The sequence below is a fragment of the Rhipicephalus microplus genome, chromosome 6 (genome assembly GCF_043290135.1).
Source record: "Rhipicephalus microplus isolate Deutch F79 chromosome 6, USDA_Rmic, whole genome shotgun sequence".
Classification (NCBI taxonomy): Eukaryota; Metazoa; Arthropoda; class Arachnida; order Ixodida; family Ixodidae; genus Rhipicephalus; species Rhipicephalus microplus.
The window spans coordinates 80,803,081-80,924,976 of NC_134705.1; the positions used below are offsets into that span (position 1 = coordinate 80,803,081).

The 121,896-nt window shown below is 44.5% G+C and overlaps 1 protein-coding gene and 1 long non-coding RNA gene across 3 annotated transcripts; one reads left to right on the forward strand and one right to left on the reverse strand.

The window, feature by feature from the left end:
- Positions 1 to 28,398: 28,398 nt before the first annotated feature.
- LOC119168086 (putative 4-coumarate--CoA ligase 2) lies at positions 28,399 to 104,496 on the reverse strand. Its single transcript, XM_075866116.1, has 9 exons — positions 104,328 to 104,496; positions 100,411 to 100,612; positions 87,607 to 87,710; positions 76,928 to 77,133; positions 75,441 to 75,609; positions 73,440 to 73,715; positions 34,900 to 35,044; positions 30,476 to 30,733; positions 28,399 to 28,880 (listed from the first exon to the last, which is right to left on the reverse strand). The coding sequence occupies exons 1-9, from the start codon at positions 104,448 to 104,450 to the stop codon at positions 28,753 to 28,755; spliced, it is 1,611 nt and encodes a 536-aa protein (XP_075722231.1). The 5' UTR covers positions 104,451 to 104,496; the 3' UTR covers positions 28,399 to 28,752.
- Positions 44,985 to 70,259, forward strand: LOC142765336 (uncharacterized). Of its 2 annotated transcripts, none has more exons than XR_012884193.1 (3): positions 44,985 to 45,244; positions 47,095 to 47,227; positions 68,928 to 70,259. It is a non-coding gene; the product is annotated as an uncharacterized LOC142765336 (long non-coding RNA). The 2 variants fall into 2 exon arrangements; XR_012884192.1 differs by lacking the exon at positions 68,928 to 70,259 and adding an exon at positions 47,305 to 48,150.
- Positions 104,497 to 121,896: the final 17,400 nt, after the last annotated feature.

Below are 121,896 nucleotides of genomic sequence, written 5' to 3' on the forward strand. Positions count from 1 at the left end.
GTGATAGCAGGCGAGGTTTGCAAGCCCGTTTCCGGGGATGTCAAACGTCACCTCCTCTATTTGATCACGTGGCCACTACAAGTGGCAATTTGTGAAAAACACTACAGAAAACTACACCCGCTCTGGTGTTCCCTTTAATCCCTCTGCACATATACCGCGGGTGTTGCGCATGGTCCGCTTGATACTTATGCCGCTACATGCAGAAGCTACTGAAAAAGCTATCTTTTACTACTTCTTCGCTTTCATTACGGAAAACCCCTTTTTCATGCTAGCGGTGAGCCAAAAAATGGCGATTTTTTGGGCATGAACGACAGAAGGAATTTGCCAGCCAAAACATTAAAAGCCACATGCATCGATAAACAGATGTATGGGTTGCCACCTTCTTTTTTTGTTGCATAGCTACTTGAAACCTTCAAGTATATGAATGGGGATTGGGGTATACATCGGTCCTGATGTATTGCAAGCGTAGTTAGCAGGCAGGGCGGAAGACAAGGTCAAGCAGCATAACAGTCATACTTGGAGGGTGGTCTCTCACTTACATACACGAATGTAGTGCTCAGATTTAGTGAAACATATCAGAGTCGATTCTTTAAACTATAAAACGAGTTCCCCTCGCACCGCAACTAACTTGTAAGACAGATGCAAATTGCACTCGTTGAACTTTGAACGACGAATCTAATGACATCATATTCACTTCGGTTTCTAATCCAAATGTAGTCATTTAATTTGATATGCCTTTGGTAGTATTCAATTCAGTGTGAGAAGTTCACAATAATGAGGTGCTTCTACAAAATAAACAGCACAGTACACATGGTCGGGAAAGTTTAGAGGCCTTATCAAATGAGAAAAGTGCCCATCACTGTCTCTACACGAGCGCTAAACAAAGTAATTGGTTGACATTATAGATCACCAAAACTTTTGAAATCATGGCGTCATTCAGTGACAGCACCACTTGGTCTAAGTCGGGCAGATCCCTGAGAAACTCACACACCATGACGTGTAGGAAGTTTTTAGCGAGGGAATACAGTCGACCGAAAAGCAGAAAAACATGGCTGCTTCGGTTTTCAAAACATTTAAGACAAGTGCATATGGGATTTTCGGATTCTTATTGGGACACAAATTTTGCACACCACCTGCGTACTTACCGGGCTCCACGAATGTGACGGCGCACCTGTCACAAACTGATCAATTCGCGCACATGGTACTACAGATTTTTTCATTCCAGTTTCAGAACCCCAGCACAGTGGTGCAGAATACAAAGCTATCACACTAAACGATTGCTTAATGAGTGCTCACCGATGTGAGTACCCACAGCACTAACATATGAAATGGGTATCGGGAAAACTCACGCATAGCCTTTTTTGTTCAAGGTTCCAATTCTTTTGTCTCAAACTTTAGATTGCCCCCCTACCCCTTTGTGTTTTTACCATCTTCAGTGCCTGGACAGCACGCTAGCTCATTTGGGACCCTTGGCTTAGCGAGTGGAAGCTGCAAAACCAGTCCGGGTATCGCATTAATTATTTGGGGGAGGGGGCACAGGAAAATAGGCGGCTCACACATTTGTGGCTCCACCCACCTAGCACTCGAAAAGGTTCATCAAAGGAATACGCTTGCACGCTTCTACGTTTTCTGTGAACGTCTGATCTTCTAGGTGTCTATGGCGGCCGATGCTAAGAGTAAAGGAGTTATGTCCCGTTTTTGTCAGTGGAAGCCGGGTTCCGAGAAAGTAAGACATAACATGACCTACATGAGCGAACAGATTATCTGCGAAACCGCAGGTCGCGGGTTCAAATCCCGGCTGCGGCGGCTGCATTTTCGATGGAGGCGGAAAGGTTGTAGGCCCGTGTGCTCAGATTTGGGTGCACTTTAAACAACCCCAGGTGGACGAAATTTCCGGAGTCCTCCACAACAGCGTCTCTCATAATGATATGGTGGTTTTGGGACGTTAAACCCCACATATCAATCATCAATCAGATTATCTGCGAAAGCTTTGCTTTGCTAGAGGTAAATTGTGAATGTCTTGTCTATTTCGCGCAAATCAAGCTTTATTGCTGCTACCTCTCTGCTAGACCAGCCACTCCCCACTACAACAAGCAATCGGTGTCACATGAATGATTTTCGAGGACACAATCATAATTCGCAATAAATGTGTTACCCTCATGTGAGTGTACGTATTACGCTAGCAAACACGTTTTTTTAGCGAAAAGTTGGTGTACTAAAAATAATGTTTTCAAACTTCAGAACGCGTCGAGACACTTGACGTTTGTTTTGCTACACGTGGCTGGGGACGCTATAGAGCTCACGCAGCCATCCACACTTTTTGCGGCAGTCAAGGAAATGCTGCTGAATAACTCACAGTTTACAATATAGTTACTGTGCATATGCAAGTTTCTTTTCCACAAACTTGCCTGCAAACTATCCACAAACTTGTCAATGGGCCCTTTTCAAGTCTTAAAAGCGCCTTCGTGGAGGTCACCGAAATAGAAACTGGGGGTTTGTGGCTTCTGTAGTTATCAGCCACGCACCAGCAAAAAAATCTCGGGGGCTTGGTATGCTTCAAGAATGATTTGCAGACGATTCGAAGAACCTCTCAGCACCTTTCGCCACTCTGTGCAACGTTTATATAGGCTTCTTGGTTTAGTGAACCCCCCCTTCTCCTCCCAATAAAAAATGTGATTTGCATCATGTCGCCACCCCTTCGCATGCGCAAGCTAGTCTCTCAAAAAAGTTTCACTGTTTTACTACCCTTCAACCAGTGTTATAATGTCCTACAAGTGTCGAAAACAGGATAGGGCAAGGTCAAGTTCTTTGTGTACTTCAGAAACGCTTCTGCAGTCCCGTTGCTACAAAAGCGAGAAACCAAGCAGGTCCTGGAATACTCGGCACAATTGTCAAGCCATCTGGCGAGGATTGTGGCACGCTTTCTTGCCTTTTTTCTTTCTGTAACTGCCTTTCTTTTTTCTGTCACTCTCTCTCTCTCTTTCTTTCTTTCTTTTTTTTCAGCAGCCTCTTGGAGTTACAATGTGTACTGCAGACGTAGCGACTAGACTTACCCACTGTGCTAGAAGACGCTGAAGTCGGAATCTGGAGAAATAACCCACTCGTGTTTCGTGGTATAGTCATGTTTATTTGTATCACTTTTGACAAACGTGAGAACGAACGCAAGACAACTTCATGGTTCTTTTCTAAGATGACGCCACTACCAAAAATTGTTTACAAGATTTATTTTTTGTTGAAAATCTTTTGATTCATGCACTGCTACGCAATGTTGGTGAACACTGGTAATAACAAAACACAGAATGGTCCTGCTAATGTGCGATAATTGTTATGAATTAGCAATAAAAGAAAATAATAAATCGGCACAAACGTGGCACGCAGAAAAATGAGCCAAATTCACTGCTGTCTTACGTTTTTAAATCAACTTACGACAATTTTCTCTTCAAAGTGGGCCCGACATTATACTCACAGCCTGTTGATTCTTTCTAGTGAAACACCAAAAAAATCATCCACAATTCACAAGGATTGTTCAGCACTAGAAGTAATTACCCTTTTATTGTTACTTTTTCCTTTCAGCACAGGTCATTACAAGTCAATAAATAGAACACAGAACAAAAAGCCGATAAATGCAGCCACGCACACTCTATATAAACAAACAATTTTCATTGTTTAGTATTGATATAAAGACCGCGGCCAAACGCTATCACGTGACTAGAACAGCCCATGATGCAATGCGAGAACCAATGTTCACAATGTATAGCCTCCGAGACAAACAATGTTATTGGCAATCCTAAAGATTAGTGTTCGGTTTTTAAATAGGCATTTTAGACGTTCTACGTACAAAATTTTAGCATTATTTTTTAATTCTGTCTGCATTTTCAGTTTGGTGACATCTGGTGAGCACAACATAGAAACCATCGTGAGGGTGCAAAAAAAAAGCAGCTGACGAGTGCATAAGTTAAATTTGCATTGCGCTGTACAATGCTGTATTCCAATTTCTTCTTGGTCTGGTTGAAATTTTTGTGGTTGTTGTGGCGATGCCCCCATGCTGGGTGTGGATGTTCCTTGAATAAAGGCAATTAATAGTTTGCGCCTGTCCTCTTGTGTCTCTTCTTGAGTGTTGTGCGTAGGTGCGCCCACACGATGGTTTCTATGTCAAAACCCCAACTCGTCCTTCAGCCAGCTCTTCAGGTGAGCGGAAATTCAGCAGAAAGGGGTTCATTTTGGCACTTCTAACTCCGCTACATGCCCTCTGAAGCAGGGTCTGCTGTGGAATGTTCATGCGTGGCCACAATGTGATCATATGCTCTAGTTAAAAGAGCGCTGGCATCAGAGTTACTCCTTCCAAAATTTTTGCGTCAGCGAGTAGCTATAGACCCTCTAGCAGCGATTCGCGACCTAAAACACTACTGACGGATGAATAACTGTCACTTTTATTCATTCATATTACTGGGATCCAGCACTATTCAAACACGGCCGGCAATCGCGTCATTTTTAGCGCTGGGAGCACCAGCAGTGACGCAACCTCACGGTCACCTCTAGATAACTCTCAACTGACCACTTCACAATAAACAAAAGTACCGTCAGGCTAAGCTGCGCCGCAAACATGTCGTATGCTTGGCGGACACATTCACTCATGCCTTGTCACCTGCATTGCTGTCCTCGCCGAACATAGTGTCGACTCGGTTTCAATACAATAGTCGGGAGCTTGGAATCCTCGTGATTCGCGAAGTCGTGAATAATTTTTGCTTCAGTCGACCTTTTGCAGAACAATGATTCCGAAATGGACTCCGTTCCAAGCTGCACTGCAGTGGTGTCAGAGGATGCATGCTTTAGCCATGTTCGCTCGTGTGTCTCAGTTAGGCATATTGGTGTGTTTTGGCGTGCAACGCATTCAGATATACGCAGAGGGGTCAAGGCAATTCATCTATCGGGAATGAGCATCAGCGGAGAAGTAGATTATGTTTCCTGCTTGTCCGGTTTTTTTTGCGCCTTCAGAACGCCCCGCCTAACCAATCTCTCGCGGTTGACATAGTATTACCACATTTACGTGGACGCAAAGTCGAAAGATGAACTAAACTTCGACGATACCTGCATGTTACTTGTTAGCAATGATATCTGACTACACGCTCTTCTACTTTTGATAGCTTGTGGTCGTGTCGATGTGTAGCACATACGTGATATGAAAATACACCCTCATTGCGCTTTTTTGTGCTTCGAACTAGACGACTGACATTTACTTGCAACTCACAACGATTCCCCGACATGCTCACCAACAAGCACACGTTTAATCATGCTGTTTTCTTTCGCCATTCTTTTAAAGGTGGTTTTTATCTTGATAATTTCACGAAATTATTTAAACCGGTGCCATGAAGATCAGACGCGACGAGCCGCGGCCGGGCTTGACTGCACCTGCGCGCGCTAGCCTGGCCCTAGCCAGGCGTGGATGAGCGAGTGCGTTTCAGCACTTCGGCGCGAGTCGGCGCCACGATAAGAACACTCATACCGTACACGTCTTCGCTACTAGAGCATCGTCACTAGGGATGGTATTTGTAGAATGTATCACACTGAACACGTAGCACAAGTGTCAATTCACAGGGCAGTCTAATTTTCGTTTTTTTCTTCTTAGCTTTTCTATGCTGTTTGACATCGAAATAAAATAGCTTCCACGCGACGTATGCCGTTCAAATTAGGCCAAGAAGACCTATGCATACCAAGTGATCGAATGATGGGCACTTCTGATTGATTGATATGTGGGGTTTAACGTCCCAAAACCACTATATGATTATGAGAGACGCCATAGTGGAGGGCTCCGGAAATTTAGACCACCTGGGGTTCTTTAACGTGCACCCAAATCTGAGTACACGGGCCTACAACATTTCCGCCTCCATCGGAAATGCAGCCGCCGCAGCCGGGATTCGAACCCGCGCCCTGCGGGTCAGCAGCCGAGTACCTTAGCCACTAGACCACCGCGGCGGGGCAATGGGCACTTCTCGATCTTGAAGTTTGAAGCCAGTGCTCCTTTATGAACATAGCCATTTGCGGTGCGATTTCAAACAGGCTTTGTCGCTGTGAGCTTTCTTTCGTGCACTTTTCGAGGAGTTCGGAACTGGACCCTCTCCACAGCCAGCAGGTACAACTTTAGGCAATGAGTGAGGTCAGTGAGGTGCGTACACAGGTCGACGAATTCATTCGAGAGTCGTCGAGATTCAGATCGAACCTTGAGTGCCTTGAGTGTGAGTCCGGGCGAATGGTATTCTCACGAGTTTCTTCGATGAGTCTCAGTGAGTTCCGTTGCTTTTTGCCCACCCACATGTACTGATTGGTACAGCCTTCACTATAATAACGTTTACAATCACTTCTACTAAACGGTATTGTTCACTTAAACTCGTAATCGAAGGTAGAGTATTAAAAGGCACCCATAAGAGCCCGAATGACGTAAGATATTCGCGTTAAAGAGCGCTGATGCTATGGTGTACTCATGAGTCGATTGATTCACTCAGATTCAAATTCAGCCTTGAATGCGCGTCTAAATGAGTCCGAGAGAGTAATATTTTGATATGTTTGAGTCTGAGTGAGTCGGCGGTTGAAAATTTTCGTGAGTGTGAGCTCAGCTAAGGAAAATTTTGTTGAGTCCGAGTACGAATGAGCGCTAAGCGCAAGATATGTTTCAGGGGTGAGTGTGAGCGAGTTTCCGAATTTTTTTCAGCCAATTTTGAGGTAGAAGACTTATCACAGAATACGGCAACAACGGCGCGCAATCTGGCTGCAGTTAGATCAGGCGACTTTAACACAATGCATTGCAGACTTACACAATCAACCACTAACCTGCTAGTGCTAAAGAAGCCTCACTCAGTCATAGCGTTGTCCAGCAGATATTTTCGTGCATACACCTAATTCGGTCCTTTGCAAACAGCTTTCGTCACTTTTTGATGCTGCCTTACCTACCTTTTTTTTTACTTTAAACTCCCTCCTGTCACGCCAAAAAACCGCCTTAAAAATGAAGTCGAAATTGAAACCTTTGCAATTTTGATTTCGACTCACTCTCTTCATCATCATAACACAGTAGCATGGAGCATATTATTTTTGTGTGTTCCCGCTCTGCATTCTCGATCAAAGACGTCACGTTAAGGTGGCCTAGTCAGGTGTAAGGAGTCGTTCAAGTGTGACTGATAAAAACAACCACCAGTGAAAAAAAAAGCAGAGTACCTCCACGCATCATCTCAGCGTCATCAGTGAGCGCACTTGATGCGCATCATCCTACACACAAATAACGTCCACAGCGGAGACATCTGGACGCGTACGTGCATGATCAGCAATTCGTGGGTGAACTGAACTGGATGCTCTTCACACAGTGATTTCAGCTTTATTTCACCGTATCAAGTGAAGAAAGTGCATCTATCGAATGGTTGGGGATCCTCTGACTTTCGGTACCAAGGCACCTGTTGCCCTTATCGACGAAAGTTTAGACTTCGGCCCTCCAACTTAGACGACTCCGCAACCAGAAATGGACCTTTCTATGGCGAAGAAGGCGCTTCATGCACACTCTACGCCGACACGCAACAAAGCATATACGCGCTACGTCCTACGCTGCTTAAAGCGGCAATCTAAATAACGTCTCGGCTCTTCCACCACTGCCTCAATAATAGAAGTGCATGATTGTAACAATAAGCAGCAGCACGCCAAGTGGATCAGACAACAGACCTCTCCAGGTATGAATCACCATTTGTGCAAACTTGCGACAATAGTCCACAATTTTCATTAACAGAGCTCGCCAAGATCACCACGCAGTTGCAGCTCGCACACGACTCCAGCTCAAATCACCCTCAGTCTATAATTGCATAGTTGACAGTGTGGTAAATGCAGCTAAGCCTTCATTCAAGGAAGCATTGAAAGTTGTTCATGGGCTGCACTTATGCCTTTTGGACCACAGATGTACACCACGCTATAACAGAAAGGAAAGCCCACCTAACTGCTGACAGGCTACGTTACCTACATTGTCGACAACAAACATGCTGCTTAAAAAACTCACCCTGCATGAGCAGACTTACTAGAAAAAATGGAATGAATAAGAAACTACTGCACATGAAAAGCATGGGAGCCGCCTTTAATTAAGTAAGAAGACACGGTTAAGACTGCAGCCGTTTTCGTCTCGAGGATCATAGAAAAAAGTCATTGTTGTGGGATCAGTAATGGCCAGATCTTACAACATTGAAGTGCATGGTGGCGTGATAAGGAGAAAGGAGCACACCTGTGACATGCGCCTCAGCCGTTGTTGTTGTGACCAACGAGAAAAAGAGTGCAGTTGACCAAATGCATCAGTCGTCAGACAGCTGCATAAACGTGTTGCTCCTTCTACGTCTACTACATAGAAAGATGCATGAAGTCATGTGGAGAAATAATGGCATCTCAATAGCAGTTTTGCCTCAGTTTTATGTTTTCTTCCTTGGCCTATTCGAGCAAGGGAATCACAATCGGTAGGTCCATTTGTTCAAGGTCACATACGTCTTACGGTCAAAGTGAAGCTGAAGCCAGGCCTTGTTCAGATGGCAAAAGGACTGCAGTGGTCTGATGTTATTTGTTTTCTGCACAGTGTGCTGTGCAGGCTTGGCATCTCCTTGTTGATATCTCCCAGATTTGATGTGGGGGATATGGCGTGCAAGTTATTGTGCCCTTTCATGATACTGCAATTTATGGTTTAGGTTTTCTTACCAACAACCCAGTGTGTTTAGCATGCCTGCTTTCTTCACGTTGGTGTCTCCTGTGTAAGTTCTGAGTGATCAAAGTTGTGTATTAGTGTGGCCTTTCGTCGCGGTGCAATTTCTTTTTTATATATACTTGCAGACAGTGTGTTCTGCATGCGTCGTGTTTGCTGTTTGTGCCGTGAAAGATAGCTTTAGTAGTAACAGTATAGCACACTTTTTTACGATGGTTCAATTTTTGTCTAATATTTACTTACACACAGTTGTAAAGAAGACATGAAATGCTTTCTTGACCATGTGAATTTCCAACAAATCTTCTAGTGCAGAGCACCTAGAATAGCTGTTTTATTGCATTTTCATCAGCCAGAGATGCTATCAGATACTTGAGTACAGCAAACAGTTGGCAAAGCACTTTCGAACCAGAATGTTCCCCATTTTTGTCCGAAAGCTCCGCATGTCTGTATATTTAATGTGAGTACGACCATCCGCCTGAAGTTTCTGCGATCGACCAGCCTCGTCGAACGTTCGTAGTATTCTAGAGTGTGTGTGTTTTCGCTTCCTCCCGCTTTTTTCTCTCTCATTCCATATTCATTACTTTTATGTCTCCCATCCCCCTTCCCCAGTGCAGGGTAGCAAACCAGATACTTGCTTTCCGGTGAACCTCCCTGCCATTCTTCATACCATATCTCTGTTTCTGTCGAGCGTGATTTACCTTTATTACTATATCCAGTGAAAGCTTTTTCTGTTTGTATCTTTCGCTGAAATCTTTGCATTGCCTTTTATGGACCCCAAAGGAAAGGGCTCTGTGAAACAGCAGTTTTTCTAGCTCCATTGTTCCTATTTGTTTCAGTTCCGTGTTTCTTGCCAATCGTACGGTTGGTTGGAGCTATTGCCTTGCATCATGAAAACATGTAGGCCTCGTTTCAGTAGATATGTTTCTTGTGCGTTTAATCTGAAAGCAGTCTTTAAAACATGATTATGGTGATGCATAATAATTCAGGCATAGTTTGATTTAACAAGTGCTTGCTCACTTCATAATGTAATAGTTCTCATGCTATTTTTACAACCACACAGTAATAACAAAAATATACAGGTACTTTGTATTCTTCAAGTCTGCATGCTTACATGTTGATAAGGAGCCTGCCTACGGCAGGCTTTTTGTAGCCTGGAGGTTTGGGGTCGGAACCCCTTTAACGGGGTCCCAAAAGGCTTGATTTTGCACAGCTCTTTCTTACATATGAATTTACTGTGTTTAATGTATCTAGCTACAGCCATAACAGAGCAACGCAATGCTCTCCACCATTTGATTGTTTTCTTGTGTTGTTTTGTTTTTGCCAATGCAGACACCCTGTGTGCAATGTATAGTGTGGAGCTATAGAGGTCTAGTCAGGTGACTCATGATGTTGTTTTGTGTCTCTTGCTCTATGGCAATTATGTATTGTCAAAGAAATAGATAAATAAAAACACAGGGTACAGCTATATAAAGAAATCAGATTCATAGATGGATAAGTGATTAGTGTATAAAGAACTGTTGTCTGTAGTGTTTGTGCTTCTTCCATCGCTTACTCAACCACAGTAACTAGCCCCTGTTAGAAATTATTCAAATGAATACACGAAATTGGAAATGTTCCCATGTGTGTTATTGGATATTCCAGCGATTATGTTCTCCATGTTGTTTCTACGTTCGCTAATAATCATGGGGTTGATGTCTATATATAATGTTAATGTAATGTGATTATTCGATAGTATTTGCCACATTAAAAGCATCACGTTAGGGCAACGTGACAATTTGAATATTGTCACCTTATCAAAACATCACGTTAGGACAACGTGATTATTGGAATGTTGCTGGAACATTAAAAACACTGTGTAATGGCAACGTGATTCTATAGACGTTGGTGCTATGTTATATTTTACTGTCTAACGTTGCCTCACATTTGTTGAATTTGAACCATGTTGACTCAACCTCTGCGTTACTTGGGCAGCAAGCTATGTCGAAGCGGAAACTGCTTATATGACTGATCGTGTGACCGGCAAACGGAAGTGAGGTCACAGCGATGCATACCAACACTGATAGCGGCGAACAGAGAGTCGGCCGTCGATTAACTGACAAGCAATGACATTTTTACATGTGCTGTCGAATATTACAGCCTTATCACTGGTCGTCGCGCAAGCTCTGTGATAAGCTCGAGCGTTCGCGTGTTGAACACAATCACACCAAAACGAAGTACAATGATCGCGAACCTTCTTGAAGAATGAGGCGCAATTTGCGCTGAGAACCCTAGGCAGACGAAATTTCCGGAGCTTCCCACTACGGGGTGGCTTATAACCATATGGTGGTTTGGGGACATTAAAGCCTACCTTTAAATCAATACGCTGAAAGTTGCCGAAGTTCACAAAAAAGATTCGCATTTCTGAAGGAGGAATAAATTGCAGCACAAACGAAGTGTACTTGTTCATTTTCTAAGAATAAGCACGTACTGTAACCAGACAGATTCGGTAAAGCACGGTCTAGCGGGAATCGCTAATTGTGAAGTCCGATTGGAAATCATCGTCGCAGCCGCTGCCACCACCCTCCTGAAGCGCATCATTCTCGGTTCCGTCGAGCAAGTTGGAACGTCTGGTTTTCTTGAAGCTCTTTCAACAATGCTAGGATGAGCTAGGTTTCACAATACGGTGACACCAGAAGAACTAAGCATGTGCACATGATTGAAAAGGAGTCCTTCAATGACTAGAAGCTTGCCGTTTAGGAAGCGCGCACTATTCTGCTTTCCAGCGTACCGATCGCACCGGTCGTCACGTTGAAGTACGTCCCCTTGAAATGCTTTGCGGTGACACGCTTCCTGTTTCCTTCGGCGAAATTTACATCAGCGAGCTTCAATTTTGCCGTATATATAATTACTGTAGCGAATCGCAAGGAAACCGTCAAAAGGCACTGGCTGGGTGGCAAAACCTAAACTTATGAAATCAACCAAGCAAGCGTTACAGAGTGGACGCAGAGAACGAGAACAGTTGGCGCGACAGGCTCTAGCACACCTCCAATGCAGAAAGTCGTCTGTGCAGTGACATGATCGTGCATTCTCGCAATTATAATGGTGGTAGAGATTGGGAGATTGGGGGAGGCAAACACTCGAGCAGTTGCGGCAACCTGTCTAGAGGTTTGTGCTCGGGTGTGGTATCCTAGGAATTCTAGCTAAGAGGAAGTCCTCGGTAAAGAGGGCTTCGTACTGGCAGCCTGTTTGACTGTGCTCGTTTGCTCGGTAAGGGGCGCACCCGGCCGGAGCATCGAAGTGTCCAAAGGTGCGCCTGCCGGTAAGCGGCCCCGAGTGGGTCGGGGAACAAGAAATATGTGAAGAAAAAAAAGAACAACAACTTGAATAATAAAGTCCAGCGAAGTTGATTTGGGGCAGGCCTCAGCCCCAACCTTGGCATTGGCCACGATCCCTTTGTCACGGGCCACTTTCTACAATTGTTTAATAAGGAACTGAGCGGGGCCTCCTCCCAACGCACATTGTGGTCTGAGAATGCCTCTCCATGGTTTTTCTCTGTTGTGTCATCTAAACTCGATCATTCCCAAAAAATGTGGGCAGGTGTTACCCTGTTATCCAAACTTGGCTTTTTTGTGAAATTTGGCGACGAAAGATAACTGGATTGGGATATGTGTATGTTTGCGAAATGTGCGAGTAAATGCTCAAAAAAGAAATGTGCGGGTAAATATTTTTCATAAATGCTGGCAAAATATTAGGGTTTCACGAGTTATGCGAGAGCGACAATTATGCGCGTAAATACGATATTTTTGTGTGCGAATACTTTGATTTGTTACCGATCGAAAATGCAGTTGCAGCGTCGGTTTAGAGATGAAATTCAGCCAACACTGATGCGGACAGTTTACTAGAATATCGTTGCCTAGAGAAAAAAAATAAACAATATTCGACGATGTACTCGCGTACTTGTCGAACATTACCCTCGACATACAAGCTCTGTGCACCTCAACCAGCAGGAAAGACGAAAAACGGCTAATGTATTTGCCCGTAACAGCTAATAATTTGCCCCAGGTCCTCAGTAATTTTTCCATATTTATATACTGTTTCCACGATGCCAATTTCGAAAGAATGCTGGCATATTCTCCTTAGAGGCTTGTCATATGCGTGGCAGGCAGTAGTTTCCAAGTTATAAAGAGGCAAAGTATAGTTGTGAAAGAAAATTATGTCTCTTGCCAAACTGCGACCTGTGAGGCGGAATCTTGTGTTTTTTATCAGATGTTCAGTGCACAGTGAGAGTTGTGGGACGTGGCAAATTGATAAACAGTACTCGCCTGGTAACATGAAGGTGGCGAGTTCCTATTCAGATGAAACTTTTTTCTAAGGCACTATTTTTTTCCGATATCGGGCGCATTTATTTTGCTTTAGTGGCAGTTAGCCTGACCCGTGATTAGCTTTGTCGCGAAGCGCAAGAAATTTCAGCTTTTCTTTGCTTCAAAGGCGTTGCTGTTCGCGTTACAAGAACGAAATGTTCGCGATCATAAAACCATGATTTTTTTTTACTAAAAGTTATCTTATTGCCTTCACTCATTAAACTTACACCTGATGGGTTGTTTACGCTCGGAGGCGTAAGCTTACGAGACAATTATTTATATTGCTTTGCGGCATCTGTGGTAAGATGCAGGCATTAGCTCGTACTCCGTCCACGAAGGATAGCGTGCCTGACCCTGTACAAAGCACATAAGTGCTAAAGTTGAATAGATTTGGAACCCCACCTGAGTAGCAGAGCGCTCGCAGCCTTTTTACTCTGCCTTCGAGAGCCTTACGAAGGGCCATTCCGTGGAGCTACGTGAAGGTTGCAGTCCATGATGTGTGACCTGGAACAGCGCAAGAGCAGCGCAGAGGTAGAAATTTTGCTTGCTCTTGAATGAATCGGCTGTCATCGTTATTATTTATAACAGTTCTGAGATACGCGACGAGTGCGCTTTCAGCTGTGTCGGTGGGACCGCCGCATCGTGGGTTCTCTGAACGACCCGCCACTGTTAGTGTTTCTGATGGCAGAGCACGACTTGGCTTGTTTGTCTTAGTAGCTACCCAATGAAGATGGGCATTGCGAGAGTATGTCCTCTAAAATAGATAACTTTTTACAACAGTTGCGCGACCTGCTAGTGTAAATATTGGGATACACTTTGTGGAGTATAGACAAACTTGGGTCCGAATTCATCTGTAAAAGTGTAAATGTCAAAGCCTGGAATCTATATTGTTTCTTGCGAAGAAGAGGGTAGATCCACCTAATTAGGCAGAAGGACTGGGAAACCTGACTGTATGTGGGGAGTTGATCTCTGTTCTCTAACGACGTATGATGTGTTATATTGTCACAAGGACACGGGATGCAGGCACGAAACAGGGCGTTTACTTTTAGTACCAAAGGCCGAAAGCACCAACACCAGAGCATGCGCCCACAGAACTACTACATTATTCTTCTCAGAGGCTGGCCCCTATAGTTGCCAGCCTACCTTGCGTCTATTCCCCCTTTTCAAGAGCAACCGTCCGGGTTGCCATGGAGAAAGGTGGTCATGTCAACAAAAAATAACCACACGGTGTTGTAGGTAGTAGGAAAAGTAGTTCAAAGTGTTCATAACTCGCGGGCGTGGTACGGTTTAATTCGTACTACGTGGACTACTTCTGGACATGGACGTCTTCGGCTTAAACTGGTGTCAGAGCTTAGGGGAACTACCTCGTAATTCACGTCACTGAGGCAGCGCACAATTTGGTAAGGGCCAAAGTAGCGTCACAATAGCTTTTCTGAGAGCCCACAATGTCGAACTGGTGTCCACACCCATACGTAGTCACCTGGTTGATAGTTGAAGTTCCTTCGGCCTTAGTTGGAACAGCAAGCGTGGGTATCGGCGAGCGTGGGTTCCGTGCAAGCAGGCGAGATTCCTCGGCTTTCTGTGCGAATTCCTCAACGTTGTCATTTCCGCTGGTGTCCTCGTGCACGGCTAGCATAGCGTCTGACGGTGTTGTGACGCGACGGCCATAAACAAGCTGAAATGGTGTTAGGTCTATGGTCTCTTGCACAGCGATATTATTTTTATTATTTTCCGAATACTGTTAGCCTTTCGGCTGTTGCAGGGGTGGGACATACTAAGAATGACCAACATCAAAACATTCAAATCATACAGCAATTTAAACAGCAACACTTGAACTTGAAAATGTTACATGACATACATTGAAAACACCGGCATTGAGGCTAAATGAAAAACAGTGCAGTTGTAGTAAGCATACAAATTAATTGCAATAAATTAACATAGTAGACCATGCTTACAGAAAAATGTCTTTGAGCCCTTCCTCAAATTTTTCCAGTGAATCACAATGAACCAGTGGTAACGAATGGCAAAGCATTCCACTGACGAATTGTTTTTGGAAAAAAATGAATTCGCATATACATTGACATTATACATTATATTGTATACATTATACATTATAATATATACTATAAGCAAACGTGACGTACGAGAAATTTCACCCCACGTTTTGTGCTCTACATCAGCATACATAGATAGCATGTCGGCCAGTGTTTTGTTTAACCACTCTGTCAAGCCGTTCGTTTGGGGCATGATAAGGTTGGTATGCGTCAGCTTGGCGAACTGTTGCAATAACTCTGCCTAAATGTTGCTCCGCGATCGGTTAGAAAAACAGCAGGTGCACCATGACGCAAAACAATGTCGTCGACGAAGAATCTGTCGAATTCAACTGCAGTTCCCAAGGCACAGCTTTGGTTTCTGCATTGCGAGTCATATAGTCGGTTGCGACAATTATCCACCTAATTTCTGAGGATGACGTAGGGAATGGACCGAGAATTTCATTACCGCTTGCTGAAACAGTGCTGGAGGTGGATCTAAAGGCTGGAGGAAGCCGGTGGGCTTCACGGGTGGAACTTTACGCCTCTGACAATCACGGCAGGTTCAGACGTAGCGCTGAACGAACGAACACAGCTGTGGCCAGTAGTGCTTTTGTTGGATGTGCGCTAAGTCCTAAGAAAGCCTAAGTGACCAGCAGAAGGATCATCGTGGCGCACCTGCAAAATTTCTCCACGCAGTGCCATTGGAACGGCGAGGAGAGAAGTTTTCTGGCTGCTCTCAAGATTTCTATTGTCGAGAGCATTGTTCCGCAGGCAATACGGTATTAATTTATGCGAGAGTGGGCGTGGGACGATAACGTCTTCTCCTTGAAGATGATGGATGACGCGAAGTAGCTTGGTGTCCTCTCGTTGAAGTTCAGCCATCCGTACCACATCGATGATGCCAAGAAACGGTAAATCTTGTTAAGTGTCGGGTGATGTCGGGAAACTAGGAGCACGAGACAGGCAGTCAGCATCTGTATGCTTATGTCATGATCGGTAGACCACCGTTTTGTCGTACTCTTGAAGGCGAAGGCTCCAGCGGGCGAAGCGGCCTGATGGATCTCGTAGATTGACAAGACAACAGAGCGAATAGTGGTCAATGACCGCTCAAAATGGCTGCACCGTATAGGTAGGGTCGAAACTTGCTAATGGCCCAAATGACTGCTAGGCAGTCTTTTTCGGTGGTAGTGTAGTTAGCCTCTGCCTTATTGATACTGCGGCTCGTGTAAGCGGTCAGATGCTCTACGCCGTCCTGTCATTGAACTAGAATGACCTCGATTCCTACATTGCTGGCGTCTATGTGAGTATCAGTGTCGCCAGTGTCGTCAAAATGTGTCTGTAGTCGATTAAGTAGCTCAACAAAGGCTTGTTTTTGTTCTTTTATCCATACGAGGGACACATCTTGCCATGTCAGTCTTGTAAGGGGTTCCGCAGTTTTCCAAACTTCTTCGACAAAACAGCGGTTGTAGGCACAAAGTACGAGAAATTGCTGAACAGCCTTCTTGTCTCCAGGACGAGGGGACTCGGCCACAGCAGCCAACGTCTCCGGATATGGTCGAACACCCCCCGCGCACCCACGAAGTTGCCCTTTTCGAACTTGTGAGTAAGGTTTGCTCTCCCTATTGCAGTGAGAACATTTTTTAGCCTTGAAAGTTGTTCCTCAAACGTGCTTGAAAACACATCATCTAAGTATACAAGACTCGTCTGTCCTTTTAGTCTATCGAGTACAGTGTCCACCATGCGTAGAAATGTGGTGGGAGTGGAACAGTGACCAAAAGGGAACACTTTAAATTCGTAGAGCCCGTCGGGAGTCGTGAACGCAGTTTTTCATGGTCACCCTCGTCAACTTCAATTTGCGAGTACCCTTCCTTGAGACGTAATGCTGTAAAAAACTTGGCATGTCGTAGACAGTCTAAGGCGTCATCAATCCATGGCAGGGGGTAAACGTCACGTTTTGTAACTGTGTTAAGCCATCGGTAGTCGACGCAGAAGTGTATTGTGTTTTTTTTTACTAGGCCAACAGGTGACGCCCACGGACTTGTCGAGGGTTGAACGACGTCCTCACATTTCTTGAATTTGACGCTTAATCACCTCTCTTTCCTTTGGGGACGCGCGGTATAGTTGTTGGCAAACAGGCTGCGCCGACTCATCGGTAAGACTGCGCTGTTTTGTAACGGTAGTACTTTGAACTCTCGGCGTTGTTAAGCAGTCCGAGTATTCCGTCACAAAGTTTAGCAGCTGCTCTTTTCGTGAATCTGGAAAGTCTGAATTAACGTGAATGCGGCTGCCCCGGTCACAATAAGCTTTTGCATCCGGTGAGGTCATATCGAATGTGCAGACATAAGAAATGTCGGTGATTGCGCTGAGGGAAGCTACAGTGGTGCATTTAAGGACGTGCGGAAACTCATTGCCGAAGTTGGGCAGCAAAACTCGAGATAATTTATTCTCTAACCAAACAAGGCCTCGGGCTATACAAATTTCTCGCTTGTGCAGCAGCGGCATATTGTCCTCTGCGATACCTTCATAGTTGTTGAATTCATCGAAAGCGCTGCAGTTTACTTAGTTCAACAAGCTACTCTACGGCTGTAACGTGACGTCATCGTCGACAATACTCGAAGCACTGACGTAACTGTCGTGAGGGTTGCGCACTAAAGCTGTGCCGTGGAAAACGTCACTTGGGACTCTTGCAAATCAATTGCGGCTCCGTAATCATGCAGTAAGTTCAGTCCGAAAATTAGGTCCCTCTAGCATCTCGGCAGGATTACAAAATCTCCGAGATACGTAATTCCTTGAATACTGACTCGCGCTGTGCGTCGTCCCACCGAGGTGAGAAGATGGCCTCCTGCCGTACGTATCTGGGGCCCAGCCCACTATGTAGAAACCTTCTTCAGCCTGCAGGCAAGACCCATGCTCATAACAAAATTTCTGCTTCAGTGTCGATTAGCGCCTTTACTTCTTCGTCATTCACGGCTACCGCAATGTTTGATGTTACCACTTTTTGTACCACGTTTGACTGCATCTGTACATCTCTTTGCTGCCGTCGCTGTCATCGTAGTGGAGGATCTTCCGTAGAGCCAGCGTCAGCGGCCTCACCTCCGGAGTTCGCTGAACTTAATTGTTCCAACTTGCAGGACTGGGTGAGCGGCGTCTCGGAGCGCTGCTCGGTGACCTGTAGCGAGCAGGTGACAACGAGCGGGGCTCGTGGGACCAATCTTCGATATTGCGACGTTTCGAGATGAAACTCTAATTTCAGTGATTGTTTGCCAGGTCATGGACGAGGGGCATTAGCCAAAAATACACGAAGACCTAAACAGCGGTATGGACATGTTCGGTAGAGGTGTCCGGCTTCCCCGCAGTGGAAACAAAGGGGCCTTTGGTTGGGTATACGCCAAATGTCCCTCTTTTGCGGACGTGCTTCGGCGATTAACGGCAAGCTGCGATGACGGAAGACTACCTCCAATTGCTGAGCGCGTCGCTCATTGGGTAAAACACGCTGGGTGAACTGCACGATGAATGACGTCACACTGCTTTTGCGTAGCTCATTTAGACGCAGTGCCACTGTTGTGGCACCTCGGACTGTTGGGGCGCGTGAATGACTTGCCGTAGCTCTGCGCGTATCATCTACGCAACGGAGAGCTTCTCTACAGGTGAAACAGTCACCTGCATCTTTTATAGCTCCTCCTTGATGAGAGCTCTCATGATTTCTTGCATCGCGCTGATGCTATTGCCGAGTGTGACAGAAGTGACCTCACTTGGATGTGCACCGCGCTTATACTGCCTGGCACGCTGTTGAAGGGCCCTCTTCATGGTAATGGCTTCCTCATAGAACTTCGGAAGTGTCACAGGCGAGTTGTGAATCAGGCCGGCCAAAATCTCTTCTTGAACACCATGCAATATGTGCCGAACTTTCTTGGATTCGATCACAGAGGGCTCCACACGCCTGAATAGCTGATCCATGTCTTCAATGCTGGTCCTCAGCCTTTCGTTAGGGCCTTGAACACGCACCTCTAAAACACGCTCCGCTGTCTCTTTCCTGTCCTCTCGGGCAAAGGCCTTGAGGAACTACCGGGTAAAATCATCCCATGATGCAAGCGTTGCTTCGTGGTTTTCAAACCACGTTTTCGCGGAGTCCTCGAGAAGGCAGTACACATAGCGCAGCTTACGCTCTTAAGTCCAATCGTCGGTGACGGCGAGCTGGTCGAAACGCTCGAGCCAGTCGTCGGCATCTTCAAAAGCAGCTCCGTGAAATGTCTTCGGCGTCTTGATTTGGTATACAACTAGGTGCGCTGGCGCTGGCGCGGTGAGGTTAGAGGATGTTTGGTTCATAGTTCTTTGACGTTCAGGCAGCAAACCGTGCTGTAGTTCAATTCCCTGGAGACGACGACTAGAACGTATATGCACAAGAGTAAGCTCGGCTGAGCTACTCGATGGGCTTTCGTCAGGGGTGCTCTCTGGGGACCGTATGATCTACTGTAACCTGCACTTCCGCAAGAAAATGTCACAAGAACACAGGGACGCAGGCACAAAACAGGGCGTTCAGTTTTGGTACCAAAGACCAAAGGCACCAACACTAAAGCATACGCCCACAGAACTACTTCGTTGTTCTCCTCAGAGGCTGGCCACTATAGTTGCCAGCCTACCTTGCGTTAATATTTACCTTGGCGTGCGTGTGTGTGCGTTATAAACTTCACCTTCAATACATTGCAAAGCATTTTTTGTAATACAACCGAGTCATTTATGAAGCTTTAGAGCCTGTATACTAGACAAACTGACAATAGTGTAAACGGGATGAAAAAGTAGCATTGTATATGAAATTTTTTTTTGCCTCACAGGTACTAATTTCTGACATCAATGCATCACACTTAAAACTTTACAAAGTGTGCGACTAGTGTGGCCAGTATGATGATTCCATGCCATGTGTTTGTGAAATTCGACGCCGGAAGTTTTAACTGTTTGAGAAAGAATAATTTAGACATCATTGGGTCTTACTTTGCGAGAAGTTTCAAATAATTTTATTCCGCACAGAACACTAAAGCTTCACTTTTAGAGCAAAGGATATGTATAAAATATGTCACAGTCAAGGGATATATATTATTTAGTATTTTATTCGCAGAAACATTCAGGTCATTGGCAGTTTGTCCAAAATATACTTGTATTGTCCGCATAGATCACGTATTCTACAGAGCTGCCAACACGTATAATATTATTGATAAAATATTAGGTATTAGAGGTCCCAAATTGCTACCTAGAAGGTACACCATTCCTAAGGTTCATGGCTCAAAATAGCTCTTGGTTTTTTTATACATATTGTGTGCGATTTGATAAGTACCACGAACGTACCTCGAACGCCACAACATTAAAGGTGTTTCAGCATAATATTGATACGTGTATGAAACTGTCGCCCCGACACAGCTGAATTGGCACCCAAATGAAGAAGACGACAACGTGGTTGTTGTGGTTTGGACTCTCGAGCTTCTCCCGTTGGCCTGCTTGCCTGCGCGCTCTCTAAGCCGTTAGCAAGACCAGCTCTCGGTGAGTAAATCTTCCCCGTAACATCTTTTGGTGGAAGGTGCGGGGTCTACACACAACCCGGCTCTGGAACTCCGCAGTGGACGCCAGCATTTTACAGCCGCGATGCCTGAAACCGGCACTCAGGCCTCGCCATCCACGCCGGCTCCATCACCTGTGATTCCCCCCCCCCCCCCCCATCTTCTCGACCCTGGCACGTTTTCCGGGACGGACAGCATGGACGTCGAGGAATGGCTCGCATTATTCGAGCGCGTCAGCAAGCACTAAAGCACTACAGGTGGGACGAAACGCTTAAGCTGGCAGATATTCTATTCTACCTACGGGGTACAGCACGCGCCTGGTATGAGACGCACGAAGAACTAACCAGCTGGGACACATGCAAGCGAAACCTTCGCGATTTGTTCGGTCGGTCAGTTGCTCGTCAGATGGCAGCCAGGCAGGAACTCGCGTCGCGTATTCAATCATCGACGGAGTCGTACGTCACGTACATTCAAGACGTACTGGCACTGTATCGGAAGACTGACAAAAACATGTCCGAGGCGGACAAGTTTAGCAACGTGTTGAAAGGCATTGCTGATGATGCTTTCAACATACTAATGTGCAAGAACTGCCCCACTGTCGATTCCATCATATCTGAATGCCGACGATTTGAACAAGCTAAAAGCAGGCTAATAAACCACCACGTCACGAGACTACCAAACACTGCTGCGACTTCATCTTGCGAGGATTCTGCAGCGCCCCGTTCACTTGAGCCTCCTGCCAATATCGCAAGGATTGTTCGCCAGGAGCTGGAAGCCATGGCACCTGCTTCCTATCAGCCCCCTGCGCAAGACAACTGGGCAACAGTCTCGCTTATTCAAGCCGTCGTACGTCAGGAGTTTGCTAACCTGGGCGTCCAGGTTCCCCAGCCCGCCAGGCTTATGCCGCAGCCCATGAGCACTCCCGTCCACAACGCTGGCCACCACTCTGCTCCACTTGTCGCTGCGGCAGCTGCGACTCCTTAATTTCCACCGCGCTACCAAAATCCATCTGAATGGCGCACGCACGATGATCGACCCATCTGCTTTTTTTGCTCACGAGTTGGGCACATCTCCCCCCATTGCCGCAACAGGTGGTATTTTGGGCCAAGCTTTCCTAATGTCGACCGCCGTCAGGACCGAGGACACTATTCGCAACCCGGTTTTCCGGATGACCATAATCAGGACCCTTCAGCTCACCGTTCATCTCCACGCTCCGAACCGTCGTACGCTGACGTTGTCGCCCAAAGAAACTGGTCTAGCCGCTCGCCGTCACCTCAGGGTCGGCCGTTACGCTCCCCTCAACGCCGCCGCTCTCCGTCACCGGCTTATTCTGGCCATTCTTTGGGAAACTGACGAGTGCAGCTCCTGGAGTTGGCGCTGCGTTGACGACTTGGAACGAAAACCCTCAACCGGCTACAAATTCTAGATGCAATTTACTTCGGGTGTTCGTTGATGGCCATGCCGTTACTTCTCTAATTAACACTGGTGCCCAAGTATCTTTTATGAGTTCTACACTTCGATCTCGCCTGAAAAAGGTTCTCACACCGGCTATGTTCTCTACCGTTCGAGTTGCAAACGGAAGTCGAACATCGGTGCTTGGTATGTGCACTGCCCGCGTTACTGTTGCTGCCCACCACACTTCCGTTCTCTTCGCAGTCCTCGTAGCTTGCCCACAAGACGTCATCCTTGGAATTTACTTCTTAACCGCCCACTCCGCCCTCATTGATTGTTCTACCAGTCTTAAGGCTCGAATTGCCTTTGTGCACCGATTTCACTCCTCCAAGTCGCTCTAGGCTACGATCCATGGAGTCTCTACGGCATTCACCCCAGGCTGCTATGCACATTCCTCTTTCGCCCTTCCCGTCCGTTCCTGATGAAGACTATCTGGTGGCTCCTCTCATTGATTTGACCCTTATACACCACATCGCACTACCACATACTATAGTGGTTGTTGCTGACAACACGGTGCTACTTCCAGTTCTGAACTTTTCTACGTCGACCCAAGTTCTTCCCCAAGGCATAACTTTAGCCGATCTTTCCACCCTTGATGAATGTTCGATTTGTTCTTTTACCCCTGACACTAAGACCATGGCGAAACCTGTCATCACATCGCAATAAAAGGCGTTCCTCGACAAATTATATCCAGCGACCTCTTACCTTCCCAAGTTGCAGCGCTCCGGGGTGTTCTATTTTCTTACCTGGATATCTTTGACGTCGACGACCGTCCCCTGGGCCACACAAGTGCCGTAACCCACCGCATCGACACCGGCGACGCTAGTCCACTCCTCAAACGCCCTTATCGCGTGTCACATGCTGAGCGCCAACTTACACAGACGGAGGTCGAGAAAATGCTGAATAAAGACGTCATTGAGCCTTCACCGAGTCCTTGGGCATCCCCTGTGGTCTTAGTTAAAAAGAAGTACAACACCTGGCGCTGTTGTGTCAACTATCGCCACCTGAATCGGATCACCAAGAAGGACGTTTATCCTTTACCCTGAATCGATTATGCGCTCGACTGCCTCCACGGCGCCAACTATTTCTCGTTCCTCGACCTTCGATGTGGATACTGGCAAATTTCGGTCAACGACCGCGACCGCGAGAAGACAGCATTCATCACACCCGACGGCCTTTACCAATTCAGGGTCATGCTTTTTGGGTTGTGCAATACCCCGGCTACTTTTGAGCGTATGATGGACTTTCTTCTTCGCGGTTTCAAATGGTCGACCTGCCTTTGCTATCTGGATGATGTAATCGTTTTCTCGCCCTCCTTCGAAGGCCACCTGTCTCGTCCCTCTGCAATTTTCGACGTTTTTTGTTGCACTGGTCCCCAACTGATTTCTTCGAAATGCTCATTTGGACGCCGGCAGATTAAACTACTCGGTCACCTTGTTGACGCTACTGGTGTTCAACCCGACCCTCACAAAGTTTGTGCAGTCCGAGAATTTCCGGTTCTGCGTTCCACAGAAGAAGTTCGCAGTTTTATTGGGCTCTGCTCATATTTCCGCCGCTTTGTTTTCAACTTCGCGGATATTTCTAGGCCCCTCACGAATCTCCTCAAAAAGAATGTGGCCTTTTCTTGGGGAAGGGACCAAGAACATTCCTTCGCGTCGCTAATTACCGCCCTCACGTCACCACCTGTGTTGGTTCATTTTGATCCAGCGGCTCGAACAGAGCTTCGCACCGATGCAAGCGGCCATGGCATTGGTGCTGTACTCGCTCAGATACAGAATGGACCAACCTTGTGATAGCCTACGCTAGCCGCCTTTTGTCGCAAGCGGAACAAAATTATTCCATCACTGAGCGGGAATGCTTAAGCCTCGTTGGGCTATTGCGAAATTCCGTCTGTACTTATACGGACGTCCGTTTGCAGTCATCATGAACCATCATGCGCTTTGCTGGCTGTCGACGCTTAAGGACCCTACAGGAAGACTCGGCCGATGGGCACTTCAATTACTGGAGTACACGTTCTCGGTTGTTTACAAATCTGCAAAGCTGCACAGCGATGCTGACTGCTTATCCCGGCACCCCGTTGATCTACCTAGCTCCACTGATTTGGAATCCGATGCCGGCGTTTTAGCCATCACTGAGTTTCTGAACGTGGCCGACGAACAGCGCCGAGATCAATCGCTGCTCACCATCATTGACCACCTTCGATTGCGTTATGCTGACCCTTCTCTTAGCAGATACCTACTTCAAGACCACGTTTTGTACCCCGCAACTTACACCCCGATGGCGCGGAACTTTTACTCGTCGTACCGCATCACCTGCGAAAGGATGTTCTGCGACAATTTCACGACGCTCCAACTTCTGGACATCTAGGAGTCTCCAGAACTTACGACCACATTTGACGACGAGTATTCTGGAAGGGCCTCTACCGCTCTGTTCGCCGTTACGTCGCATCATGCTACCTCTGCCAGCACCGAAAGAAGCCTACGACTCCCCTCCGATCTACTAGATCTACTCCGATCTTGTGCTACCCGTCACAACTTCACCACATCTTACCACCCTAGACTAACGGCCTTACGGAGCGCCTAAACCGCACATTGATAGGCATGCTTGCCATGTACGTATCTACCGACCACACTGATTGGGACATAGCTCTTCCATTTGTAACCTTTGTCTATAACTCGTCGCGTCATGAAACAGCGGGCTACTCCCCTTTTTATCTACTCTTCGGACGTCATCCCTTACGGCCCTTCGACACACTGCTTTTATCAGGCCACCCATCCTCCACTTCGTACGCTCAGGATGCGATCACCCGGGCCCTCACGGCACGCGCGGTAGCACGCGCTCGGTTATCGTCGTCGCAGACAGCACAGAAGTCCCTTTATGACCATCGACATAGAGATGCCGTTTTTTTCTGCGGGATCCCTTGTTCTCCTGTGGCTCCCATCTCGACGTGTTGGCCTCTGCGAGAAACTACTATCGCGATACGCTGGGCCCTACCGAGTCATTCGTCAGGTCACACCTGTGACTTACAAGATTGCCGCTACCACAAACTCATCAGCTTATGCACCCAGAACGGAAGTAGTCCACGTTTCTCGTCTCAAGCCCTACAACGCCGACTCGCTCATTTAACAGGCACCGAGACGGTGCCTTACGGGCCGAGGTGATGATACGTGTATGGAACTGTCGCCCCGACACAGCTGAATTGGCACCCAAATGAAGAAGACGACAACGTGGTTGTTGTGGGTTGGACTCTCGAGCTTCTCCCGTTGGCCTGCTTGACTGTGCGCTCTCTAAGCCGTTAGCAAGACCAGCTCTCAGTGAATAAATCTTCCCCGTAACAATATCACGGTTTATCCTGTCGAAAGCTTTGGAGGAATTCAGGAATATTTGTAGCATAAGTTTTTTTTGCTTACATGATTTCGAGAATCAAGTTCTTTCGGTATAGAAAGGCACTTTCGGTTGAGAGGCCGGGCTGAAAACCAATCTATGATAACGTAATAGTGTTGTGTTTGTCGAAGAAAGTGCACAGCTGAGCGAAAGTATGTCTTTCACATCCCTTAGAGAAAATTGGCGAAATTGAGATGAGTCGGCAGTAACTTGCTTTTATCCCCACGTTTATATATAACTGTTACCTCAGCGTTTCTCATCATCTAAGGAAACAACCCAGTGGTGAACACAACATTACAAATATGAACTAAGCATGCACATACGAGATCTAAAATAAGTATTATCGGTTTTAAATTGGAACCATTCATGTCCTCGCTTTTACTCGTCTTGAAATTATGAAAAAAGGTGATGACCTCTTGCGTGTCTGTAGGATTACTGAATTAGCTAAAGAAGTAGAATACTGAATTAGCTAAAGCAGGAGGCAAATAACCTAATGACTCGAAATTATGACTACTGTCAACCAGTGAGTTAAAGTACCAAATAAATTATTTGATAGTACTGCGCCTCTGCATAATTCCTTAATATTCATCAGCTCATTAGTATCATTAGTCCCTTATTTAGTAGATATAATAGCAATTAGTGTGTTTCTTATTTGCTTAATATAAGCCACACAGTCGGAATACCTTGAAGTGGTAATCACGTATGTCTTGTTTTTGTAGTTTTGTCAGTTTATTTCAGTATACATTAGACGCTTCGAATTTATCGGGGTCTCGCTTTCTCAGAAATGCTTCAAACAACTTATTTTTTTTTTCAAACATATAGAGCATGGAAGAAGAAATTCAAGACAAATGAGCCCGTTTTGTTCTCTTCAAGGCCTTATAAGTAAAATGTTTTTACACAGAGCATAGCGTATCAACAAAAAGATCATAAGCAAGATCGGCAGAAGAACTAATTTGAATTTTGTTATAATTTAGAGTTCTGATTTTCTCTGTAAAAGATAGCGTTTGTAGATAACTTTGCTAAAAATAATGACAGGAAGAATCATACTTCTGACTCTGGGAGTATTTTCTAGAAATAGATATTCGAGTAACTGATCACTTAATGGAGCTCACAGGACGCCTGTTTGTATCGAATAGCTTGTACTATTGTGATAAACAAGCCTAATATAGAAGGGGTATCAGTTATACGTGTTGGAACGGTAATTGCATTTTAAAGAAAAAGAAAGCAAGCAGGTTTGAATGCCTCGTCTGTTAACGTGTATTTCTTCACAAAACCATGTTAAGATTACCTACCAGCACCAATGTGTAAATGTTTTGGTTTAGAATGGTAAATAGGTTTGCTAAATATAGAATAGCTGATTCAATATTGACACGTGGTGGCCTGTACATTACAACAAAAGTATAGCTTTGATATTGTAAGGCTAACGCCTCAAGGTCATGATGCGCAGAGACAGATCTTCGTAAGACAGATGCTTCGGCTACTTGGTGATTGGGAATCAACATATTTGCACAGCGCAGGACTACGAGTAGTTACGACGTAACTACAGAAGAAGAAGAAGAGACGAGTAGTTACGTCGTAAATACTCGTAGTCTTGCGCTGTGCAAATATGTTTATTTCCAGATTTTCATGATGCTCATACGTTATTCCAGCTTTGACATGTAAGCACAGACCACAACCAATTTTCAAATACCTATCTTGGTATACTGCATTATATCCGTCGATACAAAACACGTCTGTTTCACTAAGCTACCAAGTTTAAGTCCTTGCTCGAATGGAGATTAAGAATTTGAACTCATCGAGAGACAACACAAAGTTTTCTTCTTTGAGACAATCTGATTGCATTTTAATATGAAAAAATGTCAGGGGATGCTCTTGAGGGCCGCTTACATACGAGGTGAATTCAGATACACTGGAATACGTCAGCCTGCCTCACAGCGGAAACATATATATATTGTTAAGCTAGACCAATCTAGCCAGAACCGCTTCAGAACTTAGATCTAACATGTAAAATAGGTGTCCTGTCTGCCTTCCGCATGAACATTCTGACCTGGGATACCCATACATATTTTTATTCTTTTTCACGCCTTGGTAGCCGCGTATTACTAAGAAAAACCTTCATTTTCATACACATGTGTTTATTTCTATACACAGGGTTACTCTTTCAAAACCCAGACGAGCACTGCTTAGTCTAGTACTTTTAGCCACTGCTAGCATGCTGTCTCACGCTGTTCTTGTGAAGAAACGAACGATCACATTTGATTTTTTTCTATCTTCTGTCAGTACATAGCGGGCGACGTCGATGTCGTTTTCGGAGATATTGGTTCCTAAGGACTTGGCGATGTTTTCGGCAGTTTGCTCCAGGATTTCTTTTTCGATTAGAAGCAATCCTTGGATTTCAATAATATATTTTTGCTGCATTGTTTCAGCTTAACAACTTTCCGTCTAGCTTCTATCAGGTCTAACTGCAGTTCTTCCCTTTCCTTCCTACACTGCGCACTCTCAGCCTTGACTACATCAATCTCCTGGCAAAATGCTTCCACGTTAGTCCTAAAGAGCTGAAAGCTCTCATTCATAAAGGCAATCGAGTCTCGAAAACTTCTAAGTTCAGTGACTATTTTAGTGTTCGAGGAAGCGACCTTTGCAAGCTCACATTTAGCTTCAGTCGAGACCATGCCAAGTTTTCGCACTGAATTGCCTAGAAACTTTATAACTTCTTTCATGCTAATAGGCGGCCTTTCAGCGAAGACCATTGCATGCTGCCCATGTTGCCAAACGTTTATTTCACGTGGTTTGAAGCACTTTCGAGTAAGAATTGCGTTGTGTGTGATGTAAGCAGGACACCACATATTGATATCCCAAAAATGTCTTTGGAACTTTTTTATTCAAACGCAAAAGCTTTCGATGCCTTGTGCACAGTAAATAATCACCATTGGTGGCGTTAGCCTAGTTGGAATTGTCGTCAGCAAGGGAAACAAAGTAAAAGTCGTCCCCGCTATAAAACTTTACGCACTGCTTAATTTTGACGTTCTCATGACGTTAATATGAGTTCACATTATGACAGCACATGGCATAGTCGCTTCATCAAAAGTGGCCCGATCGCAAAAGCCATGCAAAGGAACCTGAGCTGAAGAAAGCTTTCGGATGTAAAATAGAATGAATGCACTGACGCCATGAAAACAAAGGCGAAGATGTCTCTCGCCTAAGATTGGTCTTAGGCTAATTCACAAAGAAACTCGCCCGTTTCTTGTTTATATTTATTTGACGATGCTATCAAAGGGTTATTAGTACACCTTAGAATTCTCATACATAAGCTTTAGTTGATGCTTGAGGACTTTGCCGTTTGGGTTCCTTGGCAAGCGGTCCACAAACAGCAGGCCTCCATAGAGATGCTTGAATTTTTCAGTTTTGCCTGCAACAGATTGTAGAGAGTTTAAATAACGTTAAATAGTTATGCTCTGTTATTTTATGAATAGCCTTGATCATTGCCTAAGTAAGATAACGGGAAGCATCAACTTTGGTGTGTTTTTCAGAGTAGGTGAAAAAAATGCGTTGATCATGAAGACTAATAGCGACCACGCACGGAAACTGCGCTTGTTCCTTTAACAGGCGTCATGAATTGTGGGCAGTTATACGCAATGTTTTGGAATATGGAAAGATGTTTCTACTTTCTTTAAAACAACTTTTGCGAGACTAATGGTGCTAGAATGTGTTACAGATTTTGTTGCCAAAATTAATTTGTGAATTTAACAAGCAAGATAGTTTTCCCAGCTGCAAAAGTTTTTGTGTGTGCAAAAAACAAAACCTAATTTTATTCTTTATGAACACCTATGGGTATTGAAAATGTGCCAAATAACTCTGCTGCCCGCTTGTTCACTTAAAATGAAGAACGCAACAGATAACGCTCCCTCACATCAGAGAGAGGGGAAGCGCAATTAAAGTGAGGCTCGCAGATTGACATAACAGGGAAAACAGCGCTGCAACAAACGTTCGTGCCCCCTGAAAGAAAAACCAGCTCATGCCTATTAACACTAGCCGCTAGGGCATCAATATCTATTGCACCTTACATTTTATGGGACAGCATCATTTTGATTGGGTGCGCAAAAGCTTATTTTTTTGTTGGTGAAAGCTTCGGTGCTATACATGTCACTGCGTTCTTGAAATACAGTACGACATTCTACGGCACTTGTGGGTGCATATATCTTGCGATTGTAACTTGTCTACCTCGATGCGCTTTTGTTGTCTCTCGCATTCGGTCGGAGGGCACCCGAACATGAAACGACGCGTTTTTGTGTGTCTTGGCTACTAACCCTTGGTGTCTGATAGCTGATGTTGGTGCTGAAATTTATTGCTGGGTCATTTGGACACAATCTGTAGCAATAAAAACTTGTTTCCTATTCCCCAATAGTATCTTATGATTTAGAAGACCATCGCGTAAAATAAGGGCTACGTGACCAACGCCTGGCGGGATCTAGCTCTAGCTCCGTACCAATCTGAGACGCGCTCGGTGGAATTTCGCTATATCACTAATTCTTTCCAGAACATTATCTAATTACCACAGTGAACAAGGTATTTTAGCATACAATCTGTTTAAAACCTCTAACTATAACGTGAAGATGATCGTCTTCCGTAGCCTAAACACATTAAATCGCGAAGCGAACCTCGGGTGTCGCTGACTAGCAGGTCGGCGGCCGCGTCCTCATTACTTAACCGATGCTAGACTGCAAATCCCTCGCCCACCCCCATTTTTTCGCCATTATTGGTCACTAAATGGGAGGAGTGAGAAATTAAGGCTCGTTTTCGAAGTCTCGTGCGTGCGCGTCAATGGTGAGGTGTGTAGAGCATCCAGAATGCATTGTCACGAACCAAAGGCTTGTAGTTTCAATTCACAGGTTTTTTTAATCTATAATTCACTTGCTCATATCCGTGACGGAAAATCGTTAGTGACGTCTTAGTTAACCTCGACATAAAGCGTTTTTGCGTTAAATAATCGTTGGTGTGGCTTACGTGCAACGAGGTCCTTGAGCTCAGCTGCCATTTCGGGTGACGCTAATTTCGCATCTCGCAAAACGACGAACGCAGAAGGGGCGTCGCCGTACTTCGTTTTTGGTACTCCTAATACGGCGGCATCGGCCACATTGGGATGGCTCTGCAGCAGGTCTTCGAGTTCCATGGACGACACCTGCTGGTCTAGGCACTTAATCATGTCCTTCACCCGGTCCACGAAGTACACGCGGCCGTCTTCATCGTAGTACATGATGTCTCCTGTATAGAAAATACGAATGGGAGAACGGTACATTTTTTCGAAAGAAGGGTGCACTTCTTTCATATTTCATCAATAACCAGCCTTTGAAGATACACAACATGCATTCATAGCGCAGAACGTTTGATATTTACAAAATAATTAGTTAGCTCTCCTTTGTGAATAAAAGTTGTGAAGTTTTTCTAACAAAGTCCAGCGTCTTTCATGAAACAGCAATAACACATATTACCAAGGCTTGTTAAGATGAATATGAGTACAGAAAAGTGTGAGTTCTTAAGTTCTGTTTTTTATTCATTCAAAATACAAAGTTCACAGTTAAACATATGCAGACGAGGGTCCCAAAGTCCAACTAATAAAACGATAAATACTTTTCCTGTAGTACATTTAGCAGATTATAATCAGAATCGGAAATGATGTTATTAAGTCATCATGAGCGATAAAAATAGTTAGTATAGAGTAGGAGGCCCCATTGTCTAAAACTGAATCGGGATCTCCTACAGTACTGAATACAGAAAAAAATTATTTGAATTAGCAAACAGCAGTACAAAAAATAAGCGAAAAATACAACGCAAAATGCAAAAAGGACAATTGAACAAAAATAACAGGAGAAAACAAAAAAGAAGACAAAAGCCAAAAGTAGACTACGTACAAAATAAGAATAATTCAGTGCTAATAAATATAGACAAAATTACAAAATCAGACAGAACAAGAAATAAAAGTAATGCAGTACTTCTAAAATTTTGCTGAATTCCAAAATAAACTAGAAAAACAATAAAGGTAATTAGGCACTCCTATACAGCTTTCAGACAATTGTAGTGAAAAAAGCATTAAAAATGCACATTCAAGAGAGAAAAAATTTCACATCTATTTCAGCAATACATGACGATGATGTGATACTTTCACTTAGGTTGCGAAATGATATGAATAGGAAGGAGAGTAACAGAAGTTACAAAAACTGCCTAGATCATGAAAGTGATGAGAGGAAAGTGAGTTTGCCAATCGATTGCGATGTTTTGATTGCCGGAATTCTAGTATTCCAGAAAGGGATCTTACTGAAGTAAATTGTTTGTTTTCCATGGCTGTTGGGAGCCTTTAGTAAAATTAATTTCGTAATATGTGGAAACCCTGTGAAGTCAGTATTCACTGGATGGAGGGATATTAAACACAGGAAGCTGGTTGTTGATTTGCTTGCACATTATTATTCCTAGTTTTAATTTGAAGGTGCCAAAGACCATTAGTATGTTGTTCACAAGGAGGAGTGCTATAGCATCACTGCGGTAGCAACTATGGGTAAGTAATTTAATAAATTGATTTCGCATAGTTTGGAGAGAAACAAGATCACTACTGTAAGTATTGCCCCAGGATGTGATAGAGTAATTGAAGTGAGAATGACTAAAAGCGTGGTACAATGAAAGTAATGTAGGATGGGAAAATATATCCCGGGCTTAAAAAGAACAGGTATGCCGTAAGCAATCTTTCTTCGTATGAAAGCAATATGCCAATAAAATTTCAAGTTGCAGTGAAGTTGGATTCCCAAAAAAGTAGTCTTCTCATCTGCTTTAATCGTGAATATAATTATGAATATTGGCGGGATGTGATTATGTTCATGTTGGAGAGAGTGAAAAACAACAAATATAGTTTTGATTGGATTCATTTGAAGCTTATTATGGAAACACAAAGCAGTCAAGCTTGAAAGATTATTGTTTAATTACTGGGTCAGAGATCGGAGACATTTATCAGTGTTAATAATTGTTGTGTCATCTGCGTAAAGTAAGCACTTCTTAGCGAAAATAGAAGTGGGCAGGTCATTATTATAAACTATGAAAAGAAGTGGGCCGAAAATAGAACCTTGCGGTACTCGAATATTTGTTACCTTCGCTGTAGATTGGAAACCCAGCAGATTTACAGCTTGACTTCTATTGAGTAGGTAATGTATCGCAGGACCTGTTACGCCTATTGCTTCAAGCTTCATGAAAAGAATGTGGTGGTTGTTAGTGTCAAATGCTTTGGTAAATTCAATGAAAACAGTACCTGCGTAGAAGCCCCTATCTATTGCTCTCTTTAGCTTTTCAGTTAAAGATAACAGAGCGAGGTCAGTGGAACAGTCTTAACGACAACCAAATTTCGAAATTGAAAGAACCTCATATTCACTGAGGTATTTGGGCAGGCGAGTTTCCAGCACTTTTCAGATACTTTACTGAAGAAAGGCAAGATTCCAATGGGTCGATAGTTGGATATTTTTTATTGGTAACCTTTTTAAACATAGCAACAACTTTTCCACTTTTTAATTCTAAGGAATAATACCAGTTTTGAAAGCTAAGTGGATTATGGATGATAAAATATCTGAAACAGCATGTGCGATTATTTTTACATGGATTGTGGAATTACCATAAAGGCCAGCGCTTCTAGTGTTCAGGTTTCGAATGACATCATGTACTTCGTGAGATGTGGTAGGAAATGAGAAGAATAACTGTTATAATACATATTCTTGCTATATTACATGATGTCTCCATAACGAAAACGTCTCGAGTGAGATTCATTTATCTTATTTCAGTTTCATAGAACTTTCTAAGCACCACAGTGGGCCCACCTCGGTGGATTGCTGGCTAGGGCTGCCCGACAAAAGGTCACTGATTGGATTCCTACCTCAGCGGTTGCATTTCGGTGGAGGCAAAATGGCAGAGGCCCGTTTGTTCTGCGACGTCAGCGTCCGTTTAAGAGCACCAGATGGTCAATATTTCCGGAGCTTCGCACTACGGCATCTTTCATAATAATGTTGTGGTTTATTGGACTATTGTGTTAATGATCAGCACGTCGTCAAAACAATCAACCGCATGGCATAATGTTCGTGTTCTTAAAAAACTTCGCTTTATTGCATACTTCCTCTTATTTTCCAATGGAGGTTGGTGGCAACGTGTAATATTCGGCGCGCAAAGTCTATGTCACTGCTGATAGGCTATAGTAAAAAAAAAGAAACTTCTGATGCTAGGTCCCGTGTCGAAACCAGGCGTGTTACCTCTTTCTGTGCACGGCGTTTACTGAAACCGGAAAAAAAACAGTTTCTGTCATTCAGAATGTCTTCAAATAGAAAAATAGAGCAATCGCTCAGCTCGGTGGCTGAAAATCAAGCAGGTTGTTTGCGGACTCGATAGAACAGGGTCAGTCGGTAAAACAACAAATTATAGATAAGAGTAAACCACGATGGGCCTTGACAGCGCGTCGAGTGAATAGTCATGTACTGCAATAATAATTTCGGAACACTACATTGAGAAATGCATATGAGGACTAATTAAACTGTAAGGTGATAAAATGCTAACATGTAAAGGGACGGGCACTTGCAAACTAGTTTTATTTTGTTCTACTAAAAATACCAAAAATAGAGAACGATCAGAGCTAGAGGATATAAGGGTTTGCAGAACTTGGTCAGAATTATTGCTTCAGGTAAGTAAGAAAGATAGCTGATAAAATAGCAAAATGTGCTAACGGTGTCGCCACTATTAAATCCCCAAGAGTTATTTGGAACCTTAAATACATACGGGCCTTCAGCAGATGTCGCTAGACAACCAGAAATAAGGTGGTACCGAAGAACACAACCAATGGTTGAATATGCCAAGGTTTCTTACAGATATAGTCGATTATGGGCCCACGAGCATACTCCAGGTGTTCTAGCAATTAAACACGTGTGATATAACTGCCAATTGATTCTAAAGTATGCTCTATTTATGTCAAACCAGGGAACACGAAGGCTTCTAGAAAGGTCATTTGGCAAAAGTGCACGACCACCACTCGAAATAGGAATTTAAAACCTGCTCAATGTACTTCTCCTAATATTGTGCTTTTAATGAAAAATATGCTTGTTTCTTTAGTTTTGCCATGGCCAGCTGTGGCTGGGTAAGACTGACGCAAAAATTACCGTTTGATAGGAGACGAAGCTTCGTTTACAAAACAATATAAGGTAGTTCTGTACCCATACAACAGCGTAAATTAAAGAACAGGTAATAATAAAGCCCATAACTTCATCACAAATTGCATATTACACGTTGGTTCTTGTTTAGTCGTACGAGAAGAACCCTAAGAATGAAATGTGCATTTGCGAGGCGAGTGCGACACTTTTTTTGTTTTTCTAGCTCTCAGAGTTCTCGTCACAAAAGTTTGTCGAAAGACATACCTGACCTGCACCATCCATCATCATCCATGAACTCCTTACCCAGCTCTAAATTTTTGTAGTAGCCTTTCATGACGCTTGGGATACGAAAGTAGAGCTCGCCGTATTGCCTGGGTCCCACTTTCTCGCCTGTCTCCAGGTCGATGAACTGTACAGGAAATGCAGAGCGCACGAGGTATACGCATACACGTAGTTCTTGCTAAATTCTGCATTAGTATTTTATGCTAGTGGCAAAACAAATGATAGTTTGATCAGGGTAAGCACGTTCTTCTGAGCAGGCGCATGCATACCATGGACAGCATTGGCTGTAGTTGTATTGCTGATGTGATAAATATGCTTGGTGGAGCCTGTGGCTTGTATAAGTCTGGTCAAATTCGTTCAAGCTTAAGCATGTAAAATGCGCGAATCACATAATAGAATTTAGCGGTGGGCGTGGTGCTTATTTTTTGTGCGCAAAACAAACAAAAGTTATCTTGTTAATTTGTTTTGTTGGTTGTTGCAGTTTCGTTTATCTTAGCGGCAGCAAAGGGTAGAGGAGAGCGTTGTTTTATATTTGTTAGATTAATTTTGTGCATTTACAATACTCTAAGTGAACAAATCACGCATCTGAGCTTTATTGTGGCGATGATCAGTTATCTCCTATTGTTATAATAATAAAAAGAATATTATTATTAAAATAATAAAAAGTAGCTGAGAGCCTAGTGACACCTACCGATGATTCAGAAAACGATATTACACTGGCTAGAATATGGATGGAAGCGTGATGAACGCTCCGGCTAGCGCATGCCGTCTTGAGAGGAAAGCTCCAGATGGCACTGGCACAGGTTTGCACGTCGCCCGAGGCGGCAACGCACTGCGCAGAGACGAAAATCAACCACGCGCACGGGCGGTATGAAACATTTACAATATATTTTGTTGCTCGTGCAAAGGTTCAAATAGCGACCGAGCTTCCAGAATTAAAAGGATGCCTACGAGCAACTGAACTGAAATATCGACAGGGTACCAAAAGTGAGTGCGTGACGGCACTGAAACATTTTATCAATGTTACCAAGAAGTCGTGGCAGAAGATTGAACCACGAATTTAGTTGTGAACCATTGCTTGAAGCACCTTGAAAGCTGCCACAGCAAAGCATCATTTCCTCAAGCTCTAATCTGTAAATAAAGCCCCATCATTCGTAACCTGCATGCTAACGCATACTGAAACTCGAAGACGAGAATCACGAGCGGTATATGGATGAAAACATTTTATTTTTGTTTGCTCGTTAGAGTGAGCGCCCGCACGCGTGGTAGCATAGCGGACTAACTAATCACTAGCGTAAGCTATGGCGCCAATATCACGGCTCAACTGTAGGCCCAACCGAGAGCCGGCACTCGTTATTCTCACTCCCGCCTTCGGCGCGGACGGCACGCTATCAGTATGTTCGAATAAAGCGCGTTCTTCTCGTTTTACCATGCCCTAGCATTCATGCCTAGCCCAACCAGCCCTCACAACTGGCGCCGTCGACCCCGAACCATGCCTGATACGTCGCCTCTTGCCCGCCTCGTGAAGTGAACCGCCGGCTGGCCGCACAGTGCCCTGTCTTTTGTGTAGCGTGCTCCAGTCAATACACCTCTCGCCGGCTTCGTCCGAGTCATTTTGTGCCTTTGCTGTTCGTTTTCGCCAACAGTCGTGCTGAAGCCCAACCACCCGCCCGATGAAGTAGCTCGCCAACAGAACCAAAAGGTTGGCTGCCCGCCTTTTCTTCTCCCGTAACTCTTCTGCTACTTAGTTGTGAGCGTAGCCGGGAAGCGCTCCCACGCCTGGAACCTCCGTTCTCTCGGAACCAGCGTCCAGCGCTGACGGGGGAGCGGGGGTTCCAGGCGTGGAACCCCCGCTCCCCCGTCAAAGAAGTAGCCGACTGGCCGGCTGCCTATGCCCGCCAGGTATTGTCCCTGCTAGCCGGAGGATGAGACGTCGTGTCGCCACGACACCGTAAGCGGTTCCAGAGAGGCCAACAAAGACAGCATCTTCCTTGAAAGAAACCGCGGCCGCCGCCACAAATTGCCCTGCTAATTGAGCGGACAGATCGGCGGACCGTTTGATGTATGCGGTCAGGGGCTTGGGACCCCTCGACCAGCGGCACACACACGACGAGAAAGAGCCCCGCTGGTGCCACCGTGCAGTGCAGTGATCAAGACTCAATATTAGATGTTCACGTGGGCCGTGCATGCTCGTACCTCTCGCCTGTTGCGTGTGTGTGATTGGTGTTCCACTCAAGAAGGAGGAGCCCGACAGGGCTTATAACGATGCCGCAGAGTGCGGGCGTCGCTCTGAACCATGCAACGGTTCAACCACCACGCTCGTGGTTTGTGAAACTCTCAACCTCTTTATGCTGTAAATAAGTGTAAATAGTGCCACAAACCTGTTTGTTTTTCGTATCCCCATTTTGTCAGCGTTCGTTTCCTCAACCCGAAGCTACACCACGCTTCCACAAAAGACCGGGCAGACTCCGGTCCACCACACCTGGTGATCAGCGGTCGGATACGAAGCTACAAGTCACAACAACTGGTGGCAGCGGTGGGATACGACTCAGCACTGGGATCCACAACAACTGGTTGGCAGCGGTCGGATACGAAGCTACAAGAGACAACAACAGTCGGCCCACGAGAAGCAGCTGGCTCGAGACATGGATCACGTATGGGTGAGTGCTTGGCTTTTCCTTTGAGTGAACCAGGTTCTAAAAGGGGGTAAATTTTAGAACTGGTATTTAACTTTGCTGAAAGACTCAGTTTTGCCGTTTCGAGAAATTTTTGGAAGTAGCGAGCACACAGTACGATCATGGACTTACGGGAGCTGCAGAAGTCGGACTTGTTGCTGTTGTGTAGGAATTGGGGACCGATACAAAGGGTTTGTCACGAAAACCCATAATCATTCAAGTGATTAATGATTTGGGGGCTGATGATGAGGAGCTCTGTGAAGCATGGGACCTCATCAGTCAACGAAAGAGACAGCAGAAAGAGGAGGAAGCGAGGTGTGAGCATGAAACAAAAAGACTGGAATCTGAGAGAGAGGAACGTCGCATAGAACCTGAACGTGAAGCAGAAAGACAGGCGCTTCAGATCGAGATCCGCAAACAAGAAATTCAGTCGAGGGGAAGGTTGGGCAGTGGTTCCCAGCAAAGGGTACCTTACCCCAATAAGGCGGCAGAGTTCAAGATGTCCCGGTACATCCAGTCATACGAGGTATCAGGGGATATTGGTCTGTACCTGGTAAATTTCGAACGAATGTGTGAGAAAATGTCATTCGAGCAAGCCACCTGGTCACAAAGGCTACTCACGGTTCTGCCCTGCGAGGCAGCGGAAGTTGTTGTGCGACTCAGCAAGCAGGACGCAGACAACTATGAGAAGGTCAAGGCTTGCTTCTAAGAAAGTATACAGTTTGCGCAGAGGTTTTAAGCCAAAGGTTTTGGGGTGCTAAAAAGTCTAAGAGCGAGAGCTATCCTGACTTTCTGTACAAAATGAGAGCGAATTTGACAGTATGGCTAAAGAGCACCGAGTCATACAGTGACAGGAACGCTGTAGTGGAGAGGATTCTATTAGAACAGTTTTGAACTGTCTCCCAGAGCAGGATAAAAACTGGTTACTCGACCGGGGTGACATAGGTTCTGCGACGAAAGCGGCTGAATTTGTCGAAGAGTACGCATCACCCAGATATTATAGCAGCAACTTGGGAGCCGATAGAACCTATAATTCCAAATCAAACGAGAATAAAGGTTATGGGAAACATTTTTCGAGTTTTCGAAATGAGAAGAGGAAAAGAAAGGTCCCGTCTGGCAAATTTTAAGAGAAGGGGGATAGTGAACCAAGTGAGGAGGAGCAAAACGCGGGACAAGCGAAGAATGCTTTTAAAGTTAAGAAGCCGTTCACTTGCTTCAGATGCAATGAGGCTGGTCACATAGCAGCGAACTGCCAAAATGAAAAGACGGCGTTTTCATATATCAGTGACTGCGAAGAAAACATGAGGTTATTGGAACCTTACATGCATGCCCTGGTTGTGAATGGAAAGCCATGTAAAGTGCTGCGCGACATGGCGGCAACAATAGATGTTGTCCACCTGTCGTATGTGTCGCCATCTGACTACACAGGATCCGCCAAGTGGTGGATCCGCCAAGTGGTGGATCCGCCAAGTGGTGGAAGAGCAGAGAGTATGCTTGCCCATTGCAGCTGCGGAAATCGAGGGCCATTTCGGTAAATTAACAACCCAAGCTGCAGGGTCGGGAAACTTCCTAAATCTTATCCGTACTTGTTCTCAAACAAGTCGGATATAATATTGCGAGAGAAGGACATTCTTTTCGATGACAGGGTTGTACAAGCGTTAACCCATTCAAAGATACAAAAATTGGCAACTCAATTAACGTCTGAAAAAAATGCTATAGAGGAAGGGCGTGATACAGAAGTGGTGAAAACGAAGGAAAGCAGTTCAGACAACCGTGATAGCGAGACACTTATGATCCGTCACTCCGAGAAGGAATCTCGCGAGTATGCGTTACTTCCGCCAGCATCAGACAGGTTAACTTTACTTCTGGATGGAAACAATGGTAGCTTGGCTACTGAGCAGTTAGAGGAGGATACCACCATTCAAGAAATCAGAGAGCATGTCGAGAGCGAGGCTTTGGCTGGTCTGGAGGTAGAGACCGTTTCAAAAGACGGTACTTGCGAGGATGAGGCGGGTGCCAGCAGCCCTATTGGGCGCAGCAAGGAGCTGGAAACCATACTCATGCCTCGAAAGAACGCTTCAACATCGTGAAATGAAGCCATGGTTAGAGCAGTGGCTGGTGAGAGCAAGAACGCCATGCTTCAGCAGGGCAGCGATACTATTGAGCTGATTTGCAAACATCGCAGAAAAAAAAAAGAAGCGGAAGCATTCGGCACCGCGTAAGTCTAGGGCAGGTCCTACTCCGTCCCGTGAAAGACGAAAGGGTAGACCGCTAATCCGTTTAAGGAAACGTCAATGGTGGTGTTCAGGAAGGCACAAGTGGCGAGCCAGGTGTGGAGGTGGAAAAAAAGGTGCATCACCCAAGAAAACGCGCGGTTCAGTTCGACGACTTCGGGAAAGCGGCCTTGCCCGAAGGCTCAAAGTCGAAAGGTCAGAGTGGCTAAATACTGCGTAGGGGTGAACACAAAGAGAAAATTGCCCAGACTTCCCGTCTGTTTTTGGCGTCCCTCTCACATTCCTGAGGAAAACCGTTCGAAGTGCAGAATGAGGCGTGACCGCAGGACACAGCCTAGCATTCGTGCGTTTTGTAGCTTTTAACGTGTTCGAAAACCACCGGGACCGCGACCTCAACGTGTGTGATTCAAGCGAATCTAGTTGAGAAAAGGGGGCGGTCAGTATGAGTAACTTCTGCACGGCCGGTTAAATATTGTTACTCAGTGTTGCATTTGAGATGCAAATTTGCGTCCTTTTATTTTTGTAGGGGACAAAATGTGGGTTAAAGTTTTTAAAAGGAAAACCACTGTGCTAAAGGCTGAAGGTTAGTAAAAGTGTTTTAATCATTAGGGCTAATATGCGCAGAAGGTGAAAACTAGAAAATTGTGTTATTTTTCCAGTATTTTCAAAGGTTATTATTGCCCTGTCTTTTGCAATGCTGTAGAAATGAGAGTAATTGAAAGCTCAGTAGAGCCCAGTGAGTTTTACTCAGAGGCATTAGCAAAGGCAATTTGCTTTAACCAAACGAACCTTCTAGAAAGCAGTGTTTGTCTTTATATTTTGTTTTTTGTTGGATTTCTTTGAAGACGATTGATCCAGTGATCATATGTGTGGAACAGTAAGCTTTTTCTAATGTTGAGCGAACGAAGAGTATTTTGGCCACAGCGTTGGCCAAAGGTTTCGTGAAGCTGGTGAGCCTAATGTCTTAAGTAGTAGACGGTTATTGACCGCCGTAGACAAAGACAGACGTTACTACAATTGTAGCGCTCGCTAAATTCGAGTTTATTCAGCATTCGCGTACTTGATCGATGCTCTCCGCAGGACAGAACCGATGAAAGTGGTCAGTGATTAAAGGGGCAGGCAGCCTTCTTAATAGCAAAGAGGCAGTACCGATGGTCGTACGGTTTTGAGAATTCCCTATTACGACCGAGAGTTAACGGTTCAGTGTTATGCGAGAGATCGAGGCCTAGGTGCCGTTCGTTTCGGGACGACAGTGGCAATGAGTATGATGCGCTTTAGTTGAGCCAGAAATTGGGTTCTAGAGAGATAACTTACTGCGCTTGCACCGTGTAGGGCATTCATCAGGTCAGTGTTATCTCAGAGGTACTAAATTTAAAGAAGTCACAGACTTTTTCCCCTTATTTGGCTGCAAACCGTGACACCAAAGAACAGTCGCCTTGTGAGGCGGCACTTGATTCTTAGAAAATATCATTTTCGACATTAGGTATCACGCTTGTATGACATTGGTTATAACGCTGACGCGCTCAGCCGCTCTTCGTAAGCCATTCTGGGGTGCTCTTGATGTATCAAAATTGATGTTTTGGTTTTTTCGTGCATCTTATTATGCGAATTATGTAAGCACGTCTGGTTTCTCAGCGCAAATAAGTCCTGAGAGTTCTGAGTGGGAGCTTTTGTTAAAGCTAGTAATTAAAATTGGTTTGCTATCTCTCTTTTGGCTTGGTTTGTTCGAAGGGGGCCGAGTGCTTGCTTGTGCATGTGGTCGAGTTTTAGACTCGGTGTCGAGGATTTCGGCAATTACCCAGACCATGCGACAAGCGAAGGCGAGTTCCTGGCATTCCACTACGGACCCTTTCATCGTCCCTGCGAGCAGCAGTGGTGACTGCTGCCCTCCGTGACTCATCTAGCGAGGGAATGCTTTTAGGATCGTCGACAGTAGGCGCCGTGCTGTCGCTGAGAAGCATAGCCGGGCAGCGCTCCCACGCCTGGAACCCCAGTTCTCTCGGAACTAGCGTCCAGAGCTGACGGGGGAGCGGCGCTCTTTTAATCCTCAAACAAGTAGCCGAGTGGCCGGCTGCATATGACCGCCAGGTATTTTACCTTCTAGCAGGAGGATGAGACGTCCTGTCGCCACGACGCCGTAAGCCGTTCCAGAGAGGACAACAAAGACAGCATCTTCCTTGGAAGAAACCGCGGCCGCCGCCACAAATTGCCCAGCTAATTGAGCGGACAGATCGGCGGACCGTTTGATGTATGCTGTCAGGAGCTTGGGACCCCTCGACCAGCAGCACACACACGACGAGGAAGAGCCCCGCTGGCCCCACCGTGCAGTGCACTGATCAGGACTCAATATTGAATGTTCACGTGGGCCGTGCATGCTCGTACCCCTCGCCTATTGTATGTGTGTGTGTGATTGGTGTTCCACTCAAGAAGGAGGAGCCCGACAGGGCTTATAACGACGCCACAGAGTGCGGGACGTCGCTCTGAACCACGTAACGGTTCAACCACCACGCTCGTGATTTGTGAAACTCTCAACCTCTCTATGCTGTAAATCAGTGTAAATAGTGCCATAAACCTCTTTATTTTTCGTATCCTCATTTTGTCAGTGTTCGTGTCCTCAACCCGAAGCTACACCAGGCCACCACAAAAGAGCGGGCATACTCCGGTCCGCCACAACTGGTCATCAGCGGTCGAATACGAAGTTACAAGTCACAACAACGCCACCGGACCAAAGGAAAACGTTATCTATAATCTCCTCGACAATATCGGCCAAAATCGCTCAACGACACTTTGTTGCCTCCCCATACTCCTCAACGCCCAGCCAGCGCCCAAGCACTATGTCGCCACCGACTTTCGATGCAGCCCAAAGTACTGAGTTGCTGACAGTGTTACTTCAACACAGTGGAGTACCGAGTCTTTCGCGAGTGGAGGGGCAAACCTATCTCATTCGTCCGACGAGATATATATTCTTCAGGCAAGCTATATAGCCTTCAGGCAAGCTTTCTTAGACCAATTCAGCGCCAAACAAACCTTGCTACAGTGGCAACAACCTGTTACTTTTTGCGTGCAGGCGCATGAAGAGAACGTTGTCAACTGCTCTCTCGCGAAGTTGAAGCTAATTTTGAGGTGCCCACTCTCTCTCACCGACACCCAGCGCATTGAGTACGCCTTTTAGGGCATTGCCGACGTGAACCTAGCCAGTACTATTGCAGCACAACGACCACAAACCGTCGCCGCGTATATGGACATCGTAACGCAACTTGACCAAACAATAAGAAACTCGTCTCGTCGACTTCCACACCCAGTGTATTCAAGCGCCAAGTTATCAACTCCAAACCCACAGGTGCCTCGCCAAAGTGAAGAGGACACAAATGTTCAGGTTGTATCAAAAAAGAAGACTGCCACATCAATTTTAGGCTTTACTAGTAGATCAACAAGAAGCTCGATACCTCAGCATCTCGGCCAGAACATCGCCGAAGCTGTATGCTTCCAGTGCCGCCAAAATTGATATCTTGCGTCCAAGTTCCCATCTAGAGCTACTGCACCACCATCTGCAACTCATCCTTCGCCTGCTCTACACAGCACCCTTTCTGAGACCCTTGTTTAATCACTGGTTCATTGCGCCCTTGTCAACGCCACAATTGCTGGGATAGGCCAAGTGAACGCATTTCCCGACAGTGGATCTAAAGTGACACTTGTTTCTCGTCACCTCGTCAGCTCTTTGCCTCTCCAGGCCTGGACAAGACCACCTCTAGTTGTCGTTGAAGGAACGACAGTGGCTCCTGCTGGTGCCATCTGCTTAAAAATTTCTCTGGTGCTTATTACTGGTCTGGTTTAGGCCGCCGCCCTTGAAAAAAAAAAGCCGTGCTACTGATACTGGGTGAAGACCAGTTTTCTGGAAGTACCGCGCAGTTGGTGTTCCAACCACCCATGCCAACTAAAATTCGTCATTCCCCCACAGAAATGAGTGTGCAGTGCCAAGAACGACTGTTGCCGAGGATGTCGATTCCTGTTATGATCCAGGGGTCTTCCTTCAATTACCATGTACCTGGACACCACAGCTCAGGAGTCCTCCAGCGAATGCCACTGCCAGGCCCAGACAAGCCCCCATGGCTAGCACTATCTTGCCATGATGTTTAAAACACAAGTAGCCCATCTTCTGAATGCAAGCAGGTCTCTGCTACAACAACCGAGGTTCGCATTGACTCATCCTTGCCCGCCGCTCAGATCGGTAGCCACGTGCACTGTAAACACAAACTAGCAGAATTGGGTGTTTCAAGGGCGTAATATTAGATTTTTTTACACTTATACACCAATAGCTAGGGTGTAACAAAAAAGAGCAACATGGTTGTGCGACCTCAATTTTACCTCCTTCAGAAATAACGTGGATAGGTTAGGGGAGAAAGAAGATAAATTCCCGATCTTATGTCATTCATCCCAAACGAGGTCACCAGCAAACTCAAATTTCACCTCCTGTCCATCTTTTCTTTTTATTTGTTTCCAGAGTTCTCTGCGTTTGCAGTGCTAGCCGGCATGCATTCTGCTGGGCAGGGGGAAGTGCGTTGTCACACAAAAGCACAAATTTCTCAGAATGCTTAGAAAAATCACTTAGCGCGATTTATTTATTTATTTCTTCATATCGTCAAATGATATCCGTTGTAGGGAATGCTACAGAGGGCACACTTCAGACAGTTGGGCTCGGGTTCAACCAGTACTGCCACCATGGAATAAATTGGCGTGTGTTGTTTTACCATCAAATCTTTATAATTTTAAAGGAAGAGCCTGCAGACCTGCGATGCGGCTGATCGGCACCCCATGCACACTCAGTTTACCGTTTTGGATAACGTATCAGCCAGGCGCGGCGTGCATAAACGCACGGAATAAAAGCAGGTGTTGAGGAGACCCAGAAAAAAAAGAAGAAACAAATGAAGGGAGCTGTTTTCAAGCGGCCGGTACGAAGCGAGAAAATATGCCCTACGACCAATCTCTGCTTCGACCTTTGAACAGCGATGGCACCTCGCGAGAGGGAAGACGGCGCACGTGGAGAAATAAAAAAACCACGCGAAAAGAAGCCGTTCAAGTTACAAAATGCCAGCGGAGATTAGGAGACTACCCCAGCGACGTGCGTGAGCGATAGCAAAGCGAAGCCGTCACGGGATAACCTTCGCCTTCTGATCGACGTATTTGAGCTGTGTTGCTATGTGTCCAAAGTGTTGTGCTTGTGTTTTGTGCCGCAGCGTTACTGTGTTCTCGTCGCTGGACATGAAATGTGTGGTTTGACAACAATGCAACACGCCGCATTGCAAGTACAATGGTGTGACAATGTCCATGGGACTCAAGCGAGCACGCGACCATGCCGCTGTGTACAACGAAGCAGCTTGTGGGCGCGCAGCGTTCGCAGCACTATCAGGAACACAAATGGTAGGTAATGCTTATGTTTCCTCTGTTCGCGTATTCATATCGTCACTTGAGTAGCAGTAGGAGGCGTCTTGCACTTTGCGTTGCGTGAAAAGAGCAATGAAAGCAAAAAAACAGAGTGAGTGCGCTCACACGATTGGTGGTGCGTGTTTTCAAACTACAATGAATATCTCAAAAGCTTTGCGCAGCCAGCCAATTCAAGCGAGTGCACTTTGAAAAGAGCAAGTTTGTGCGACATATTTTCTTTTGCTACGATAAAGCATAAATGATACAGTGCTTCAGGGAGTATACACTTAAGCGAAAGCAAACAACGGCTGTTATTCAGCTGCCATGTGATGTAGTGTGCATCGAGGGCAAACTTATTTTCTTCTTGTGCCCAGAAAATGAGCTACTAAGAAGACTTTACGATAAGAATTTTGCATTGTTTTGCATCATTTTGTTCTTTACGACGCAGTCCACATGGACTGCGTCGTAGAGAACAAAATTACATTGCATATCAAGGTACAGAACCATCGCAGGAGTGTATTGATTTAGTTTGAAAGATAAGTTATGTTGAAGAGACACAATCATGACCATATGACGTCACAGACATGTGGGTAATGACACTGTGTTTTTGAGGAAGCACGTGCATTTTATGGTATAGTCACTTCATTAGTCGCATATCAGTACTGGAACTTGCCACGATTACATGTAAATATTTAGAGCATTTACAAGATGTGTCTATTATGCATGGCTAATTTGATTGCATTGATAGCAGTCAGTTGAATCTGTTCACCTTGTCATTTAGTAAACTTGATCCTTCGTTTTGATTATTTTGTTTTAAATTTTGTTTCTTGTGTGATTCTTAAAGAGAACAGAACATAAAAGTGAGCCCCGTAACTGTCTGCATCAGAGTGCGACACCTTAACAGTAGCTCACGAGGAATGGGGGTAAGGAGAGATTAAAAGAAGAGGATTAAAAGGTATGTAGATAGAGAGAGCAAGGAGTGAGCCAGGCGCAGCGACAGCGAACGACAGAAAACGACGTAAGCAAGGAGAAGATAGGAAAGATAGACACGATCACAGGAGTCCGAGGACAGGGCACCACTCAGCGAGAGCTCTTGTGGGCGGCAGGAGATGGCATAGGGGAGCAAGTCGGCCAGAGGTGCGCTGTCGTCGGAGATCGCGGGGGCACAACCGGTCGGCACGGAATCTAGAGAGCGAGTCCGCCCCTTTACATTCTGTTGTCATTGTGCTTGTGATCAATACAGAGTATTCTGACTATTGACACAATTGCTGGCAAGGTAGGAACTGCTGGTATTGTGTCTGGCTCTTCTTTTGTTATTGTTACAAGTGTGCTGTTTATTTTTACCATGAAGCAATAACAAGTCACCCAATCAGAGACCTAATCAGTATTGCTGGGGTTGTTCAATAAGCTAGTGCTCCACCTATTTCATTGAAAAGAGGTGTGAGTGTTGCTGTTTAACATCCAAAAACCATCATATGTTCATGAGTGACGCTGTAGTAGGAGGTACAGATATTTTGACCACCTGAAGCCCAATAATGTGCACATAAATTTAAAAACAAGGGCCTCAAGCATTTTTTCTTAATCGAGAATGGGTTTAATGACAACATGAATCTCGCTCATATTTGCATGCGTTTACACTACAATGCTAACTACACTGAGATCAAAAACTGTCGGTGTAGTAGCGCACAGGACAAGAGTTCACTTTTGGTGTTTCGAATTTCTTCACCATCATGTATTCTTCACCCTCTATACATTAAGTGAAAACTTTACAAGGAACTACGTAAATGCATCTCGATTTGGTACTTGTTTCATGTGTTAGAAAGTCTGCGATGGTACTTCGGGCCCAGGTCGGCTTGAACATCGCTCCTACATCGGAAGAAGTTGCACTTGGCCGAGATGCCGATCTCGGCCCAATATTGCGGCCGACGTTAGCCAATACGGGTCCAAGATCGGTCCAACGCCGGTGTGCTGCCTGGGCAAGTATGAGTCGATTCTAAGCCATTCATATTTTTAGTATACAAAAAACCTAATGAACTTTTTGTATCCTTTTCAGGAAGAAATTAATGGGAAAGTAGCAGGAGTTGCTCACCTACCTGTTTGTGTGAAAGACAGTGTATGGTAGAAACACTCCCCTGTGTCTCACTCTACGCCAACTCGAACATTTCAATCATCTTACAACCTTTGGGATAATACTCTCACTGTGGTTTGTTATACACACAGAGTGTTACGCATGGTACAGCATGAAAGCTGTTCAATAGCGTGCCCATTTGAAAATTTCACATTGTTATAAACGACAGTAGGTGGAACCGGCTTTATACAGCAAATTTATTCTCAAGATGGACAGTTGGGTGAGTTGATGAGTAATAAGAGTTAAAGAAAGAGCGCAAATGATGGCCATATCACTGTGAAATGAGAACGATACGCATAGGACACTGCGCTATTAGAAAGGGAAGTGAGGTGCCAACCACAAATAGATACACACACATAGTACAAACAATTACAAGATAAAAGTATCATACAGTCGCAGAATGAGTACAAACGTGTTTAAAATAACCATACATGCGGTATACTTCAGCTTATAGTACTGTTTGCCCTGTCCTTTTGTTCTTTTCATTTCTATTTTAGGGGCGAAGCTCCTTATAGCGGCACCCGTTTGTCCCTCGTAGCCGTAGTCGTAGTCATAGAGTGAAACCAGTTTTACTTTTTGACCTCCAAGGTGGTGCCGGTAGGAGATTTTTCCTGTGCGTTTTTGAACAATAAAAAATTCGTAGCGTGCGCGTTAACTAAAAGCCGAATTCTCCTGTTTCTCATTCCCCATTAGCAGCCATTGGCATGTACATTGAACACTATCTGACAAGAAAGGGTTGCTACGTTATACTCGCCGGGGGTAACCTCCTTGGTTTTAAAAAGGTTTAGCGAGCGGTGGGCCGCAGTGCCATGAATACAGTGAACTAGTACATACCAAGAAGTCGAGGTGGTTAAAGGTGGGAAGTAGACACGGAGCGCAAGCCTCAAGAAAGTGTGCCGCTGCCACCTTTCGCTTAGCCCATGGAATGTCCACTTAACGGCGGTGCTTCCATATCAGGGATATATGATGAAAATATGCGAGAAGGTGGTACTTGGAGCGTTGAATAGATGGACGAACGGTCACACAGACGGACACATGGACGGACGGAAGCAAGAAAGAATGAACGGACGCATGCTTCACCCCACTCTCCAACATTTACTCCGTGGATATGCTGCCATTTTTTTTATGTTGGCTTGCTATCGCACTTTTTTTTTAAACTATGACAAGTGCTGACTGCTTTACACTGTGTATACATTTGCGGTCAAATTAGTTTCAACTTCAAGGCATACCAAGCTCTAGGACACCGTACGCTAACCACCATCTGCTATAAATAGGAAGTTTAAAATTTTAGGCCTATTATTGTTTAATTTCAAGTTCTATGGAGCCCAGGTACCTAGATTAATTTTCATGTGGTAATTACGCATAAGCCATGAAGTAAGAAATTAAAGATGAACTTCATAGGTTGCAGATGACACTAGTTAGCATAGAAATATTGTAAACGTTTCTGTACTAATTATATACAAGTAAAGCATTGGTGTATTACAGCTGCGTAGCAACGCCGACAAGTTCCCAAGCATAGGTTATACCAGAAATTTACACCATTTCCCAGATATGTGGGAATAAACATGGGAAGCCATATATAAATGCAGTGTTGTTATTTTGTTGGCATTACTGAGCATGGTTGACACTCACGACGTACTAGAATTGAACACTAAGAGACACACTTAAGCACAAGTAGGACGGACAAAAGCGCAAACAACTGTTTATTCGACAAAAACATGACAAACATATATATGGCGAAAGGAAAAGAAAGATAAAAGAGCGTAAACCTGCGCACTGCCCACCACAAGAAACCAAACATCTGCGCGACATCAAATCTGGCCTTGTCAACTATCTAAAATATTCACGTAAAAACGCATGTTCATTGCTTGACAAATGAATAGATGGCGCACTAGCACACCTGTCTTCGCCGAGCCTGCGCATCAAGAAAGCTTCAATGATTTCTCCTTCCTATGTGTCTTTGGATCTTGTTAAAATAATGGCGTTTTTGAAATTTGGCTCACAATGACACTTCATGCAATGGGTAGATAAGTTACCGGGATGACTATATGTGCTTGCAGTTGTAATCATGGTCGCGTAAACGTCAATCAAGGCACCTACCATACAGTTCGCCCAAAGTACCATTTTCTGCATGGCAAAGAAGCACCATATACAACATTTTTTTCACGTGGTACTAACTTGTTGTCATGCTTAACAGAACATGTGTGGTTGTTCTTGTGGTTGTGGCGGTTTACTTGGTGAAAAAGTGCAATTAATTTGTGAGGTGCCGTGAAGGTCGTGGGTATGCCATGCCTACTCGCAATTTTTGGAGTCCGTGCGAATTGCCGTTGACGTAGGGCATGACAATAGACCTCTTTTTTGGCTTCTCTTTTAATCCTACATTCGTTTTATACGTCTTTCCGACGGTTTTGAAGAACCTCTCAGCCATGGCAGTGATCAAGGCATCAGGGTAATCGCTGTCCCTGTGTCTATCTACTTGCTTCATCAAACTTCGCGCTATCATTTGGGCACACGACTTTTGGCAGTTCTTTAACGTGCACGCATACATGACACTTCAGCGTGTCTTTTAGTGTTCAATTCTAGCGCGTCGTGAGTGTGAACCATCTACAACCAACTAGCCCCTATAGTGGCCCTATGACTGAACACCTTTAGAATTCCGGTAAGCGAATGTACAATGCACTTAACAGGTCTCATTTGGACTTTCATGCAAAAACCTAAACTTATGATCATGTCACACAAGTTCTTATGCCATAGGTCAAGCTAATGCAATAAAAACAACATGCCTACCTGGATGGTTGAGTATTTCATAAAAGTAATGCTAGCCTTGTTGTAATATGTTGCTAACTTTCATGTGTAGACTGACACCAAGTTTCTTGTACATCCCATTTCTTTTGATTGTGCTTATATTGACACGTGTTTATGAAAAATAACGATGATAGGAATGTTTTGTAGATTCCAGCTAGTGGGTCAGGTGGTTTTTCGGGACGACAACGAAGCAGGCATCTTGCTGTACAGATGCTTCCGTAAATAATCAAAAGGCAGGTGTAGGCATTGCCTCTGATTTGCTTGACTGGTCCTTTTCAGTGAGACTGCCTGATTTTACTCCAGTTTTTGAAGCGGAGCTCTTGGCGATTATTTTAGCTCTTCGAAAACTTCCATCAAATCAAAACAATGCAGTAATAATGACGGATTCTCTTTCAGTTTGTGCAGCTCTGACAGCTTCAGAGAACTCTCGAATTCTAAGCACATTCAAAACATTAGTACCGCCGCAGTTGAGACTCCTGAGATTACTATGGGTTCCGGGTCACTGTGGATTAAGATTAAATGAATTGGCCGATTCCTTAGCACGAGCCGCACTGGATGGGCCAGTTTTGTCCATACTGCCAGATGTAGAATATATCACGGCTATAAGATATCGAAAATCGGCAATCTCCACTGATACGATAGAAAAAGTAATTACATGGACAGACTATAACCACCTCATCTTTCCATGGCAACCCCACTGGAGTCAGTCCAGAAAGATCGAAGTCTTAATCACTAAATTTCGATGTCGTGTCCCCCCCCTAAGCCTATATCTACACAGAGCTGGTCAGACAACATCACCCCTCTGCGCATTCTGTGGAGAAATGGAATCACTAGATCATTATTTTTTGTATTGTCGCCGCTACGAGATACTTAGAAAAAGTTTGCTAGTTATGCCATTTCGGAAAATAGGCCTTACATTGACGGCGGAAACGGCGCTAAGCTTTGGCGCCTCAGCTTTGGGACATTGCCACAGGGATGCTTTCAATGCCGTTTGCGATTATATTCAGGCAACCAAGCGTATACCTTTGTGATCTTCAATCAAAAACAAAAAAAATTATTTATTACTCCCAAGGGCAGAGTGAAGTAAACGCAGCTAAGTGGTAAACAAAGCACTTCAGATCTCAAAATTGCTCAACTTGATTTTTTTTTCGTTTGCTCTTTTTATGTTGTTTTTATTTTTACATTAGTCTTATTATAATACCAATTCATTAAACATAGTTAAAATGATTACAGAAAAACTGCACTACACTTTCTTGGCCAATCCCCCTGAGTGGGTATGAGCCAACCTCCCAGGGAAACAAAACAAAACAAAAGCTGTACAGCTGATCCTGAATACGCTCTTTTCGCTGCCGTAAGCTGCTGTCATCTTTTGTTCGCGTTGCACTGCGACACTGGTGGAGGAGCTGGGCCGTGACGCTGCCCGATGCTTCACAGTCTTAGTGGGAGCCGTTTATCCAGCCCGGACGTGCCTACTGCAACCCCTGTTTATCGATTCAGTCGTCGGCTACGAGGTATTCCTCCAGACTGCAACCCCTCGCAGAAAACCTCTACCAGACATCTAGAAATGACTAACACCAGCCCCCAGCCTGTACTTCTCGGCACCAGTGCTCCCGCTCCATCCCAGGTAACGTTTTTTTCAATCGCTGGAGCCTAAACGCTTTGGTGGTGGCGCACACGAAGATGTAGAAGACTGGTTAGACCACTATGACCGTGTTGCGAAGATCAACCACTGGTCTGCTCAGGAAAAGCTCGGCCGGGCCTACTTCTATCTCGATGACAGCGCTCGTACTTGGTACGAGAACAGAGAAGGCAACCTGTCCACATGGACCGACTTTCACCAGAAGATGGTTGAAACTTTTGCCAATGTCGACAGACGTGACCGTGCCCACCAACTACTAGAGCTAAGGGTTCAAAAACCCAATGAAACGGTCGCCATGTTCGCCGAAGACATGACACGTTTATTTCGGAGGGCTGACCCACAGATGACTGAAGATAGGAAGTTGCGCTACCTCATGCGCGGCGTGAAAGAGCAGCTGTTCGCCAGACTTCTGCGCAACCCGCCAAGCACTGTAGAGAACTCCATCAAAGAAGCGTCGGCTATCGAGCGGGCCCTTCACCAACGCTGCCGACAATATGACCGCTTGTGCAGCAGCCCCCAAACTCAGGCCGCCGCTGTGACGTTTGACAGTCATAGCTCCTTACGTGACATGATTAGAGAGATTGTTCGTGAAGAATTGCAAAGGCTGCGGACTCCGGTAGTGGACACACCTATGGCATCCGTCGCTCAAGTCGTCCGTGACAAAATCCGCCAAGCATTCTCGACATCTGATCCTGCCCCCGAACAACGTCCCATGACGTACGCCGCCGCCCTTCGAAGCTCCCCACCCGCTCCGCCTTCATACCACCCGCCATCTGATTGTGAGGATGGCTCTGATTGTTCCCGTTTTTAAAAAAGGTGACCGGTCCAGCTTTCAAAATTACCGTCCGATATCTTTAACGTCTCAATGCTGCAAGATCATTTAACATATTATTTCCAAACAGATTTTTGAATTTCTAGACGAAAATGCCGTACTAACAAATTTTCAACATGGTTTTAGAAAAGGTTATTCCACGGCAACCCAATTGGTGACAATAATTCATTCGTTCGCAGCGTGTCTTGACAATAACGGCCATGATGATGATATACGGTGTTTTTTGGCGCAAGGGCCATTTGTTGGCCAAAGAGCGCCATTTCATTTTACTGAAAATATGGACAATGATTGTGATAAGCGGCTGTATAAGGGCCATAAAATTCCTCGCGATAAGGCGGGTAAGAACATACAAGTAATAAAATGATGACGATGCCGTGAAAGATATGTGTGATGTGAATGATGACAAAAGTTGGTGATAATAAGACAATGGTGGATATGTATGGCATTAGCACAAGTGCCTCACTCGTTCATACCCTTGCGTCCAAGGGCCGTGAGGCAAGTGCTTTCCTGTGTAGCCACCGCAGCAAAAACCTCTCTATAGAGGTCGTGCTACGGTATGCCCGGGTATATGATGTGAAAATTATGAATTTCCTTTAAAAACGCTAATAATGATTTGTGACTAAAAAGCGGTTCCCTACCGACGAACATTGCAGGGTGTAAAGGTATATGTTGTCGGTAGGATAGTGGGAGGTGTTGTCTTCTTAGAGTGTCTAAATGTTTACATTGAATTAAAACGTGAAGAACTGTTTATGTCTCACCACATTTATCACACAATGGTGGATCACCACCGGATAAAAGATGTGTGTGTGTCGTGTATGTGTGTCCTATCCTGAGTCTTGTTAGTGTTACCTCTGTTAGACGTGATTTTGATACTGGTGGCCAATGGCCAAGGTGTGGCTTGATAACGTGTAGTTTGTTTTGTGTGTGTGTCTCCCACTTGCTCTGCCAGTAGTCCCTGAGGTTTCGTTTGAGAGACGGCTTAAGATCAAGGGCCGGGATTGATATAGATGCAATGGCGGTGCTCTCAAGGACGGATGCAGCGAGCTGATCCGCCCTCACGTTGCCTTGGATCTCACGGTGCCCTGGCACCCAGCACACTACAACATGTTGTTTGTGTGTGTAGAGTGTGCACAAAATGGAGTAAAGTGAGACAAGGACTGGGTTTTTTTGTTTTTAGGACTGTGCAGAGCCGTTACCACACTGAGGGAGCCTGTATAAATTACTGCTTTTTGTATTTGTAATTGTTTGATGTGTTTAGCTGCCACCAGTATCGCGTAAGCTTCCGCTGTGAAGATATTTGTGCGTGGATGTAGAGGGCCAGCATCCGAAAAGGATGGGCCGACAGCAGCGTAGGACACAGAGGAGTTAGTCTTGGAGGCATCTGTGAAGAACTCAGGACGTGTGCATTTGTGTTGAAGTTCCAGAAAGTATGTTCGGATATGGGCAATAGGTGCATGTTTTGTAACCTCCAGGAAAGACACATCGCAGTCTATAGTCTGCCACTGCCACGGTAGCGGGTATGCTACAGGAGCCATTAAAATGTGTTCGAGTGACACTCCGGTATCCTCAGCTAGACCCTTCAGGCGAACTGAGAAGGGCTGCCTCATTGAAGGCCTGTTTTGAAAAAGAATGGAGCTCGCCAAGCCATTAATAGTAAAGTATGAGGGGTGCCTCTTGTCTGCTTTCACCTTAAAGAAATATACAAAGGGCATGTAGGTTCTTTGCAGATGAAGCGACCACTCATTTGTCTCAACGTAAAGGCTTTCTACGGGGCTGGTGCGAAAAGCACCCGTAGAAAGGCAGATGCCCAAATGGTGCACGGGGTCCAGCATTTTCAAGGCACTTTGAGTGGCAGACTTATAGACAACGGCCCCATAATCTAAGCGGGTACGAATAAGGCTTCTATAGAGGTTCATGAGGCATTGCCTATCACTACCCCACGTAGTACGTGACAACACTTTTATAACATTCATGGCTTTTAAACATTTTGTTTTTAAATACTTTATGTGTGGTACGAAGGTCAACTTGTTGTCCAAGATTAGGCCTAGGAATTTATGCTCCGCATTCACAGACAGACGTTGGCCGTTCAGTTCAATGTCGGGTTCTGAGTGCATGCCTCTCTTTCGGGAGAACAAGACACACGTGCTTTTTCCTGGGTTCAGCCGGAATCCGTTTTCCTCTGCCCATTTGGAGACCTTGTTTAAACCTAACTGAACCTGTCGCTCACACATTGCTAGGTTGCATGACTTAAAGCCAAGCTGGACGTCATCGACATATGTGGAATAGAACATGTTGCGGGGGATGGACAGGTGCAAGGAATTAATTTTAATAATAAAAAGTGTACAACTAAGTACACCACCTTGCGGTACTCCCGTTTCTTGCACAAATATTTGGGAGAGAGTACTGCCCACACGGACGCGGAATTTCCGATTGGACAAGTAACTCTCGATTATGGAAAGCATTCTACCGCGAACACCCAGGTAAGACAAGTCTCTTAATATCCCAAAACGCCATGTTGTGTCGTAAGCCTTCTCGATATCGAGAAACACTGAGAGGAAGTATTGTTTGTGGACAAAAGTGTCTCGGATCTGTGCCTCGATACGCACCAGATGGTCGGTGGTGGATCTACCCTCCCGAAACCCACACTGAAATTGGTCGAGCAAATTCTGTGTTTCAAGGAAATGTAAAAGTCGGCGGTTTATCATTTTTTCAAAAAGTTTACAAACGCAGCTGGTTAGTGCAATGGGCCTATAACTTGAAACTGAGGAAGGGTCCTTGCCCTGTTTCAAAATAGGGATAACAATAGCCTCTTTCCAGGAAGCAGGGATGGTGCCTGAAAGCCAGATAGCATTGTATGGAGAGAGTAAAGTTTTTCGCGTTTCGAGCGGCAAGTTTTTCAACATTTCATATGTGACACGGTCGTTGCCTGGAGCGGAATTATTGCAAGAGTTTAGTAATGTTTGTAGCTCAGCTAAGTTGAAAGGTTGATTGTATTCCTCGTAATTTGTGCACTTGGATTCTAGTTTCTGCTTTTCTGTCTTTGCTTTGTTTCTTTGGAAAGCTTCAGTGTAGTGTGACGAGCTAGACACCTGCTCGTAGTGTGCACCGAGGAAGTTCGCTTGATCTTCCAGCCTATCACCCTGTGTGTTTACGAGTGGGAGTGAGTGTACTTGTCTTCCTGCTACCCTACGAACTATGTTCCAGACTTTAGCCTCTTGTGTATATGAATTTATCCCTGATAAAAACTTGTGCCAGCTTTCTTTTCTGGCCTGCCGACGCGTTCTCCTGCCTCGAGATTTTATTTTCCTAAAGCTCTCAAGGTTTTCCGCTGTCGGCGAGTTCCGCAGCAACCTCCATGCCCTGTTCTGTTCTTTTCGCGCATTCTGGCACTCAGTGTTCCACCACAGAACGTGTCGTTTGCCGGGCAGTCCAGATGTTTGTGGAATGCACTTGGTTGCTGCGTCAGTAAGAAAAGCCGTGAGGTACTGCACAACTTCATCTATGCCTAACCCGCATATGTCAGTCCAATTTAGGTGAGTAAGCTTTTGAAATCGTTCCCAGTTAGCTTTGTTTACCAGCCATTTGGGAACATGTGGAGGACATTCATTTATTATTGGTGTACTCAAAACTAAAGGGAAATGGTCACTTCCGTATGGATTATTTATGACTTTCCACTGAAGTAATGGTACAAGTGAAGGAGATGCGATACTGAGGTCTATGGAAGAGTAAGTTTTGTTGGCAAGGTTATAGTATGTTGCCTCTTTCCTATTCAACAGACAAGCACCCGATGAAATGAGGAATTGTTCAATGAGACGACCTCGGGCATCACAGCGAGAGTCACCCCACAGACCATTATGTGCGTTCAGGTCCCCAAGGACCAGATAAGGTTCAGGTAGTTCGTCGATTAAAGACTAGAATTGAAGTTTTTCGAGACGGTGGTGCGGTGGTATGTACAAAATGCAAACAGTGACAAGTTTGTTTAGAATAACTGCTCGGACAGCCACCGCCTCGAGGGAAGTTTGAAGGGGTAATTGTGTGCATGCTATACCTTGACTTACTATAACCGCTACACCACCGGATGGTAGCATGGCATTATCTCTATCCTTTCGGAAGATTATGTAGTTACGTAAAAAGTTTGTGTTAGTTCGTTTTAAGTGTGTCTCCTGTACACACAGCACTCTTGGATTGTGTTCATGGAGGAGTTCTTGTAAGTCATCGAGGTTTCGAAGAAGGCCTTGGATGTTGCACTGTAATATTTCTGTCTGCATATTTAAACAAGAGAGATACTGCTGTGTGTACAGAGAGTATCCTGTGTTGGAGTGAGCTCGTTAATTCAGGTGGCAGGATGGTCGTCCGGCCCCGTTATTGGTTTTTTATTTTTCTTAACGCGCTCCAAGGAGGCGCGCCGCTCTTTTGGTACCAAGGGTACCGTTGTATCCAATGCCTCCCCAGAGGCACTGGTTGCCCGCACATGCGAGCTGGTGGTTCGGATTTTAGGCCTCGCCTGGTGAGGGGAGGCCTTGAGACCAGAGGACCCTGGAGTCTCCACGGCCAAATTGATGCTATATTTTTAGATTTCAAAAAAGCTTTCGACAAGGTACCACACGACAAACTAATAGCAAAACTTAAAAACATTCACATTCCGGATATTTTTGTTTCCTGGATTGCAGCCTACCTATCCAACCGCCAACAGCTTGTAAAAATTAACGAAGAAGAATCTCGGGGTCTTCCTGTCACCTCTGGGGTTCCACAAGGTAGTGTTTTGGGACCATTGTTTTTTTTTTGTTGTATATTAACGATTTAGTAACTGTTGTTGACCCTACTGTTCAAATTCGATTGTTCGCTGACGACTGTGTTTTGTTTCGGGAAGTCACATGTACTAATGATCAGAACGAACTCGAGAAAAACATTGAAAACGTGCGGGAATGGTGTGTAGAATGGGGAATGGAATTAAATTTGGAAAAAAGTGTATATCTCTGTGTAACGAGAAAGAAAAACCCTAGTGAACACGTGTATAAATTAGGATCGTCTTCTCTCACACAGGTTGACAGTTATAAGTACCTCGGCGTTACGCTAACAAACAACTTATCATGGAACATGCACATAGATAATATTTGCTCGTCTGCTTTTCGGAAATTATGCTTCCTAAGATATAAGCTCAGAAATTCCCCTCTAAACGTAAAGCTTCTTAGTTATTTCACTTTCGTTAGGCCGAAGCTGGAGTATGCGAGTATCGTGTGGGACCCCCATACTAAACAAAACGTTAAAAAACTTGAAAGGATTCAGCGGAAGGCCATTCGGTTTGTTTATTCTAGGTTTTTGCGAACGGACTCCCCCACAGACCTAATGCTAGCTAATAATATTCCTTCCCTTCAGGATCGTAGAAAGAAGTCCCGCCTTGATTTTCTGTCTCTTTTATATAATCGCAAACTTTCCCTTGATCCAACCCCTTTTCTTTCTCCATTAAACACAAGACCGACAAGACATCACCAACCAAATGCACTAACTCCGTACTTCGCGAGAACGGACACGTTCAAATTTTCATTTTTTCCACGCACTATTTCAGACTGGAACCAGACAATCGAATCTAGTACTTGCGATACTGAGTAACTGTGCACTGTTTTGTTTTTGTTTTGCGTGTATTGTATTTCTCTTTGTATTACGCCATGCCCTCCTGCTTGGACCGAAGTGTGGTCTGCAGTATGTAATAAATAAAAATAAACAAATAAATAAATCTGCAACTGTTCCTTGGTCACCACCACAAGAGGAGACATCGTGGCGCCCATCCATCCAGCCCCCATACGACCAGTCGTCTTCTGGATTGCCATGGCCTTCGTCGCGTGAGGAGTCATCACGGCAACCACAGCTTCGCCGAACAAACACCTGGCGCACTGCCAACAGGCGTCCACTCTGTTTCAACTGCGGAGGTGTAGGCCACATAGCCCGCTATTGCTGGCACCGCGCCGATCCGTCTCGCCCTCTCAGGCCACGGTTTGACATTCGACATGCCAACGAGTACGTATCCCGCCATGGAGATGTCGGTTCTCAAGGACCTCTGGTACCTCGACACCCATTCGACGGCCGCCGTACCAATGATGACGAGGCTACAACTGATTACGAGCCGGTCTTCCGACATCGACCACGCTCTCCTTCTCCTGCCCAGTCACATTCGTTGCAGCGCCGCACTTTTGCCGACACCAGAGGAGCGAGGTCACCCAGCCCACACCGGGGAAACTGAAGGCGGCGACCTCAGGGGGTAAGGTTGCAGGCTGTCACGACGAAGAAAAAAAGCCCCCATTACTCCCACCTCAGGACGCTGTAAAGCCGACAAGACGTAATAACGACGAAACCGTGATCCCGGGCCTTACCGTTCTTGTGGATGGACAGCAAGTCAAAGCTTTAGTCGACACCGGGGCTGACTTCTCTATTATCAGTGATGTCCTTGCCGTACGCCTCAAGAAAGTAAAGACAGCGTGGACGGGACCTCACTTAAGGACGGGAGGCGGCCAATTACTGATGCCTGTCGGAATGTTTACAGCAAGGCTCGACATCGGTGGCTCTACTTTCGTGGTGACGTTCGTCGTTCTCGCTTCATGCTGTAAAGACCTGATTATCGGAATGGATTTCTTGAGAGAACATGGCGCCGTGATCAACATCCCTGACAGTGCCATTACATTTCGCAACAACAGCCCTACTTTAGCCGATTGTTCAGAGCTGAGACATACGTCTTGTTCAGGGCCTTTGCGTCTGATGGATGACGATGTGGTCGTCCCGCCACGATTGTGTACGCTTGTTTCGGTGGCAGGGAATGAGCCGTTTGACGGCGACGGCATTGCTGACCAAATGAGCTCACTGATATTTAGCCACGCTATTTCATTGCTCGAGGTCTTGTCACTGTCACTGCTGGACGCACAAACTTGCTGCTCACTAACTTCAGCACTGAGCGCCGACATCTCCCGAAGGGTACAGCCGTCGCTTACTTTGACTCTACTGCAGAAATCCAAGGCAGTTTATCCGCCCTAGACGAAGCACCTCAAGAAGAATCACTACCTAATCTTGACGTTGGTACTACGTTGTCAAGGGACGAACGAACTAGACTTCTTGAGCTGCTAGCTGAATTCCAGGACTGCTTTTCATCGACATCACGGGTCGGTCGAACGCCGCTGACAAAGCATCGAATAATTACCCACGACGCAGCAAGGCCTATACACCAGAATCCTTATTGTGTGGCTCCAAAGGAACGGGAAGTGATACAGCAACAAGTCACTAAAATGCTTGAAGATGATGTGATTCAGCCATCACAGAGCCCGTGGGCATCGCCTGTAGTATTAGTTAAGAAAAAGGACGGTACCCTGCGTTTTCGCGTGGATTACAGGAAGCTGAATCAAGTGACTAAGAAAGATGTGTATCCGCTTCCACGTATTGATGACTCCCTCGATAGGCTTCGGAACGCTCGCTACTTTTCTTCAATGGACCTCAGAAGTGGATATTGGCAGATCGAGGTAGACCCAAGAGATCGGGAAAAAACCGCTTTTGTGACGCCGGATGGTTTATATGAATTTAAAGTTCTACCCTTCGGTCTGTGCTCAGCGCCCGCTACTTTTCAAAGGCTCATGGACACTACTTTCAGGGTTAAAATGGAAGACCTGTTTAGTTTATCTAGACGACGTCATAGTGTTTTCCCCAACTTTTGAAGAGCATCTCAAGAGGCTAAAAGTTGTTTTACGAGACATACGCTCCGCAGGCCTCACAATGGAACCAGAGAAATGCCACTTTTGTTTTGAAGAACTGCTGTTTCTTTGTCATGTCGTCAGCTGTACCGGCATTCGGCCTGATCCCGAAAAACTTGCGGCTGTGGCACAGTTCCCAGTACCGTCCGATAAGAAAGCTGTCAGGCGCTTTCTGGGCCTATGCGCCTACTATCGCTGGTTCATCGCCGACTTTGCACGGATTGCTTCGCCGTTAACTTGCCTCACTAGAGACGACACCACCTTTGAGTGGAATCACGAACAGCAAGCAGCATTTAATAACCTCCGCCAACGTCTTCAAACACCCCCAGTGCTTGCTCACTTCGACGAACAAGCGCCAACAATGCTTCACACTGACGCAAGCAATGTAGGCCCCGGAGCTGTGCTTGTGCAGTGGCAAGAAGACACGGAACGAGTGATCGCCTACGCAAGCAGGACGCTAACACGCGCTGAGGCCAATTATTCAACAACTGAGAAAGAATGCCTCGCCGTGGTCTGGGCAGTTATGAAATTTCGCCCGTACTTGTATGGCCGCCCTTTCAAAGTTATAAGTGACCATCATTCCCTCTGTTGGTTGACTAATTTAAGAGATCCAACCGGCTGATTAGCACGCTGGAGTCTGAAGTTACAAGAGTTTGATATGACGGTCATACACAAGTCTGGGAAGCGCCATACGGACGCCGACTGCCTGTCTCGATCACCAGTACAGTCAGCTTCTCTTTCTGACGACGACGATATGGCCTTCCTTGTTGTTCTCGACGCGTCCACGATTGCCCAACAACAACGAAGTGACCCTGAATTACTTGATTTGAATTATTACGTGGACGGACGTTCTTCGAGGGCGCCTAGAGTCTTTGCAAGGATATTATCGTCGTTTTGCTTACGCAATGGCGTCCTCTACAAGAGAAACTTTTCTTCCATCGGAGCTCCCTATTTGCTCGTTATTCCTGCACCTCTTCAAACTGAAGTGCTCCAAGCATGTCACAATGAGCCGACGTCTGGCCATTCAGGCTACACTCGCACATTGACAAGAGTACAGCAGGGATACTACTGGCCATGACTCACAACAGCCGTCAAGCACCACGTTCACACTTGCATCGATTGCCAGCGCCGCAAGTCACCTCCAAAGAGACCCGCCGGTCAGCTGCAACCAGTACAGGTTCCACGTACACCGTTTGAACAGATAGGAATAGATATTTTGGGACCCCTTCCTACTTCTACTGCAGAGAATCGCTGGGTTATAGTCGCAACAGACTACCTAACCAGGTATGCCGAAACAAAAGCTATTCAAAAGAGCACCGCAGTGGAAGTGGCGAGATTTTTCATAGAAAATATTGTGCTACGCCACGGTGCTCCGACTATCGTGATCACGAACCGCGGAACAGCATTTACGGCAGCTATTTTAGACCACGTCCTGATGCTTAGTGGAACGACTCACCGTAAGACTACTGCGTACCACCCGCAAACAAATGGACTAACGGAGCGCCTCAACAAGACGATTGAAGACATGCTGTCGATGTACGTGGACGTCCAACATAAGAATTGGGACGAGATTTTACCCTATATCACGTTCGCATACAATACGGCTAGACAAGAGACGACTCGCATGACTCCATTCAGCTTGGTTTACGGACGGGAGGTACGGACTAGGCTGGATGCGATGTTGCCACATGAATGGGACGCTACCGACACAGGCGCTGACGTGTTCACTGAACGCGCGGAAGAAGCCAGACAGCTCGCCTGCTTACGGATCCACCAGCGACAAGACTACGATGCAGGCCGCTACAATGCTCGCCATAGAACTGTAACGTACAAAATCGGTGACAGAGTGTGGGTTTGGACACCCGTACGAAAACGTGGACTGTCTGAGAAGCTGCTAAGGCGATATTTCGGGCCATACCGAGTATCGCGCCAGCTAAGTGACGTCACCTACGAGGTTGTCTCCGACAGTCCCCAATGCCCGAGGCGTCGCCAGCACCAGCATGAACTTGCTCATGTAGTGCGTATGAAGCCGTACGTGAGTGACTGACTGCACGTTAAAAAGATACTGTGCGTCTGCATCAGCATTGGGGCGATGCTCTTATAAAGAGGGGCAAGTGACACGTGTTTATGAAAAATAACGATGATAGGAATGTTTTGTAGATTCCAGCTAGTGGGTCAGGTGGTTTTTCGGAACGACAACAAAGCAGGCATCTTGCTGTACAGCTGATCCTGAATACGCTCTTTTCGCTGCCGTAAGCTGCTGTCATCTTTTGTTCGCGTTGCACTGCGACAATATATTTTGGATTGGGAATTGTGAAGTGCGCATGTTAGTGTGTGTTATGACGAGTTTTTTTTTCTATAGTTTCATCGCACTATACTGCCGTGAATAATCTAAGGTGCTTGCACCATGCTGCGTATGTTCCCCGTATTTGTATTAAGTATAGGTACTGTATGCAAATATGTATATATAGACATGGTTACACTGGCATGACAATCGATGCTGTTATGGTTCCTATAAAATAATTTAAACAATTTATCTTTATTCATTTAGGGTATGCAATAGGAATTGCTGAAATACTGCTGGCTAAATGTTAGTGCTTGTGCTTTTATTACCAAGAATGTTGAGCAGAAGTTTTACTCTTCAGAATTGTTGCGGAAAATAAATAGTTAACAGTAAAACAAGCAAAAAGTTGTGCCTCTGTTCATGCATACGTTAGTGGGTGCTTCATCAATCGTAGCATAATTGAAGTGGCGTGTTGTATAAATAAAGTTTAACACACTATGCAGGTGATGACACGTTGCTACATTGAGTAAGAATTTCTAGTCTTGTGTCTATTTGTCACACTCCTCGAGATTTTTGTGTTACGTCTACGAAATTCTGAATGACAAAGAAGCCAACGTGTCTTCCTCTGTGCGTACGGTATACCAGCAATTGAAAACAATTTTTACTAAAGAACAGCTTTCTAGTAGAGGAAGACTGTAACTCTGCACTTGTATTTAATTCGTGGTGCATCTTCTGCGCAACAGGAGTGCCGAGTACACATGGTCGTTCATAAGGGCGAAGTCTTGTGAATTCACTTCATTATTTAGTGGGAGAACAGCCCATTGCTAATTTGTGGTGGTTGTGCTTGATGTTGTGGCATGCCTTAGAAAGTTTCTTTAACCCTTTCCTGAAGTATTTAACAAAAAAGATTGATTGGTCAGATTGTGGTGAGTCAATAAGGGCTAAATCAACTAAATATTGAGTTTGGGTTAGAGAACCACTGTGTGGCACGCTAAAATACAAGTTTCGAATAAGTGGTGATTTTGGGTACAGACTATGATTCTGCTGCTCAGAAGGGAGGTGCTGCTTGCCCTGCGTTTGGCTCGCAGGGCAAGCAGTGAAGGCATTTAAAGCAGTAAACGCAGTAAAAAAGCAGTAACCAGTAAAGGCATTTAGTGTAGGTGCGTTAGTATCCTTGTATCTCCTAAGGGGAGGGGGTGCGAAGTTCACTCTGTATATTTACTTTATAGCGAGGGTAAGTGCTGCGACAAACCTTCACCCCTCCCCTCTCCAGCTCTATAGGAATCTTGTGCACGCCTAAGGGCATCTACGTGTGTAAGTTTTATTTTTATTTTTATATGCTATGGAAAACGGCGGCGGTGGTGAATGCGCCAGTAGCAGATGAGAACGGTGGAGGATGGCACGCTCACGCTGGCCACTTAAAGTCAGTCGCGGCAGATTCTTGAAATGATAAAGATATAATGCTCAGTGATTTGTCCTCATTTCTCAGGATTCTGTGCGGCAGCAGGCTCAAACATCTATCAACAAAGGAAACACAGGCGGTCTCGAACAGCTGCCAAGGGACGCTTGCAGGTGGAGGCAGAAATACCGAAAACAGCTCCACAGCATACGCCCACGGAATGCACACATGTCCGGCCATAGAGATACGATTTGTCACGCAGGTATTAACGAATTTTAGGCGAGTGAAGCACTGTCATTGTATGGAGAAGCGCTCAAGTGGGCACACATTTACCCTTTTTCTAGCGGCGCGACACAACGAACCGAATAGTTCGAAGCCGAAGGTGGTTACCGTGGCCTGCATAACACTTTTAAGTTTATGTAGTGGCCATTGTACAAGCGCTGACACATACCGCTGCTACGAGAACAAAAGCTTGACGTGTCTCCGACGTGTTGTAGCCGCTTTGTATATACAAAGCCCCGTGCTAAACCGGGCAAGGAAATGGTTGCGCTGTGGTGTAATTGGTATCGTGTTGGATAAAAGTTCGTGTGGTCCCGAGTTCGACTCCTGTGTCGTGTGTACTTGTAGGCAAATGGAATGTTTATTTGTGAACGCGTGAATTTTCTTCTAATACGTGTCTGAGATTAACAATAAAAGTATAAAAATAAATAAATAAAATAGAAATATAAACAAAGAAACTAAATAAAAATAAAATAAAAGTGCGATAAAGTATCCGATACATTATTTCGTGCCTGAAATGCTTTTTTTTCGCCACGCATAAAACGGTTGGTAGGTATGTGGAGTTTAACGTCCCAAAACCACCACATGATTTTGAGAGCAGCCGTAGTGAAGGGCTCCGGAAGTTTCGACCACCTCGGGTTCTTCAACGTGCACCCAAATCTAAGCACACAGGCCTACAACGTTTCGGCCTACATCGGAAATGCAGTCGCCGCAGCCAGGATTCAATCCTGTGACTGGCCGGTCAGCAGCCGAGTACGTTATTCACTAGACCACCGTGGTGGGGCGCGTATAAAAGGTTATATTAAGGCTCACAACAGAAGCAGGAAAACGTATACGCTGCGCTCCAATCAAGCGCCCGAATTGAGTTAAATAAAAACACCAACGTTACCTCCTAAATTCCTTATTTTAACACCATTTACTTCGTAAACGAACCTTGTTAAACCTTCTGCCAAAAATCGGCCATGTATCTAAAGAACGGAGCTTTTTTTTGGCAAAAACAATTATCGAAGCTTCATTACTGAATTCTTAATCAAACATGAGCAATGTCAATGAATGAGTTTAATAAAGCAGGCTGACTACTAGAAAGATTAGAAGTGGACGGCTCTCGCTTCAGCATGGTGTTCAAATGAGGGAAACTAAACTCCGCACAAACTTTAGAGAAACACCAAAAGGTACCTCGCAGTGCTGGTGTCCAAACAAGAAAAAGGAAACTCACCAGAGACCCTACGTAAACACTGCAGACAAGGGTAGTTGTGAAAACCTCATTTTTAAGGGCATTTCAACTATTATCTTTGAGATGCACGCTGGAAACGATCACTCGAAAACAAACTCCCTGGAAGGCTAAAACATGTTTGCAGAGTACTAGCACATCAACAACGGTAAATTAAGAGCATTCTGTCGAAGCATGCTGAAGTGTTCGCTCGTGGCGAAGGTGATTTAGGTCTGTACAAAGTCGAGGTGCTCGAAGACATCCGCCTCTAGGTGGATGTCCTCTAGGTGGATGTCTCGACGCCCTCCCCCAACACGCAGCAGGACTATTCGCCGGACTCGCCCGTGCTGCCGTCCATTCCGGCAAGCACTCGCTGTCCTCTCCCCACGAATGTCTCCTGCGGTGGCGCCGCCCATCTACCTGCCAGCACCCCACCTTAAGCAGGCATCACCAGACCTGGTGGTGGCGCCACCCGTTTCAGCGGTGGTGCCAGCGACGTCATCCGCACCGCCGCACCCCCTGGCAGGTATGCTCATCCCCACATCGACAGCTGAACCAGCAAGACCATAAACATGAACGTCGGGCAGCCACCCCCAGTGCACCACGAGCTGCCAACCCACGTGAATGACACTCTGCTACCCCCCGAGGCAGCCTAAGGGTGCGGTTACCAGCCACCGGCAGCGATGCTTCACAACTACAGCATCCCATCTCCACCTCCGCCGCGGCCATCAACGGACTATCGGCCGCCCACTCACACGCCGGCTTCTCCGCCCCCCACTGGCCAGCCGCCAGCACCTTACTACCACCACAAACCTGATCAGCCACCACCACCTCATCGCGACCCCATCGCCAAAGGTGCCCGCCCGAGAGCTTGAGGGACTATTTCCTCTCGCAGTGAAGCCACCCAGCAGTGCCCCTTTTCCAGACAAATGGGACTTGGTCCAACAAGGAGGGGACGGATGTGAGCGCCCGCACGCACGGTAGCATAGCGGCCTAACTAATTACTAGCGCCACCTGTGCCGCCATTTTTGCAGCTCAACTAGTGATGGTAGTGTTTTGAAGGGTAGAAATGCACCTAATTTCTGCAGCCGGTCGGGAGCATGGTGCAAAAGCGAGACCCGGAAATCGTCAATCTCACTCCCGCCTTCGGCGCGGATGCCACGTTTTCAGAATGTTCGAATAAAGCACGTTCTTCTCGTTTTACCATGCCTCGGTCTTCATTCCTAGCCCACCCAGCCTTAACACTAGTTATACAAGGTACGCATTTCCGAGAAGTGACTCACTATCTTCTTACAACAATGCATTTTTGTTGTTGACGCGCTTTTTTAATCCAAAAGAAAAAAAACGTTTTATAGTTCACAAGCGCATCACAGAACAATGTTTCACTTGGGCTGCAAGCCCAGGTGACGCGCCTGAGCTGCAGGTACTTCCTCTTTTCACGGGAAGATGCTCGCTCCTTGTGAAGTGTCTTTGTGCAAAGACGCAAATGAGTGTGCAGAAAAAACTTGGCCACTTGATTGGTCAATGTTGGACAATGTTGCGCGCAGCCCACAATGCAAACTAAAATATACCTAGCTGGAAGGAATTAGGGAATGATGCACCCGCACTGCTCCGGTGACCTCACTCAAACCGGATAATTCCGGAGCAAATACATTCGTTTTCCACAGTTTTCCTCGGGTGATCGCCAGACGAAAGAAACCGGAGGAAAACGTTGCCAATCCCCTGATTATGCTACCGTGGTTCCTCCAGAAATGCTCCAGCCCATCGCTTTTTCTTCGGTAGATGCCCGCCGATCGCTCCATGGCATCGCTCGCTGGCATTCATTGGCTATTCAAGGAGTGACGTAGGCAGCCTCGCCGCCGGGAGGCCGTTACCCACAAACCAACACGGCACAGTTCGAGCCGGTGCAGTGAGGCTTGCGCGAAGCGTTCGGCCGCGTTGGAGAAAAGGAAAATGTTCTGAACACCTTCGGGATATCACAAGCGACAAGCAGCAATGAAGGTTATTCACGAAAAAAGAATGTTGTGGGAACAGTAATCATGTGATGGTTCCTGGTATTGAACCACACAGTGTGAACTCGCAAGTGCTGGGGGACCCGGCGGTTGCTGCTGCGGCGAAAAAAAAAATAGTGAGTGAGCTCTCCTTACCTGTGCTATTGTTGTCAGGTACTGCTAAGATTGGATAATGTTTGGTTCATAAATGAAAACTTGTGATCTATATTTGGCTAATTTCACAAGACATCAGTGAAAAATCAGCGGAATCTCAATAATGCGTTGTTTGGAATACGTGTTTTTTTTTCTTAATCTAACTTCGGCAAAGCAACACGGAGAGGTAAGCGAGTTGGTACTAATTCATTTTGGCATAAGTTTAGCACAGAAAAAGTGAACACCACACGCGCTTGTGGTTATTCAATTTTTGGTACTCGTCCTGTTTTGCACAGCATTAACGCCATAATACTTTTAGTAAATTGAATAAATTGGGATGACTGCAAGTTGGGCGTGCTGGTAAAGGTTCATGGTGAAACAAGCGCTAAATTTACACACACTAGGAGAGGACATAGACAAGCGTGTGTCTATGTCCTCTATGAGTGTGTGTATATTTAGCGCTTGTTTCATCATGAAATTGAATCAAGTCGCTGTAATACTTAGATCACTGATTAGATATGCAACAATAGTACATATCATAGCTTTAGTTGAGTCTCTGAAATGTTATTAATTGTTATAGGTAAACCTAACTGGTTAAAAGATATCTTTGGTCTTGTCGGTACGCATAAACGGAAACATTTGTCCACTTTCAATATCAAAAAATGCCAGGTTGAGGTCTACCGCTGCGCAAAAATACTTTGATAGAATATGTTAGCTGAATTAATAAATCTTGAATAACCAAAATCAGCGTTAATTTTTTATGAATGTAGAAAATTGAGGTAGGACGTTGTAAATGGTACTGACTTTTAGAACGCATACACACTCTCATACTTGTGAAAAAAGTTATTCTGGTTGGATAAACGGTATCTGAGATATTAATTTACAAGTAAACCAGGCTCTTTGCGGGACGTGGTGCTTTCAGGAAAAGAAAGAGAGGAGCGAAACAACGTGGGGATACTAGAGACGAGGAATGCAAAAAAAAAGAAGAGGAATTGCTTGGCAGAACGAGTTGTGCAGGGCTCGATATTTCTGTGAAGGGGTGGGGGGGGGGGGGGGCTAGTAACGTTAAATCATATGCTGGCCCGGCTCAACATTCTAAGAGGGAGGAGACACTGCAGTTGAAGAAAGCGAGAAAGGAAAAAGCACCCTATCGAAAAACTAACCGTATTTTTTGTGTTGATAATGGGAAAGGTTGCTATCCTTGCTACTGTTTTTTTTCTCTCTTTTCAGTCGTGCTGCCGTGGCTGTGGCTGCAGATTTTGTTACTTTTTGGCAGAAGACAGGAGGGCGAACATTGTTCAGACGTAAGTTTGACCTGGGAAATGCAACAACACTCGCTTGTGAACAGAAGAAAAGAACATTTCTTCAAGCATGGGACGTTCGTCGTCCCGCATGCGCGTGCATCACCTTCTTTGGCCTCCGAACGTGCGCACGGATCTTTCAGTCGAGTAAACTGGTCAGCCTTGCCTTATTTCTGTGAAAATGTGGTTGGCTTAGGTGGCATATAGCTTGTGCCTTTCGTTGCTTTTTTTTACGTTCTGGTTCTTATTTTGTGCTTTAAGCTGTTCGTCTTGAACAAATACATGCTCATATAATAATTACTTTGAAAAATGTTCACATGACAAGTACCAAAACAGAGCGGGCAGTGCAAATTAAAACAAAAGAAAACTATGCTAACTTATCTCGAAAATTATTTTACAAAGGAAATGAAGCTAGGTTTTCCTTAAACATAGGCCGCAACCATGCATACTGTAAAGGCCCACTTTGCTAGATGTATGACGATGAGCACGCACTAAAATGCTACTGTAATAATCAGAAATATTTGATAAAATCAGAAAATTATCGGGAGGGGAATCGCTGATGCCGTCTACAAGAGTACCGAAATCTTATTATTTTAGTCAAAAATTGCTTTTGAATGTTTTTGCAAAGGTAGAGCTATCGATCTAGAAATATATAGAAAAACGTGCCCAGTATTGAACTTTGTTCGCGTCAGGGAGCTGTTTTTTATCATGTTGCGGCTGTTTCACACCGGATTATATCGGACGCTCTTCTTGATGTTGAACGCTCATCCTGTCTTTGTGTGGGCGTGTTTGAGTGCGCATGTGTGCGCAAGTGTGGAAAGTTTTAAAAGTTGCTTCTTTTCATGGACTCACTGACAGTATAGTGTCCGCGGCTCAGTTTTCGTGCCTCTCGCATGATTTGCCGTTCTCATGTATAATTATTTCTTTTCTAAATTATGCAAAAAGCCATCAGCCCAACCCTTGCGTAATCAGTGAATCTAATGGATGGTCCTTCGGGGATGTTGAATAGTTGTTATCGGTGACCACGCATTCTTCGTTTGTCGTGCATTGTTTTGTAAGCATTGTGGGGCTCATGTTGTAGCACTGCGCTTTAAACTAGCGTGCTGTCGATTTCATCTGATCTGTCTTATTATGTTTTGTTTTTGGTGGCTTTTTGCACGGTTGTTTATTCGTGTCTCCTTTCCCTAAATCCTGGATGATCATCCAGAATTGGCTTGTTATTTTCAAGAAAACAAAGAATAAAAACCCGTGTTTCCTTGAATTTCATCTGTTATAGCTCTGTCGAAAAAATACACAGTGCCTGTACAGTGCTTGCATGAGAATATAGGTATGTGATGCAGGTTTACGGTTGAATAAATTGTTGCTCGAGGAGAAAGCCTCAGAGCTGAGAAATAACGAAGCCGTTCAAATTAAGAAAAGTAGGAACATTTAGCATGATTAAAAGAAGGAAAAGAGATTAAGTTGCAATGTACATACACCGAGTCTAAGCTGACAAACTAAAACATGTCCTGTAAGTTGTCCAGCTATAATGCTTATGAAAATCAACATTCACCGGTGGCGTTGATGGTGGCGGTGGCTTGGTGGGTTGAGGTGGCGGGCGATGGTGATGCCTTAGCAGCTGGAGTCACACGCTGACCAGCACGGCGACGCTTGGCGGAAGACGAGGTAGCCCTTGCCTTAGCAAAAACTGTGGCCGCTTGCCGATGCTGGCTGGTTTCAAGGAGATGATCACCGCGCGGAAGGTTCCACCGTCCACGGGTGGTTCGGGATTGCAGTCGAAGCCCGGACACCTGGAACAGGACTTGAACATTCACGGCCGGATCTCTGGAAGGCCGCGTACCTCCGAGTACACCGTGGGCAGCTGGAGCGTCCTGGCCTTACCTGATTTCACGTGGTCGGGTCGGGAACCCGACACCACAGTCATGCGACACCCAGGATCTGGAATCCAGCCAGCTTGATCTCGTTCTGCCCCCCCCCCCCCCCCCGACTCGTCTTCCTCTTCTTCCCTCTCATCCATTGGCAGCACAACCTTTCGCGCAAACATCCTCTTCCTTTTGGCGGGCCGCAGGTTCATGCGTGACGTTTCGCGCCAACGTCCTCATCGTCTTTCCGCCGCTCAATCGAGAAGCAGCACTGCCGTCGCCTTTAAGCACGTTGTACATAACACCATGGTGCCACCACACTTCACATACACCACCACGTCACTATACTACACCACAAGGGACTTGTTTGATCTAAGCAATGCGTGAAGAGATCAGCATACAATGAATAAAGAGCAGAGCAAACACTTAAAAAATGTTCTGGTCCACCTCACTGAAAGTCTCTCCGGATGAAGTAAGTACATTTGTAAAATACCCCAGAGGTACCCCACAAGATCTCCGAGTAGCCGGAGTAGAAAACCCGCAAAAATTCTCCGGAGGGGCCACGTAATCAGTCCGGCCAGCCGGAAGAAAATACCAGTAAAAAGTACTCCGGCGGCACCATGCAATTGCTCCGGTCGGCCGGAGTGAAAATCTTTTAAAAATAATCCGGGTGCACCACGCAATTCCTCCGGTGAGCTGAAGCAACACTTTTGCTCCGGGTGCCTGGAGCTAAAATTGCTCAGAATAGGGGGGATGCTAGAGGACAAGCATTTTATTCCGACTTTTTAGAAATTTTTTTTGCAAGCAGGAAACAAGTCCTTTTAGGCGGTCACTGTCAAGGTAGTTGAAGCTAAACCACTTCGAAAAAGTGATTTCAGAAGCCTCTACGAATGCGAAGAGCTTCTCCGAACGGCTTTTCCATAGGCATCTGCACAAAAGGAGCATAGGGGGTGGGCGTCTTCCCCCCTCCTGTCACCTGGAAGGGGGGCGCTAAATCTGCTCTATACATTGACTAGGTGGCGGGGCAATCATTGATCACCTAAAATGAGGGCGCAAAATCTGCCTCATACACTGAATTAAGAAGAAAGCGGGGGGTGGGGGGCACTGTAATGGACCTTCGACCCCCCCACACCCGTGAACGGCAAGCACACCTATGGGCTTACCCATCTCGGACAATTTCACCATTAACAGTATGCTCAAACTGCCGGGAGATGTACGTCTCGTCGAAGTGAAGCTCGCACACAGCCAAGTTGTGTTGAAGCAGCTTGTTTTCGCCACTGCGTAAACAGAGCTTCGTCCTTTAGAATGCCGAATAACGCTTGCTTTTTTTTAGCTTACTTGTACCCTGTAGTGCACCCCGCGTCGAAGCAAAGACTTTCTTTTCGTGCCTAGAGATGGCATACAGAAGCATTGGTGTCAGAGTGCCAGCGCAATAAAAAGAAAACGAGGACAAACGCGCCTGACGAAACAGTCGGAAACGTGAAAACAACGTATAAACAACTGCGCGTGACCCCACGCGGCTCCTCCGCAGAGGCTTCAGTGCGCAACGTAGGCACCGCTTACCTCTCATCCCACTTCCCTATTCTAGTCATTGCAATGCATTTCCGATGGAGGCGGAAATGTTGTAGGCTCGTGTGCTCAGATTTGGGTGCACGTTAAAGAACCCCAGGTGGTCTAAATTTCCGGAGCCCTCCACTACGGCGTCTCTCATAATCATATGGTGGTTTTGGGACGTTAAACCCCACATATCAATCAATCAATTAGTCATTGCAATGACTCGAACGGCGCGAGCTGAAAGACTAGCGACACCTGTCATAGGAACGGGGAAAGATAAATTGCGCTAGGCTCGCGAGGGGGGAAAAGAGGCATCACGGGACGTAAGGCGTTTATAGAAGAAGACCGCGTTCACGAAGGAAGCTGCAGTGATATTCGTATGAATCGTCAATAAACCTGTTTCTTTTCTACCAGTGTTGTGTAGCCGACCATATTCACAGTACGTTTTTTTTCTTCATTAAACGTGCAACTACAAATTATCGTTGAGTTGCGCCGGTGATAGAGAAACATTTCCGATAATAATCTGCTGCATAAAATGTTTGGATGAACGCTCATATTCAGCCAAATTTTTGAGTGTGCTTTTTCTTTTTATCTACGCCATTCGTCGTGCAATTTCTGCCATGGCCGAAGTCCAATAAAATTTGGGCAGGAACCGTAGTATCACACACATCTTCAGACATTGCAAGTGCACTGTAAAGTGCAAATGTAGTGGTAGCCGATTTCAAGAACGAGTTGCAAGCAAGGTAACTCCAGGCTCGATTCGCAAAGTCATAAATGTCAATAACCTTCTGCAAAAACGTGCAACATTGCACCTGGGCCTAAACCGAGCGTCACTGCAAGAGCGAACACATCGTTGTGTGTCTTTGTCATTGTTACCTCCATGAATAAGTGTATCGCTGGTAGCAATATTATCTAGCTGTGGTACAGAGCGACACCTTTTCTTATCAAGCACTGCAAAGCAATATCACGACAGAAGCCGTACATGCAAGTCACATGTTGGTGTTCATACCATCTTCACTCCTTACCTTGAGCTCAACCATGGGTGCTGGAAAGCCAACGTTTCCGGATGAAATTTCCCCCTTTGGGGGCGAACACAAAACACCACAGGATTCAGACATGCCATAGTGGTTCCGCAGCGAGTGGACGCCATCAAAGGCAGCGAGAATCTTCCTGGCAAATGTGTCTGTTAAAACTGTGCCACCCACATTGATTGTCTTGATGGATGGTAGCTTCGTTCCAGTCCGTAACATGTCTGCCAAGTAAAAGTGCAGCCGTGTGGGAACTGATGCTAATGTTGTCACCTGGAAGGGTGTAATTAAATCTCAACCTGACGGTACCACGATTTTTACACGATGTTTGGGGCGATTGGCATAAAGACGTAAAACAGATTCTCACGTACGTTCAATTCTTCGGTATGCGAACTGAACAACGTTGTTTTTGAAAAATCATACGACTATCATATAAACATTGCAGATACTGAAGCTTTATTGATTACGCAACGTGCAATAAATTGCTTGATTGATTAGCCCAGACCTTATAGTACTTGTAAAGATATTTGATGCGCGTTACATCAAGGCCGTATATTGTGCCTTATTTTTTTTTTGTAGTTCCTGCGGAAAAAGCTTCAGTCGGTCAATTTATAACACAATAGTCTTTTCTCTATGTGCACAATCGGCTACTACTCTGCGCTGCTTTTGCAGAAGCAATATTACATCGTCATAGAATACTTCGCAGCATGCTAGACGCTCAGCATAGAATAGTGTTATATGTCGAGGAAGGAAACTTCACCGGTAGTCATGTTTGGCTTGTGTGCTCTGACCGAAAACGCACGTGGTTGAAATCGGCAACATTTTCAGTGGCACTTGGTGCTATACTCACTGACCCCGCATTATTACCTCACACTTGACATTTCTCTTTGCTAGGAAATGTCATATCTGCCTTTTCACAGCAAAATTAAGGTGACCCTTAATATAGGAGATTTCTTATTTTTGCATTACCTATGCAAACATTGATGTCGAATTTGCTAATAACAATGATTTCTAGGCTTATAATAAACATCACGACAGCCATTGAGAGCAATGATACTAGACATTTTAATTGTTAACAGAAATTAACACAGTTCTTAGTTCTACCTAAATGCCTTGCAATCAAATTCCATGGAGAGTGACACTGGTGCCGCCGTAAGTGACAGGTAATCGTGTACAAGACTGACATTGCTTACATTTTATATCTCACTGTTGGACTCACACTTTTTGACGGCTAAAACACTCCGTTGTGATAGCCAATCCCTGTGGCTTTTCATATTTCATGCATTATTAGGATGGGCGTAGCTTAAAGTGTTTCTCTCGGTTTCCGCTATGCCATTCGACTGCGTAGTGTTCGCATGAAAGAGAAGGTGTTGGTTGGATTTATATAATTTGGCTATGAGTAATACTCGTAGATATGCTGCTATAGAAGGCATGAAACAAGCGATCAGTCACTTTCGTTTTGGACCTGTAGTGATTATTGTGCGAATATGTGCTTCACTACATGTAGTGAATATAAGCGAGAATGCATGACAATGTTAAGTGCCACGTGGCCCTATTCTGTTAAGACATATGCCATTCGTCTCTAGAAAGCGTCTGGAAGCGTATGTCGTATTTTGTTGCACTAAGCAAATAATATAGACAATAGAGTGCACCTTGGCGACAACCTCATAACTTCACTATCGCGAGCTTGAGTCTTGAATTCTTTGCCACTCGAAAATAAAGTTCAGTGAAGAAATGCCTTATATTGAACGGTATACGGAACATGAATGCACGGTTATTATACGAATCCTAATTTTTATAGAGCAGTGTTACAGGACTCTCGAAAATAATCATTGCATTCATGTTTTTGCTTCTATCTTATGACAAAGTTTAAAAATGACCATACTACCACACTTCTATGAGACTACTCAGTTCGCTCCTTAAGTGAATCTCTCGACCGTAGGCACGCGGCTCAAAATATCTATTGCTACGAAGCAATTTATAGCTTCAAAGACATACCTTGTACTTGTTGACGTAATACACAAATTGTTCGAATGTCAGTCCAGGTTTTACTATGACGCATGTGGCTCCTGCGCAAGCAGCTACTGGGATAAACATAAAACCCGACGCATATGTTATTGGATACCAGGCGAGGAGGACATCTTCAGGCTGGTAGCTGACCAGGACCCTACAATAGCAGTAAGAAATGGTGGCTCATAATTACTGGCTTGACAGACAATTATGCGTTGCACACTTAAGGCGAGTTGCTGGACGAGTTCGTAGCTCATATTAGAACGCTGGTGCGCAAAAGAGCAGCAACAGTAAAAGAAGATGCAGTGTCCATGCTCTTTCCTTTCGTGTTATCACTCTTCTACGCCCTAACTATCTGAAATGCGTTATGGCATACAATCAATGAATTAAAGCCTTTAATGTCTCGTGAGACCAGAATTCTTTAACTCTCATGAGACGACAGTGTCGCCATTACGCCAATGACTTGTCATACTCGGACGTCCTCATGAAACTTTGGTCTCCTAATTAAAAGTGAGCCAATAAGAAAGTAGAACTTCACTTAGTGAGGCTCAGCAGCCTTCAAGGAGGACTAAAGAGTCCACCCAGAAAACTAAAATCATTTAGGAATAGTAGGTTTTGAACTTCTGAAAAAAATCACGCAATAACTATGAGGCACACACAGAGGAGGCCTCTGTTAACTGCAACCACATGTGGTGTGGACGAGCGCGGAAGCGTGAAATGATAAAATATAGAGTGTTATAATCGGCTTACCACTGACCCGCAGAGCTAAATATTCACATTACTGTGATCGCAGCACTGCTGCTGTTCACCACAAAAAGCCATCAAAATTTCCAACGCGTTGACTTTCTACGCATGAATGAATAATAATTACAGCACATTCTCTTCTCCGCATTCGTGTTCCTATATGTGCTTTTCATACTCGGGTCGTCTAGGTCAATTGATGCTTAGAAAGGAACATATTCAAGAATGCAGTGATGAGTACCGACCAGCTCTGCTTCAGTGTTATAGCATGGGACACTTGGAATCCTGTAATCCGCATGACATGTATTCAGGGGAATCATTACTTTGTCAGCAGTCCAGTCACAAATAAGTACTTCAAGCAAAGGTCAAACAGCCGTGGTAGCCTAGCACCTATACGCTATCACACTGTAAGTGTTGAGGCAGCGGGTATGATTTTCAACCAGTGTGTCGATAGTGCGAAAACACAAGAACGCCCGTGTTTTAAGGTTTATGACGGAACTTCGGGTTTTCAAAATTGTTCCGGTAGTTTCTACTCTGAATGCATCATATTTATGTCGTGCATTTCGTACGCCGAACCCGGGAACATACAATCATAATTACTATAAAAATATTTTTCATCCTACTATTTGCAGCTTCCAGAGTACACAAGCACAGATTAAGACACATCAGTGCATTATGAGTGTTTATCATTGTTCTAACTATACGTTCAAACTGAAAGTATAAACGATACGCACTTTGTCAAGTGCATGTTTGCCACCAAGCTGTAATGTGATATCTCCATTCCTTTGGCGTGACCCGTCGTCCCAGACGAGTAAAAGACAGCAAGCGTGGTCCCCTTAGGGTCTTCAATGTGCACCTCTTTGAAGTCATCGTCATCATGTTCAACGAAAGCGGACACAGACACAAAGCCAGGAATAGAGTCACCAATTATGAACAAGCCCTGGAAAATACAAACAACACCATATGCAAGGCATCACACACAAAAAAAACTCGAAAGCAATCTGCAAGTATTTTCGCAGAGAATCGCGGATACTTGGTGGCTGCAGCTGAAGATCTGACTGTCTGATAATATCTTCTAGCATAAAGAATGGCAAACCGTATTATATTCATTCATAGACACCAAGAAGAGTACACTTGCCACGTAAGGCGGGTTCCGCTTCTCAAGAATCTAGAACATGGCTAGATATCGCCACCGCCAACTATATAGCTGCCTAACAAACTAAGAATGACACAGCATGAATGGCATTAGACTTACGTGATGGTGGCGTAATGTTTTATCACACCAAGCTTTGAAAGGAGGGCTAGCTGTTCGCGAGTATCCATTGCCAAAGCATAGCAAGTGGGAGTGCGTAAACATTACCCTAATTATGACTTCGACGCTGATGAAATGATACTGTCAGATGAGCCTTTCCTTTGAAAATCTTCTGTGGCCTTGGTACAATAAATGAAGACATTATTTCGTCATGTGAGCTTACAATTATTTTGTTCCTTAACCCGTGACTTTGCGGCATGTCACCTTTACATATTATCTGCTTGAATCAGTCCAGATGGTCCTGCGGGTACACTAGGGTATTCTACTCAGAGTCGCTGATGTGATCCTGCGATCAAGCATTTCTGCTTTATCAGACGACTATATCACATGTCGTCATTACCTAGCGTGGGGCGATTACTCCACTTTCGAGTTGCGCAGACAAGCCGGCATGATGTCTGCGCTCTGAAACGTATTCTAAAAGGCCTCGTCTTCGCTCGCATTTGCTAAATATACAGGAATACAATTAGCCAGCGTGCAGCATGAAGCTGAAATTCCATCAATGCGACATGGATCGTAGCAGACTGTATCAAGGAAAAAAACGCCAGGCCTGTGTTGATCGCGCAGCACTGTCACAGCAGAAGCTAGAAGACAGGGCTATAACAGTCTTTTTTTCAACACATTTGGGTAGATGCTGCAAGCACACTTGCAAGGTACCCGTTACGCCATTATACAGTGCGTAAAGAGCATGCATTCACTGTGCCGTCTTTCGTCATTCTTCGGAGAAGCGTGGTGTCCGCTTAACATTTGCAACGAATTTTGTGTGAACGTAGTTGTTCCTGCAGTGGCTGGTGACGATAAAGAATGAAGCCTGAAGTGGGTAGGTGCCACAGTCAATAGGTGATGAAAAACAAGGTTCTGTATAGGGTTGGAGCATTGGACACACACTCTTACGCAATTAGCATTATGTGACGCCTACTGTTTCTTTGCTGTTCTAAAATGCTTTATTACTCATATTAACACGATTCCTTTCTCATCATCAAGCATACCTAAAGCAAGTTTGCGAATGAGTCGCAAGCACCAGCGCGGCTCGGCAGTAAAATACTCAGCTGGCATGCAGTAGACCCGGGTTCAAATTCCGTTATGTCCTTGTTTCTCCTTTGAGTTTTTTTTCCTATTTCATGCGACAGTGGTTACCAACTGCATGACGATTCAAACGTCTGCTAGTCTTGAGAAAAGTGGAACATTGGTCCTAACCTCTGAGAGTTCTAGCATTTGCAGTTCACATGAAGCACCACAAAATGACTTTCACGTCAATATGAGGTGCCCTTCACACGCTTTTGCTTCAGAGTACTTCAGCTAAATTCTCATCTTCACAAATCAGGATTTTCAATAACTAACCTAAGTGCAATTTGCAATAAACCGGAAACAATAGATCACTTCCTTCTCACATGCCGCTGATCGTCTCACTCCGCCAAATAACTCTCGAGGGACCTATCGGTATGCTGGAGTTAGCATTTTCTACATTCACCGTTTTATTGTCTGGAGAGAGTGAGTTCTGTCCACTCTACCTAAATTCTTTCAGGACCCGGAAGGACACATAGTAGTGGTACCAGAAGTTGAATTGAAGTATTTGTCTTCCTTTTTTTTTTGCTACTATTAACGTCTGGCTTGTCGAATCCTTTTGACTTTCCTCACTGTCGTTATTTATTTTTTTATTTTTTGTACGTTATTATTCATCTCGTTTTTATCTGATTTCTCATTCTTTCAACAAGCATTGCATCTGCTATAAGGTACAGTGTGCCATTCCTTCTTGTGGCGTGCCCCGTGCTCTCATATGAGTTTTTGCCGTAGGACGATTCTTATGCTATGGTGACCTGGTGAACGTTTTAAAGACGATAGTCTTTCTTGCGTACCTTCGACGCAAAAATTTTGGTCTGTCTGTCTGTCCACTCTTAACGGTACCGGGTACTTAAAATTTTGGAGTTTCTCAAAATTAACTAGAGGGCACTCTGGCGCGGCGATCGTTCAGCGACCATGGGAATGATGGGTAGTACACACATTTGCCTAGTCTTCGTAGTTGCGGGTGGCGAATCGTACTTGCTGCTTTGTTTATTGCTGTGTTTCGGTTTTGTTTTGAAAGAAAGATTGAATCCTTTTGAACATCGTGAGCCGATTTGGAAAGTAAGTCTAAATAAATAAAGCGGTGAAGCGCAACCACTGAACGTTTGCTAACACTTGTTTCGTAAGAAAACAGCTCCAAGCCACACGAACACACACGGAGCCAAAAGGAGGCCAGAAGTACGATGATTAGACAAATATGTGTACTATCCATCATTTTCATGCTTGCTGAAGCACCGTGCGTTGCAGCTCCCATAGACACTAGCGCCGAGTTCCCTCTAGTAAGTATTGCGGAAAACTCTACGCTTAAAACGACACCAGCGGATATCCTAAACGACCGACACAATCAGCAGCATCCACCAATGCTGCTCAAGCTTCAGCGTTCATACTTATGCGCTTGTCAATTAGAAAGCAATTATTGCGCATCTTTGAGGTACCATAACAACACGTATATATTCTGAATGTTGTAGGCCCGTGTTCTCAGCTTTGGGTGCACGTTAAAGAACCCCAGGTGGTCTAAATTTCCGGAGCCCTCCTCTACGGCGTCTCTCATAATCATATGGTGGTTTTGGGACGTTAAACCCCACAAATCAATCAATGTATGTGCGTCTTTTACTAGAAAAGGCATGCATAAGTTATTTTAGTACCATAGCATTTATCACGTGGCGCTGACCACGCAACGCTTGCACGAAAAGAGAAGTGTTTCCAACGCTTTGCTTAGACGACACGGTGGAGGCACCTACACGTCCCCTTGCGTTCTACACCATATCACTTCTGAGACGGGCGCGCACACCCGTCTCAGAGCCGCGCGTTCCGTTTTCCAAGATAACTGCCAGATAGCGTTCATGTCTCACGTGTGACGTGACTTGGTGCACTCGTTCCCCTTTGCTTCACGCTCGAGGCACTCTAACGCAGTGCCTCCGGAATAGCATTCACCAATTTTCTTGCGCAGAACATCAAATAAACGTTTTGTTTATTCTTTTCAGACCCAGCACTATCTGCTTTCGACGACATTTGCAAATTAACATGTAGATACAGGGCAGATTTTTTTTGTAGTTGCGCAGAAGAGTTAGGGGTAGGTTTGCCGCCACAGTAGTTCGCAATTCGTTGCAATCAGGTCTTATTTTAAATACTAAACGCCTATTAACATTCCGCTGCATCAGTGGTAGCAATAGGGACATCAAAGTTTTCGCTGAACAAGGAGGCACTAGCTTGCTTCCGACCACTCTATCTGAATTGTTCAAACAGCGGTTGCTGTATTGAAACAAACGTTTGAAATTAACTTCTGCATAAGCGGCAATCAATTCTAATATGAGTAAAGCAGGCAAAATGTTAACTACAAACGCTGGTGAGTGGTGAGGATAGCTGGCTTCCAGTTTTTTCGTTTACGTTCGCTACAATCGGATTCTTTGCCTTCGAGCCCACTAATTTTCTCTCGGTGGTTTGTTCTTTTTTTCATGAAGTAATACGGGGGGGGGGGGGGGGGGGGGTACCTGTACAACTTTACAACAAAAGCTGTTATGAGATCACTTTACGGGTCACGCGCAGTTGTTGTCCGCCACCAACGCCTCTGCTGCATCAGTAACCACATCGCGCGGAAATAGAAAAAAAAAACATTGACACAGGGGGGCTTGAACCCGAATCCACTGAGTGCCAGCTCAATATTCTACCACTGAAGTGCTCGTAGCTTGACAAACTTGCCTTAGGCAGGCATGATTTAGCACCAGTGGCACAGTGGGGCTAGAACCCAGGCCCGTTGGGTGCCAGCTCAGAACTATACCACTGAGCTATGCCGGTGCTTGTGACTTGTCAAATTTGCCTTAGGCAAAGTTGATGTCAGGAAAGCAATCGCGTTAATACAAATTAAAAAGCGTTTTACAGCAGCGAAAGAACAAGCAGTCGTCGTACAGCGCGAATAGCGTAACGAGTGGGCCATCTATTGCTTCAAACCAACACGAAAGCCAGTTATTGTTCCCCTATTAACTTTGGCGCATACCCACTTCAGCCATAATTCCTCAGCGTCGTCATTCACTGCATGGACAATTGGCACAAAATTCCTAGGAAGTGTTGAGCGGATACCACGCTTCTCAGAAGAATGACGAAAAATCACATATCGAATGCCAGCCAACTATCCAAAAGTTTATTATTAATGCACTAGTGGGTACCAGGCAAGTGTGCTTGCCGTAATTATGAAATGATTGTTTTCAAAAGGCTCTGAAAAGTCACTATTCTGGCTTTCGCTGTGACTGTGCTGTGTCTATACTAACCAGGCCTGGCGTTTTTTTTTTTTTTTTGTGTCGAGAATTTTTCCTTCTTGCGCACAGCGCATAAACAGACAAAGGGACGTGACAAGCAACAAAGACAAGCGCTTTTACGTCCTGCATGTCTTTTTACGCTGTACGCAAGTTTAATATTGTTGCACACATGAACGAAGACAACGAAGACTAAGATGAGCATGCTTCCCAATAGGGGTTAGAAAGAAAGAGTTGGGTGATTTGTGGGGTTTAGCATCCCGAAACCACCATAAGATTATGAGAGACGCCGTAGTGGAGGGCTCTGTAAATTTCGACCACATGGGGTTCTTTAACGTGCACAGAAATCTAAGCGCATGGGCCTACAACATTTCCGCCTCCATCGGAAATGCAGCCGCCGCAGCCGGGATTCAAACCCGCGACCTGCGGATCAGCAGCCGAGTACCTTAGCCACTAGACCACCGCGGTGGGGCTTAGAAAGAAAGAACTGGATCAGGAAGATATCTTACTAGTTAGCGATAATGAGGGTTAAATCTCCAAGATTCACCTTCATTCCTAACAAAGGTTACCAATGTAAAATATGAAACAATATGAAATAAACATTCTTCTAAACAATATGGAATATTAACTAGTGCCTACAGACATCCTGCTTTCCTCTCAGTCCACAACAATACAAGCCGCTGTGAGGCAGTTGCCCTCCGATCTAGGCCGATGCTACCGCGACATTGGTACCACAGTATTGCCGCTGCGAACTGGTTACCTTCATGTTGAATTGGGCACCTAATGACAGAAGAACGGCAACTTATATTCGTTGTTCTCAAAAACGTTCAATAACGTTCTTGTAACCTCAGTGTTTAAGTTCGTAAAAGTAGTGCTTCCATGCGAATTAAACATGAGCCAGAGCGTTTGTGAACGCGCAGGTTCACATGGTTCAAAATGTAGACGCGGTAATATACTAGATATACAGGTGATGACATTTCCTATGGCTAAACACTTATAGACTTTCTCGTCACTTGAATGCTCTAATTGGCATAAAATGGCAAAATGAAGGTGCAATCTGCAAATAATGCTGAAGCAGGACAAATAGCATGCCTTTTTTTATGACCTCGTCACGTGCTTTCACCGTTCAATAACTAAGACGAGGAATTTTGCAGCAGAAATACGCGAATTGTTTGCAAGCGGGGGCGTCCGCATGTTAAAGGACACAAGAAACCATGTTAGTCTTGTTGTGCCTAACCCAAGCAAACAAAAATCTGGACGCCGAATATTTGTTCATAAGCCTTGCCACAAAGCCACAGCGTGAATCAGGATTCAAATTGCGAAGCATTTCTTAGCGAACTTCGGGGACATTGAGCGTATCTATCTATCTATCTATCTATCTATCTATCTATCTATCTATCTATCTATCTATCTATCTATCTATCTATCTATCTATCTATCTATCTATCTATCTATCTATCTATCTATCTATCTATCTATCTATCTATCTATCTCTCTATCTATCTATCTATCTATCTAGCCGTCTACCACTTTTAGCTCTCCTGGCTGTTTAGGTAATGGTATCAATATTAAACTTGGTATGGCATAACATGACTGTATGACGAGCGCAACTGACTAGTCATAACATGAAAACCATGATATGTATGTGATGAATATCTTGATTTACATTTCATGGTCCTGCTGCTCTTACCCCCGAATGCAGAGATGTTACTTGGCTCACGACTTCAACTTAACTTGAGCAAGTCAGCATGAAGCAAGCAGCGGACTTGAAAACGCCCAAGCCAGCCTTCACGTTTCATAGATGCACAGGCTGTCTTGCTTGGTCAAGTCAAGAACGAGCATGAAAGCAGAAACACGCTGCTCGCCTGCTAACGAGGGTAATAATGAAGTTGTTCGCGTAAGCCATGCATTACAGCAAAAAATACCATACGTTCTAAACTGTAAAAACAAAGGGCCACAAGCATATTCTTGCCACTTTACGGCTGACGAGCGGCACGTGGTGCCTGCCGCCACAGCGATGCGCAGTGTTGCTTCTGTAAAGCGTTCGTTGCCCGCTGGTTTTAGTGGCCACCCAAATGCAGCGCGTTTCTCCACGGTTGCTTGTTTGGAGGCGAAACAAACATCGCTTTGGGTTCTTTCGTCGTTTTTTTTTTTTTCAATCGAACGCCACGGCAACTATTTGTGCTGACTTGGCTCATGATGTGATGCAATTTTCACGGTATTTGCCTTTCTGTTCACCTGTGTGCATGCTTGTAGTGTGCTAGGTCGCTGTTATATATGAAAAAAAAACAAGTTCTGGAAACAAATGTGATTCGTATCCTTTTGTTGAGCTTGGTAAACAAGAGAAAAAGCGGGGGTCAGGACATTGCCCTCAGCAGAATTTTGTCTTGCGGGGTGCAGCAGTGTCTCGCTGCATGATGGTAAAGGTGATAAAAAAAAATCGTGATAGGGGCACCTCTTTTTTATGTTTGTAGAGTTTTACGTAGCGTTGTGCTACAAACGATGCCTTTCTGAGCAAGAAACAGCACCCTAGACGGGAAGAAAGGATAGACGAGACACACAGACACAGCGCCGAGTCAATTTTGTACCGAAAAAAGACGGAAAATGTCGTCGTGTTTTAGAAAAAAAACAGAAATAGCCTTTGCGGTTACGAAACACTTCGGCATCGTCACTATACCGGGGCTTTTATTACGCACGTGTGTGTAGTCGACACAACCTGTAACACCAGGGAACTCAGCAACTTCATAAAAGTCCCGCACAACTACAAAAAGTGCTGCCGGTTGCGGAAAGCGCACCAGCATCGCGTACAGGCGCTTTGCGACGAGTAGCGTAACTTTTCCTACTGCACGGCAAACTGTCGACTACGGAATGCGGACGAGATTCCCGGTGACTGTTTGGAATGTGCCAGCGCCGTAAAACCTGAGAGCCATCAGTAGCTGTAACACTTGAGGCACAGGGTGTCTTCGGTTGTCCTCACTTTCACGGAGCAGCAACACATCCAGCAGCTGCCGCACGGCGTACTTCGTGAATCTGTATCGAGCGTGGAATGGTTCCTCGTCGTACAACTCCATCGGATTTCCTCGGTCACGTAAAGCGGGTCCAAGAATCTTTGGCAGGCAGTGCGCTACAGAAAATTCTACGCTTACGGCGAGGTAAGCAAACTCAAAAGCAGCCACCCTCCGCGCGACGCTCATTCGAGAGGTGGCCACGTTGGAATAACGTGTAAAGTCACTTTCAAGCTAGCCCCGCAGCTGGCTTGAAACTTGTCCTGACTTCGACCGAGCCAAGTAGCCTTCAAGTCGTCCGCAGGTTCGAGAACGATTTATGGTGACCGGCAAGACTGTCTTGAGTCATGAACGAGTCAAGTACGAGTTAAGCAACATCTCGGTATTCGGGGGTTACGGTGTCTTCGTTCACATGAAATGTTGCAAAATTGGTATGGTATGACATGATTGCATGGCGAACACAATCGACAGACCCTAACATGAAAATCATGACATGTGTGCCAGGTAATAGCATGACTACATGACTACACGCTCATGATGCGCTCGGAGTCATTTAGTTGGCGTCATATATACGAAATTTGGTACTACGGTGCGTGAATGGACGACATAAGTGAATGACACATTCGAACATGATAATTACGACATGGGTGCCGTTTTGCTAGATTCGCATATGCCGAATTCGGTATTACGTGACGTCAATGAAGACGAAGGTATCAGACTGGTACAAGCGTGATAATGATGAGATGCGTGTCATGTGACAACATGACTGTATGCCACAGTCAAGGCGCCAATACACTTCGATGTCACGCGGCGCACGTGTGCGCCGGCGTTCGTTTCGTCGCGTCACGTCGGCGTTTCCACACCAGTCGCCGGTCCTGCCATATACTCGCAGACATAGAGTTTCCTAATATACACTAGAGGGAACTCTGGTGCTAGTGTCCATGGAGGCTGCCACGCACGGTGCTTCAGCAAGCATGAGAATGATGGGTAGTACACATATTTGTCTAATCTTTGTACTTCTGGCCTCCTTTTGGCTTCGTGTGTGTTCGTATGGCTTGGAGGTGTTTTAACACAAAACGACAAGCAGAAAATGTTCAGCGGTTGCAACCCACCACCTTATTCGTTTAGACTTACCTTTCCAAATCGGTCACGAAGTTCAAAAGGGTTGAATCTTTCTTTAAAAACAAAACCGAAACACAAAAATAAATGCAGCCGCAAGTATGATTCGCCACCGGCAAGTACGAAGACTAGGCAAAGGTGCGTACTACCCATCATTCCCATGGTGGCTGAACGATCGAAGTGACAGAGTCTCCTCTGGTTAATTTTAGTAAACTCTATGCTCGCAGGCACGCGTCACTCTGCGTTGCTTTGACATTTGCGCGTTTCAGCGCGTCCAGCGTCCTTCCGTCACGAAAAGAGGCAGCGCTGCCTCGGTAACGTAGCGTATGTGAAATGCAGCATGTCGCATTTCGCGCTGGTTGGCGTCGGGCTGCGCCGACGGATGCTGGTCGCGCCGGTCGCGCATCGCGTCAGATTATAGAGTTCTCACGTTTTGCTAACGTACAGCGTCGCTGAGCCCAGCGTGCGCGTGCGTCAACGGTACGTTGGAGTATATTGGGCCTTTCATGATTCACTCAGGCCGTTTCACTAGCTCCACATATACCCAAATTGAGTGTTACGTGACGTCAATGAATTACAAAGGTATAGGACTGATGCAAACATGATAATCATGACAACGTACAACGTTCATAGAGTGCTCGCGGCCGTTTTGGTAGGGTCACATACTGAATTTGGCATCACGTGACATAATAGATGACGAAGGTAAACGACACATACAAACATGATACTCATCACACGGAAGTCGTGTACGGCAGAATTTAGCTCCGCTTCGTGACGTTGTGGTGATTTTAAAGTGACACATCAACCTTCCTTAATCGTGCTTCGCATATCATCGATTCCCGCTGTACGTGGGATCTGCCAACTTTTTTTTTTCAAGTGGGCGGGAACCATGTGAGTGAAGAACACTCGAGCATATAAATAGCAGGAAAAGAACTTAAGTTTAGTCTGTGGTTCTTACAGGTAAATAGCGTTCATTTTAACCATTCTTGTGTTGTCTAGCTTACAAAATAATTTTACAGCATTTTACGAGCAGCTTTCTTTTTGCATTAATACTAGGTGATGTTCCTACTTTGCATTTAGCACACGAAATAGAAAGAGATGGTAACACTACTCTGTCATTCAAAAATGGTCCTCGTTACAATTAGGTGATGCTTGTGTCATTGCACAGATCTTTGCAAGCGATTTTATCCTCTACGCTATTCAGCAAGTTGTTAAAGGATATATTTATTATCACGAAGCGGAGCGATTACGACTAACCTAATGCGCAAACAAAATGTATTGAACTTGGTTCTCTCGCGCAAATAAAAGGCTGCTTTCGCCCAATCTCACGTTCACAGGAAATTCTAGCTGTACTTAATATTTGCAAAACAACTTTTTTGATCATAAGAAGTCTTGTTTCTAAGATTTCCGCCGCAACGGCTCCGCGAATAAACATGAGTGAACGTGAACAAGTGTTTTTTCGGAAACGTGCTATTCCTGATATTGAAGGATAACATGTACCATTCCCCAGCAAAAAGAAAAGCAACCGCCAACGTTCAGAGGCAAAGTTCGTAAAATAGGTATTGACCAACTCTTTAACATTGTCAGAATTCACATAAGTTTTTGAGGCGTTCCTGCATACGTTTGCACCTATTTAGGTCGCTGTTTCTGCGCTGCTTTCTGCATACCTTAAGATTTGTTTTCTCTTTCACGGCCGTGACTTTACTTGCGTACTGTGGAGTGGTCAAAATGTGAGTTGCATCTGCGTGGTCTATTTGGAAGAAGAGCTCATCTAAAATAAAACATGAAAAAAATGTCAGCAACAAGAATGAGTGACATGAAAAAACTTATAAAGTGTATAAATACAGTATCACTGAGAACATCACGCTAAAATGAGCCCATAATATGAAGTAAATGATATTATTATTGCCTTCTCAATACTCCAACACACAGGCTACATTTGGCGTTGTTGGACCAGAGGCGTGAGTCAAAATAGTGAGCATTGATCCTCTGAGAAGTACTACGCCTTGGCGTAGTGTATACATTATATGTATTCATGTTTGAATGTACTGAAGTTATTCAATATGGCCGGCATCTGCAAACATTATATGCATGTCGATAAGAATTTTAATTATTTATGCACCCTCTTGTACAGTTTGAGCTTTTCTCAACATACACTCATAGAAGTACTGCAGCCTTACACTGGGTTCGATACCAAATGGGAACGCAAATATAATGAAAATTGAAGCCATAGATTGAGAGAGTCAATATTTTGATAGTGAAGTCTTGATCACCTTCAATGGTAAAAGAACCACTGGGATAAGGATATAGCTTATGGCGATTGCTTAAGAACCTCTTACGAAAGGCAGCAGTGAGAATAGGCGTCACAATATTGAGCAATACACTGGTAATAGTAAAGCTGTGTCCCAAGTTTATGCAGAATAATAGATAATATAACTTTTGAGCAAACAGACACAACTCTTGTAAGAGTAGGCATGTGAAACGGCAAGTGTCCAGGCAGCAAGGCGGGTCAAATTACTTTCACAGCGAAAGCTGTAATGAGATCACAACTGAGATCACAACTGGGGTCACGCGTGGCGCTGAACTTGTCCGCCGCCACCACCGCTGCCGCCACCGGTGTCCCTAACCTACATTGTACGAAATTAGAAGAAAAAAACCTAGAGCCAATAGGACCGTGGGACTCGAACCCGGGTCCATTGAGTCCAAGCCCAGTATATATCACTGAGTCATGCCGGTGCTTGGTACTTGTTGGCAAATTTGCCTAGGGCAGGCTTGATGTCTGGAAAGCAATCACGTAAATACGATATATAAAGCGTTTTAAAACAGCGAAAGAGCAACCAGTCGTCGCACAATGCGAATAGGGGAACGAGTGAGTCGGTTAATACTTCAACCCATTACAAAAGCTTGTTCTTGTTCAGCTAATGACTGTGGCACATACCCATTTCAGGCATAATTCCTTATCTTCGTCAGCCACTGGCACATAATTTTTTGCAAGTGCTTAGCGGATACCACACTTCTCACAAGAATGATGAAAAATTTAGAATAGTGGATTCCCGCCTACTACCGTAAAATCATTATTAATAATGTAATAGTGTTAACAAGCAAGCGAGCTCGCATCAGTTATACAATGAATGTTTTGAAAAGGGTCTGAAAGGCCATTCTGCCAGCCAGAATTTCCCGAGGTACATTATTGCGTGGCTTGGAGAATTTTCGAAGACAAGAGAATTTAATTGCTTTAAGAATGGCTGCGCTTCGTCAAAATTTAAACGAACTCGCGAAGTTTGCCGAGGGGCTGTCTTGTCTCCAATATTATTCAACATCTTAATGTGTTCAATTCCTTGAAGCCCGGATGTGCCAGGATGTGCCAGGATGTGCAGCCAGGATGTGCCTGCCACAAGCTTCAGTTGTGACCACGCTACTCCAGAGAGCTAAGAACTTATGCTGCAATGACACGGAGTGAAAGAAAGAAGAGGCCCGTGTGATTGCAAACCTCAGAAAAAACGGATACCCAAAAAACTTCATTCGAGCCACCACTCGCCACGCAGAGCCACAGAGGATACGAAAACCCTAATCAACACTCATTGGCAGCCCTTCTCCCCCCCCCCCCCCCCCCGAAACGCCTACCGGTCCAATACGTTAAGGGCACCAGCGACATGTTGGCGCGGATCTTCACGAAGGTGGTGGTGGAAGTGGTAGTGGTCAGAAGAGAAGAAAGGCACCTAACTTCTGCAGCCAGGTCGGGAGCACGGCGCAATGCCTACAAGAAGGAAGAAATTCGCATCGCGTACGTGCCTTCGTGTTCGCTGGGCCACCTCCTCCTCCGCCCGAAAGACCGGCCAACAATGTACAGGACACACGGTGTCGTTTACAAAATTCCGTGCGCCGAGTGCCCCTCTTCATATATCGGTGAGACGAAAAATCTACCAAACATGGTCAAACATGCTTCCAAACAAAATCACCAAACAATCTACCAAATCACCAAACACCAATCACAAATCACCAAACAATCTACCAAACAAAGTCACCAAACATGCTGAGACGTTCGATCACTGAATAAATTTCGAATCGACGATCATCTTTGAAAGTGAGCCGAACTGGAGGAGAAGGTTATTTGTCGAGTCGTCGCACATACAGAGGTCAGCCCATAACATCAACCGCTCTCGGTGTATACACATGAACTGCGCTCCACGGGAAAACGAGAGAGAGAGAGAGAGAGAGAGGGCAGGGGTCATTATCCACCCCGCGAGCGCTTTGAAGACGCCGCTACTACGTAGCTCCACAGTCACCCCTGAGAAAGGAACGAAGTCGGTTTTGAAACGTCGAGTTTCTTCAAAACTTTTGGTTGGAGTCTAAATCATCTCCCAGTTTCATACCCAACCGGACAGACTTCTGTCGAATGTTTACATTCAAGGATGTGCATGTATACGTGTACGCTGATGACATTGCCTTCTTTGCAGCAGACATTGACATTAATTCCTTATATAAAAAACTGCAGAGGGATATGAATTCGCTAGAGGGGTGCCTAGAGATAATATATATGTGTCACTAAAAGTAAACAAAAGTGCAATATTTAGATTTCCGTTAACATACCCTCCTCAAATATCATTTGTTTTAAAGAAGGGCCAATTCCGCAAGTTGACTCAGCTAAGTATTTGGGAATGATTTATAATGATTAATTAGACTGGACTTCTCACATAAAGAGTATGGCATGTAAGGCACAACATGCCTTAGACATGAATCGCAGATTGACCAGCAGACGCTATGATTTACGCTGGGATGCTCTGGTTATGATTTACAAAATGTATATGCGTCCCATACTAGAATTTGGATGTGTGTTATTCTCAGGAGGTCCTGCTTATAAACTTAAGCCTTTGATTGTTTTAGAGCGTGAGGCCCTGCAACTATGCCTTGGGCTCCCGAAGTTTGTTGCGATCAATGTTTTCCATCAGGAGGCACACATACCAACTTTGACTTGTCGATTCCGTATCCTGACGGTTCAGGCTTATCTAAAATACAGCTAATCGTTAAGACACTCAGAATATGTATTCATCAACGACCCGGACTTCTTTCTTTTTGCTCATTGGCCACGTTTTCACACACCACAAATTAAATTTGTTGATTGATTTGTGGGGCTTAACGTCCCAAAACCACCATATGATTATGAGAGACGCCGTAGTAGACGGCTCTGGAAATTTCGACGACCTGGGGTTCTTTAACGTGAAAATTAAATTTGTTCAGAAGCAACTACACAGAATAAACGTGATAATTCGAGATATACCAGCAGCACACTTGCCAAGTCAAATTCTCATCATAAAATGTGATGATATGTTTTCCTATAGGCCTAAATTTCAACCACACAGGGTCCTAAATAGCCACTTGCAAGCTTATCTTGCACACGTGGAAACAAATATTGTAATTGCCACTGATGCTTCAGTGATAGACGAAACGGCAGGAGTATAGGTATTTACTCTCCTTCACTTGACTGGTCGTTTTCAGCAAGACTACCAGACTTCAAACCTATATTTTAAGCTGAACTTTTGGCAATTGTTCTAGCGCTACAAAAACCATCTTTGAACACCCACACTGCTATATTAATTACAGACTCCCTGTCCCTATGTAAGTAACTTAACAGCTTCATCTAAATCATATGCCTTAAGGGCCTTCTTTTCGCTTATTCCTCCACAGCTGAAGCTCTTAAAATTATTATGAGTACCTGGACATTGCAGGTTAGGATGAAATGAAATGGTGGACTCGTTAGCTCGATTGGCTATAAATGGCTCAATACTTTCTGTCCTTCTGGTGCTGGCCAGAATAACAGCGATGAGATATCGTAAATGTTCACTTAGGGTTGATGCTATAGTAATAGTAACACCATGCACTGAACATAGACACTTGAAATATCGATGGAAAATCAACTGGTCTCATACTAGACACTTGGAAGCCGTGCCAACAAGATTATAATGTCCTGTGTCCCCTGTAAATTGATATTTACACAGGGCTCGTCTGGGAATATCTCCACTATGCAGCTTTTGTACAGATCTCGAAGCACTAGAGCAATAATTTTTGCCATGTCACTGTTACAGACTAATAAAAAAACATTTTCTTGTTATCCCAATCTCTAACCTTTGGCTGCCCTTCAACATTGAGAATAAAAGCCTTTGATGCCGTTTACAGTTATGTTCATGAAACAAAACGAACACGCCTCTTAATTCCTATTTGTATATTGGTTATTATTGTATTAATAGGCAAATTCTCAACATCATTTCTAAACGCGTTCGAAATTGCTTCAATTTCAATTCAAGGTATATGCTATTATGTCTGGTTAGAATGGCAAAAATATTATTGCACTCTTTCTGTATTTGCGTGTGCTTTTTACTCCATCTGTTAGGATGATGTATCATTTGAAAGGCCTTACATTTCGTATCCTCTGTTCTTGGCCAATCCACCTTAGTGGACAAGAGCCATAGTGGAATCATCATCATCATCATCATCATCATCCAGCTTTCGCTGTGACTGTGCTGTGCCTTCCGCGCTGACATCCTGTTTTTTTTTTCAGTGGTATATTTGTAATGGTGTCGCAAATTCACTCGCAGCTTACATTACGTTCGGCGCACATCATACAAATATTTTGTGGCCTGAAGCGACGTGTGAAGCGCTTAAACTACCAGCAATTTTTCAGGATATTGTATCCCGGTATGTGACGTGCATATGTGGGAGATCGCCTATTGTCAGAAAGCGCACCTGGTAAGGAATAAAGTGCTTATTAAGCGAGTTTGCGCCTATAGAATCGCACTCAAAGTGCAAGAATATTGATGCACACAGCCATTGGTCATCGAATAACCTGATGAACTGTACTCCTGTCGGTGCTTATACATCAGTTGTCGAAGATTCCAGCCTTGTGATTGGTTGTGGTGCTTTATTGCGCAATAAACCTACCGTCAGTACGTGCGCAGAAGCTTACCATCGTATTCTGAAAAAAATTGATGAATGCTCTAAATTCTGGTGCAGCTTACGCAAGGCAGTGGTCTGAACAGTAACAGGTCAGTTACCAGAATACAGAAAACAATCTTACTAAAAAAAACACCAGGTTCCTTAGGCGTGGAGGCACGCCGTTTTGAAGCGAACTATTTCACTCCGCACTGGTGAGATGCCAAACCTCTGCTGCTTTCGCCTCTTGACAAAACGTTATAATGTTTGTCACTGTGGAAAGCCAGGATATTTTCTTTCAGAACTCGCTTGTACTTCCTCAAGGCGAAATAAGTTTCGACAGATACATTATGCTCAAATTCATGAATTTTCTTTTGTCTCACAATAATTGTCTTGTCTTTGAAATCCATATTCTCTTGATGAGAACAAACAGACACTAATGCCAAGGGAAGTACCGAGGATGTTGTAAGAAGTATTGGTAATGTAAACGTATCTTGTTTCTTCATATTCCAATAAAATTACTTCGAATACCATCCCCTATACTTTCATTGGCGTCATCGTCTGTTCTCGTTTATATTGTGTAATAAAAAAAACGAGCCCTTAAATTCACAATCGTTTTCTTCATTAATAGGGCCTCGTTCTGGCAGTTCTAATCCCTTCGGGTAGTCTGCGAAGGATTATTAGTCAGCTGCCTGCTCGTATTAAGTTAACGTGCTACGTGACACCAACAGGCATAATGTAGTGTACCACACTTGCCGGACAGGTTACTGGCGGTGCTGAACGATGCTCTCGTGTTTAAATGCGCATATATATATTGTTTCTCGAGCATAAGTTTTAGCCTCTGTGAGCTCATGTCAAAGTCAGCGTCTCTAGAGCAGATTCGCTTAAACCGGTGAGCCTGGCTGTATGGAATACTGTTTTTACAGTGGCGTGGGTGATCGATTTGGTAATGGAGGTATTCTTGTCGATCCGTTGGTTTGCGATATAGGGTTGTAGAGAGCTTCTCTTCTTCTATCGTTATGGTAACATCAAGAAAATTTACGGTAATTTGCGAGTATGTGTGTGTGAAGTGTATGTTCGGATGTACAGCATTGTAAGTGTCGATAAAGCTGAGAAGTTGGTCCTCGCTGTGGGTCCAAATAAGAAAGATGTCGTCTATGTATCTTCTGTATAACATTGGTTTTAAGAAACTTTGTGCAAGAAATTCAGATTCTAGCTTTCCCATAAATATGTTGGCATATTAGGTGCCATTTTGGTGCCCATTGCGGCCCCGCTGATTTGTCGAAAATACTCTTGGTTAAACTCGAATGAATTTAATTCGAGGACCATCCTCGTTAAAGTTGCAATGGCAGAGAAATCTAGGGTATTAGATTGTCTATGGTTTGTGTACATGTTTTGTAATGCAGCTATGCCGTCATCGCGAGGAATATTTGTATATAATGAAGAGACATCAAGAGTAACCAAGTACGAGTTTTTCGGCACACAGATACCCGCAATGCCTCGAAGAAAATGTGTGGTGTCTTTTATGTACGACGCGAGGGTGCATGGAATGTGGCTTATTAGTTTGTCCACGTACCCTGATAAGGGTTCAGTTATTGTACCGATGCCTGATATGATTGATCGACCTGGGTTGCCGGGTTTATGAATTTTTGAGAGGATGTAAAAGCGACCTGGACGAGGGTATGCTGCTTGCATCAGTTTGTGGTCAGTATTGGTTATCTTTTCTGCATCCAACAGTTTCTTTAGTTCTGTTGATACGATACGTTTGTATTCGTTTGTCGGTTCACCTGGGAGGCGTTCGTAAAATCTTGAGTCGTCTAGTTGGCGGTATGCTTCTTGTAAGTAGTTGGTTGTATTAAGGACTACAATTGCTCCTCCTTTGTCAGCGGGTTTTATTGTTATGTCTGTCCTAGATGCCAAATTTTTCATACTTAATTTTTCAGATTTGGTCAAGTTTTTTCGGTTTCCTTTCTGTCTGTGGTATTCGTGCACTATATCTTTCTGTACTGCGGTGATATAAAGGTCCAAGCACTTGTCTCGATTACTGTTCGGTGTCCAATCATTTGATATACGACGGATGTCGAGACCAAAACCACTACACGACAGCACCACTACACCACTCCTCAAAGGGAAGTCTGCCGAACTACGAAACCGCGTCCCCCTATTGCGGACCCCGAAACTGCCAACGAACACGTTCGCCGGAAGCCCAACGCCGAAATCCTCCCCACAACGACGAAGGCCTGCCGGACATAACTACAACCTGCGCAACTCATCAGTGCCATCACCGCACCCAAGAGAAGATTGACTTATGAAATGTAAGTCCAGCTCATTGCTTCCCAGTTGCAGTGCCACTTTCCCTAAGTACGAAAACTTGCTGACAAACGAATTAGACATGAAATGCATAAATCAACATTGCAAGTGTACCTTCGTGCTAGAATAGCCCCCAAGGGTATGACACTCTCCCTCACACCAGCCGCTACAAATCTAGATGAACACGACCAAATAACATGGAAAAACGTCCTCCTTGAGGCATCTCTTAAATTAACTGAAATCGCACTTAATCACAGTGATAAGAAGGTAAGGAAACTGGTCGCTATGACCAACACCATTCTCCGTCACAACACTTTATCGAACGAAGAATTCACGCGATTAACAGAATTTGAGCAGAATAAATACCAAGGCATCATGACCACAAAAATTCATACACTCAAAAGAGACCATGTGCACAAACCCGCGTTCCCTGATATAGTTCCATATCCTTACAACACCACCACCCAGGAAATCACTAATGGTACAAACGAGCACCCATCTAGGAACACACCCTGTGACACTGTGGTTGTAAACTTATCGGACACGAGCTTGTCACCTGACGAAGAAAAACTGCTATCTAAGGGACTAAGCTTCTGCCCTACCACAAAATTTTTCGATGAATTCTACTTGAGACCTCGACAACTTCGCTCGAAGCTTAAGGTTGCGCGAATATTTATTCGACAGGCGTTCTAACCACGAAACAATTCACCGTCGTAAATCAAATGATTGGATACCGAACAGTAATCGAGACAAGTGCTTGGACCTTTATATCACCGCCGTACAGAAAGATATATACACGAATACCACAGACAGAAAGGAAACCGAGAAAACTTGACCAAATCTGAAAAATTAAGTATGAAAATTTTGGCATCTAGGACCCACATAACAATAAAACCCGCTGACAAAGGAGGAGCAATTGTAGTCCTTAATACAACCAACTACTTACAAGAAGCATACCGCCAACTAGACGACTCAAGATTTTACGAACGCCTCCCAGGTGATCCGACAGACGAATACAAACATATCGTATCAACAGAACTAAAGAAACTGTTGGATGCAGAAAAGATAACCATTACTAATCACAAACTGATGCAAGCAGCATACGCTCGTCAAGGTCGCTTCTATATCCTCCTAAAAAATTCATAAGCCCGGAAACCCAGGTCGACCAATCATATCAGGCATCGGTACAATAACTGAACCCATATCAGGGTACGTGGACAAACTAATAATACACAATCGATGCACCCTCGCGTCGTACATAAAAGACACCACACATTTTCTTCGAGACATTGCGGGTAACTGTGTGCCGAAAAACTCGTACTTGGTTACTCTTGATGTCTCTTCATTATATACAAATATTCCTCTCGATGACAGCATAGCTACATTACAAAACATGTACACAAACCATAGACAATCTAACACCCCAGATTTCTCTGCCATTACAGCTTTAACGAGGATGGTCCTCGAATAAATTCATTCGAGTTTAACCAAGTGTATTTTCGACAAATCAGCGGGACCGCTATGGGCACCAAAATGGCACCTAATTATGCCAACATATTTATGGGAAAGCTAGAATCTGAATTTCTTGCACAAAGCTCCTTGAAACCAATGTTATACAGAAGATAAATAGACGACATCTTTCTTATTTGGACCCAGAGCGAGGACCAACTTCTCAGCTTTATCGACACTTACAAAGCTGTACATCCAAAAATACACTTCACACACACATACTGGAAAGTTACCGTAAATTTTCTTGATGTTACCATAACGATAGAAGAAGAGAAGCTCTCTAAAACCCTATATCGCAAACCAACAGATCGAGAACAATACCTCCATTACCAAAGCGATCACCCACGCCACTGTAAAAACAGTATTCCATACAGCCAGGCTCACCGGTTTAAGCGTATCTGCTCTAGAGATGCTGACTTGGACACGAGCTCACAGAGGCTAAAACTTATGCTCGAGAAACAAAAATACCCCCCACATGTAATTAATGACGCTGTTCAATAAACGATAAAACTAAAGCCTGAGGACTTACTTATGAAGCGACCACCACGAGAAGACCCACAACGAACAAACCTCTGCTTGACTTACAGCACAAACTTCCCCAATGTAAACAAAATTCTTAAACGACATTACAACATTCTGGAACAAAGTGAACGTCTGAAACACACATTCCCATCCGCTCCAGGCGTCGTTTACCGACGACCACGTAACCTCAAAGACACCCTTGTTTACTCCCAAATTAACACATCACCCCCAATAATTCATGCCGCACTTCTTTAAAGCCACGATGTCTTGTATGTAAGGCGATGCGAGAAACAGACAAAGCAACCAGCACGCAATCCAAGTTTTCGATTAACATACAAGGAAACCTAACATGCGATTCCTCTAATGTGGTGTACCTACTCGAATGCAACGTGTGTGGTATGCAGTACATCAGACAAACAGAAACACCATTTAGGATTCGCTTCAATAATCACAGAGCCCATGCGAAATCAGCCCCAAGTCTACCTCTATTAAAACATCTCAATCTTCCCGACCATGCATTCGACAAACTATCAGTAACGCTCTTAGAGACGGGATTTAAATCAAACCGAGAACGTGAACAACGAGAGTCATACCTTATCCACCGATTTAACACCCTCGATCGAGGAATAAATGAGAATCCTGGTACACTTGCAGCAATTAAAGCATTAGAAAACAATAACGGCAACAATGAAAATAGTAACAGAGTTCACGGCACTGCAGCTGCGAAGGGCACTGGACAACCCAAAACAATTCGAAGTGTAGCTTCTCTTGCTAAGTGCAGCTGTCGTCTTTTTTCTGTTTTATTTTACTGCCCAATCGATTGTGCCATGCACGACATGCCCACCAGCAACCCTGTGCACAGCCGGGAAGCCCCCACTACACGCGTAATTTAGAAGCATGCAAGGAATTCGCATTGCACCCGCTTGCACAGCCTACCGCAATACGGGGCTTCCCTATTTTTACGACGAAATGTTGACAGGGAGCGGAGTAGTTAAAGGCTTAGAACTTCCCAAAATGCCCGCTTACCATCCTCTGCCCCAATACGCGGCACCCCTCCTTCTACGACGAATTGTTTATGGGACCCCGAGTAGTTAAAGGCTTAGGACTTCCTGAAAACCTCTTTTTTGCCCCACACCAAACCGCCAGTGCAAGGAGGGGCCGTCTGATCGGGAGGAATGCGTTAGTGAACGGAAACATACACAGACCGCTGACATCAGAAAGGTGAAGAGGAAATGGGGGAGAGAGATGAAGGGGAAGTGGAAGGAAGAGTGGAAGAGGGGCACCCGAGGGGCGTCCACCGTATATTATTTTTCTCTTCTCTTTTTTTTCTTTCCCTTTTTTTCTTCTTTTTTTTCTTGCTCTTTTATTTGAGATTGTATAAAGCTGAGCACCAACAAACTGTATCTTTAATCCTGACGAAGGCCAGACTCTAGGCTGAAACGTCGAAATAAACCACGTTGTGACCGCTCACGGAGGATCTACTGGACTATATATATATATATATATAAATATATATATATATATATATATATATATATATATATATATATATATATATATATATATATATATATATATATATATATTTATATACATAAAAATTGAAGGGAAGGCACGACAGGTCCGGGTATTTTCTATATTGATTGAACTTGCAGATAGCACAATTGAAAAGAAAATTGTATTTACTGACTTTTCGGCCGTGGCACGGCCGAAACGTTAGTAAATACAATTTGTTTTTCAAATGTGCTATCTGCAAGTTCATTTATGATATATATATATATATATATATATATATATATATATATATATATATATATATATATATATATATATATATATATATATATATATATATATATACATATATATATATATATATATATATATATATATATATATATATATATATATATATATATAGATATAGCCAACAGTACGGGGGGGGGGGAATAATTACCGCAATCGACGGTCCGTGATATAAAGCATCGGTCGAGTTATTCTAGGGTCACAGGTTTTTCCGTACCGACGGCATTCGTCCACTTTTTTTTTTTCAAATATACATCACCATTACTTGTACTAATACCCCCTGTGCTTTTATGGATAGAACAATCTGTTATGTTTCATTACTATTAGGTTAACAAATAAAATGGGCGCTTAAATTTACTTTTGCCGTCACTCATAGCAAAGTTGCCATGCATAGTTCTGCATTTTTCATAAATTCATTTCTTGGATAATAATTTATATTTATAAGATATGTTTGAAAGAGTATGTCTTTTCACGGTCTTACTCCTACTTTCTGTGTACAACATCTTCCAGCTAGATCGTAAGTGGAATACGTCTTACGTGAAAAATGTTTCAAATGGATTATCCTTTGTACACTATTCAGTACAGACTACGGAAATAAAGGAATAGAGAAACGTGGTAAGCATTACTACAACAATATATTTACCGACGCTGCTTTATTTCTCACAAGTAGAAGAAAAGAGTGTATCGAATATATTGCGAGCACCTGGCAATAAACAAACATTGTTTTAGGTGCTTATTGATTTTGTGTTTTCGCGCGTGGCAATTATGCGGCTAGCAAAGGAGGGTCAGATTGGGGCTGGGGGTTCAATATATTTGAAGATTTTTACTTTTTCTTACACGTATACATGCCCAAACTAACAAAGTCATGCACGAACATACACATGTTATGGTGGAACCCCCTCTCCTGGTAGTCATCTTACAATCTTCTCTAGTAATTAACCACCGGTATTGTAGTCTCCCAAACAATCATGTTCCATTGTATACACCCTAAATATGAGCCAGGAATATTGACAGTAAGAGTCGATGATATTGCATGAATGCATCAATAAAAAAGCTATGGCTAGCAGCCCTATTACCACGTTGAAGGCTTGTGCAAGCACGTCGCAGGTCAAGTTAGTTTGGAATGAACACCAACAAAAACGTCAAAAAAGAGAGTGAGAGATAAAAATGCGAAAAAGGCAAAGACAGATTGTCAATTGTACTGCCGCTGACGATGCAAAAGCATGGCGGCAGACATTAACAGCGAGAACGATGGTCTCGCGCGTTTCATTTTACTGACCTTGCGGTTTCTGGAGATGCACTTATCGCAAGAGATTTATGAATTGTAGCGACCGATAAGCACTCCAGCAAAACGTGAAGACTATCGCCATTGTAGAAGGATGCAAGTGGTGGCTCACGTTCGTTGAGGACTGGATGTGAAAGCAACACCGACGCTCCCGTAAAGGTGATACTGAACAGGGCAACCATGTTCTCGACACTGTTGTCAAGGTGAACGCAGACACGGTCTCCAAGCCCGATGCCATGTGCCTGGAAGCCTGCCGCGTACCTCCGCAACTGAGAAAAGAACTCCCCTCGCGTCAGACGCACCTTATCGTCCACCTGTAAGAGTTATGGCGACTGTAAGTGCTACAACACTCTACAAACTTGTTGTGTCAACGTGCTTGACTAGTGCAGCTGCTTTATGCTCGAGGAAATACGTAACAACTCCGTCTTACATCCTCAAAATCAAACAGCAGGTGTTCTTGAGATATGTGGTGCCATAATGAAATGATTGAGTGTGACGGATATATGCTGCCAGAACCTGGTTATTCAAAATTAGCCGCTCTCACACGTATTCTACGAGCAAACCTCATTCGTTGTCAGTATACACTAATGCCAAAAAAATCTATTATATTTTGGTCAGATAAACACTACATCTGCTGGAATGACGAACACTTAATTTTTATAAGTGTAAAAATGAGAGTAATGTTTATTTAAGAAACTGCCCATAATGCAGAGAAGATGGCACTAATTTGCGCATCACATCATTTGCCGCATATGTAAAGGGCCATCTTTGTTCTTAAAAATTTACAGTAGTATTCTTATCTTTGTATGTGTTTACAGTTTGAAAAGGCGGTTACACTTCGCTGTTACGTATATTCTATCACAATATTCTGCTGTATATTCATCCTGAGATGCATATTTACACGAAGTAAAGCGGCACAGTAGATTGTTCTATATGCGTTCTTGTGTACCTGCGTGAATTCTAGTCAAGGTAATACGGTTGATAGAGGCAACGAAGTGGCTTTTGTTCAGTATGCTGTATGAAGGTGTAGTAATCGGGCCGTTTGCTAACGTCTGCCGGGAGATAGCACCCGCTCATAAGTTTATGATCAAAGTTCGCAGTTGGCCGATTATCGCTCGAGTGACGCTGCCCTCCCTAGGAGAGGTCTTTATTGCTCTTTCGCACGACGAAAAGCCGGTGGGGCGTTTCTTCTCTGCTGGACAGGACGGCTCGCGCGCAGACCAAAATTACCAAATGTGCTCTTCATTCGACGAAAAGTTCCAGCTCGTTTCACCTTTGCTTTGTTTCTCTACATCGCCGATGTAGGCGCTCTTCTACTTGGTAGCAGAACATATGAGGCACAGAGCATTGGTAAATAATTTTGCCTTCATCAAGTACGATGTTGGCAACAAAAAACCTGCCGAGAGTGTCCACGTATTTACTGTAAGTATAAAAGGGAAGAAATATTGTACATTTTGCCATATATCTCATTCTTAGAAACAGGAACAGTCACTTGGAGAGCAGCCCAACACAGTGACATAGAAGCCTGTTTCGCAGAAATAGCACACGGCACAGACGTCTTGAATCAGGGAGATCCTTAGGTTAGAGACGCCGCCTTTATCTCGCGTCCACACTTATCGATCCACTATTCCAATATATTCTTGTTTAAACAGTACAATTGCAGAGAAACTGTCATAAAATACTTGGTGCGTCTTTTCAGATAAATCTAAGGGTGAAGTCATACAGACCATGAGTTTTGGTTAAGGTGTCTTTTGGTGTGGCGTGTATCCTTCTATACAACAACACGTTTTTCATTTTTTAGCTCAATAAGTAGAAACCACGTATATTTTTCTACAGCAATGATAATAAATAACTCCAGAGTTCAGTAGACTCATTAAATATATTCGAATTCAGCACCAACTTACTGGTACCAAATGTCTCTTCTAATACAGGCTGACACACATAGCTCACTAGCATTTTTCTAAGAAGCACTTTCACGCTCATGAGTAAAGAATCGGAAGTTTCGTAGTAATGAAAAAATAACAGACTTCTTTGATATAATAACTTGAATGACTTAACAATCACGACAGATAGTTCAGGATTGGCGGTGATGCTATCAGAATGCTAGGGTTCGTTTGCATCGGTACAGGCGAGGTTATAGGTGCATATTTTCCTTTTGTGCTCCTAACATTTTGCAGAAAGGGAATAGATCTTTTCTGTTTTCTCTCTCCTTTTTTTCTAATCTTCACCTCGTTCATTCTCTCTTTCCTGCTTTATATGCCAGTGTCAGATAGAATTTTTCTCGTAAGCGGATCAATGAGTAGTAGTAGTAGTGCTTGTCTCATTTATGTTGAACACGCACTCAAGCACGCCTACAAGGTAACTAAGCATGAGACACACCAAAGGATAACCTCCGCCTTCCCCAGCTCCGGTGCTAAATTGCGCATTGATGGACGGATGAACGAGGACACATATTTTTTCAGTTTTTCCTTCGTCACTGCTGTAGTCATAGACGTGCGCGCGAGGCTCTGGACAGGGGTCCAGTCGGTGACCGCTCGCCCTGCTGAGCCAGGAGTAGCCTAGATTTCTGAGACTATGGGGCAGGAAATCAGCCCCATATATTAACATAGTAGAGAAGGTAGCACAGCAAGAAACCTTCGCCCCCTCCCACCCTCCTGTGAAGGGGAACCCTGTAGACGCCCATGGTTGTAGTAATAAGCTTAGAAACCTGTTGTTTTTGCCACAAAGCTCTGCTTTTTGCCACAATTTACTTTGAAACTTCAATTTCGCATGTAATCTTTCTTGTTTTTGTTGGATTAACACCGTTTTTTATGTGCTAGGGTGCTACTTTAATTTAGCAGGCGGTAGTGAAGAATTCGTGCAGTATCAAAGGGCATGGTAGGGTTAGTTGGATTAGGTTCACTTGGAAGCAGCGAGAATGACAAAACACACAGAAGATTGAACAACACGAGCGCTCGTGTTGCTCACTCCTGTGGTGATTGCATATTGCGCAGTTTTAGGAAATCACAACATGGAGCCAAAGCCCAGTTTGCGAAGCTAAGACAACGCCTCGCTGCGGCTATGGCAGCAAGCTTTGGGAAATTGAGGGAATGCGCGGCAGAGGGTGCAGACGATTCAGCGTGTTTCACCACAGCGGGAGCACGTGCGGCACGCGCTCTGGTGTTGTTGCGGGGAACGTCGGCGCCTTGTCGTCAGCTTAGCACACTGGCACAAGGCGCTTGATGTTCGACGTTGCTTTCCGGCGAAGGCAGATGTGACCACACAAAAGCGTCAACGAGGTCCAAAGTATTGTTCTGTGCCAAGAGAGGGTAGACAGTACCAAAACACTCGATGCACCTGTAAAACTGTCGGTTACCGGATAAGTCGTACTAGAAAGAAATAAAACAAGCGTCTATCACCGCAGTTAAAGTAACAAAGCAAGTTCTAGCTCTGTCTGACCTTCCGTTTTGATTGTCTCAATGATTCGCTTGAAATTATTAGTTTATACTAATTGAATCATTACATAAGGAGGCGCGTCCATGCAACAACAGCAGTAACAATTTCTCGCTGTTTTCACGTATTGCGAAATTCCAGTTATGGTTCTACGTTGAAACTGTGTTTTGATACCTCGACCTATCATACGCGGTGATATCGTGGACGTCGGAAATGCATTTCGCGATAAGTCGATCGTTGTTGTCGTCTGCTCCGCAAGCTAAAATTGTTCAACAAACGTTTCTGCTTTGATTACGTTCGCCTTTGTGTCGGTAATGCTGGCAGCAGTGCATTGCGTAGCCATACGAGTGTAGCGCGAGATCCCTGCACGTCGCTGAAGCTAGCGGAAGCGCAGCTGAGAAAAGTGAAAATACGCGAGGTGCATCCCCAGTTTTCAGTTTTCTTGCAGAGATGGCACTGCTTGTGCATAGCCGCAGCGCCACCAAGCGTTGCTTTGGGAGCCTATACCGACTCCTAACACTTGTCGTTGGTATTAGGCTTAAGCACCATGGTAAGTGTTTGAAATGCAAAGACGGTAAGGTGACGTCCACATCTCACCAGTGCTACTCGTTCAGGTGAGGCCGTTAGAAATTCCTGCAAGGCTGTGTACACGGAGCACACTGGTATGTCAACTTTCGGATGCGGAGAGTACACAATGCCGTCCTTGATTGTCGCCTTCATGTCTCCTTTACGGTTTCTTCCTCACACACATGAAACTGGTGCTGCAGTAGCAATGAATCTAAGCAGAAAAAAAAAAGAACATGGACATGCTCATTGGGTTCATTTAAAGAGCAACCTAGGTCCTCAATGTTGTAATATAGTTATGCTGCCAGACTGATGACCGACAGATCATGCCGTATATAAACGCGGACGCTGGGGCCACATTTTTGATAGAGTCGAAATTCCTGGATGCCTGTCTACTTAGATTTAAGTGCACATTAGAAAACCCCAGGTGGTTGAAATATCTAAAGCTTTTCGCTATGGCGTCTGTCATCAGCAATGGTAGCTTTTAGAATTCGTAAAACACGTGTAAATACAAGATACTTTACAAGAGTCTGACATCATGTTTTCATTCAAGCTCTGAGTATTGAAATGTTTGAGGAATACTATACTTTCATAAGATATTTAGACCTAAAAAGCCACTTTGCAAGCATTCGAGATGTGTGCAGTAAACCAGCATCAACTGAGATTTACAGCGCCGAGCACCTCGCAAATGGGGGGGGGGGGGGGAGGGGGGGCGTCAATAAGCGCACCGGCACACATTGTTGAGTCACCAGTTTAAGTTGAGAATTCTCGTGAGAGGACGTGTATAATATAGATTTCATAATACCATTGTGACGTTGTCTCAGATGAGCAGATTTGGAAATTAACATATTTTGTCAACCTAGGCAGTAAAATACTGTGCGTTGAGTGACGTCTGCCCTTGCACGTAAAGGGCGACGGTGTGTCCAAGTTAAAGCGAGTTCTTTTTCGTGCACTATGTGAAAAAGCACTAAGATGTCCACACAAAAGTATAATCGCTGCATGTTAGGCGGCAGCATCATCAAACACTGTCACACAGTGAAAAATGGCTTCTTGTCTGAGAACAATGTATAGGGCATTCATTTATTTAATCATTGAACAGTGCATTACCAGCTGACCAGAGTAGCGGTCAACGTTGCATCGTCACAACATTTAGGATTGGCGCCACGGCTACTAAAATTGAAGGGTGCATGTACGAGTATGCTTTATCTGCTTCACAAAGTGCTTGCCTAACTACCTGTCCAGGTATTTAACACATAGATGAGTAGCTATAGAGAAAGCAGTAAACATCGGTTATAATTAAAGTTCATTGGCGCTACGTTAAAGACACCACTAGAACAAACACAACCACCCTGGTGTTATCTTAGCGCGAATGCAAGCTAACAATCGTGTAAAATTTAATTTCATTTATGAAATAGCCATTTGGGACAACAGTAAATTTTGAGGTTTATGTTTTCAAGACCATCATATAAATATGAATGACGCCATAGGTAGGGGCTAAGGAAGTTATCACTGTGTTCAATTTTAATGTGTAATAAAATAATAATAAAGTAAAACACATGGGCTTCATCGATAACAAAGCCACCTCGACCTGAATCAGATCCTGCAATCTTCGGCTGTGCACTCGAGCACAATAACCACAAGAACATTGGTGTAGATGCCATTCTATGAAGCTGCAAGCTGTAATCATGCTTAAACGCTGACGAGTAACGGAAATAGCACTCAAAAGTTCCCATTAGAAAGGCCCGTCAATGCGTGCTCCTGTATATAAAAAAAAATTTCGTAACATATTCCCTCTCATGATTGGAGGAACAGATACATGGCGAGTTTTTAATGATCCGTGATGGTGCTTCAAAGCGCAAAACACACAAGGTACGGAAGAACAAAGAGCAACAAGAACTTCACAGAATTACGCCAGAACCGTGCGTGCGTGGTCACTAACGCACGCTGGCAGAGAGGCATGTAAGAATGCTTTCATACGATTAACGAAACCACATGCTGTCATCGGCCTATCGTTGACAATATGTGAAATTTCATGTTTCAAAACCATAATATGACTATGAGAGACGCCGTCGTGGAGGGCTCCGCAAATTTATGAAACCTGGAGTTTTTTAACGTGCAGCCAAATCTGAACACACGGGCCTACAGCATTTTCGCCCCCATCGCAAATGCAGCCGCCGCAGCCGAAATTCAATCCCGCGACCTGCGGGATAGCAGCCGAGTACCTTAGCCACGAGACCACCGCGGCGGGGCTCATGGGCCTGTCGTATTTGCCACTACGGAAGCACTGAATCGTAATGTGAGCTTTGTTCTTCAACGCAACTTCTGAATCGACTTGTAAACCTGTAAGCTGAAGTGTGCTACTCGCAGTAGTGTGCGCTGTAGTTTTTGAACGACGACCAAATGCCGCTAGCTGTCACCTGCACGCCTTCATTAGCAAAACTTTTGCGCCATAACGCGCTACATTTTTTTTTACGTGACGATTCCTAAATAACCACTGTTGAAGTCATAAAGAATATGCTCGCTTTTATGACAATATCTATTATGTTTTTGGTGTTTGTCCCAACACCTTCCGACAGACATTCAGTAATCTCTAGTTCCTTTCCAAGTTATGAAACGCAATTTACCAAGGGCAAAAAAAAAGAAAAAAAACATTTTGCACGCTGATAAACACAAAGGCACGTAATATGACAATTGAAAGCTCGAACAGACATTATTGTTGAATGTTGCCATTTCACAGAAAAACCCTAGCAAAGATTAAAATCACAGGATTGTGGGAAATTAAGCCCTCGCAATATTGACAGTTCGTGCTTACGGGCTATGTGAATGTAACCTTCGGAGGAGTTTTTGTATTTTTGAAATGAAAGTGTAACTTATCATCTTTATCATATCGCGGATGCATTGCAACCCTCTCATTATTTCCCAAGCTTTTTACACTCTCCACTTAATTGCTCTCCTTACATTATTTCTGCAGCTCACATATCTCATTGCACTGTCCATGCGCTTCAAGTTTTTCACCCACGTAGCTGTACTAAAACATTTTCTGCTTCTTTTTTTCCCAGAACATCAATATACTTGAATGGCCTTCCCCATGATATCGCCACAATCACCTCTCTATCAACCTTCATGCATAATGTTTCAAATGTAACTTCGCATTGATCATTGTGACAAAACTATCGATTGTATGTTACCCACCCCTTATTTAATACCCTTTCGAGGGTCTTTATATAAATAAAAATGTAATGAAATGAAAATGCTCGCCGAGAATTTTCAATGAACAGTCAATGACCAAACTGTCCTCCAAGCCCACGCCATTTTCAAAACTAATTTTGTACAGTAAAAGTTCATTTGAAATAGTAGCAACAGATCACACACTGAGATATTATTTCAATGAACCTGGTGTTGATTGCTTTGGGCAGTGGACATAATTTTGAGAGTTAAGCACCTCCGGCTTTCGGCTGGTTAGTGTGTCACACCGCCATAACCGCTGATAATGGACGATTATGCGGCACAAGAACTGGACAAATCAATGCGCTCGCCATCCCATTCATAATAACATTCCTGTTTCTTTTATTATTACGCTTTATAAGTTTGCCATTGCTGCCCTGATGGTCTGTTAGGCTCAGCAGCACTCTCGAAATTCTCAGCAAAATTTATCAAGGCACTCAAGATGCTCACCTATATTCAGGGACCAAACGTGGATTTCTATGCTGAAGTAACCTTCTTAAAACACCGCTTCTTCAAACATATCTGTGAAGTGATGGTGCATTATTAGACCGGTGGCGAGGAAAGCAGACAGGTCCATAGTAATCATAATACGAGGTAAACATTTGTCGTTACTGCCAAAATTATGATATTTGGCTTAGCAGTAATGTGAGAATCCTCAACTCTATCATTTTCCCGACATCTTTATGTGAGTGCGAATATAACAGCAAGCACTCTATATAACTGAAAAAGCATCTCATGCCAGAGTATACCAGAAGCTCACTTAAATCATTCCACTAACAGAAAACACGTCGGCAAAATACAAGCAAGAAGAATGCACAGAAACACTCGAAAGGTTTTGTCAACGCTGGACGTAGAAACAACCTATCGTCCAACGACGGTTGGTGTACGATGCTCTAGCCAGTACACTGCCGACAAATATGCATAGTGCTTCGCGTATACGCCCTATATCTCTCAATTACCTTCTTAATGGAGCGTCCTTAGAACTTAGATGGTTAGTAAGGTACTGAAGACCATAATGAAACCAAATAGCATTGTTGTACTAACAAGTACTTCGGAAGTGTTCCCTACAACAGGTGCTGTAGACTCATTATTACATGAAAATTCCGCATGCACCAATGACGTTTGTTCCCCACCTGCTGCTTCGAGCGTGATGGTACCAAGTGAGTAAAATGCTGCGCTAAGTGCCACAAGTAAGCAACATCGACGGCCTAATGGCTTGGTACTGTGCCTTAGTGAAATAAAAAAAAACGAATAGTGGGAAGCGAGATGCGTTCACGCGTTCAGCCCTCAAGCTACCAACTGAGCACCCCACATTTCTGAACCGCAGTGTAAATGCGCATCCATGAGCAAATCCGTAGGTCGCCAAATTGGTCGAAGCGCACGCACTGCATTTCTTCGTCTTAAAGTTACTACACTGTGAACCATGTAGTTATAGTGTGTCGGTGTTTGTTTTGTGCTTATTTATGGCCATTTCGAAAAGCATTTATGATATGCCTAAAAGTATTGAGGTTGATATGTGAGGCTTAGCGTCCCAAAACCTGCTCAAAAGTATAAGGTAACTATTCGAGCTTTCGAAAAATTCACAAAAATGTTTAATAGTTACGGAACTATCCTGTCGCGATTCAATTGTGCCCCCAGGCCTCAAGGCGAACGGAATGGTGTGAATTGTGCTATATTTGCCATAATATACGAAATAATCTATAGAACCATGATATACTGATGCAATATAAACAATGACCAGCTATGGTCAAGACGTGTTCGACATTGACATTCTTGTTAAACATATTCTGCTAACGTAGCCATCCATCATATTGTTTCCATTGCATTTTATTGTTGCGACAGATTTTTTGTCACAGATCGAGCCCAACATATAATTAAGCTGTGGTGTCCAGCCTCCGCATGCAAAATATTTGATAAGTAATGAGTTCGCGTGAGTTAGTATCGGGCACCCACTAACGGTTTGTTGTGTGGCGCAACTAATGCGGCTGCCACAGAGCGCACAGTGAGTTTTCGACCCGTCAACTAACGACGCCGATCGGTTACGCGAAGGAGAACGCGGAAGACCCGCGCATGGAAACCAAAGAGACTTCATCGTTCATACGGGTCATGAGCAGAGCCGTCAAGGTCGCCCCTCTGTTTGGGACAAGAAGGGGAAGCTTACTCGAAAGTGCGTCTTGCAAGAATCGAGAAAGTGCGGTCGTCTGAGTTTAACTCATTGTTGGCATGCGCGTGCGCATTTGAGAATGTCGTAGTGACGTGACCACTGGGCTGAACTACACATGGTTGCGGCACGCAGACGAGCTTATCCTCCGCTATACGTCATTACAGAGTCCTGATAGGATGGCGGGGCGCCTCGCTGTCGCATGCAAACCTGCTCAGCGCACAGGGCCTGACGGTATACTCACCGCGTTTACGGAGGCTTCTACGAAGCGACGTTTAATGAAAGAGCTGATGGAGCTCAAGAGTGAGAACGGCTACCGAAGGAGGTCGGCCGATACACGGCCTGGCGTGGGAGAGAGTGTGACACGTGGAAAACCCATCCCTTTGCGTGTTGTTTATTATGAAGTGCTTGCTTCCAATACCGTTGTAGCTTGCAGGGGTCATGTACATCCAATAAATGCTTTATTGAATGATAACACACTCTTATATGCATCTAATCTCAAGGGGCATTGCCGCCAACCGAGCACGTCAATGCATGCATGTCTGTCACGTATCCCTTTTTAACAAAACATAATTTACAGTTCTGGCAATGGATATCTTTGCGGTGGCCGTCGGTTGCGTTCGCTTCTGCCTAGTTGTGGCTCGGCGGGCCGCACGTCGGTTTGATGTTCTCGTGTGGGGGCACCAGTGGTGCAGGGGCCAGGTGAAGATGTTTTCTGGTGTGCTGCAACAAGAGCCCATCTTCTGTTTGGACATTTTAGGCTCTTGGACTGTTCGCAGGCTTGACAAACGTAGCAGGGCACTAGGTTTTTGAAGACACGTTGTACACTGTGACGTGGCAGCCATTAAGAAATACTGGGAGTGGTATTGTACCCCTGTTGCAGAAAAAATGTTGTCTACTTCTGATGCTGTTGAGCCGCCGTTGACCCTCCTCCGGGGGTATGGTCTGCGGTCACACGTGCGTTTCTGACTGGCAGCAGCGTCTAGGCATGTAGGCCCATGGGTCTCTGCATTGGAGATTTCAAATTGGAATCGCGAGGCATGATTCTCCACTCAAGCAAGGCAACACGAAAATCCACTGAGCCGTACTGATAGCTATTCAGCAATTTTTGGCCTCTTGTGCTGCACGCTCAGTCATTCCGTTTGAGCGAGGGTTATAGGGACTGGAGCAAACACGGCGCAGGCAATCTTACCGACAAATTCACAAAACTTGTTGCTGCTGAATTATCAGCCACTGTGCGTGCATAGGCGCTGCGGAAAGCCACAAGTGGCAAATATGTCTGCGAAAGCAGCAATCAACTTGTGGACTGTTGCCGTCATAGGCCTGATTTAAAAAAGATCAAAATCAACGACCAAGTACTCCGGGTCATTGTGATAGCAAATGTCGCCTCGCACAACTTCCCAGGCTTGCAATTTAATCACTGATCAATGACAAGCACATATTTCGTAGCTTGTGTTTTTGGCAGGTGCCACAGCCTCGAGCAACTTCTACATCACGTGCTCTCAATCTTTCGCTGCCCCTGTGCTGCATGAAGGCAAACAAGAATTTCGCCGAGCATCTTGGCAGGAATAATAAGATGGTTGCCCCTAAACACTAGGCCATCGTGCGCATATAGATCATTGTGGAAGCTTCAGTAGCATCGTAGCTCGCCGCTTACGTTGATCAGCTTTCCTTTCCGATCACTGAGTGCTTGCATACTCTCGAAATTTCACCATCACAGTGTCCTTTTTGGTCTCTTTTAGAACTTGGTTTAGTGGTCTGTCTGAAACATGCAGGCAGGCAATCGTATTCAACTGATAATTAAGGCACTGTACTTGTAATAACAGCAAAAAACAGATGTTTTCCAGGTGTGAATTTCACGACTATCGGGTACCTTTGCAAGCTGAGTTGCATGCGCTGAAGCCTTTGAAAACTTTTGCATAATGGCTTCTTGAATGTGATTTCTAGTGGCTTGTGATCTGATTCTACCACTATTTCGGGCTGCCTGAGGAGATAGTCGCGAAATCTTTCAAAACCGTGAACAATTGCCATCATCTCCTTTTAAGGCTGCGCATATCTTTGCTGCGTTTCTGTCAAGGAACATGACGAATACACTAGTGAATGCCCGTCCTGTATGATCACTGCTTTGATTTCGTTCTGACTGGCATCTACTGATAGCCTAATTGGTTTCCTTTCTCGTAGTACCTTAGTACACTGGCTGTTGCAAGCGCTTCCGTCAGAGCCTTGACGCTCTCATCTTGGCGGTATTTCCAAAGCGATGCCACATTTTCTTTAAGCAGTTAGTGAAGTGGTGCTGTTAGGTCTGACAGATTCGGAGTGAAGCTCAAGACAAAATTTACCATGCTCAGAAATGCCTGCGGCTCTTTCTGGTTGCTTGGCCTCTGGACTTGCAAGATGTCTTCTAGCCGTTGTTTATACAGGCTCACGCTGTCGCGCGTCATAACGTGGCCCAGGTACCGCAGAGACTCCTGTATAAAACGAAATTTGTTTCCGTTCTATTTCAGTTTGTACTCTTGACAGCGTCGTAGGATGTGTTCAAGGTTTTCGTCATGCTGCTCTCTTGATCGACCACACTCTAGAATGTCGTCAATGACAATCGCTACGTCGTTGAGGCCCTCTAGCACTCGATACATGGCTCGCTGAAATTTTTTCGGTGCCGACGAGATTCCGAACGGCACCGTTAAAAAATTAGAGCGGTCACATGAAGTGCACACAGTGAAAATCTTGGAGCTTTCTTTATCTGGCTTGGTTTGCCATAAACCGCATGCTGCGTTCAAAACTCTAAATTAATGCGCCCCACTGATCGCAGGTGCAATGTGTTCCAGTGTTGGCAATGAATAGTGCTCGCAAAGCAGATATTTGCTTAGATCGAAAGGATTAAGGCAAATGCGTTCGTTCCCTCTTTTCGTAACAACGACCATGTTGCTGGCTCACCATGTCAGCTCGGTTCTTTCTCGGTGACTCCAGCAGTCTTCATGCAGTCGAGCACAGCTTTCGCCTTTATTTTTAATGCTATTGAAATCCACCGTGCTGGTTTCACTACTCCCCGGAAGCCGAGCCTGAACCTAAGATGGTAGACAATACCTTCCAGTTGACCTAAACCTTCAAACACGTCTTCATAAAGCTTGGAAGTGCCGTAAAGCTTTGTTTGCTCAATAGAGAAGACTCGTTGGAGCAAGCCACGCTCTTCGGCAACTGTACCGCTCAAGGCCACGGCGACTTTGTCATCCATGGTAGAAAAATGAGAATCTTCCTTTCGCTCGTTGCCACTTCAAGACGAACTTAATTCGTCACTTTTTTTTTGGAAGCCAAAGACTGTGTTTAAAACTACACATTGCAATGAAGTGGCTGCTTGTTTGTTGTTTTCTGCAGCTGGTTGCGGGCTATAACCGAGCATTTTGCACCTGTGTCTAGATTGCAAAAATAGGCTTTCCTTCTACCTGAACGGCGGCCATCCAGCGGTCGTCTTTCACACGATCATGCGATAGCATTTCTTACCAGAAATAGCCTTATTCCGCCTCAGCTGACGCTACTGCGTGCGCTTTCGAATGAAATTTTTTTTGCGTTTTTTTGCAGGCTATCGCAAAGTGATTTCTAAAACCACGTGTCCTGCTCGTGCGTCCTTTTGCAGAGCACACGCAGTCAGTCCGATGAACCTTTGCGCACTTTGAACAACGGTGGTCTTTTTCTTCAGATAGCGCGATCATTTCGGCTGCGTAATCGCTTTTCGGGCACTGCTGTATTTCTTCACACTGTTCTTTGCCCTGCTCACGAGAACAGTTTTCGTGAGAGAGGCACTTTCGGAGATGGGCTTTTTTGCAACTTTCTATCGCTGATTCCAAGAATAATACGGCTTCTTAGCATAGCCTCTTCAAGTTGTCCAAACTCGCAAATTTTTGCTAGCACTATGAGGTCTGTCAGCCAGTTGTTGACACTTTTACCGTCTTAGTGGCGGCGCTTTCCAAAGTGGAACTCATGGTGGGCTAAGTTTAGAGCTGGTTTGTCATCGTAATCATCATCATCAGCCTGACTACGTCCACTGCAGGACAAAGGCCTCTCTCATGTTCCGCCAGTTAACCCGGTCCTGTGCTTGCTGCTGCCAATTTATACCCGCAAACTCCTTAATCTCATCTGCCCACCTAACCTTCTGTCTCCCCCTAACCCGCTTCCCTTCTCTGGGAATCCAGTTAGTTACCCTTAATGACCAGCGGTTATCCTGTCTACGCACTACATGCCCGGCCCATGTCCATTTCCTCTTCTTTATTTTAACTATGATATCCTGAACCCCCGTTTGCCCCCTAATCCCCTCTGCTCTCTTCTTGTCTCTTAAGGTTACACCTACCATTTTTCTTTCCAATGCTCGCTGTGTCGTCCTCAATTTAAGCTCAACCCTCTTTGTAAGTCTCCAGGTTTTTGCTCCGTAGCTAAGTACCGGCAAGATACAGCTGTTATATACCTCCCTCTTGAGGGATAGTGGCAATCTACCTGTCATAATTTGAGAGTTCTTGCCGAATGTGCTCCACCCCATTCTTATTCTTCTGGTTACTTCAATCTAGTGGTTAGGCTCAGCGGTTATCACCTGCCCTAAGTAGACATAGTCTTTTACAACTTCAAGTGCACTATTACCTATCTGGAAGAGCTGCTCCTTTCCGAAGTTGTTGTACATTACTTTCGTGTTCTGCAGATTAATTTTAAGACCCACCTTTCTGCACCCCTTGTCTAACTCCGTAAACATGAGTTGCAATTCGTCCCCTGAGTTACTCAGCAATGCAATGTCATCGATGAAGCGCAGGTTACTAAGGTATTCTCCATTAACTCTTATCCCTAACTGTTCCCATTCTAGGCTTCTGAAAACCTCCTGTAAGCATGCGGCAAATAGCATTGGGGAGATTGTGTCCCCCTGCCTTACACCCTTCTTGATTGGTATTTTGTTGCTTTCTTTATGATAGCAACAAAATACAGAAGCTGGTTTGTAAAGTGCCTCAAACTTCATTTTCAGCACTTCAATGTCTGACTTCTCTTCGTCAAAATCAAAAGCGCTATACGCCTTGCACGTGTCCTCTTCGATAATCATAAGGTGGCGGCGAGTACCTTTTTTGGTAGATGGTTCAAATATACTGCCGTTTCGAAGAGCTCGAGCACCTGCCACCATGTCTTCCAATTTGTTCATACGTCTCCTGTGTTGTCCAGGCCTTTCGGTGGATGCAATAGCGCGGTGACTGGTACGTCGGCCTGCAGACGGCGTTCCCCCTTCTGCATGCTTGCAGCTGGTTGAGACCTTCAAGCTTACCCTGTTAGCTTGCTGCTCGTCCGCTGTTGGTTCGCCGGCTGCATGAATCGGCTGCAGTCCGACCCCTTATGAACCCATGTAGCTTTCACGGGTCATGGGCGTCCAAGCAGTATTTTATTGAACGATAGTGTGCTCTTGTGTTCATCGTATCTCGAGGGGCATTGCCGCGAAGCAAGGACGTGCCTGAATGCATATCTGTCACAGCCGCGTCCATTATGAAAATTTTCATGTCATAGGAGGTGGTTATATGAGCTTCACGTGTGAATTGCTTGTTTTGACACCTGTTTGATCGCGGGTAAAAAGAGGGTGTTTTAATGTGAAATGGGAGAACTAAGATTCGGGCTTGGACTTGGTCAGACGCCAAAGTGCTGCAGTAAAGCGTCTCTTCACCAGACTACGGCTCTTCCTTCGTGCTGCCACCGAGCACATTAGTTATCGACGAGCACCCATTCCGAACCTCAACAACTTCCCTCCTTAGCTAGTGTAGAAGCTAGCCGAGGAGCAGGAAAATAACTTCGTGCCTTAAAATTACTGAGTAGGCACAATGGATTCAGAATCATTGAGAGCCAACTATCAACTAGACGAAATTAACAACGTCATTTTGGTTCTACACGAAACAATATATGCTGATAATACCGGCGAAATGTGGCGAAATGAGTTCAAATCCAATACAGAATCATCCCTAAGGAGAGAGCGCTTGAAGCATTTTGTTTTGTCGTATTTGCAGTATTCTTTACGTTGACGGAATGAATGATATTCCAATGAAGAATTAGCTCTATAGAAGTGCTCTTCAAGCACTGCATTCTGTCTGAGTTGTGGTATTCGTTATCCTACAAATCTTCTTAACATACAAAATCTGCCAGACATCTACTGGAGACGCTTCACCTCTCTCATGACACCAAAAAGAAGGGCCGTCAAAAGCCATGTTACCACATTCGCATGAATTGAATCCTGGCCTATAGAACACAGGATTGTACTTACATTGATGTTATAAATTTTGGAAAGCCAGTGAGTTGAAGGCAGCGCATATTTCTCTCTCTATATATAAAGGTTATAGTCCTCACTTTATGGAGCTAAAAAGTCTGCATCAGTTCACACGACCGGATTTCCGGCGTTTACTCTTCAGGAATCCTGTCGAGGTCTCATGTTACAGGTGGCTCTAGTGCGTTTATATACGCTTAGTGTCAATGCACTTTTGTTTCAAATTTTTTTGAACGTCATCGCAGCATGCATCCACAAAAGACAAGGCCAAAAAAGAAAACACACGTGCTGATAAAGAGTTTTCCGGTCATGATATAATTAAAGTGTCAGCTGGTGCAATGTAGTTACGCTTCGCCGTATAAAATATTTGTAGAATATCTATGAGAAGCAGCCCTACGAATCAGCAACAAGCGTGGTGCGACACGAGCCATCTCAGCCGGCATGTGGGATGCTACTAGGGCTTCGTTGGCACATGTCTTACGGGAGTGTTGCATGCTATGTAGGCCAAACTGATTTTCTTAGGGTGCTATGCATTTTATAAATTGATTATTATATGAAATATAGAGCCCAAACACCGTTTTAAGATTACGTTTAAGAGACAACGTAGTAGAGGGCTCCGGAAATTTCGACCTTTTGGGGTTCTTGAATGTACACCTAAATCTCGGCCAACGGCACCTCAATAATTTTCGCCTCCATTAAAAATTCGTCCCTGACAGCAAGTCTTTTGGCGAAAGGCTACGTGATCAGCGAGCTGAGCCCAATAAGAACGTTTTTGGTATTCTTGCGAGCTTGCATGAGTATCCAAGATGCCCCGCCATCAAGTCGTTATTGTAAACCTTCCGTAACCTCTACACGCAATGTTGAAGGTAATACAAAAAAAGAAACTTGACTCGAAACGACCACAACCTCTTTAGGAGAGTGCCTTCTTGCAAGAAAAATGGCGCCAGTACTCGCTCGAACACCCCTGGAACAGCGAGTGAACGGTGGTGCGAGGTTTTTCAGAAGGCTCCTGAGTTCTGTGTCGGCAATCGGTCGCTCAGAGGAGTGTTCGATCGAGGTTTGATGGATACAGTTATTGTAAAGTAAAAAATAAATAAATGAATGTCCCCAGCTCATACCACAAGTATAGTATGCATCAACCAATACAAAAAAATGAATGAATGGGGTAAAAATCTAAAGAATTGTGATGATAAGAAAGGGGAGGAAAAAAATAAAACAAGAAAAGGAAACGTTCGAACGTAAGCGAAAGAAAAAGCTTTTTTTTTTTAAACTAGAAGCATTTTTTTGGGGGGTAGTGGGTGTCTAGTGTCTTGACCCTTCAATTTTGAAATTTTTGGGGGCTGTCGGTAATCTAGACTTCCTGGAGCTCGTCAGGGAAGTTGCAGAATCCAGTTATGGGTAGTTGCTTGGGAAGATCCACTGGGCGTCGTATGTCTTTTTGTCATTTTTTGTCACAAACAAGACAGATGTCTTCTGTATGTATGCAGTCAGGAAGAGAACCCCGCCTCATTTGGTTCGTGACACTTTCAGCTGAACAAGATATTCAGTATTGCGTTGTAATTTTTTTATTACTGGGGATGAGTCTGTCGGATCTATTCACTTCTGTGTTTTTTATCGCTTCCAATATTCGTGAATGGTGTATGTCTTTTATTATTTCAAACTTTATTTCGCCACTTCAGGGTGGTTTTACGTTTAATTAGGTAATGGTCGATATTCGTAGCATTTTGTTGTCAAACATGTACATGTATGTTCGTTTTTCATTCTTGATGTATACTGAAATGCCTTTAACCAATTAATATGTGACCTTATTTGTTAGTTCTATAATGTTAACAAGTGCATCATTTGAATAAGATTTGATTTAGTAGTATTTGATTGTTTAGTCCTGTGAAACATGATAATCGCTGTGTTGCTTTGCAAATTTTTGTATATCGCATTGACTTAAATGTACCTACATCCTCTGCTTCAAAACTTGAGCTGTATGCGGGTAAAAATTACTGGCTGGGCTAGTAATTTTATTGTTCTTGTCCGTGTGTACGATTTCTGCACCAGTAGGTTTTATCAGTTTTAGAGCAGTCAGTACATATAAGGTTTTAACTGATTTTGATGATGTGTCTGATGGTATCGCATACATCCTTATTCGGCTTGCAAACTGGTATATCAGCGTCATAGTTCTTTCGTTCAGACCTAAATATATACGGGTCTTTCACCATACTATTGAGACACCGTAGGGGAGGGTTACCGAAATTTTGGTCATCTTGTCTCTTTTAACATTCTCTGACACAGCACAGTACTCGGGCCTCTCTATTCCGCATCCATCGAAATGCGGCCGCCGCGGCCAGCATCGAACCCGGAACATTCGCGTCAGCAGCCGAGCACCGCTGCCACTGTTCCACGGAGGCATATATTTGTTTGGAGCTGGCTAGCCAGAAGATTGGTGGTGGACAACTTTAAGTGCCTGGAGTGAAGATAGGGTTGCATCTTTGATGTACGCCGTATGATGAAAAGGCACTACATCCCTGTCATGGCATCGTAAGCACAAAAAAAGCGGGGCTCATTTACAGCGTTCAAATACGATAGGCAAGGCGTTGGCACAAGTCAGAAATGACCGTTTGTAATGCCGAATGGAATGCAACGTCTGTTTGCGTTCTAATACTAGAACTATAAAATAATAATAATAATAATAATAATAATAATAATAATAATAATAATAATAATAATAATAATAATAATAATAATAATAATAATAATAATAATAATAATATAACGGAACACATCTCAAGTACATCCTGAAGATAGTAAAATTTTACGAAACGCATTTAACGAAAACGCAGTTAAAATTAACTGCAACGTGCAGCTCCCACAAAAACCGGGACAATCACTCGATGGTGCAGCTAACAAATATTGTTACGTGAGAAACCACTCGTCAACGAGTCACTTACCCTAAAGGCTGTTCACAAAATGTATTTGCAAGAGCGGTTGCAGCACTGGTCAGCCCAGCTCCAAGCTCGAGCAGCAAGTGACTTTCGCCCTATTCGTCGGGCCCGTCGACAATATCCGCTTCGGCAGCCTATAGCAATGTGACAAGTTCACAAGGATAGCTCTATAAAACTTCGGACACCGTTTCGTGCCAATTAGTTGGGGCATCACAATTGAAAATGAAAGGTACGAAATGTTTATATGCGCGCTGCGAAAGTACTGATTCTCCGAAATATCATGCAAAGGTGAGTAGACTAGCTACCACATTCATAAAATTCTCAAAATGCCACATGTACTGCAATTTCGGCAAGATTTGCCATTAGATTTGAGACTTCTGCTAACTGAACAGCTTCAATATACTTCGAACGTACGCTGCAACATCCCGGAGAGGAAAGATATTGTAGCTTTGTGCCAAAATGGATAAAGCTAGACCGATTTGGTAGTACTAACTCTACCACTAGAGCCCCGCTTAGATGGTAATATATTATAAGTTACAATCTGTTTAGGAAACTCACCTATCGTCTTTGAAGTATAAGCTGTAGCTCCATCAACATTTTCAAAAGCAATTGATCAATATACATTAAAAGCCGCTTGATGACTTAATGTCTGTATTCAGTTGAAACTTCTCTTCTGGTAAAATTGAAGTGTTATTGAAGTTTAATATTGAAATTAAAAGAGCTCTTACTAGAAGGTGCATGCTATGTTCATACGAGCATCCCAGAAACGTTCGTACAAGATAAAGAAAACTTCTTGCCAGACACGCTGGTTCCCTATGGCAGGGAACATCGAGAATTTTAGCTGAAATATTCAAGCACAACAGCTACTAATGAGGCACGCTGCGAAAAACCAGAACGGACAAGAATAGGACCCACGTATTTATTTCTGGCGCCAGTAGTCGGCACGTGAGACAGGCTAAACAATACAACACGTCGGCGCCCTTTGACTGTGCCTTCAGTCGACGACCAAAGCATCAGCCTTTCAAGTTAGGCTGATGCTCTTAAAACCATTTCTAGAGTGTTTCTGGCTGAATATTTACTGTAGCGGCCAAGAAATAGAAGGATTGGCGTCACTGAAGGTGCAGACAGTTTTTTTTATAAGGGGTTCATGACTTCATCGAGTACCTGTGTTGCGCGAGATTTCCGGTCAGGTAGCTTAGAAAATACACATAAAACCTACTGAAACGTTTCGTATGTATGGTTTCCGCACATACTCAATTATTGGACTACGGAGAGCCGTATAATGTGGGAAGGTCAGCATATAAGGGAAGCCGCGTGATGCAGAAAGGTCCGCACATAAGGAAAGCCAAATGATGCGGAAAGATCCGCAGATAAGGAAAGCCGTAATAATTATGCGGAAATGAAATGACCGTCCGAATCTGGTGCAAAGCAATTTAATGTGTAAATTGAATGAATGTCCACACATTGTTTACATGCAATACTGAGCACAAATCACAATACCCCTTAAAAGATGCATGATAAGGAAATGAACCATCGGTGTCTTTCCAAAGTCGTGACACGGGAGCAATATTAGCTTTTAAACAAAATATGTTAAGAAGCTACTGAATTAACATACTAGCGAGTATAAGTGGTAGTTACATCAATATAAAATAATGCAGTGTTTTATGCAAGACCTAAGAAAACCTATAAAATTAGTAAAATGCATTATAGAAGCAATATTATGCACATCAAAATCAGCCCTGCTACAATGGGTATTTTTTTACTTGTCTGTATGCTCCAGCTGTGAATAGCCACCCCACAGTGTTGATGGTACGTAAATGAGGTAACTTTTCATTGTCATTTAACGAGCTGCATCTAAGCCACAAGGTCGTGGCACAAAACATAATGCAAGAACAGCAATTTCTGATTGAAACCTTTGAACATATATAATGATTATAGCACTGTGAAGCTGTAGTGCTGTGTTTATCAACGCCTTTAGGAGATTCGCAAAATGCTGCTTGAAGCTCCGGCATCACTGTGGGTACGCGAGGTAACTGCCATGAACTTTGATGTGTACTTCATAGGCGCTCGAATATGTAAAGGATCGCCACAAATGGTGTGAGACATATAAGCAATCACTTTAGTTCACATGCACAAAAAATGTGACGCACGGCGTGAAACTGAAAAATAGAAGCACACAATCCTTCATTTTATGCAGATGTGAATATTAGAAGAAAGAAGTGAGCAAATTAGTTCAGCCAAATGCAAGAATACAGCATGCTTATCAGAGTGAAAATAACTAGGTTGCTGTTTTTACGTTTTTTAACAGTAGAGATAATCCAGTGAAATATCATCATAAAATCATGAACTAAATGCTGCCCGTACACTAAAATTTAGAAACTGACAGTAAAAGCCCTCGTTGTACAATTACAGTGCGTACATGTACTTTCCTGCATTTAAACAATACAGTTTGTGTGCAATAATGGCATTTTGAACAATGTTGTGACGTGAAACTATGCAACCTATGAAGGTTAAATATCACCATGAAAGCAAGCAGAATCATGCAGCTGCCATTCAAAATCTGTGCAAGCCAGACTACTATAGCTCACGTGCACAGAAATAGGGGAGCAAGAGCGACAGAAATGAACTGCCAACAAAAGATTTATGTGCTATCTGAATGAATGAACTGCTAACAGAAGAGCATGTGCCTTAACCTTGGTACTTACAACGTGCTCATCGCATGTGAAACGTCGATATTGAAAATAAGTGCACTATTAAGAATGTAAAAGGTGTGGTTAAACTGAACGACCCTGTAAAATGTGACCCATCATGACCTCACCTTTTTTCATAACAAAATCGACTAAGACTCCGACATATCATCGCGCAAGAAACAATCTTTAAAAAACCAAGTTCGAAGTCATAATTTTTAATGTGGCTACCATTGTTATAAAGAAAGAATCGGGCTCAACATGGCTAATGTTAGTTTTTGAGGCCTATGTTCACTCTACTAATGAACTATACAACAGAAAGCGC

Bases quoted from the DNA above. Each gene is read 5' to 3' on its own strand.
- LOC119168086 (XM_075866116.1), bottom strand. From the start codon at position 104,450: ATGAAGGCGACAATCAAGGACGGCATTGTGTACTCTCCGCATCCGAAA. The intron at 73,716-75,440 runs GTATGTCTTTGA...ACACCCTTCCAG, and splicing joins ATTACGTCAACAAGTACAAG to GTGACAACATTAGCATCAGT. The intron at 30,734-34,899 runs GTATGTCTTTCG...TTTTCTATACAG, and splicing joins TGATGGATGGTGCAGGTCAG to GAGACATCATGTACTACGAT.